This window comes from Vidua chalybeata, chromosome 2 (genome assembly GCF_026979565.1).
Source record: "Vidua chalybeata isolate OUT-0048 chromosome 2, bVidCha1 merged haplotype, whole genome shotgun sequence".
Lineage (NCBI taxonomy): Eukaryota > Metazoa > Chordata > Aves > Passeriformes > Viduidae > Vidua > Vidua chalybeata.
The window spans coordinates 110980490-111124668 of NC_071531.1; the positions used below are offsets into that span (position 1 = coordinate 110980490).

The 144179-nt window shown below is 40.3% G+C and overlaps 1 protein-coding gene and 1 long non-coding RNA gene across 2 annotated transcripts; one reads left to right on the forward strand and one right to left on the reverse strand.

Annotated features, from left to right (window-relative positions):
- Positions 1–35782: 35782 nt before the first annotated feature.
- On the reverse strand, positions 35783–72975 carry LOC128802315 (uncharacterized). Its single transcript, XR_008435368.1, has 3 exons — positions 72904–72975; positions 67498–67599; positions 35783–36123 (listed from the first exon to the last, which is right to left on the reverse strand). It is a non-coding gene; the product is annotated as an uncharacterized LOC128802315 (long non-coding RNA).
- A 57373-nt stretch (positions 72976–130348) lies between these two features.
- HTR1F (5-hydroxytryptamine receptor 1F) lies at positions 130349–134323 on the forward strand. The gene has a single exon (XM_053935058.1). It carries the CDS (start codon positions 130349–130351, stop codon positions 131450–131452), a length of 1104 nt encoding a protein of 367 aa, XP_053791033.1. The 3' UTR covers positions 131453–134323.
- The last annotated feature ends 9856 nt before the right edge of the window (positions 134324–144179 follow it).

The window sequence follows — 144179 nt, forward strand, 5'->3', positions numbered from 1 at the left end:
AGCATGCATCAGCTGGTAAAATACTGGACACTTGCTTCCCAGATGGATTTCTGCATCAGAGCTGCTTCTATCTGCCTACAGAGCACAGCTCTCCTCCTGCTTTACCTGACAGTGTATTAAGCTCTACAGCTACAGGGAAAGCACAAGAAACAGCACTCTGGGCACATCTCTTGAAGTAAATGAGTGAGCTGTTTACCTTGGAAAGTCCTGGCTTATTGAACTGTTAGCAGAGATTTCAATTTAATATCTTCTTGCTATAGCATGCAGAAACTAAGCCATAGTTCACCCACACAAGATAGTGATCAGTTCAATGCATTAACATCAGCATTTGTCTTTTATGCTTGATCAAATAAAATCACTTGGAAATCATTTATTAGCTTGCTTACCATCTCAGTTGTTCCAGAAATGGAGTCAAACTAGAAGAAAAACAAATTGAACCACATCATAATGTTCAACTCTGGCTTGTGTCACTCAAGAATTGCTAACAGCTAAGACTACTCTAAAATCTAAGAGTAGAACTAAGACTGCATCACAACAGCATTCTTGATATCCACCCTAAACCTCCCCTGACACAACTTCAGGTTATTCCCTTGGGTTCTGTCACTGGGCACACAGAGAAGAGATGCCTGCTCCTCCTCTTCCCCACATGAGGAAGTTGCAGACTGTGATGAGGTTTCTCTCTTTTCCAGGCTGAAGAAGAGAAGAATAGAATCAGTAGCAAGACTGTTTGAAAGATTAATTCATTTGAACTACTACCAGTTACAATAGCCATTATGAGAAAGTAATATCCACTTTCAGGTGCGTTGTTTGTTGACCTGCTCTGAACATCTGCAAAAAATAAACACCACTAGAACACTCTCCCTGATAGTACTTCGTGTTTCTAAAGTGAGTTGGGGTTTGTACCTAATAACTATTCTCACAATTAATACTTTTTTTATGCACAAACTCTCAAAGGCAAGATGTTGAATGATTTGCACTGATGCAGCAAAAGATAAATGCTGACAAGGCAACCACTACCTCTTATTGCTGAGTATCACAGCTGAGCTTGAAATTACTCCATCGTTTCAGGTTGCCATTGGTGAATTTATTGTCTCCTAAAGACTTCCCAAGATGCCTCTCAGCCAGCAAGAACTCAAGTCATGGCCATATTAAAGATAATTAGCTAACATTTACCTGAAAATAAATTATTTACATCATGGGAATCTGGTCTATTCATAAAGTCGAAACCTTAGGCCTTCTCCTGCTTTGTGTCTTTGTGTTTTCAATAGCATCAGCTCCAAGTAGAGCAGAGGATGTTCCTTGGGATCACTTCCATGTTTGCACACAAATCCAAACCTACGATAAACTCACCTTTCTCAGCCTTATCAAGCTACTTGATCCTATCATAGAAATTCCACTGTGGCAATGGTAAGAACAGTCATTTCCAAGTTCAGATCTCTTCCACTAGGAATAGGAAGGACCAAAGGCATGAGTGTGACACCTCATTTTTGACACAGCCTGGATTAGGCAAAGTGTTTTCTCCCCTTCCCTTTCAAAGAAAATGCCATAATAATTCCTACAAGCAGGGCCACTCCCTTACCAGATCTACTGCATGACCACTGACTGTGTGCAAACTGCACCCTTCCCAAGCTCTTTTTTTGAAGGCTGGACTAAATTAAACCAGAATTTACATCAGCTTCTACACATTTTAAAAAAAAGTACATCAGTGGTGAGTTGTATAGGTAAGTGACAGTTGTTGGGCTCATTTTGTAGTCATTCACTTTTGGGAAGTCCTTTCACCCATTTCAGGGACAGAGACACGGCAGGGTTGCAATCAGTGACTCCACACCCATTTGTAGGGCTCTCAGAAATCTGCATCTTGGGTGTCAGGAAGACACAGTAAGGTCACTAGAAGTAGTGAACAAGTCCTCTTGGTACTTCAAGCCAGCAAAATTATTATCCACTTCAACCTGTTCCACTCAGGATAAAAGCAAAGCCGTGTTTTGCAGCAGGAGTTTTGCAAGGACAGGCAGCAGTAACCTGTAAGTATTTTATCAATTACTGGGTGTTCTGGATGTTTATTCACTGAGCTGGAAATACTACAACACTGAAGAAATACAGTCCTTGTTTCTGGAAACAAATCCTATTATAGCCCAAATCATTAACTTCCCCAAAGACATGACGAGTCAAATATTTTCCTGCATGATAACAACATCCACTGTAGCAGAGTAAAAATAACAGCATGTGTGCTCTGGCAGCTGAAGAATCACCATTTCAGTGGTAACAGCTTTTCACCGTGAGGATCAACTAAAACTTTAATTGCTTCATGCTCACCTCTCTTTTCCTGCTCATCTTTTTTTATATTATACCTATCTTATCTTTATGCTGCTGTACCACTGTCTTGCTATTCTCTGTTCAAAATCAGAGCAAGCTAAAATGGTTATCTTTAATCACTGAAAAGATGTAGATATTTGCATATGACTCAGACTTACTACTTCAAAAAGTAGAACTTAATTTATTAACTTTTATCTTTCAAGATAAAAGTTTCTCTGACCAGTATCATTTCAACTACTGCTCTAGCATCTTTGTTGCACCACAAATAAATTATTTCTTCCATAGTACTCCTCGCATGACACAATGTAGCTCTTTCCCCTCTTGCTTTACTTCACATAGCGAAACTGCAAATAGAACATAATGTGAGCACAATCACACCTGTTTATAAGGTATTGTCCCATTCTCCTCATGCCTTTTTAAATTAAAACAAAAGCTTTTCAAACTTGAGGGTGGATATCTCACACCATCCATTTCAGCAGATTTTGTCTTTCTTAGTATAGTGTATTAGGTACTACAGCCAAGCTCTTTTATTATTATTTTCTTTACTCTTATATTATTATCACCATTATTATGGGGAGGGGGCAGCAGGGAGAAGGAAGGAGAGGACAGAGGAAGCTCTCTTACCCTTTCTATAGGAGAATACAAACTGACCAGCCTCCTGAGCAGAAGAATTTGTTGCTACAGGGACACTAAAAATGAACTTGACTCAATGATATCACAGTGAAATGAAGGTACAGAGACTGTTGCTAGAATTAAATATTATATAATAGCCCCTCTCTTTATAATGATCCAACATTTACCTAAATTTCACAAGCATACATCTTTAGATTTTGCAAAAAATAGTAATGTTTCAAGATACTGCTAGTGCTGCAAAAGCACAAATTAAACTGCCTGCAGTTCTCCAGTCCCTTATGCATCCATCAAATAGGAATAGAAAGATGACTGGATTTAAATTAACTGTCTGACAAAGCACTACAAAACACAGCTATCATGGAAAGATTGATATTTAGTCTCTTATGTTAATGAAAAAATAAATGAACACGTAAGCCTTACAGACAGATTCAGACTTTTAAAATAACTTAGCCCAACAGCATTGATGTGTCATTATTCTCAAGTTCAGTTATATTAATCCTTGCAATCTTTCCAAATGCACAGCTTAAAAGCATGTCTTCCAAGCAGTTTGCAGTCCCTCTGATGACTAGAGGTTCATTCCAGGAGAAATCTTTATGTAATAACCTCATCACCAGTTACACAGGTGAGAAAAGAAGTCAGAAAGACTTATTTGTAGCTGTGTCTTTCTCTAATGACTGTTATAGCACAAGATTATACTTAGGCCTAGCAATACATTGTTACACCTCAGAAAAGATCACATAAGTGACAATGCAGCATTTGTCCATGGCAACATATACGAGGGCAACAGTTACTAAAAGTGACAAGTGCTAAAAACAGCAGACAAACTCACAGAGAAGTTTTCCTTGTGTGGATAGGCTAAAATCTGGAAGACCTGTTCCATCTTCAAAGAGCAAGACTTTCTATTTTCTTAAAAAGTGCAGTAGCTGTGGTTCACAAAGCCATCATAAATCAAGATGGTTGTTTTTCCAGCAGTTACTCTACATTATGAAAGCTTTCTTACTTTACTATTTACTCAAGTACTCCATAACATCAAGAATTTGTGGATTTGAATGGGTGCAAAGTAAAATTAAAAAGTATACAGGGAGGGAAAAAAAAAGCATAGGCCACCAACAGGAAACGTAATTCAGAGAAGAAGAAGTCAAAACCAATCCCTCCCATACAGGTGGCTGACAGTGGTGCCCTCAGAGCTAGAACTGGAGTTGGTTATTTCATTCATTCTCCTCCCTGCACGGGCTCCTTGGATAAGCCATCTTCTAGCTTTGAGCTGAGCTCCCAAGTTGTGCTTTAGAGTAGGTTTAATTACAGCACCACCCAGTCTTTAAAGAACAGGAACACAGAGCACATACAGCTCCCCTGAGCTATCACAGCACTGGGGTTTGGTCCAACTCCTACATGCTGTCCTTGAGCAGAGGTGTTTGGCACATGTCTTTCCAGTTAAGAGCCGATTACATCAAAATACTCCGCAAGAAAAAAATATCCCCCAGTTGACAGGAGTGCCACACGAGTTCACTTCTGGTTGCAGGCAGGATTTAAACAGACACCCTGGGGATACAGACCCAGTGTGTGGGGGGAGAGTGAAACACCTCCAAGGGCCGCACAGATCAGCTGCTAAACCCCGCTCCTGCACACGCAGCTCCTCACGGTGCACAGCACACACTCCTGCTGGCAAGCTGAGCCTTTCTGCCTAAGGCAGCATGCTTCCCAGCCTGTGCTCTCCTGGCTCAAAAAAAAACTCTGTTTCTCTACTTGCTCTCTGAACATAAATTCTCCACAAGCTGTGCAGGCTTTGCCTCCCCTCAGTGAGTTGTTTTGCAGAGCACATCGGCTTTCTGCGAAGTAGTTCCTCCAGCAAAGGGCTGGTTTTGACTTTTGGGCAGGATACAAAGCTTAAACATATTAATCATAGATTTATTTACAGGATTAGCAAATCCCCAAGTTGTAGTTTTGGTGGGAAGGGAAGGATGGTGTTTTGATGTAAAAACTATGATAAGACAGCCTTAAGATTAAGGTGTTAAGATATGAAAACCAGCATCTCTCCCTTGATCAACTCAAACGCCTTTAACTCTCTTTTCTCCTAGAAATCTAACTATCACTAGGAACAAGATGTACTTTGCAATGTTTTCAAGCCTGCTACTTTGATAAACCTCCTCCCACATACTGGATCATTCACGCAGAGCAACCACTATGCCCAGTGTCAAAGAGGAGAAGAAGAGCCTGAGATGTACTGCATAAACCTCTGGCTTTAGAGTTGCAAACACAAACCAAACACCATTAAATCAACACTGAAGTCCCAGGCAAACCAACCACCAGGCAAGGTAAGGCAGGAGCCAGGCAGGGTCCCAAGACAATCCCTAAGCCAGTTCTGTGGGATTGGACCTGGCCAGAGGATCCCCCATGCTTCAGTGAGGGAAGACAGGTCTCATTCCCACAGGCATTTCCCATCTCACTTCTCTCAGGACAGCGTGAATGATTTTTTTATAGAAGATGACCAGCCATCAGCACAATAATAGCACCAAGAGATGTTTAGACTAGTGCTCTTCCAGCAGCTGGGGGTGATCAGAGTTTAAAACACCATCAAGCCACATTCTCCATACTGGCAGAATTGCCACTACTGCATTGTACTTTCCATGCTGGCAGACACAGCTGGCAGGAGCAGCGGGTCAGGATTTATTATGGCCAGAAACAGGCCACCACACACCAGTGGATCACACTGGGGCAGATCCTGCCCTAGGAAACCATGGTCTACTCTACAGGCATGGCTGAGCTGGCCACCAAAGACATGGCTTCAGTTACCAAAATCATCCTACAGGAAAGGTGCCCATGACACTGCATACAGAGTCTTAGTGGAGGATTTGAAAGTGACTAAAATATTACAAAAATTCACCCTTCTCTTCTGCAAAACAGTTCCTGTGGCTGCTGAAGCAAAAGGGAAGATGATACCATCTCCTCTATCAACATTTGCGTCAGAGCAACAGCTTGCAGCAGCTAACACCACATTTCTGTGATCACACAGAATTTCTGGCCAGTACCATCTTCAGATTTTGTTTTTCCCCTTTCCTGAAGGGATGACAAGTCCATGCAGAGAGCACATCATTAGAAATAGGAGCAAGGGGCATGTAAGTGTCTGTTCAGTTCCATATCCCTCCTGATAAATTGGTAGTTCACAAATGTGTGCCAGCTGTTCTCAAATGGATACTCGTTCACTTGAATTACAATAGACACTTGCTTTGTATTGTTGCTGTGGAAAAGCCACATCTACCTCTTCTCATCCTTTAAGTCTCACAGCAGCTTCAGATATTTGAAATACAGTGTAAGCTTTTCATGTTTAGCAACAGCTTCTTTTGTAATGTTCCCTGTGTTTGTGAGCTGTACAAAAGAAACTGAACAAGGAACAGCTACTTGTACTAGCAAACAGCTCTGTTGGGTATCTTGGGATACCCAATCTCTCCCATGCCATGACACCAGCAGTGGGACAAAACAAACTGACACTCTTCCCTGTTAACTGCCAAAAAACCACTGGGATTCTCCATGAGGATTTTGCTCGGTGACTGCAGTAGAACCCTAAAGATTCAGTAAAGTTTTACGGATTTCTTTAATAAAAAAGGGCACCTGCACAAACCCAGACCCCAGAATCAAGTGCATAACCAGTTAGACATGGTTAAAATGCTGCTGTGGCACAAAAATAGACTTTCAAAGCCTTTTTCAGTATCTTTCCTTTTGCTCATAGCCCTCTGATTTTCATATTCTTATGAGTTTTTTCATTCTCTCTTTCCAGTCTGACTGCAAGGTTTGCCAGGACATCTCAGAGGATCCACACAAAAGCAATGAACATTTTGCTGGAGGCTCTCACATACTCAGGGAAGAGAGGTAAGAGCATCTTGAGATGCAAGAGCAAACCTCTTCCCCATCAGGGAGAAGTCAGTCACTAACAGCAAGGATTAAAGCAGAATCTACTGTATTTTGATATAATTTTCTCAAATATAGTTTTCAGTAAGACACTGGACAACACATCCTCTACCCAAGGTTTCTATCTCATGTCTGTTAGCAAGATTATCCACTCACATCCAGGGTCTGGAGCTCTCAGCCTTGCCAGGAGTGTTTGAAAGCCAGGTGGGCTCAGAAACCTCACAGCCTTAGCCTTCCTCAGCATAGGAAACTGGTACTGGAGGCACTCCACCAGACCCTGATCTTACAAGTGAATCTAGAAAACAGTGCCAAAAAATGTCAAAGTGAAAAGGCTTTTTATTGCTCCCCAATTGAGACATCTACAAATTCAGCAAATGGTATTTTCAGACAGTTTTCCAGATTGCAGATGTTGGCATGAGCATATCAGCTCTTGGATTCTCTGCCCACCAGTTCAACCTTCAGATTTTTCCAAATCATTAGCATAAGACCTCCAAGTAAAATATTTTCCCTGATGTAAAATATGAAACTATTTCCACAGATATTGATTGCTGAACTACCACTCTTTTCAGAAAAATCCAGATATAGACAAGGATGTGCATTATTAGTCTGATGACATACAGTGTAATCAAGCTAATTAATTTGACAACTCGAGATTGAAAGGTACAAATTGAGGCATGTGCTGTAACAAAAGTAGGAAAACATGACAGTTTCAAGCAAAATATTGCATGCAGAATGCAATGTTTAAAAAGGAAGTTTAATTAGAAGTACCATATTTTTTATTGTTTTGAAAAGCAGTAACTAGAAAAATTTCCAAATTTTTAATTGGAGAGAAAGTGAAAAAATTCTTTCTTTCTTCACAGTGATGGAACTGAATTAATTTACATGCAAGTAAGCCAATGAACACTGTGTTAGAAGACTCCTACAAGTTAAAAAAAAAAAAAAAGTTCAAAATGATACAATAAACTGCGAGCAAGAAAAGCACTTTTTGTTTCAGGCATGTAGTAACTTATCTTGGAAAAATCACCATAACAGGCAACCGTGTTGAAGTAAAATTCACTGGAGGAAATATTTTGCTCATCATTTTATTGCTAACTACCTCAAATTGGCAGTCACTTCCAGTCCAAAGCTACATCTCTACTGTCCAAATCTTTTGACAGTATTGAGCAGCACACATAATGCTTACACAGCAGTATTCATTTTCTTAAGAGCTGAAGATGAAGAAATGCCAATTGCAATGTCTCCCTAAAATGCTTAAAAACATCATTCCATCTCAAAAAGAAAAATGTAACCCTAAAACACATTTGTGAAGAAAAGGCCACCAAGTTCAAGTTATTTTTGCAACCACTATCCAAACACGCCAATTTCATTTAAATGATACAGCTTCTCAATTAAGAGAAAAGGCTTTAAATCTTCTACTTCAAATGGAAATTTCTGGTTCTCCAACTCAATTCACTCATCAACTCCATCCTCTCTCCATGCTACACAATTCTTTCATACCTTCCAGTGATCAGAATGTAACATAGATGTAAAAATTCATCTTCCATCTTATAATTCATGTTGCTATTAAGTGTTCATAAATATATTTTGGGAAGTAAAAATAGATAGTCTTTCTATTCTAGGAATGGGTTTAATCACTGCCAACAAAAAACTGAAATTATACTAAATCAACACAGAAATGATACTAAATCAACTTTAACCCTCTTAGAAAAGTTTTTTTATGAACTTCTCTGATATTAAACTGAAAATATTGAACAAACATCTGTACATCTTACAAGAAAAAGTGGGTGTAGTTATGTGGAAAAGATCAGTGGATTCCTGTTATAGAAGATTTAGATCCCCCTCAGACCCACACTCAAGTATGACAAAATTGTGTTTACCATTATTCATGGTGAGGGTGAGCACACATTGGATGTTGAAGAGAGCTAGCATTAAAAAAAAAAAAATAAAAAAAAATTGAAGAGATAAATGGTTTTTATCCAAATCCCCTTAGGTTCATTTCCATACAAGCCATAGCAGATAGGAAAGGGACCACTAGGTTCAAACATCACTCTGACACATTTTACTACCTATCCATTCACATTAGCATCACCAAAATCAGAGTTTTAAATGTTTTAGAAGCCCAAAAACAGGTGGGGGCAGAAACAGTAGGGCTCTCACCTATTCTAGAGACACAAAAAGCCCACAAAAGAGGTTTGGGAACACACTGATGATCTCTGAGCCATACATTCATCTCATGGCAATGCTCCAAAGGTTTCTTCACTGCATCCAGAATTAATGGGGTGATTGCTCATAATTTATCGATGCCTCACAGGCAGCAGAGGTACCATACAGAGGCTTCCAGGTGTAAAGGTTAATGACTGAATACACCAAAAACAAAATACCATTTAATCTTGTTTCCCGTCTTATGAAAGCTTCTTCAAAACCATTTCGTTGTTCAGGAGCATTTTCCCCCCTGGTTCATATTTTTCTTTTTTTTTTCCATTTTAATCCTAAACACATTTCTAGGGGTAAGTGTGGCTGAGGTTAATGCCACACACAGCAGACAAGCACCATGAGCTCTTTCCTGTGCAGTCAACAAGATTATTTCTTGTCACACATAATTCATAAAGCAAATTAAACATGTCAGAGTTGGTGAATATTGTGAAAGTGACTCTCAGAGAAGTCAACAGATGAAAAACAGCAAGGTAATCATGGCCTCAGAAATTACTTACAGGCTGAGATTTTTTGACCATCTCAAGACTGTAGTCAATATAGCAAGGTGAGACTGAAAGCATTTGGCAAATACTGAAAGAGCAAAAGTTCTTGGCAAGATCTCTCATAAGAAAATACAAAATTGTTCCTCTCCATATGAGAGGAGCCAAATTCTCACAAAGTGCAGAATCTGAATAATTTATAACTGAAGTGTTTCACTAATAAACCAAAGTAGAATAATGTATTATGTTTTTTAGTGTGGCAGAAGTGTTTGATAGAGAAACCATTGCAGCCCTGCCTAGTGCATGCCAAACATGAAAAATTACAAAGCTATGAGTGCAGCAACTTTAAAACCCTTTATGAAGGTTTATATATATAAAGATGAAAAGTTTGGCATAATTTTCTCTTGTTCCAGAGCATTACTAAAATTTCTCAAAGAACTTGGCTTTTGCTAGTTCCAGAGCTGGATTAGATAGAAAACAAACCATTTTGTTGCAAATGCCAAGTCAAAATGGGGAAGAACTGCTGACTTACTGCAAGTTTGTATTTTGGTCCTTCTTGTGAAGAGGAGTAGACTTCATGCCAACAGCCTTGGTATCTTTCTGTAACAAATCACATCTCCTCGTAATTGTACTACCACTCATAATAAATTGTGTCATCTTCTCATTACTGTGATTGCAAATCTGCCTCTGTCTCACCAATCTTGTAAGAAAGGATTTAATTTTCTTTGGGGCAACAGAGTAAAAGGGAAGACTCAAAAGGGAAAACTAACAGATAAGGGATTTGGGGAACGAGAAGGAGAAAATAACTGGTATAAGAAAGCAAGCAAAACAAGAAAAATCAACATTTCCTCTCTTTGTGAAATTTACTTTGTATTCAAAGTCAGAAGCTATTGCCATTATTCCATTCACCCAAAGCAATATATACACATACAAGTTGCTGCTTATTGTAAAGCTAAACCAAAATAATTTTTAGCTCTTGTGCTTGGCTCATTTCTGCTCATGGAGAAACCTTTTCTAAGTAGAGAAAGCCTTTAAATCTGAACTAGCACAGCCAATTCAGAGTGTGAACCAGAGTTGAATTCTCCCTTTACTAACACAGCACAGGAAGCCCTCCAAAGCTCTCCCACTACTTTATCCTTCTGGGTACATGGATGGAGAACTCAGCAGTAAGTTTGCTGACAAATAATTCATTGCATCAAGAATTACAGGAAAAGGTTCTTAACACAGTCAATAACAGCAGCACTAGATATGACTTTAAAATAAATACCTCTGATATGAACTGAATGTCATCTGCAGTGGAAAAATACCAGTGGCAATGAGCCCTTTCCCATTATCTAAGTACACTTTAAATTCATATAAAATTATATTAGTATAAATAATAAAGACATAACGACTTATTTTAATTGTTGTTAGGCTTAAATTGTAGAATATGTTACTGTAAGTGGAAGAGGATTAAAATATTTCAGTTACATAAAATGAACTTCACCAGTGAACCTACATCGGTGAGTACCAGAAACAGGTGACAGACTTCTCTTAGAAGAAAAGATACAACATAAAGGAGGTTGTACGATCATATAAGTTGCACATCCATACAAGTCCTCAAAACCTAAATTCCTTTATAGCAAAGACAAAATAGGCATCCACATCTCCACAGTGACAATTTTTGCTGAGGGCCAACGCTTCACTTGTACATTGAGCTGGAAACATTTTTATTAATGCAAATTATGCAGCGGTCACCAAGCATCAAGAAATCAGCTCTACCAACATCAAAGAGGTTCTCACCAGAGAGGACCTCTCAGTGTGACCATGTCTTACACAAGTATGGGGCCAGTGGAGGAAAATGCTTTGACATTCAAAAAGACGCTATCAAATCAGAAGGCAGAAAATTTCTATTTATATTGTAATTGAAAGTCTAAATACTTTCAGTAAGTGATCTCCATGAACTGGAGCCATTGAATTTCCTATGTTTAGGATCTTGCAGTGTCAAGAAAAGAACAATGAAGTTGTAAAGGTCCAGCCTCATTTACTCATGACAGATATTTCAGCATGTGCTATATCCATGCAGCAGCATTAGTGTTCTGTGGGCATCTTTTTCAATTTGCACCAAGAATACCTCTGCCATTGTAATTCAACCTAAAATCCATTAAAGCTATTATATTGTGCATAAAAATTGATGAATAGCAAAATTTTGAGCAAACCTAATCACCCATATATTTGGAAACATCTGTTTGATCTTTACAGGAAGGCTCAGAAGGGTATAACATGTGGCATAAAGCAATGTAAGTCTCAGCTAACTACAAACCCTGTAACTAAATAAGAATTAGAACAAACATAACAAATCTGGGGTTACCCCATGGTTTCACAGCAGCCTCCTGCTCTAAATGACAGTTTCAAAATACTGATCTAATCTAACATTTACCACATTGCTGTTCAATCCTTCTCATAAGGAGTAACAGATAGCCTGATTTCATATCAGCACAAGAAATAAATATGAACCATACTGTTCAACAGCTTAAGTCACAACCTGAACTTAGAGGAAGCTGAGAGCTCAAGATTTCAGGTTAGAAAGAAATAATTCTTCAGTGAAGAAAAAAAAGAAAGGGGAAAAAAGGAAGCAAAGAGTTGTTGGTTGACCTTGAACTGCTTTGGCTTGTTTTATTTTTCAATCATCACCTTCAAGCACAATTAATTCCCATCTTCCTCCATGTTACACAGCTGTTTATTCACCTACCTGTACTTTCATGAGTTCACAAATTCATATTTCACTGGAAACGTGGAGCTCAAACTTAGAAAAGCATCTGTCGCCATTTGTCCTCCTAAAAACCTGCTTGTGTCCACAGGAAAAGTCAACATACCATAGCTGAAAAGGGTTTTATACAATGGCAAGACATGCCAGCACTCCTTGAATCACCCAGCACAAGCATCAGCACTTTATAACACAATATGAATGAACTTTTTCATGTCAGGATTTTACCCATCTTCAGAATGGGCACTTCCTACAAAGAATGAAATTTTGTCCTTAAACCAATAAAAAATACTGCCTGAAGTCAACTCTCAAGCAGCTGTGTGACCTTTGGATATTCTAAGGAGAAAAACAAAAGCTCTTGCAAATATCTGCATTTATTTGGTTACAGAATTAATGGTGCCAGCCCATCTCACAGATGACACATGAAGAAGCAGCAGCAGCTGCTCTTTCAGACTCTGACTGTAGCCAAGTGACCGTGCCTTGCCTTGAAAAATGGATTGCACTTCATCAAACTTCACTATGATGAGATTTTATGAAGGCAGTGTGATTTAATTCCTAGCATAGAAGCAGATACTTTCCTGAATGATGGATTTCACATCTAGACATCCAAGACACTGGACAGATCAGGTTTTTCATCACTAAAATACCAGCTTCTTATTAAATTGACAGCTGAGTGTGTGTTCATGCACATTCACACATTGCAAGGAGTTTAGGAAGCTCACAGGAAGCACATTTCTGTGTGTGGAGCCCACTCCAAGGGAAGCAAAGTGAAAGCCTCCTCTGGTCCATTCAGGTTTCCATGGACACTTCAGAACCAGGTTGGTACCCTGGAGGTGGTCAGGAACGTGCAGATGAAGAGCACACTGAAGAATCAGGTGGTTGCTACATCATCTCACGATGGGATTCAGCAGCAAAATGAACATGGTGAATCCAGACATTTGATGATGAGAAAGGTTTGTATGATCTATGTTCCATGGTTAAGTATTCTGTCTGCCAGCACATAGACTTGTTTAGAACTCCGTTTATAAATCCCTGTATAGAGTGCTCTTTCCTTAAGCATTGATTGCCTTGGCCATCACACTGTTCCCTCTCTCTCCTCATTCCCTGTTTCCTTACAGGGCACTGGGGAAGGTGGCTGTCACTCCTCCATCACCTTAGTCCCTTGCAAACAGAGATAAACACTCTCACAGCCCACCAGAGTGGGCAGTGTTCCCTCCTCTGCAGAGCAGAGGAAAAACCTGGTGTCTCCAGAAACAGCAGGCTGCAGGTGTTCAGTGACTGACCAGTAATTTATTATCCCAAAGGAGGAACTGAAGGTTTGAAGCACAAAGCTGATCAATACAGTCATTAGAAAGAAGGATGCTCTCCAATCTTCTGTGCCATTCTGGAAGTGCAGCTTTCAAAACCATAATGTAAAGTGTTCAGGCACTGTATGTGCATTAGTCTATTTACATTGTGTATCTAAGAGTTTCAATCAATTTGTTTAATAAGCATTTTTCATTTGGAACATGAATCTGAAAATATTCCAGTTTCCAAGACTTCCTCAGTTGTCTGACTATAGAAGACCCTCTGCCTTCTACTATTAGTAGAATGACAATAAATAAGCCCAGCTGATTTTGGGTCTTTTAAAGAGATGTACAAGTGCCACTTCAGCAAATCCCATATGATGAAACCCTCTGGAAAGCATTAAAACAAATAAATACCTGTCCATCCTGAGTAGTAGTCAGAGCTTTTCCACTGGTTACACAGAAACAAATCCTTGTTATATGATGCAGTCAGAATATTTGTGCTCAGTCCTAAACTTACCCCTAAAAAAGCCTTACCACAACTCCATTCCCAATTATGACCAGAAATTTTATCCAGGACCCAAGAGAGTTTAATTTCCTAATTAAGTCCTGTCTGAATTGGCACCTAAGAGAAACTTTTACTGCAAATTCATGATCACCACTAGTTTGAAACATCCTCACACAGCCAGCAGACCTCAGTGAGAGAAAGAGGTCACTGTGAAATTACGCTGCTTATGAAGTTTTTTTAGTGTGTGGAAAACTGGGCCATTATTTCCATAAGTCATATTTACCATACATTTAGTATTATGCAAGAAATCACCCTTATATCAAAAAAGTATTCTCCATGAAGCATTCCAGAGAATTACAAAATATCAATTAAAAAGATATTTCCCACTTTTTGTCATTGTCCCCAGTGGTCAGTTAAGCCAGGTTTCACAGCATTGTTTCTTTTAAGTCTGTTTTATAAGTTATTGAATGCTAGAGAGATGAGCAAAATGCTGCCTGCAGTATTTATGCTTATTTGTCACAGCTTGAAATTGAACTGGGATACTGAGAGCATTTCAGAGCCCGTGCAAATCCTTTCTCTGGATTAACTACAACCTGTTGATGCATATTCAGGAGCACACCATAAAATATCATTAAAATGATAAATCTTTCCTCAACTACTATGAGCCTCCCCATCTCCTCTTGTTCTTTCATACATATTCAATTGTTTTCCTTTCACTGCTAACCTAAATATGACATCTTTTCAATAATAAAACAGACAGAAAGTGCAAAATACTGAGATATCTCTGTGATACCCTCACCCATGGCACTGTGAAACTGAGGGCAGAGACTATTTTACTGAAAAACAATTATACTGAGTGAAGAACAGGAGTGACAACTATTTGCTGTAAATGGATGCTACAGATATCAGCTGAGCTAAGATGCATTTCATTGTCACTAATTAAATATGGATATACAAGTAGCAAAAAAAAAAAAAACAAACCCAAAACGATAAATGGTTCCCATCCATAGCAGAAAATCTTTTCTTGAAATCAGGCTCTGTGGTATTCACACAGCAACATTGCTGTTAACAATATATAGTGAAAACTCTTCTCTCTTAAATCTCCAAGTCACCGTCCTGCAAGCCTCTATTTTACTTTTTTCACCCTACAGTTTTGGTTCTTTTTATTCAATAGGCTTCTTTGATTAAAGTTGAGAGAGTTAAATTCTTAATTCTTGCCATCATTTCTGTTCCCATATTGCAGGCAGAGTTTTTTGTGCTAGAAATATCCATATTCTAAAATAGAAAAGAAAGTCAAGGTCCCCTGGAGTGCAATATTCCTTTACTTTATCACAAACATCCTGTATACTAAATGGCATCTGTCTCCCTGAAGAAGTTTTTCCTCCTTCCAAAGCAGTCAAATACGGAGCACACTGAAAGCTGTATTTTGTGGTTATTACACAAAAGAAGAAATATCCCAACATTTATTCCCTTTCCCCAGGTGACTGTCAGATTACAGCCAACCGTAACTCAGAGAGAGGCAGGGGAGAAACACAAGTGCTTAGTCAGCAAGCAGAATTGTTCACAGGCTAAAGGGAGTGTGTGCATTCACAAGAGAGGATTTTGATAGCAGGAGAGGTTGACTGTGTCTTAGTCATGTGCTGCTTCTGCCAACACCATCCCTGATGTTCCAGGGCTGCAGGGTTCCAGAAGAACCACACACACACACACACTTAAGGAGCAAAGATTAAACCAACATTTTATTGCTCAAACACTATGAGCTCTCACAGGCAAGCACATGGGGGATAAAAGGCAGAAAATCTCTTCAATGACAGTTACAAGACAGCCAAGAGTCCTTGGCTGATGATGATCACACTAAAGCCAGGGAATCTCTCACACTGAGAGTCTTCCTCAAGGCATCGCCCTTGCCCTGCCTTATCCAAAGCATCCTCTAATCCCTCTCCCCAGGGCTGTGCTACAGCAGCTGGCAACATGCTAAGCCACAGCTTGAGATTCACAGAGCCTTTTGTCCCAGGAAGCACAGCTCAATTACCATCCCAGGAAAAATGGCACACTACCTAACTGCCTTTTGCTTGACCCACAAGCTCTGAAGGCAGTCAGCCACTAAAATAAAAGTAATCTTATCTCTGGTTTAACTGCTCCTGCATCACAGTGCCAGCCAAACCCTGGCTTTACACCTCGTGCTGCACAACCAAACCATGCATACACACACCCCCATCATGAAAGGAACATTATTATTAAAGCCAAACTTCCCAATCTAATGTGAAGACAGGAAAAAAAAAGAACAACAAAACATAAAAGATAAAAACAAACCAAACAAAACAATCAGAGCAAAAACCACCAGATATAAAGAATTGCTCATGGTGTACATATTTATTTAATTGAACAGAAAAATGCAGCATCAGGTTGATAACCCATCTTCCCTGATCCCAGCCAGACTCCTGGGCAGGCCCAAGTACTGCAGAACAGCTTGTCCATTGACTGTGCAAAGCTTCTGATAACAATTCTACCCCTCAAATATCTCAAACCGCTTTTTACTCAGGAATTAGCCTGGCATTTCACCAAGGTGGTTTTTTTTTTTTTTTTCTGAAGAGAAATTCTCTTTAACCTGTCATCTAAAGATTTGTTTTGTTTGTCTCATTTACACCGCTGTAGGAAGTATATTTGTGATCTGAGGTGATGGTTCCTCCTATATCTGTGGTTAATAACTGCATTAAACAAGTTTTCTGCAAAACTAGGAGAACATGCCTTGCTTATTAATGTCTTACTCTTACTGGAAGAAAAGAAACCAATGATTTCCATTTAGACTACTGATTAGAAAATGGAAATATTACATGTAGCAGCTGTCAACATGGTTTAAAGGACTCTTTCTGCTGTTGCTTGAAAACTCTTCCAAGTCCAAAAATCAGAAGTCAAGAATTAATTCACAAAATATTATTTCAGATATTAAAAATGGAAATCTAACCTGCACCTTGCAGTTTTCACTATTTACTATCAATTTATGGCCACATAATTGTTGCATGTTTCTTAAAGACCATTTAGATAATTTTGAAGCATGTCCAGTATGGCACAGGTCAGTGAGATGAAAGGTAACAATAGGAGGCAACACAAGGGGTGAGCTGTATGTCCACTTATGTCTGTGGGCATAAGTTTTGTATAAAGTTGCTTCATTTTTGTTATACATATGTTTTTCAAGCCACACATCAGCTTTTAGCTATTAAGCATTTCAAATGCTTAAGATAGCAACCATACAGAAAAATTATGTTTCTGCTGTAATTAAAAAAAAAAAAAAAAAAAAAAAACAACAGTTTGCAGCATCAAGAGACTTCCATAATGCTTCAAAAAATATTGCTATTATCCAAAAGTTGCATTATGCCTAGTGCTTTGTTTAAATTGCATTAAAGCTGTCTGTAAGTAACTTCAGACTTGCAGGTAATTAACAAAATCACTGAACTCAAAGTAAAATTACACAAACCATAGAGGAAAGAAAAAACTAAATACATATTGTATTTAGTTACTGGTTATTACCCTGCACAAGGACACCAGGAGAACTTTAGGGTAAAGGTCTATAAGCCACAACTCCCTATCCAAACCATCAGCACCTCCACTTCTTTAGGCCTCTCTGAAGCAAAATTCCTTTCTTCTGCATATCAGGCAAGTTCAGCTGATCATTTCACATTTACTCAAGGTGATACCACAAAATTAATTCCTTCACCTGAACAAATACTTGGGGAATGTGTGGCTCTTCCTCAGGAAACAAGTTTTTGCCAACTTTTCTACAGGAAAAGAGAAATTAGGAGAGTTAATCTTCATGTTTAATAATCTGTGAGTGATCTCTGGCTATTGTAGCAGTCCTAGGAGAGAACAGCTCCTCTGAAGAGCTGGGCTGCTTTTCCACAGGGTAGGCAGACATTCATCTCACTGGGCTCCAAAGCCCAGTAAGATCCCCTCCAGCTGTGGAGCATTCAGAGGTCCTGACTGGGGCACATTTTTCAGAGAGGAGAAAAACCAAAAGTTGTCTGCTGAGAGAAATGATAAGTATTTCAGAGACTAATGTAAGAAACACATCAAAAGCTCACTAGGATGAGGCAAGAATCCTGAACACAGGTGGTGGAGGGAGGAGCTGTGCAGAGTCAGGCACTGCAGCCTCACAGAGAGGCTCCCTCAAAGAAGCCCAGGGCAGCTACAAAACAGCCTTTGCATTTTCCCTGCAGTTACACATCTGTCCCAAAATGCTCTCAGAGTTCCTAACTCTCCCCTTGGCCTGAGCTTGGAGGAACAACAGTGCTGGATTTGGAGCAAAACACAGGAATCATTGACCAATTTGTGCACAGGCAGATGTTGGTATGAAGGCACAGTGTAACAATATACTGAATATTGTACACAGAGACATGGATGTAGACATGCTACATCAAGACTTACAGATAGTAGGGAAAAAAAAAAAAAAATTTGTAAAACCCTAAGTCTCCCAAGTTTTTTATGTAGTTTTGCAGCCTTGAGCAAAATTCGAATAGCCTCATTTGGATTTTACATTCACAAAATTGAGTGTGCAAATTCTGCTGCATACAAATAAGACATTTGCATATATTTGACCAAGTTCTGTAAGTTTTGATAAAATTTATTAACTGCTATATCAGTATAGTAGAAAAATCCACCCTGATGTTGATATGAACTACTTTGAGGAAGAAAAATAATAATAATAAATCAGGCTTGGCAGAAATTGAAGTTCAGAAGGTAGGCTGATCATCAGACTCAAAAATGTTATTTAGTGCTACACAATAAAACAAATAACCTGCATTCTCCAATTCCCCAGTTAATGTTTATTGATTAAGTTTTGTTAGGAAAAAGCTATTAGCAGTGCATATCCTTGGACAGGTGCTTAAAGCAAGTGGTGTAACTTATATCTAACCATTTGTTCAGTGAAAAGCATTTACAAGGAATTGCTTTTCACTCTTGACAGGGAAAAAAGTGGGAGTACTTTGCAACAATGCAAGCAGGACAAATTGAAAACAATGCATTCTATTTTATTGGGTTATAAAAATAAATAATTTCCAAAGTTTCATAGAGGTACAGTTAGTATGTTCAGCCTTATGTTGTATTGAAAAAGTTGCTTTTCTATTTCCAGACTTCAGAGCAAGCTTTGGAAGAGAAACCCCAATATTCCCTAATGCATCAGAAATAGATTTTAAGTACATTAATTGCACGCAGCATTCCATTTACCTACATCCATTCTGAAATTAAGCCAGTCTTGAAGATTAGAATTTCCACCACCATTCTTGCATGTTTTAATCCTGCAGAGCAGTTTTCATTCTAAATTAGTCAAGGAGAAGGGGAAAAAAAAGCTGCAAACCATTATCAGGCAGTTATATTATTGCTGTAAAGGCATCAACCAGGTGACTCACTTAAACCTAGACAGAACACTGTGTTCTTCTTCAGTTCTCACCTTTCAAGAAAAGGAGTTTACTACAACAGCAGCATGATAGTAATAAATTTGTAAACAAGTATGAACATTCCCTGGACATTCTCTTATGACCTTTGCTTAAAGCAATCACAGGTTTCTGTTCCAAACAATCTTTGTTTTTAATTGTACTTTGGGGAATCATGGTTTAATGAGCTCAGCCCAGCCCCACACAGCCACTCACTCACTCCCCCACAGTGGGATGGGGGGAGAGAATCAGAAGGCTAAAAGTGAGAAAACTCATGGGTTCAGATAAAGACAGTTTAATAGGGAAAGAAAAAGCCATAGTTGAAAACAAAGGACACTTTTTTAGATAGAAAGTAGTCATCCAACAGTTTTCTACTGGGTGAGTTTTACACCAAGTAATTAATGCACAACATGTTTTGTGGTCTCTTCTGCAAAACTTGTAGTGTTTCAGCTTAGTATTCAGCAAAATAAATGTTCTTAAATACATGTTGGATCATCATCAATAAGCAGCACATTCTGAAGGTCAGTATATACAAGTTCTCCAAGAAAGCATAAAGGAAAGTCAGCTTTGAACAGCGGGAGAGCAGGAAGAGTCAGAAGGATACTAAAAATATTTTATTAGAGCACAGCATCCTCTCAGGAGCAATCTCTCAGTAATACCACAGGTGCTACTCTGCTGCATCTTTTGTTTCTTTCCAAGCTTATGTTAGAAAGAGTTATCACAAAGGGACAGTTTTTTCTTAGGAAAATAAGCGTGGGAAAAGGCTAGTGCTGCAGAGTTTGCATTTCCAGTGATTTTCAAAACCATTCTATAAACTGTCACTAATTACAAACAACTGCACAGAAAAGGAACCAAGTACTCTTGCCCAACCTCTATTGTTCCACACCAAAGCCCTTGACAGATTATTTCATTTTAAAACAAAATTCATAAAGTCCAATTAATTCCATCATCTCCATGGGCTCTGATTTAAGCTAATAGTACGTTACAACAAGAGAACAAAAATGCATACGCTAAGAGTTAAAATAGGGCTATGTCTTTTCAGAGCATCAAAGCATTCGACTGCCTTATTTCCAAATATTTATCTCAAGGTTAATGGCAAAACATGATTTTATGTTCTCAAAAGCATGCTCAGCTAAAGCTTAAGAATAATAGAACTTCTCACCCCTCAGTTATTGGCACAAACATTTCCATTCAAGGCCACAGCACCCACCAACAGCAAGGTCTTCCCAACAGAGCCAGATACTCCACACCAGATACTTCCTCACCTTTAAACATGAGGGTCACAACATGCATCAAAGCTTTGCTTCTTAAAACAACCTCAAATTCAAGCAAGAGTGATGTGGAGATGACCAACAAAGACAAGACTGCTCACCCAGAGGCCCCTGGAGCAGCACACGGTGAGGCTGGAGCCCATCCCTGCAGGTGATGCCCTCCAGATATGGGAGCCAGGTGCTATCTGCACCTAACCTGAGCAAAATGGAAATGTACCAGCCATAGACCTCCTTACCTTGACTTTGCTGGGATGGATCAGAGACGCTCTGTGGAGTCAGCAGCACTCGCCTGTTCCCCAGCATCCATCAGGCCTCATCCTCTGTCCACAGCCTGAATGCTGCCACTTCAGGTGCCAAGCCCAAACTCCCATCTTCTTCTTTTCCAGTAATTAAACTTCCAGTTGCAGAGCACCAAAACAAGCTGAGAGCTTACCCCGAGGAACAAGAGTTGCCACTAAGGTGTTACTTTTGAGGATTCCCTCTACTGCTGAAGCAGAGAGGCCACCCAGCCCAAGCAGCTGAAAGCAGTTAAAACTCCACCACCACCTCCTCCAAACAAGCAAAGCCAACTCCTCGCTTCTCCTGCTTTATGGAAATCAGCTGTTTCCCACCTGGATCTGATAACAAAGTCAGCTGGATCCCAGCCTCAAGCTCCACCTAGTCTGCAAAGCAGATTAACAGTTACACTTGTGAACTCAAAGTAATGTGTTTATAGTTTTGAATGTGTTTTATTATTAATTTCAAGTGCTTTTCCTTATAAACACCTTGCAAAAGACTGGTGAATGATGTCCCCGTGTTCACTATATACATACACACACACATATATATATATATATGTGTGTGTGTGTGTGTGCATGTGCATAAAAGTTCAGGAAAAACACACAGGAAGAATATCAGTTTTCATGTTAGACTTCTCTTTTCCTTGCAAATGCAGTTTCATAAAATTAATGCAAACCAAGAAGGATTAAAGTTCAAGGAAAGCAGTAGCTGAGGTCCACACAGATGATTTCAGGAACAAACTAAAGAGACACTGGTCACTCCCATATCAAATAAATCTCAAGACTATGGACATGACAGATGTCTTAATGATATTTTACTATTCCTCATAAAGATTCTAGGCTATTCTAAGACAAAACAGGAGTAAGAAGCAAGACCTACCCTAACGGTATGAAAATTATTTTGAAACATTGTCCCTACTAAATGTTAAGACCAAAGGTTTTGTTAGAGGTGGAAGGTCAGATTAAAAAAGCAAAAAGCATGCACAACACAGGCATCAGAGGAAAGAACATGCTCAGAAGGCGTCTTCCTCTGTGAGGGGACAGGTGAAGGTCTAAGGTGAAGGTCTAATAGCTTTGGAGGCATGCAAGGGTTTGCAAGGCAGAAGTGGCAGAAAACCACTAATGGAAGGATAGAAAACATATGTAGAAAGTGGATGCTCCCAGGAAATGTATGAAAGAAAACTGTTCAAAGCTCCATAGTGACAGAGAGAGCCCAGCATCTCTCAGATAAAAAAAAAGAGGGGAGGCACAGGGATGAGTAATGCCAGGCAGGAAACTTAACAGAGGTGGTTTTCTATTGGGAAACAATGGGACAATTAGCTAAAGCTTTTCATGGCAAAAGCACAACTGCCAGTAACTTCCTCAGTCTTCTTGTGTTTGGTGAAAGGCAACTATCCCTAGAAGTTTTCCCTCCATTTTAAATAACTGGAAGGCTGGATGTAGTGAATGACCATGAACTTTATCAGCCTCAGATCTTGGGGGTCTCATGCAACATGCAGCCAGTCAATATAAATCTGTGTTAGTGCTTCCCCATGACAATCTCGTCATCACAAACAAAGTTACATTTAAATATCTCTTGAAAAATAAAGGCATAATCTAGTGATTTATGTAAAAAAATAATATCACAAAGATTCACCTATATTCTTCCAGCAGGACTTTTTACAGATTGAAACTCATCTGAACTTCAAAATAGTATGTTTTTCAGAGATGGAGGAAAACATATAGATATAAGAATGGGGGAGGGTCCTAAAGTAGATTTACATTTTTACAAGTCAAGAAACTGAGGGGAAAAAACCCTGATCTTACAGATTTCAAGAGATATAGCTTGGTGGCAAAGCTGCTTTTTAGATAGTCTCTACTCAAAGCAAATGCACCAATATTTTGCACAAAGAAGGTGAACAATCAGCCAGCTATACACTATTCACTAATGATACAAGAAGCTATTTCAGAGAGTGGGATCTTTAAAAGCAAACACTGTCATGGAAAGATGCATTTATTTAGAAGTCATTAGAACATTTGTCTCATCTATTCTTCCATTTTCTCACCTGAGCTCAGTTCTCTTTAAGAGCAACACTTTCAAGCTGTTTAATAATGGAAAATTCAAAACCTTTGCAATAAATATGTCCCTAGGCTATTTATTTTCCAATGCAATTTTAAAAATATTAATCAAAGCAGCAGAAAACAAAAAGACTCAGAGATATCTGAGCAAATCTAATAATTTTAACTTACGTTAAACATTTACTCTCTTGTGTGAGCTATTTATTTTTTAGTCAATCAGAACCAACTATACACAAGGATTTCTTTAAGAGAAGCAGTAGAAGCTATTTAAGTGCCAAGCTGGGTTGGAATTTTTTTAATATCTTTCTGGATGTGGTGGGCTGACACCAGGTGCCCATGGAAGCTGGTCTATCATTCCCCTTCTCAGCTGGAAAACAGAGAGAAAACATATCAAAAGGCTGATAGGTCAATATAAGAAAAGGGAGAGGTCACTCACCAGCAAAACAGATTTGACTTGGGGAAATGGCTTTATTACCCACCAAAGTCCTTTTTCTCAGGTTCAACTTCACTCACAATTTTCTCTCCCTCCTCCCCACCAGCAGCACGGGGTAGAGGGAGTGGTGGCTGTGCTCAGCTCCCCACAGCCTTATTTCAGGCACCCACTTACAAAGTCACATTTAAATATCAGGCTCCACTGTGGGATCCTCCATGGGCTGCAGGGCAATCTCAGGGGCCTGGAGCACCTCCTGCTCCTCATTTATCCTGGGTGTCCACAGAACTATTTCTTCCCCTCTCACCTCTCTGTCCAGCCACAGGTTGTTGTGCAGGTTTTCCTCCTGCTCCTACTCAAATCCCAGAGTCTGTTCCACCATTCCTTAGGGGCTTGGCCTCGGCCAGTAGTGAGTCTGTCTTGGAGCCACCTGGCATTAGTTCTGTTGGACACAGAGGCAGTTTTACACAGAAGCCACCCCTGCAGACCCCCACCAGCAAAACCTGGTCATGCAAACCCAATATACTGAATCAGAAAGGGGAAGGGAAGAATTCTTTTTTTCTTTAATAAGAAGTCCCACAGTCTTTGTGGCAGTCAGCACTTGGTTGAAGCAAACAGTGGCAAATATTGATATAGCTGTGCAAAAAGTCATGTTGGTGTCATTCAGTCAAAATCATTACAAATGTCCATGAAAAGTGTAAAAAAAAGCTTAGAGCAAGGGATGCCAGACTTGACAGCACTGAAATAAATGCATGCACACCATTTAGCCACCATGGAAGACTTGCTTTATTACTCCTCTTCTGTTTGGCTGTCTTTTTCTGATTCTTCTCCAGCATATATCCTGGGTTCATTTTGAATAAGGTTATGTAGAAACCTCCTTTGTCATTCCTGATGACTGATATGGATGACTTTTTCTTTACTGAAGAAAACAGATCTAAGTACTCTTAACATTTGCATTGTTAGACCTGCTTTTTTTACATCAGGTGGAGGCAGTTATTCCCTTCAACAAGTTCTTATTCATTTTAAAACTATCTTGAATATGCCAAAGATTCTCATTCTCAGTGAAAGAGACTGAGCCCCACAGACTTCAGTAAATCTTCAACAAATCTGAGTCAGAACAAAATCAGCCCAGTAACTGGTCAGCACCCTTGGGCAGACACCAGAGTGGTTCTTATCAACATGATTCTGGTAGTTTATTGTAGGGAATGAAGTTCTGGGTTTTCTACACAGGAGTCCAAATAAAATACTTCTAAACTATCCAAAGGGAAGGAGTGTTGTAACATCAGAATGTGTTAGGGTTTTTTTACCTCTTCATCAAATCATAGAATTTTAATGGACTTAATGATGTGCTGTAAGGGCACTATTACTGTAGTTATCAGGATATTGTACACCATTTTACTCTGCAATTAGAAATTTTCCCTTTTGCTGGTCAAACTCTCCCTTTTCCAGTGGGATGTTGCCCTGATAGCAGGCTCTGTGTGTTTGTGTGTGTGTGCATGTGTGCAAACATGATCACAGCAGCTGACAGAACAGCAGCACCCAGCCAAGTGGAAAATACAATTTTCAAAAGATAAAAACCATGCATTCCCAGAGACAGCAATCTGTCTAAATAAGTCATCTGTTAAATATAGTTAGCCAGTAATGGAGCAGTGAAAATGATCAAGATTTCTAGTGGCTCTCATCTAAAGTTTCTCTATGCTCTTTGTTATAATTAAAAATACATTTCATAGAATCATAGAATCATTAAGGTTAGAAAAGACCTCCAAGGTCCTTGAGTCCAACCTTTGACCCAACACCACCATGCCAGGGCTGCCATATCCACCTACCTCTTAAGCAGTTATCACTTTGAATACAATTATTTAATTGTATTTCATAGAATCTGAACTTTAGAAATATACAAAATATGGAGGACATCCTCACTTTTGAAAGACTGAGGAAAATACAGACATTTTGGCAGCTTTTGTGGTTCTTTCCAGTACATGAATACACACTCTGGTATATGCTGGAATGAAGAAAGCCACCAAAGTCCCAGTGGACAACTGGAATGGAAGTCACTAAATCTAAGAAAGAAGCAATAAACTTCTTGCTGACATAATAAATTATGATATAAGCATCCTTGTCCTACCTCTCAGCTGTGTGTCATATCCAGTTTCCACATTCTGAAAACTCAAATTAATTTTTCTGGTGACAGTAAAAGCCATGCTTTTCTTCACAGTGATTTCTCACTGCATTCTGCTTTTCCTGTCCATTGTGAGGTAACATTCATGCTTTTTTAAATTCCAGTCTTTTTCTTCAGTCTCCAGGTGCTGGGCATCTCCTTTCCCATAATAGGTGTGGCATTTCCTTTTTTCCAAGAGGCAGCCTTAGATTCTTCAGTTTTCTTTCAAGAAGAGTAACACACCATGCCCTGTTCCATAGCCCCTGCTAAATTTGCTGGAGGGCACCCTTGAGCTTAATGCCTCAGCCTCTGTGATGAGAGCAGGTTTGAATACATGGAGTGTAAATATTATTTACAGGGAACAAACATCCTCACGTTTTTCCCTCTTTAGACAGATAGCAATGAGACACACACATTTCATTAAGCAAAAATGATCATCTGTTTTCCTAAGCAGCAATCTTCATTCTTGCTTAATAATCAGCCTTTAAGTGAACTAAGAGTGTTTTAATTAAAGGATGCAAGCGAATGGTCTGACTTTGAGAGATGCTGAGCACCTGGAATTGCAAACTGCAGATGGTCTGTCCCTGCTCCCCCGACCTGCTCCTCTGACCCTCGTTAAGGGCACACCACAGCACATGATGGCTGTGCAGAGTCAACTCTCACCTCTCTAGACATCATAATGTAAATAATAACATCATACATAACCCCTGTCATCTAACAGAAGCTAACCTGGCCTCTGCATGGCATAGTTATCCCAAATGTGTAGGTATTTATGGTAAAGTAGAAAAGGCAAGAACTGTGAGGGATCAGGCTCTAGGTCATCCTAGGACTCAGCAACAGCTACTAAAGATGGCTCTGATGAAAAACACAGTTCAGCCAGCTCCTTTTCATCTTTCTTATCCACAAAGCCATTGAGACTCCTCACACTGCTCTGAGGGGAGTTTTGTCCTAGGGCTGAGGCTGCCCCAAATCTCTGTGTCACACTGATTCAGTCTCCCTTCACCCCACATGAGCTAGTCAGGATATGCACAACAGACAGATATGCTCTGAAAGGAAAGCAAAAGTGTACAGGGATTTAAAAGCAGAGGGAAATGATCAGCTATCTTCTAGGAGCACAGCAGTAAATATCAAAAAAGGATGTGCATCCCCTGCAATGCTGAGTTATCACCCTAATAAATGCCACTGCCAAGGAGGAGCTCCTTGCACAAGACAGTGTGACCCCAGAGACTAAACAGCCACTTTTATACTTGCCTTTCATAAACCCAGTGGGAGGAAATTTTTCTGATAGCAGTATCTGCTACATTAATTTCTTACATCAGTTCAAGCTGTTTTATCTTCTGTTTGGTGTCTTTGGTTATATCCACACAAATGAGTTCAGGGCCTCTTCTCCGCTCCCCAGAAAGCAAATGCTTCCAGGGGGCATCTGATGGACGGCGTAGTGGTGTCACAACTGTAAAAACCTCACTAAAACTTTCCTTTGTCCCTCTGTCACAGCTGATGTCAGCAGAGGTAAGGAATTAATATGAGAGGTAAGGAGGAAGAACAAGAGGGAAAAAAGTCCGGCATCCCAATCTGATTAACCTCCAGACCTGCAGTTACAGTCCAAGAAGAGAGGAAAGGCATCTGCAAGCAAACTTCAGCAACCTGATCCACATAAGTGAATGGGAAAGGATGAAGAAGCAGGAACCTACTAAAGCTTCCTAACATTTCTGGAAAGAAACATCCCAGAAAGGAAAAGAGCCTGCAAAGGGATGCCATACAGGAAATACAAATTATCCACCTGATTTATTGCACAAGGGGAATGACACCAACATGACTTTAAATGTCATGGAAACCCCCAAAAGTTTCAGATGTATCAAGCCTACACTGTCAAGAAGGGAGGGGAGTTTACAAATGAGGGTGGCTTACAAAGAAGCTCTAGTCCTTCTTTCACTACATAACCATGTGAGGTTATGAAAGAGGAAAGCAACGTGGATTTCACAGCTGGAATTTCAAACAAGATGCTAAACTGAGGGTTTCCTGCCCTGCTCTTCTCCAAAACCAACTTTACACACCAGCTCAGAGACCAGCCACTATATAATTTTTTTTAATTTTCTTTTTATTTACCATTCAAACAATCCACTATTACCATTTTAGTGTCATTGTGTCTTAGAGTCTGAGTCCAGGATCAAGACTTTAATGCAGCAGGTGTCATGCAAACACAGGGCAAAAAGACTGTCTCAAAAAATTGAGATTTAAGGATGTGTGGGCATTTTTCCCAAATAAAACCTGAATGCAGCTGTTTCCAGTTCAATTACCCATTTCTGGATTTTTTCTTTTTAATTTCATGCAGGGATTAAATAACTTTATCTAAACTAACACAAATATCACTTAAGCTAAGCAAAACTTTCCCACCACTTCGTGACTTTCAGTTTGACACATTTTTTTGAAAGAAGTTAAAAATAATCAAGAAATAATTTTCCATAAGCCCCATGGCTACATGTGCAGTAGAGTGCCTTGCTGGAGTGACAGAGTGGATACCAAAAGCAGATAGGTGTTCAAAAACCACCTGTAGACACTCTTTAAAAAAAGATCCCTCATGGTGGTTAGATATAAAGGCACAGGCAGTGTTTCAAACCTGCATTGCCTAAGCTTCAGCCAGATGAGAGGGTGTTCCAGGACAAGGACCTCCCTCCATTTGCCCAGGTCTCGTACTCTTTTCCCAAGTACCCACTGCCAGCCCTCCTCAGGGAGAAAACAACGGACTCAGAAAGAATTTCTGCCTGCCCCAGCATGACCATTCCTGTGTGAAAGACAATGACAAAAAAAAATTGGCTCAGAAAAATAAGCTTTAAATTGCTACCTGATATGATCAAAACAGAAAAGCCCCTTGCTACCATCAAATCTATTCCTGTGAGGCACAGCAGCTGAACAAGATGTCACTACACTGAGCAGGGCACAATCTGATGATGAGCCACAGTTTGAAACCAAAACAGCACACAAAATAACAACGAGCAAACTTTTAGCAAACACCACAGGAAGCAAGAGGTCCTAAGGAGATATTTGAAGGAGATGGAGAGACTACTTGCTCTCACTGTGACATCCAATGCCCTTGCATACTGTTTTGGGAATTACTAAAGAGTTTCTGCCACTATCAATGTCACTCAGGCAGTTTTCCCTAGGAGAAATGTATTTTAAAGGTTTACAGACACAGCAAAAAAAATATACTAAATTGTCAGTTCTAGAGAGGCACTTTCACATTCCTGCTGGACTGAGTGTAATGGCATCAATCTGACACCAGATGCAGACTACAGTGCAGAGATTAATCATAAACAGTTGACTCTCACTGGTCAGGAGCAATGGACAGAGCAGGAATGTTTTGCTATTATTTCTGCCATTTCTAAGGTCACTTGTGGTATAATACATTAATTCAAACAGTAGCCAGTGATGCATGTAGCTGAGAGAGGAGAGTGTATTCACTAGTGCCAAAACCTGCAAAAGGAAAAACAGTGTTCAGCTCATATAAAACTGGAACTTAAAAAGCCTGCAGAAGACAGGTCCTAAGCAGCAAGTTCAGCACCTGGCAGGCACCAAATGAAATGGGGAAACTGCATCTAATTAGTCTGATGAAGTTACAATGTGCCTGTGTGATGCACGTAGTTTTTAGAACTTCTGTCTTCAAAGGCTTTGCTTCTCCTAACAAACAACATTAGAAATTACCTTCTAGTACTTTCAACTCTTTTAAGCCTTTGTGGAATAAATATTTGCAATGAGATGTAGGGGCTGGTTTCACTGAAACACATTTTAGGTTTGCTTTAGAAACAAAAACTCATATAAATAGAGGTCCAAGCAAACAATAAACATCATGAGCTAAAGGAAAGGGCACTGAGCGGTACTCTGAGTTACTTGGCACCAAGGTAAAATGTGCACCATGGAAAGGAGCTGCGAACAGCATGCAAAGAGGAGCTCAAAGCACTGCCTGCAAACAGGTTGTGTGTGTGGCACTCAGCCCTCCGATGATGGGCTGGAAACAACCACTGAGAGGTGTTGAGTCTGAGTCCCAGCGCTGAGTGCCGAGGAGAGGGGGAGAGAAGGCACGGAGTGGGTGTGCGAGCGTTGGTGGGTGCTGAAGAGCTGGGGCTCAGCCCAGGGACAGCAGGTCACAACTGCCAGGCGTGTCTGAGCTCCTCGGCAAGCTATCACCCACTTCAGGTTCTGCTGGTCCAAATATACAACTCCGACAGCTGCGCTGTTTCTCTGCAGAAGAGCTGAGCACATGCTTGCCCACCTCTGCACCGCTTTACGCGCACCCCGGCACCCCTTCCTCACAGCCCGGTCGTAACATCTCCGAGCAGATGAACAGCCTCACCCACGAGCACGCACTTGCGAAGATCCCAAATCCCACACAAGTCGGGTGCTTGGAACAGACCTCCCCCTTCATCCCTGCTCCCGGCAGCAACCTTTCCACCTAATTCAGCATACACCAGCCCTCCCCCGCCCCACTCCGGAGGACTCGTGTGGCCCCTCCCAGCCCCGGAGCCGCGGAGGCGGCACAAGCGCAGGGTCCGCGGTCAGCGTCGCACCGGGGCTGCAGGTGGGCGCATCCCGGGAGCCGCGGGCGGATCACGCCGGGCATCACTCCCGGCATCACTCCCAGCATCACTCCGAGCATCACTCCGGGCATCACTCCCGGCATCACTCCGGGCATCACTCCGGGCATCACTCCCGGCACCGCCCGCCCCGCGGCTCCCGCAAGTTGCGGGGAGCGCGGAGGGCGCGGGCAGCGCGGAGCCGCCGCGGCCGCAGCGCCGGGCAGGGAGCGCTCGGGGCGGCGCCGGAGCTTTCCCCGCCGGCTGCCGCTTCCCCGCCCCTCCCCGCCTTCTCTCGTTTCATTTTTGGCGGGGGCAGCGCCGGCTGCGGAGGGAAACGCTTCGCTCTCTGCGCTCCAGGACCGGCGCCTGCCGCGATGCGGATGCGTATGGACGAATCCTCGTGAAAACAGCTCCCGACGTTTTCCCCTCAAAAAAAAACCAAAAAAAAAACCCAAAAAAACCCCCAAACTCAAACAAACCACCCACTTGGATAATTAAAACGGTAAATCTAGCTAACTTTTCATTATCTTGCTTGCTGTGTGCTTATATATGTAGATATTTGTTATTTATCTGGCTTCATTTCGTCATCCTTTGGTTTGTCTTAGTTATCTGATCTTGTGCTGCCGGAGAACTTGAAATATTGGGGTTTGGAAGAGAGGAGGACTCCGTTTCTCCTTCTTCCTAAAGTTGGACTGAGGAATGAAAACGTTCCTAGCTCATACCAGCCTTGTGAATATGTTTACTTGCATTGCCAGCCTGAACATAGATGGGATTTCCTGTGGCAGCATCCTCTTGAGTTTGCTTTTCCTTTAATTTTTGCCAATAATACAGCAAAGATGTGTGTATGCTACACACATGCAGTCCTGTAGGCTGATGGATTTTGTATGCCGGTATTCACAGCTGAGATTCCAAGTAGGCTTTGAATGTCTTTCGTTTATGATGTTAACAAGTGACCTGTCTTCTGTTTTCATCCTAATTCAACTTGTGGATTCTGCCAAGAGATCATCTAAACCGAATCAAGTGGTGTTTCTTAGCCCTATAATTATTTCCTTGCCTTTTCAGAGATAGAAGCATGTTCTCGTTTGTACAGGTCACACAATTTGTACAGCTTTATAATCCAGAGGGCTTTTGTTTGAGAGGATATTCATTTTATGCAGTCCCTGTACTGGTTGGATGCTTTATGAGACTGGGCAACCCCAGGCTTTCTGCACATTATGAAAACCAACTTTGGGAAATTAAATGTCTTTGTTAGGTACTATAATTCCACAGATACTTATGCTTGCTACTATAAACTATTCTTCTTTTTGGACTATTAATCCAGCAGATATTTACCTGAGGAAAATAAGACTGAGAGGTTAGTTTAAAAAAAAAAAATCAATATATACATGGAGAAAAGACTGTCTTATTTCATCAAACAAGAAAAAATGAGAGCATCAGTTGCATAGCTGCTAAAAATTACTGACCTGAACTTTGCTGTAAAATATGGGCTAAACTTCCAAGTCTGACTTGAGAAAAACTTAGCTCAGGGTAGACTCTGTTGCTCTTCACTGAGTTGTTTTTTTGTTGTTGTTGTTGTTGTTGTTTTGGTGGTTTTTTTTTTTTGTTCCTTTCTGAGAAGTCAGTCATATATTGATCTACCTACCCATACACGCATGAGCATATTCACCTGCACAGGCACACACCTGATACTGTCCAACTGCAGGACTTGTGAGCTGAGGTTTTGAGCCGCAGAGGACTACAAGCAATGCAGGGGAGAGGATAAAGGAGGAGGGATTTACGATATTTGCTGCTGAGCACAAATTTTAGGGACCTTGCCTTGGAATTGAGTCTCAATAGTCAAAGAAGAGAGGCAGGACCTCACGTGCACTTGGCACAGCTTCTGCTCTGAACTGCTGCCTGCTGTGATTACATCTGTGTTTAAATTAACCTTCGAAAAACTTGTGTTCATCCATCATTTATCTTGTTAATGTTAAAAATGGGATAAAATGTGCATTTGCTGGTTAATTTGGTCTGCTAAATTCTAAGATCTGTTGACCCAAGAGACAAGTACTTTGCTTAGGGGCTGAAAAAATTATTTTTGTTTAGGATCATACAAACTGCTGTGTGCTGGCGCTGCACGCTTCACTTCTTGCAGTGTTGCATGAAACAGGAATATGGAATTAGGAGACATTTTTTTCTCCTATACATAGGACTTAAAGGGGTTAAGAGATTGGTCAGCAGCACTTCTCAGAGCATTAGTAACTCCAAAGATTATTACTTTCTGAACACTTGGAAAGGTACAGGTTGTTTTAAGGTACTGTAAGTAAACTTCTCTTGGTACCCCAGCCTCTTCAGTTACCATTCATACCTTGTCTCTTTGGTGGAATTTCTGCAAAGTTCAGATTTCCACCAAGCCTGTCATAAATAGCTGGAAGTCTCTTCTTTTTGATTGTGGAGACTGAAGCACCTGGAATGTTAAAGGAGAGAAAAAGGAAATCGGCTCCAAGCCATTGTGAAAAGTTAATACAATATCTAAAATAGGATTTCTGACTTTAAAGTCTGTTTTTTTAAGAGGAGATTAATCAAGCCTTTGTTGTTTTGGAGTTTTATTGTAATTATTACTGTTATTCCCAGAAGTTTTGGACTCTACAGCTCTCACTGCCCTCAGTGAAACCTGCAAATAAGCAAGTTTCCCTGCATGCTTCCTCCTCCTTCCTTCCCTGAGAGCTTCAATTTGCCTGTTTTTTCATCCAGGCAGCAAATGAAAGGGCTGACAGAATTCAGTCAGGCAGGAGGCACCCACTGCATGCAGAATCTGACTCCTCAGTACTGAGAGTCCTCTTGAGCTGGGGTTACAGGACATCTCTCAGGTGCTCATGCCATTTTGTGCTAATTCCACATCTGAGGGTCACATACCAAACTATCCTAGTGTTTGAGAGAGCACAAGTAATTAAAATTCAGATACTTTTAATGACTTACTGATGCACAGCTGTTAAAAGCAGCAACTGAATTTTTGTGATCTGAAAGAGTAACAACTTTTTGCCCCAATTTTCTCTAAGGTATTTACTGAGAAAAAAAGCCTTAATATGCTGCCAGATTCAGTGTTTGGCCCTACTATTAATGCCTCACCCAGAAATGGGGAAAAAAGGCACAGCTTCAAAATGCATGAAAAACTGACTTTAAGACAGCTTTAGCAGTTGAGATCAGTTTTTATACCTTTGTCTTTTAAATGACTAATCTCTATCTGTGGGTGTCCATTTAACCTGTGATATAACTTTAGAAACTGCTAGAGGCAATTTGTACTATAGGATCTGCAGTGATTAACATTGGGTACACATATACATAAAGCATTTCTGTATTTGATGGGTTGCATCTCTTGGCTTTGGATGCCTTTCTCTTTTTTTTAATGTCACATTCTCATCTGCAGGGTAATTTATGAGCACAAGCAAAGGTTGCAGACTCCCTAATTCAAGCTTCAACTGTTATGGCATTTTTACACAAATGCTCATTTTCTTTGTCATATCATTTAGCAAAAAGGATCAATGTGATCCATTATCCTGCAACTATTGTTTGAAAAAAGTGGTTCTATCAAAAATGTGTCCCCTGGTTGTATTTTTTTGGTAAACCAATTATATATGTCAGACATAATGTTGCCCTCTGCTATTACATTATGTTTCCAAATGTAATAAGTTGGGGAAGTTTCAATGTATGAAAAAACAAAATATTTTTTCCCATGGGCACTTGATGTCCATGGCTGGAGATTTACTCTTGGCAAAGGAACAAGTCCTTCTGCCTATACAATTCACATTTCAATTAAAAGCAGGGCACATTTTAGAAAATGTTGGGAATGTATATTATAGATATTAAATTTCAAATGTTATTTTCTTGATGTTTCATGTTACAAATTAATGCTGGAGTAAGAGAATGGAATTGGAGGTAATTTTCTCCACATTCTCTTTAGTTCCTCAGTTTTCCAGTTACTGGAGGAAGAAAAGCACATGGGAGTACAGTGAAATATACAGACCTAGACATCCTAAGAATTGACTAAATACTTTTGAGTTTGCCTTGCCTGCAGTAGGAGTGTGTCATATGGTAATTTGGGAAGCTTGCTCGGAAATGGAAGAGTTATGAAACTGGGTTTGCCTCCTACAGGTGCACATCCCTGTGTGTGCATTTGCAGGTTTGCCATAGGGGAGAGGTCGAAAGCCCAAAATTAAAAGCAGGATGGATAATTTTAAAAAGACTTGCTCTGCCATGAAGCATCAGCTGCTCAGCACTACAAAAAGTCCAACCTAAGGACTGCCACATCACTGGCTCCTCTGCAAAATGGGAGGATTGGAAAAGCTCTATCAGTATATGAGAAAAGTAGCCTTGTTGACTATGTTTAAGTATTGTTTCTTCTTATCAAAATGCAAGATAAGCTTTGAAAATTTTGAGTGGCAAGCACCCCCAAATTTAAGACAAGGCTTATCAAAATGAAAAAAATGGCTGCCTAAGTTTCTTTTTTTTCCTTATTTGTTCCTAAAATCTTGTGCCTAATTCATTGTATTTTGTAAGAAACCATTACTCCATTATGTTAAATGGCAGTGTTACCTTTTCAGGCTTTGAATGAACTGGATTTGTGTTGATTGTAAAAACAGAATGGTTTGATGGTAAAAACATCCAAAAAGAATCAGCCAGTCAGCTGGCTCATGCACAAACACAGCAGTTATGCCCTAAGTGCCTAACTGTTAAAAAGTCATTCTCTGCTACAGGGAATACTGGATTGCAGAGTGACAATCCCGCTATTGAGCTGTCTGTGAGGTGCAAAGAGGGGCCAAGGTGATATAGCTGTCTGCTTCGTAAATAAGTAGGTGTCTGTGCTTACATATGTACACAAACACACAGAACAGTTCCATGGAGGCCAATACAAAACCCATGTGAATGAACAAAAAGTTGTGGTGAAATGTGAAGCAACACTGGGACGATGACCTGCTGGAGAAACAGGAAAGGAAAGCACAAATGAAAACTAGGAATCACAGAAATGTCTGATCCAGTATGTAGATTTTTGACATGGGTGAGAAGGGTTAGAACTACCAACAATAGTGAGGGCTACCTCACTCAGAAATGCTTATGCAGTAATGAGAGGGGATTATAATTTGATGGAATTCTGCCAAAAGGTACTTTGTACCTACTGAAGTGTGGTTTCATTTGGCAGCTTCTCCTAACTTGAGGAGAACTTCCAAACTCTGCTGCCATATATCACAGTCAAAAATATGACGATGTTAGAACACTTTGACCTTCAAAATAGAATTTGAGAGTATTAAATTACTGTACCTGTAACATAGTCGTGTTTGCAATAACAATTACAGTCAAAATGACAAAAGTCAGCATCCCCTTCCCCCTTTTTCACAGCAGTGGAAATAAAAGTTCATTTTAGTCAAGTTATATTCCTTTTCCTTTCTTCCTAGAACTGTCTGTAGTTGGTTCCTGCAGCAGCTGAGTGAGCAGAGCAGGACAGTTGGCTTGGGTCTTTTCATGGACTGGAATGCCAAATGTTCCTCTTATTGTTCCCTCCCTCTGACAGGGGACACGCTGTTCAGTGAATCACTTATGGCCAGCAGCAGAACATGACTTCAGCATCACCTTGCATCTTCTGTCCTCCCAGTCCTGCTGTTTTTCTTGCCTCACAGCAATTAGGTTTCAGGCAGACCATCCGTCCTCATCCTCCGCTGTTTGAGTTTCCTGGGTTTTGACTTGCTGGATTCCACTCACGTGGAAGCACTGACCTGCCTGGAAAACTTCCTGCATGGGCAGCAGTAATCCTTTGGGCTGTTGTTTCTGCCTGAATCCAGAAGCCACTGTGCATGACACTTACTGGAGGGTGGCTGTAATACATCAAAACAAGCATTTTCCAGTTTTAAGTGCAGATGATTTATTTGTATTATAACCACATTAGCTAGTCTCTGGATGGCCATAATTTGGGCCATAATTGGATCTTTCGCTGTGTAAGAGGGATCCTTCCTCTAGGAGGAAAGAAACACCTTCTTTTTTTTTTTACCTAGCACTGTTGATTTGATAGCATTAAATCCATCCAGTTTATTTGTATTAAGCGTAAGATTCTCTCTAAATTTAATATGGGGGTGGGGTGAAGTAGCTATCAATACTCATTTTCTTATACTTAGCTTTGAGCTAGATTATAAAAGATCAGCCTGGCTTGGAGAAACCACTGCAGTAGGCAGTGGTGGAGCCCATGGAGTACAAGTTTGTCACCTCACTGTGATAACTGTGGCTCACTGAGTCACTGACGAGAAGGGGGTGCTCTAAAACCAGCAGAGACAACTGAAACAGGGAGGTCTGTGATCAAAATATCATCCTTGAGAGAGATTTTAGGCCATGGTTTATTGGTAACTCAACCACTAAAGGATGTAGGCTAACTTGGACCTCATCAGTATTACTTAGAGATGCAGCCCAGTCAGCTATCAGAGTATCTCCTCTAATTTGTGTTATAATAAATCCTGGTAAATACAGCACAAACTTTTAACAGTGCCACAGACACAAAGCAATAAATGTGTGTTGGGTGAAAATACTAGGAGTATGTACCATTGTCTGGAAAGCTTTAATCAAAAATAGCTCATTATGATAACTATTGTCAAGTTGTAAACCTTACACCACTTGTGATTGTTCAGGAGACTCTCCTGGGTACCCTGAAGTGTTTTAATTAATAGTTTAATAAAAATTAGTGCTTAATTATTCATTAACAGTTGAGCTGAGGGAATAACCTCTAAAGTTGGTAAGCATGCAGGTGATGAAAGGTTGGGGAGGAATGCAAATGGATGGAACAACTGAGAATTAAAGACTGTCTTAAAAAATGCAGCTGAATAGAACCAGTATCAGGGATGCTCTTGGGCAGGAACAATCAAGAATGCAAATTTAACAGGGGAAATGACAGGCTGGGCAGAGATGACACCCCAGCAATATCACAGAGCTGATTCAAGTCCTGATGATGTCACTGGTGAATCCCTTCAGAAGAACTGCTACATGGCCATCCACATCCCAAACCTGGGGAATAGAGGGAGCAGGGCTGCTCTGCAAGGGGCACATGGGCTGGGAGCCGAGGTGACCCCAGCACAGGCACTCCTCACAGAGGGGACACAGCCAAGCACAGGCAGAGCCAGGTGCCCATAATGGGACCAGTGACAACCCCAGATCAGTGAGGGGCCACCCAAGGGAGCAGCCAGGAACAAAAAATGGCATTATTTAGTGACACAGAAAAAAATTCAAATGTACCAGAGAAAACAAGCAAATAATATAATGATCTTCTCAAGAAAAGAGGAAAGACAAACTTTAGAAGTCTAATAGCATTTTGGTTTCTGTAAAAGATGCTTTTAAGGCTGTTGATTTCTTTCCTAGGGAAATGACTTCCATTCTGTCTTAACACTTGTATCTACATAAACAATCTTCTGTATTGGGCTTGCCCAGCATAATGGCATCATTACCACCTCTTCCACACAAAGAATTTTTACATTAGGGTCATAAATCAAGCTTCTTCTCACTCTGCCTTTTACTGAAGGCTTTTAATTTTTTTCTTCCATTCTATTCTCAAAGACTGTACTGCAGGTCTTATTATGAAATTACCTGAAGACTGACAGTTGCCAGTGGCAAAAAGGGCCCCTGCTGTTTTGTAAAAGGCAAAATGTGTTTCTTTTCATCTAGACCAAAGCCTTGTATCATTATGGGGTTTTGACTTTTTTTTTTTAATTAATATTTTAGGATGTTTACATCTAGAATAAACAACCATTTACTATTAATAATAAGGATCTGTGTCTACAATGTCACTTCTCTGATTTGTTGCTAAGTCCCTATCTCCTGATCATCAAAACTGTATCAGTTTGAGTTTGTTTGGACCCTGTTATGCAGAAAACCAATCAGCTCCTTTCAAGACAAAAGCCAGGTGTGGATTTAGAGGTGATTTGCTGAGGAGACCATTTCATTTCAAATAAGCACAAAAGCCAGGACCATACACAAATTGGGATCTTTCTGTGCTGCACAGTGTTTTCCAGCACACTTCCAGCAGATCTTCTGCTCTCAAGGGCTCGGAAACCTTCGTGCCATGTCCAAGGATGTGCAATTTATCCCCACTTTGATATTAGGCTATCAAACTACCAATTCCCTGATTGAGCCCTTATGTCAATTTAGGTCTTTTGAAACATAAAGTCTCTAAAAAACAGTGATGATGTCTTTCAGCCACATGGCCCCATGTTACAGGCCACACAGTGTGGGCACAGCTGTTTGTTCACACTTCTCTAGATGGAGGTAACAGGAATATTATGGGCACCAGCCCCACTTCAGCTAGGGAGCAGGGAACTTCCAGCAAGAGGGACATCTTTTTCTGTATGTTTTGGAGATTTCTGATTCAGGATTAAGTTTTTTGTTTGCATTTCAGATGTTGTCAGTGGCCTAGAGACACCCTAAGGTTTCTCCTTGGGAAAAGCAGATCAGGCTCTCCTCAGCCCAGAGCAAGGCAGTTGCCACTGGACAGATGACAAAATGAAACAGCAAGATGAGCAGACCAGGATGCATCCATTAGTTTTTGGCACAGAAGTCAGTGGTGCTTTGAACTCTCTGTAAAGACAAATCTGACCTACAAAATACCTGTATTTGGATCTGACTGCCAAAGAAAGACAGGTAAAGACAGCATTAAGTGTAGAGTCTGCTCATGACTGTCTGTAGTGGCAGCCAGCACTTGTAAGTGTTGGACCATCCAGATCCCCTTGTAACACAAAGAATAGGAGCCTTACAAATGCTGTCACTTTTCCAGGACGTGATTTGCTCTTTGGTAAGGCAGTTACAGAGCCCCTCCTGAACAACAGCCCGGGCTGTGTGTGTATGGTATTGGGACACAATGCGCTGTTCACACTGGAATTCCAAATCCACTGTAGTCACCCAAAAGCCAGGAGTGTCATCTGCACTTAGATATGTGATCTTTAATCAGCAGCAACAGCACCGGGTGTACATCTTGTTTTTAAGATGACCTATGAAGCTGTCAGCTGTAGCTGCTTGACCTATAACAGATAATGCCATCAGGAGGAACAAGCACTAAAATGAAAAATAGCTTTCCTTGCTTTGCCTAACATTCATCTGACACTCCCAAAGGCTGGAGCTGGGCAGCACAACTGCACATAGAGTACAAGTTCACTATGAAGGTGTGCCTTAATCACCTCTTTCTAGTGGGCTTATGTTTCTTCTCTCAATTCTCAGGTAACAAGTCAAGTCTGCTGCTCGTTAGTCCTATCCTTGATCTTGTGCTGAAATTATTTATTGGCTCCCCTGGTAGTTTGTAGACACTCATTTCTTGTTATATACAGCTACATGTAAGAAATAAGCAAACCACATTTTGTCATTTCAGTCATTTCAATCTACAAAATCTCCCAAATAGAACAAAGAAAAGGGGTGCTTAGATGCAGTGAAACTTCATCTGGTTTTTAGTGTTAACAAGCTAAATTCAAAAAAGGTACCAGAAAAGTGTGAAAAACATTATTTAGGAAAATTAGGCATTAAATTTACACTGAGATTCTTTGGGGTTTTTAGATATTGTCCTTCAGAAGCAGCTGCTATCTCAATGGCACACATCACTGGTTACATGAAAGATTTCTGTCGAAAGCATGACATCTAATTTCAGAAAAGCAGTCATTATTTTCTAGCTTCAAAAGTCTGTAAAGTGTGTCAATCACTAATGACAATTAACAAAAAATCTCAATGTAGCGATAATTTAATCTTTAAAAAAGAAGAGAGGATAAAAACATGTCTTGGACATTTGCAGATTTATATGGTTAAACTAGAGAGTTTTTGTCAACACATTCTGTCTTCAGCTTCAAAATGTTTCTTGTCTTGTGCTCTGAAGAACTTCAAAATGTTTATTGTCTTGTGTTCTGAAGAGCTAAAGATCCACTGTAACTGACAGAGGAAATAAGAATTTTAGTGGACCATATAGCCACCAAAATAATGCCATTTAAAGAAGTAAATTTTTTTGTTGATGCACTCTTTTTTTTTTTTTTTTTTTTTTTTTTTTTTGCCAGAACAAACCTTAAGCAAACATCGTTGAGCACAGCATTGGGTTTTTTTTTTTTAACAATCCTGATACAGCAGCAAAGGAAGGTAGTTGCCAGAATGGCAGTATTTCTGTTTCCCTAATAGTTCAGTAATTGGAAAGCACAGTCCAGGCATAACTTCTTGCTCTTTGGGGGTTTTTCGTCTTGCAACAGTTTTAGCCTCACCAAGGACCACTGTCACAGTCTCCTGCTCCTTCTGCTCATTACAAGCTGTTCTCAAACAGGCTTGGAGTAGCAGCAAGAAGGGCTCTCTAACCAGCTTTTATGGCAGTCCTGAAGGCAGAGATGCTCTGGTTCAAAGCCCTTTTATCTCCATTTAAGAGGAGGGCCTGAAATGGGCTGAAGTTAGTGCTGTGAGGGGCAGTGGGAAGAAAGCAGAGCTTTGTGTTGCAAGGTGTGCAGGCACCCACACTTTGAACTGCTTTGTCCATCCCCAGCACAGGCAGAGCTGACCTCTGCTGGAATCAAAGAGTATAGAAAGTAAATCAAGGGATTTGATTTACGTCCACATGAAGAGAGGAACACATTTTTGGCAAACTCCTTATTCCTTTTAAATATGCTTTTGCAGAAAATCCCATTAAATTCCTCTTTGTTGAGACCTATTTGTGAAGGCTGGGGGATGCAACTCATGAATAATGGGAAAACAACACACCAGAAGCACAGGGTCTGTGTTGCAGTCACTTGCAAGAATGGGCTGGGTCTGCTTGATTTGGACATATCCCGAGGCAAGGATGGAGAAGAAGGGGGATGGGTCCTGATTCTTTTTGGAAAATGCTTTCCACTGCAGACCTTCAGAGATCCTTCTCTTCCTTTAAAGCCTTGTGTGGTCTCCACTACTGCAGTATCACCTGGGTTTTACTGAATGTCCATCCCACTGCAGTCTGTGAGGTTGGAAATGTGACAGTTCCTTTCATTTTATTGATTCAGAGGGAGAGGCAGACCCCTGCCTATGGATGGTATGGGGGGGTCAGGGGTTTTGCCTCTCATCTCCCCTGATAACACAGCAACGATGCTGACTGACTTCTCGTGTGTGTGGCGAGGATAAACTGGTGACCCTCTGCAGCTACCAGGGCCATTGCAACACACCCAATCAGCTCATAACAGTCAAAGCCTTTTTTAGAAATTGCTCATCTCTGCTCCATCAGGAAAGTTACATGACAAAGCTCTTTATGAAATACTGGAAAAAAACAGGTTTGGCCAGAATATATATGGGAAAATATAGAATTAAAATGGACTTAAATGCAGAAAGATGACAAAGCAACTGCTTTTCTGACCTGAAGGCATCAGTCTGCTGAAATCTGACTTCCATGTATCAAAGAGCTATGTAACCAAGAAAGAAGGGAACAGTACATATATCTTCACTTCTCTCATAAATCTGGGAGGTACCTTGGTGGAAGTGGAACAGAAATCTGGATTGAAATTCAATGCAATAGCATAGAACCTAAGTTAAAGTCTCAGACAGAGATGTGCTGAAAATACATATGGGATGAAGCACCATTTACACAGGAAGGAGCACTGGAAACTGCAGGAGCTGCTTGAATTCATCAGAACTTACTTCACATAGAAGTGTAATTCTGACTTTTTTATTGCCAATTCTTTTCATAAAAGCTGCACTTTCTTTAGTTGTGACCAACTAGTTTCTTCCCTTAACTGTTACTGAGGGAACTACTTATGCAATGACATAATTTAGTGATGCCTCTTCTGCATCTTAATGTGTAGTACACCTGTGACTAAATGATTTTTATTTCTCATTTTTTATTGAGACAATATTGTGCAGACTTCTTTGGCAGGAACCTGACATAAAGCTTTGTCTGTGCAGCCCAAACACATTTAGTTTCTGGAAACTCATCCATTTAATCTAGAGAAGCATAGATCATTTGAAGAATGATAAAATTACATGGTCAGCCTGAAAATTAAGCCATTTATATGAAGAGGTTTGCTCTTATGCAGCTGTAGATATGAGTCACTGACCTAAAAAGCTAAGGCATTGCAGAGATATTAAGAAAATAAAAATAAAGAATTTAATAAGTTGGTGAAGTAATAAAAGAAGACAGGAAATAAAAGATTTGTTTGTCCTGACTGAAACAAAAATCTTCTTTTTTGTGGGTATGAGAACAGATCATATCTCTCATGTTTCCTGTTACAAATCTTCTGGCCCAACACCTGACAAATGCAATTGCTGGATGTTCTGCCCTTTAAAGAGCTGTAGCAATCAATGATCAAGGATCAAGAAGTATTGCTCTTGATTTCAGTAAAGAAGTCTTTGTCACTCCTTACTTCAGACTCTTCCTGCCTGCAATTGCTGCCAGCTCAGAAAGAGCTGAATTGCAACGAGGAAATATACAGGAGGGGTAGAGAGGTACTTGTGGGCAGAACTGTTCTCCTTCTCAGACACAGCTACCTCCCAGCCAGGGAAGAGAAGGTAGTTTTGGTTGAGGGTAGGGAGGGAAAAAGAAAGGGTAAACAACACCTTTCTTTCTTTCTTTGCAGCCTCATCTACCTCTAAAACCTATCCTGAAAGTGAGAATCACTTTTTCTTCTGTGTCTGTGGTGGAGGGAACTACAGGAATCTGTTCTCACCTCTCATTTGGTGCCTTTGAGGAAAAACTGTGTCACTCCAAGCTCTCAGGCAAGAGCCTCATCTCCAGCATCTACAGGGGAGCAGCTCATATATTGCAATAAACTGGCTTGGAGTCAATTCAATTTAGATTAAAGTGATGATAATGACTTTAAGGGAACTAAAGAGGTGATTCAAAAGATGTTTCTGCCTTCTGGAAGTTTATCCAGCTAGCTAGTCTTATCCCTTAGGTTTATTTGCAAATTTAGGTTCCAAGTTACTTCTAAGTACCCCTTGCTCAAGTCACAATGTTTTTTGTGTGCAAGTGCTTGTCTGTTTTTTACCCCATTTTAGCTGAGTGATTGCAGAGGCCAGTGGGATGTAGAAGGGTCCCTATCAGAGCAAAGGTAACACATTAACAAATAAATTGTGAAGACAGAAATATTCCTAGTGCAGTCTCTGCTTTTCAGATTTAGATTCTCTGTGTTAGGGAGGAGGCTGTACCACAGACTGTGCCATGGGGCTCTGTGTCAGATTGCAGAAGTAAATCCTTATTTAAACAGGTTTTCCTGCTGATAACTTGCTGCCTCTCAGACACAGGCACACACCACCACCATCCCTTTATGCTCCTTATCAGGGACTTGGGAATGTGCTCCATGCCAGCATCTGCAGGTGGCTGCAGGGTGCATCTTCCTTAGCAAGAGGCAGGAGCTGGGCTGGACTCGGGGTCTGTGCCTGCTTGTGTGGAATAGGGATACAGGAAAGTCATTTCTGAGGCAGAGGAATCATTCATGGATTGCAAAAGTCTAGCAAGTCTGAGCTAGGAATTCCAGTCTCGGGGTCTGTGGTGTTGACCCCAAGATTGTAAAAGTCCTTGTTCTCCCAGCCCATGCAGCCAAAGAAGGAGTCTGAATATGTAGGATCAGCTTCTCGAGGTTGTTTGTTTTTCCTTATCTATAACATTCTTTCTCTGACCTGCTGAGCTCTGTCTATCAGGTCAGCCATGGCATTCTGTCTGCCCTCTAGGGCGGCGTTTACATTTTATATTCAAAACTACGTGTACTATGTTTACAGTAATGTGCCAATATCTATCATCTATGTTAGACAGTGTGTCTCTACCTTAAACCAATAGAAAAGTGTCACCATCACACCAAGACATGGAGGACAAGAAGAAGGAGAAGAAGGCCAGGACATGCCCAAATCCCTCCATCTTGTCCCCTTGAACCCCATTCTAAAAAGCCACAAAATTCTACTTTTTCACCCTGTGTTAACTCAACTATCAGATTACTCAAACCCTTGTGGCTTGTAATTCCTCATACAAAGTTGGCAGCTTTTTCCACAGGCTAAAATCGAAGCCACAGGTGTTTTTGACTTCATGCCAGGTCTTGAGACAACCAGGGCAGCCAGAGGGATGTCTTGGATTCCCATATTCCAGTAAAAGTTGTAATCAGATTGCAAATATACATATTAATATACATATTTAAACATGATCCTAAAGAAGTTGCTAAATCAAAATGCAATAGGATAAACACAGATGATGAGAAAAAGATGGAATAATTACAAGCCAGAGACTAAAACTTAAGTTCTGTTATATCATCTATCTGTTTTTCCCTTATACCACCCTAGCATTCTTGCTAGACCTTTCCGAATCACACTTGTGATATACTGTCAGTTCAGCAGCAGAACTGGGGATAAGGCACCACCATTAAATCCTCACAGAGACTGTAACTGAATAAATCAAATTATGTAAGTAGTTAATTTTCATAATTTGAAATTACATGTCTTTTATGCAGTCAGAATCAATCTAGGCTATTAGCAACTACTTTGGAGTATTTTTGGACATAGTTGATGAATGCTCTAAGGGAAGGCAGCAAGCCATTTTTGTAAGCAGGTTTGTAATATCAAGTCTTGCACTGGGTTATACTCAAAAGTCATTTCAAAAGTGATGGCATAATGGTCAGTTCTGGGAAACCTGATAGGCCAAAGCACAGTCAGAAAAGTGCAAGCAGGAATCAGAGAGCTGGTTTGAGAAGGAAGAAGGGCAGAAAGCACATGGAAGAGCTTCCCACCCTGTGGAGAGCCCGAGGCTGCCCCTTCCCATGGCTCTCAGATCACTGCCAGCCCATAGCTCAGAGGGTTTGGGTTTAACTTCATCTTCTGCCAAAATGTGTGACCTTGGTGTCACCATTTAGGTCTCCCTGCATCTCACTGTCCTGACTCATAAAGCAAGGTGAAGAGCATTCCCCTGATTAACAAAGAACTGGCAATAAAATCCACACTGAACAGTAAAAGGCATTTGAGCTCTGTGAGGATGTACCATTGCTTACACTGACAGATGTTTCTGTGAGGAGCTTCCCTGCAGCTTCGAGGCAGGGTTACTCAGTCTTTCTCTTGGTATGGGAACAGGCAGAATACCTGCAAATAAGTTTTAAGCAGGACATGCAGTTCTGGAGGCCTCCACATAAGAGATGTGCCTCTGATTTTCTTTATAGCCAGCCCTAAGTTTAAAGGACAGGAATTTGCAAATGGTGGTTTGGTCTTACAGCTCTCCCCTCCCACCGAGCTGACAGAAGGCTTTCACAGCTGGTTCTGCAGACCTTCACAAGACCTTTCTGTCTTCTCTGCAAGCAGCAATGGCAACTGAACATTGATTTTCAATGGGGCTTTTCATCACTGAAACGCTGACACTTTAATTATCAGGAGGCCCTGCACAGGTTGGAATTAGAAAACAATTACAAGTACTTATAACATGGAGCTTAGTACAGCAACTCCCAAAAAGTTATCTGAGCAGTAACACTTAAAGCTTGTTTGCTGTAGTTTTTGTTCTTAAAAAAGTTTTCAGTCCTTCTGTTCCCTCACACAGATTCTCTAATGTCTAATAATATGTTGAGCACATGCTGTGGCCTTTCCATTAACAGGGGCATGCCTTGTATCTGCTTGTTTTCATCAAAGGCAAAGGGATTCTTGATCTCTCTGCAAGTTTAGTTGAAACTGGGCAATGAGTTCAAAAGGAGCTCATGGGGACTGACAATGGCACAATCTTGTAACTGTTATTTCCCAAGGAAACTGGATTAAAAGGAAGCATCTGACTATGTGGTAGGCTAAGTCAAACCTTCCTTTCATCAGTTAAAAAAAAAAAGTGAGGAAACATATTTTTACGCAACACTTACTAGCTGAGTTTCAGTCAGAGGGAAACTGACTCCTCATATTATTTTTTTTTTTTTCTCATTAGTGGGTCTAGAAGAAGGACAGGTTTATGTCTTTGGACATAGCTAGAAGAAATTACTCTTTTAAAGTTCCCTCTTTTATTAATTACAGGCAATTACCTCTTTTATTAATTGTCAGGGGTTTCCACTGCATGATGTCTCCTTTGAAATAATTGCAAAATAATTCTCTCCTTAAGGTTGTTTTGAGCAACATGATGGAAGTCTCCCATAGCCTGGTTTCCTACTGGAATTTTTTTCCTTCTTGGTTATAGGCTGTGTTCCCATGACAATTCCTGTGCTCATGCATCCCAGAATTAGCTCCTAACACGTTCCAGCCTGATGGTACATTAAGCCCACTCAGTGCTCTGCAAACTACATGTACACTCTAGGCTCTGAATTTGTGGGGAGAGGAAGGTCTCTAATTTGGGTACTAAGGTTATGGGATTTAAAGATGGGAGAAGGGATGGACAGAAGGTAGTGGAGGAAGATGCCCAGGTTTATTCCTCTTCTAATTTTTTTTTTAATAGAAATGCCTCATGTCTGCAGGCTAAGAAGGGTATGTAAGAGTAATAAGTATAAACTTTTGGTGAAATGGAACACTTGCTTGAAAATGACATCACTTTAACTTCAAAGTCAGCTGACATGGAAAGCAGGTCTGTGTTTTGAGTTAACTTTCCTGCAGCTTTCCTTCACTGACCCCTCAGTTTAGCTGCAAGCTCCCTGTTTCCATGGGGTGCCCGTGTGACATTCTCACTTTAAACACAGCAGTGTTCCAGCTGCAGAACTACACACCTTCCTAGAGATCTCCTCTTAGTCCAAACCTGAGGAATCCTAGAAAAGACTTTCTCAAAAGGAACAGCTCTGTGCCCAGTCCTAGCTGCCAGAGCAGTGTCAGAGCTGATGGTAACATCCAGAAGTGCCAGGAGCCAAGAAGGGAGCACTTGGATACTGTAAGAGAAGTCAGGGTCTGTTGACAAAAAAGGCTCCCAGTAGGTGCTGGTTTGGCTCCAAATGGCACTGATGGATTATTAGGAAGATCACCACTGCATCCCCATGTTTAGTGGACAGCATTAATGTTTCTCAGCCAAGGCACAAGGAATTCCAGCCAGGACTCCTGATGGATCTTCATGGACATCCAGCACTGCTACCAGACCATGTTCAACCACTACAGCTACTGAGTGTGCTGCTCACTGACTCTTTTCCACCAGCAGTTACAGTTCACACATTAAAGCTGTTCTGAGGCTTTCTGGATGTTTTTGCCCCCAGCCTGTTCTCAAGAAGCTGTCCAGACTGGAGAAGCAAAACTCTTCAATATGTTTCCATCTGAGAACAGCCTACCATCTCACCATCTGTCACAACAGCACTTTCTAACATTTTCTTCTCCCTCTTGGTGCTTCTTATGCCTCTTCAAAGTTTGCCCTCTAGCATTTTCCAAATGGCACAGCAGTGTTCAGCAGTGTTGGGACAATTGCATTTGTGGAGTATCAAAAAGTCTCCTCCCTCCCAGATTTTTCTTGCTCAGTATGGTGGTACCATGAGGGTTAAAAAAAAAACCCAAAGCTTATTATAATGCAAGCATGGTAACCATGATATCAGGTATAGGAGAAAATGCAATTGCGATTGTAGTTTGCTTTACAGTTTGAATGATGCTCTGAGCCTTCAGCTACCTTTAACTTCTACAAGATACATTACCCAAACTAAGATATGTAAAGATGCCTGCAGATTTTTAAATGCTCAGTGTGCATTAATCACAGTCTCACACTATTAATGGTCTGAATTCAGAAAAAAAATAGTGCAAAATGTCTAATTTTTTGCTACGCAATTTGTTCTGACCTTCAGATGACCTAACCCCAAATTTCAAGGATAATAGAGTCAAGGGCAAGAGTGTCTCTCTGAGGGGTCCCCTTTAACAGTGACACTGCCCTCTCATCCTCACCAAACCTCCATGAGAATCTCCCCACAGAATAATTGCTGTCTACTGCACCGGCTGCCATCGCCATCTCAACAAGACCCTTTCTGTTCCTTGATGACAAACTTCCTGGTCAGATCTGTCCCACACCTCAGGGGCAGTCCATAGATTTGCACCAGGAGGTTACTACTGATTTCTTCAAATCTCATCCATTTTCCAACAATTCAAAGCCATACAGACACCTTCCCAGTCCCTGTGCCATTGCTGGTCTCTAGGCTGAGCCCAGGAGGAAACCATAGGAAGGGAATTCCAGGACTGAGGGAAAAACATTGCATTAGTGTTGCTATGGAGATGAAAATTAGCACAATAACTATTGTGTTCTGTTTCAAAGCTTCCCAGTCTTCAGTTTTAACTCCTTCCCCTACTCTATCACTGTTTCAGTTCTGTCCCAGCAACATTCCAGCACACCTGACAGATTTCTCGGCCAGGAACTGGAAAGGGAATGGCAGAACACATAAGAACCTGAAGTCTGGGCAGACCAGAAAAAAAGGAGAAAAAAGTGAGGCCTTGTAGAAGGAGAGGATAAAATAAAATCAGCAAAAAGAGAAAATAAATTAGAAAAAAAAAAAAAAAAGAGAGAATTGTAAGAGGCAGGGATATGGAAAAATTGCTTTTGAAGATAGTGCAGAAACAGAATTGGAAAATACTTTGGTACCATATGGTCACCCTCTACCATTCCATAATGAAGCCCTGCCCTTCACAGAGAGCAGTGCACAGGCTGTGCACACTCAGCACTGAATACTGAGATCTCTTCCTTCCAGGATGCATCAGCCTCTCACTTTCCTTCAGCACAGAGAGGAAAAGCAAAGCTTCTAGGAAGAAAATACAACATCATGCTGTCTTCTCACAGGAAGAGCAAAAACTAGAATTAATTTGATAATTTGGATGTTTTTCACATCCACATGGTTGCACTGAATTAAGTGGTTGTGCCATTTCTGATAGGGTTTATGTTTCAGTTCCCTAAAGCTTGCACTTCTTATGGATGAGTTGTTGTTGACCTGAGTTCAATCCTTTCCATAAAATCACTTGGGCTGTAAAAGTAATGCCCTGCCCTTCTTCACAAACACTGGAAAAGCATTCAGCAGGGTAATAAAGATTCAGCGGAGCTTGTAGATGAAAATTAGGAAGATGAGGCACTTATGATCAACTAGGCTTCACAACTACCCACAGGGGCACCAGAGGCAGCATCACTAGCCGTGTAAAGTGTCTCTGAACACACCTTTCACCCATGGAAAATGTTGTCTTCTTGCTGCCACAGCCCTTGTGCAAAACCCAGTGAACAAGCCTTGCTCTGTTACCTCTGGTTCTGCAGCAAGCACTGCCTTTGTCCTTCCACCCTTGCAAAATCTCATTCCTTTGCAGCCACTGTGGGTACAGCTGAAATTATATTTTGCCCAGCCAGCAAGAGACACCACAAAGCAGTCCATGAGCAGAGGATAGAATGTGTCTCTCAGGAGAACAGCAGGATGCCAGGTCCTTCCCAGCCAGGGAGCAGGGCTCCAGTCACAGGGAAAGGGGGTTGCAAAAAGGGTCCAAAACATGGCTGGTGGGTATTCACACTCATACCATTGTTAAATACCCTCATCTCACATCACATTCATTCCTAAAAATGAATACTGATTTCCTAAGCCCAGAAACTGGGTGATTGGAAGTCCATTTGGTGGAGGCAGAGCTTACAAAAACTATTCCTTAGACTTTATCCTCCTTTGTCCAGACTGACAAAGCCACTGACTGTTGTGGCCACCCATCTGAGCCATGGCACACCCAGAGACAGCAACATCCCCACAGGGATCTCACTGCACCACCTTCCTTCCCTGCTGGCATACAACAACCAGAAAATGGGCATGGTTTACAAAAGACATGTGAATGATACAGAAGATTTTTGAGTTTATGTTGGTCTCCAGTCCCAGCATTCCCAGATCTTCTTATATGGTTTCTCACCACCCTTTGAGGGGGGAAAAAAATGCCCACAATAAATTTCCCCCTGCCCTTCAATATGAGAGAGACTAACCTCGTAACTTGCATTGTAGGCAAGCCTTCAAAAGCAGGGAGATGAATGTTTTCCCTCCCAGAGTTTAAAGAGGAGGAAAAGCCTTCAGTAATTTATTGATTTATAAGGTATATTTTGTGGAAGCTCGAGCAAGTCCAAAACCAGAATAGGGATCAGTGAGACTCTCAGTCCAACTATAATTCTACTGTTACCATCTCATTTCTATCTCCTTTCCCTCCTCCAAGCCTTGCAAAGGAAAATAGCTTCAGACTAAAAGTCCTATATCTTCTGAAGGCTCACCCCCTTGCTTTCTTGTGAAGAACTGTAGAAAAGCCTTTCTGAGAAAACTTCAAACCAGACACCAAACAGAGACAGAAAAACTGCTCTTTCAAGCTCAGAAAGTTAAGGAAAAGGCTGTTGCAAATCAAGACTTTCAATTAAATTTTCTCCAGTCAACAAAACATCAGTCTATCTTCTTCTTGAAAGATTATCTTATCTAACAAATGATCAGTTTAAACTTGAAACTCACATGCAGTATAGAATGGCTGAAGTCTGAAAGTACCAGAGGAATCATGGAGTTGGGTGAGTATGCTATTAATTACCCCTCTCCCTGAAAGTAATTTCATTTTCTTTTTATGAAATATAATACATAAAACTGTGACAAATAACTAAGTTCTTTCTAATTGAGGAAGTATCAGGAGAAGCAGCAGGGTATGGATTTTGTTCACATGCCAAAAGCATAGTATATGAAATGTCATTGTGAAGTTCCAAAAACACTGAAGAGCCTTGCTTGGCAACTGGTTAGTTGGGGGAGATATTTATCTGCTTAACTCTCTAGGAGTGCTGAAAGTTTTAAGTGAAATTCAAAATCATCTTTCTACCACGATTCCCTCTCACACTTTTGCAAGACAGGGTGATGAAATCCTTATTTTGTGAACTTTAAAGAAAGACAAGAGATTACCAAGAGTTTTTTTTTTAGCTACTGTACCCTAATCGTTCTGGTTTTCTGAGTTGTTTTGTCTTTAGGATTATTTACTTTATCCCTGGAATTTTATCTACCACACAGAGAATGCAATTTTTAACAACAGAGTACATGCTCATGTTTCTATTCAGGGGTCACTTCATAGATAAAACACTTGTATGAATGCCTAAATTAATTATTAGTCACACTGAAATAACCCAAACACCCAAGCAACAAAGACAGTTTTGGAAAATGCTATATTAGGCTGGGGCCATACTGTTTTAATCTAGATATTCCCATCCTGATGATGTCACTGAGACAGGATTGGTTTTGCAAGGATAATTAATCTCATTTTCTCTGTAACATCATGAATGCTACTAACCAGTCCATCTAAGTTTGTGCAGTGTTGTTGTTAGCATCATCTCACAAATAAAACTTAGCCTGACATGTCAGTAACTTGGGCATCATCCGTATTAACAAATTCTTCTTACACAAAATTTATTCTACAATTTCTATTTTTTAAGCTTTAAAACAGCAGGGTCAGTGTTAAGGTATGGGGAACTTTCCCACCTTTAGTGAAGGGCTGGACTGGATGAGTTGGAATGTCATGAAATAACTCAGATGGGTCACAGTGATGGTCTGGTACATGCAAAGCCACGTCTGGATCTTTGAACAATGCCTGGGTGAAAGGCAGTAGAGCTTCTCAGGGTGCTCCATCCCACCTGTACCAATGCATCCCACAGGAAACACGCTGCCTCCCTGGGCTCTGGTTCTAATGCCACCTGATGGTGAGTGGAAATGTCTCAGGTGATGTGAACAGAACAGAAATCCAGGCTGAGCTCTATCAGTTTGACCCCTGAACGGGCAGAGTGGTGCCACACGGTCCAGCAGAGAGCTGCTGGATGGTGATGCTGCTTTCTCTCCTCCAAGGAGTGCTGTGCACTTGGGAAGCAGAGTTAAGCCTTTGCACATAATGGCACGTGTCGCTGTCATGTAAAAATCATGAATGTTGCACCAGCTGTGCTTTGATTGCGGGGTTTTTCAAGCCCATTTTCCCTTTCCCTTACGCTCAGCCTTTCCAGCTTTGATCACAATGCAGCACAGCTAAAGGCACCTGAGAAACATTGCTAGGCAACAGATGCTGCAAAGGACAGCTTCCCCTCCCCTCACACCGAGGTGGCAAGAGACCTTACAGTGCTCCAAGTTGCCTATCACAAAATATTCAAGGTAAAAGCTGCTTAGTTTTATGAAGGCGGTCAGTTGAAGCAAGAAATTACTTTGAAAGTAGGAGCTGAAAACAACCTGCAGTAGGAAAAAAAAAGTAAATTCAAGAGAACCATGATGGGAGACAACAAAAGGCAACCTTAATAAGGAGTTATTAGATGTGTGGGAGCAGGTGGAGAATATGTGGAATGAAATTAGCAAAACACAAAACACACAGAGTTGAAAACTTCTGCGTCAGCATAAATATATCTATGCTTAATGTACTGTCCTTGTTATAAAAGTTGATTTATTGCTGAAATTCTGGTTAGTGTTCATTTTACACCACCGTATCAAAAATTATGTCTTCCTTGAGGAAACCAATACTATTACTGTGTTTTTCTTCTGAATTACCAGAGTACTTCACATTCATTCTTGCTCAGTCCATAAATGTCATCCATGGAGTAAATAGAAAAGTTTCATTTCATCACCATTTAGGAGTGAATATAGAAGCTACATAAAGCCACATAAATCTTTATAGAACACAAATGGGTATTTCACCCAGAATATAGCTTGAAAGCCACATATAAACAGAAAATGGTACATACTAAGCAATGCTAAGTAAGCAAAGGGAATGTTGCATCTGTCTAATGAGAGTTTTCTTTAGGACAACAGAAAACAAGCTGCTAGAATAACCTGACCTGGAAGCTGTGAAGCACAGTGCAGTACCACATTTAGGAAATGTGTTTTTCCATCGTTTGAATCTTTGATTGCTCTTTTAAATGTGTAAATAGGCTTGCCCAGTAGGATGAACAGTGGCAACGAAAACAGATGTTAGGTATGAAGAACCAACACAAAAGTACTGAGCATCAAATTAAGCTGTGTGTTAGAAATTAACAAATGCAGACTTACAGTGAAAATTAGACTTGGCAGAGGATATTAAAGTAAACTGGGGAGAATGGAGTTACTGTGCAGGAAGGACAGAGATTAAAGATAATCTAGGTACAGCCCAAAAACTGGGTAAATACTCTGTGCCTCGTTTCAATCAGAGGAGATGATGCTGAACATGGAACAAGAGGCAGAATGGCTAAGGGGAATCAGGTTAGGAAAACTGCTAAGGAGCTTATTTGGTCTTTTGAGACCAAATAATCATCACAGCAGAATTCTGAAAGAGCAGGATGCAAAATAGCAGGTAGAGCAAATACTTTCAATAATTCTGCTGTGTCAATCCATTCTTAAATGACCATACAACTGCAAAGAGGTTGCTGAATGACTGAGTTTGCCAAAGTAACAGCTTTGGCAGATAAGCATTCTGTCAACAAACATACAGTTGAAGTAAAAACCAGAAAAGGGAAAATAATATTTTAGCTGAAGGGTAATGTTGCCATGAAAGCAAACACAACATGAAGTTAGAAGAACATATCCCACCTTCAGTGCAATGAGGTTGGGTTTGGGGAACAGTTTTCTAAGGGTAATTGGCACAGAAGTATTTCAAAATGGAGACTGATGAGTTTGGGTAATTAATTTAGAGATTAATTTGCCTGAGGTGGGTAGAAGAGAGACCATTCCTAGACCAAAACCAAGCAGGTCTGTTCTTTCTGTTCTCTCAGAAGGCAAAGGTTTCTGTTCAATGTGCTGGCATGACACAGACTGAGTTCTGCCAGTTGTTCTTGGAGAGGAGGGAGAAAATGCAAAAGTCAAGCCCTGCCTTCTGTAACAGGGGTTGAAATCCCTACTCATGACTCTACGCACGCTGCCCAGATGAGAGACACACTTAGGGAAAAGCAACCAACTATTTTCCCTCAATCAATTACTTCTTAACTTTAACAGAGTTTATGCAATTTGTGAAACCTAACCCAAACTACTGACTGTATTGAAATACGAGAATAGAATGGAAGGCACAAGTATCTTTGGATAACTACTGTTATGCTTTTCAAGTTTCAATTAAATGGGATATTCCCTCCAAGGGCTTAACCAAACTTGGGTATGTTTTGTTTGTGAACTCTTCAGCCAGCTCTCTCTGCCACTGACATCACTTTGATAAGTCCCTTTTTATTTGCTTCCACACACCAAGTTAATATATCTGACTCATTTCATAAATGCACTTTAAGGTTTCTTATTAAGGAGCTTTGCAATACTCCAAGAGAAAAAGGGTTCTGCAAATAAAGAATAAAGTTGACTATTCTATTTTTGGAAAATAAGAGCAGTGCTAATTAGCCTGCAGCAGTCTGATGGTGAAATTCCCCATGCCCTACCAGGCAAGGTCACTGAAGTTGTGCCTGCATGTTGACACAACCTTTTAATGCATATACGCATTTAAAATAATTATTTTGCATGTCAAGCTGTATCTTCCTCTTCTAAGTTCATTTCCACTGTGTAATGGATGGCTTGAAATCCAATTTAATTCATTTTCTTGATGCAATTTTCTTCCATGTCTACTATTTTCAGTGCATATTACATTTTTACTACTTCTGAATGCATTTTATTAAGTAATAATTGCAAATATATATAAATATACACCACAAATTTCCATTCTGTAATTTCTTCTTTCAGGCAACTCTAATGTTTATCATTTCTGAAAGCTTAAAAAAAATCTGTTGAATAAATATGCACTTCAATTGTTCTTCAAGCCCACTGAACAAAGACCTTTTGTAGCTAACTTGTATTTATTTATCCCTAAAACCAATTCCATTTTCTATTGAATCTTCTTAATGTGCAGTTGTTGTTTTTGTTGGTTTTTTTTTTTTTTTGCTTTTATAACAATTGATATGCAGTTATGGAATTCAATTGGATCACAGATTTTTTTTTCAAAGCTGGAAATGAAATTTGCTAGCATCTCTTTTCACATCCTCAGAGAATCAGTTTGATGTATTTGAAACATTGCTACAAATCATAGCAAAAAAACATAGTGGAAAAAGAGAACAGGGGGCTGTGGGAAGGGCAGAGAATCTGCTCTCCTTCTAACCCTGAAGCATGAAGGGGTCTGGAGGGATGCTGGGACATTGTTACCCTATTGTTATCCCACATGGAGGAGGGTTCAGGATTTTGGCCAAAGAGTTTTTTTTTAGTTTTGCAATCCTCATATGAGGTTCCTCCTGTTTATGCAAGACCAGTTCTTTCAAAAGATTCAACTTTAGGAAGAAAATTCTGCTTTTAAATAAAGCAAACAACAACAACAACAACAAAAATGCAGTCTATCTTAAATCTGGCTATCTCACAGACACTAAATTTCACAGACCCTTTCATTAAAGCTGCTTTTTTCTCCAATTCTGCTTCACAGAAGGGACAGGCTGTTTATCAACATGTTTTTCATGATGCATTTAAAGGTGCTCTGTACTCAACTATTCTATTCTAAACAGATTTAACTTGATCACAATGAAAACTTCAGGAGAGGGTGGTGGTGCTTTCTACTTCATTTAAATGATGGTTATGTCTGCAAAGTGGCCATACAAGCAGCAGGCAGGAACTTTACTAGTTGTTGTCTGTCAGTTATTTCCATGCAAAGTATACATTATCTGCAACTTAAATTTGGTTTGGTTTCCCCAATCTGTCAGTGCTACCAACTCAAGCTGACAAACAAGCAAAGTCCTTCTCATGCATGATTACCTTTAATGAGGAATCCTCTGGCCCAGTTGTTTCACTGACACTTGAGCATTTTTTCTTGCCAGTATTTTTTTGCACAGACAGTACAGACCAGACCTCAACAAACAATGCCAGTAACATACAAGAAAATGTTGAGCCTCTGTCAGCACATCTCCTGTGCTGGGTTTGCACACCTAAGAAAATAGTTAAAACATCAGTTTGAAAGGCAAGCAAGTAGCTGTGCCTTCGAATACACATAAATAACGTGCTGAGTGGGTGGTAATTTTACATCGAAGTGGGAGATGTTAGATAAAGTCTCTTCTCAGAGCAGCTTTTGACATACCTGGGACTGAGTGCTGCTTTCACATTCATCTTACTCTGCCCTTTGCTAAACACTTGTAGCACTTCCTCTTTACCCAACCCTATGGAAAAAAAATCTAGGACAAATAAGTTTCCAGGGCTTGGAAAAAGACAATTAGTTTAGCTTTCTTCTTTAAGAAACAATGTAAATTTTAGTGCTTAAACGTCTCACTTTTGTTTTCATCCTTTTGGCCTTAGAAAGTTGGAAAGTTTTATGTGCATTGTGCAGGGGTAACAGCATGGCCTGAGCACAGGTAGAGTGCTCTTTATCTGATACAATAAGCATTTATTTTAAACTGGAAGCAACAAACTGACGATTGCTACTTAAAGAATGAAAAATGTGTTTCATAAAACACACTTTACCACATAATATTTGTCTTATATCCAACCCAGTGGGCCAGATGTTGATTTTCATTTGGATCAAAGGTCAGGAATCCCTGCCAGTGTGAGTCAGTATTAAAGCCCTCATGAGCAGGAGTGAGGTGATCTCTCAATTTTTTCCTTTTTTCATACAGGGTAACATACACTGGCTCCTGCTAAAAGTATTTACTTTTATTGTACTGCTATCTGCTTTTCATAGTAATTTATGGAATCACATTAAACACCACTCATCTAGTAGCTAGGAAAGACCCATAAATTTTGCTCTGATGAAAGACCACACACAATTGTGCCACACACAATATCTGTGAGACATTTATGTTGTACCCACTCACATCCAGAAGTCAGCCAGTCCCTCATGCCTAAGTGATTGCTTTCAGTGGCAGATGAAACTGTGTTCCCTACTTCTCCAGATGCATGAATTTTTCAGCTTATTGCTTTTTTTGGAGGAAAGGGGATCAAAGTAAAGATTATGATAAATCTCTTTAACTCCATCCATATCAACATCTTCAGACATAAAGATGAAGAGCTTTAAGTATGTTTGCACAAAGATTCTTTCAGCATTATACTGATCTGCAAGAAATGATATATGTACTAGTGTCAGTACTGCAGAACTTTATAAATACACTCAAAGATAAAATTGTCAGTTAATAGCAAATAATCCTAACATTTGCTGACACAGTCAACAGAGGACTGTTTAAAACAGACAGGTTGTTATTTACAGCTGTGCCAGATGGGACAGTTTGAAATATATTGAACTGTTCTTTAGTTAACATTTAAAATATATTCTTCAACATCCTCAAATAATTTTAAGTTGCTGAGATTTTTATTTGAGTAAAATTTACCTGCAAATAATTTTGCATTCCTGCTGTCAACTACAATTATATGTGCCTGTAAATACCAGAGAAACTGTCTACAGAAAACTCTTTCTAGAGCTCACAGAATAGAAGCATTAAACATTAATAAATTAATACATCAATTTCATACAAACTGAGTGAACTTTGTGGGAAATTTAACGTGTTAATTTACAGCAATACATTATTTTAACATGACACCCTGCACTATGCATTGGTGGGGAATTAGTGCCATCTTTGTGTCTAGCTCTCAGACAAATGATAATAACTAAACCATTAAGGAAGGGCCATTGAGATGGTGCTGTTTTGATTCAGTGTTATTTTCATATTTTTTTAGACCCTATATCTTTCTGCTATTTTCTTCCACCCTTTTTCAATATCCTCTGAGAACTGTAAAATTGACAAAAGATTTTAGCAGAGTGGCTGGAGTGATGGGGCAGAAACCACGGCCTACAGAGCTGTACACAGCTTTATAGCTTAAAACTAAAGGAAGAGTTAGTTTTTCTATAAAGCCAGAAGTAATCAGTAAAATACAGTTGTAGCATTGTCATCAGACCTCCAGTGAGGCATTACACAGCCAGTTCATATCTGAGCAGCAAGCTATACTGTTTTACAAGGTTTTAGAAATTTTGTTAACAGTGTTTGTGTACAGAATATGTACCTGGTGGATATACCAGGGAATGTATCTGTGTGAGATGCTTTTTTTTTCCCTCCAAAACAGGTATGTAGACTAAAGCACCTGAGCTCCATAATAACTTCCCATTGCCCCTTGGATATGATTCAGCTCAGATCTCCAATAAGATCTCTGGGGACATCACAACTTCTGACTTTGGCTTGTCTGCTAAGACTTCTGGCAGCACTATCAATTATTTCAAGAGGTACAGCCCAGGATCCACTGAAACCTGGGTAAAGTTAATTTTACAAACACTGAAACAGCCATTGTTAGCTTGGGCTGGATTTGAAGCATCAGCTTGAAGATGCAGCTTTAACCACAGTTCCCAATTCCCTAACAGCCCAGGGACAAGAATAAAAAAATAAAGGCACAGATAAAGGAGATAATACAGGAAATCAGCTTGCCCTTCCCTCTGGTATTCCAAGGCATCATTTTTTTGTGGTTCAGAATGCCAAAACCATGTCAGCAGGGGGTTTGGAACAAGGCCATGCTGAGGGTTGGAACAAGGACAAAGGGGTTTCTGGGGTAGTGCCTGGACTGCCCCAAGCGCAGGGGCCAGGCCCAGATCCAACCCAATCCTTTCTAACCCCACAAAACCACAAGACAACTCTCTTCCCTGTGGCAGGGCTTTTTTGCTCCTCCTGGCCTCAAACTTTCAAAGAGGAGAGAAAATGGGTTTTGTTTTTAGATGCACATAACGCATCAGTACCATGTATCAATGTGCATAAATAGAAGCCTAAAGTTTCCATTTTGATGCATGCCAGTAGCTTATGTTTCTCTCATGGCATTGCCTCAAGCATGAATTTTAGCACAGGTGCAGAACAGAATCTTTGAATTTGCATTGATATTTTAAGCACTATGTGTTCCTTTCAGAATTCTTATTGCAATTTGGATGTATGTCAAAGAAAATCTAGTGTGAAGTTGATCTAACCTATTATTTGTATAAGTGGTTTGGACAGTCACTATTTTATTAGCAGTTAAATCATTTACCCTGTGCATTGTTTCTGCTGTTATGTGCTGGAAATACAAATTACAAGATTCTTGTAAGGGTAAACCAATATTTATTCACTTTTGGTTTACCACAGGGGTGAATGGGGGTGGCACAGTTAGCCACTGCTTTCACACACAGAAGTGGTTCTGGTGAGTTTGCCTTTGGGGTGGGGTTTTTTGTTTGTTTGTCTCAATACTGTGCAAATTAAAGTAGTCTCTATCACTCTATCTAAAGTAGTCTCTATCATCTAGGAAGAATGTGGAGTCAGAAAACCCAGTAGACCACCTGGAGAAATTTAAGAAGAATATTTCTTTTGCTTTATTTTCCAGCTACAGTAGCTCTAATGGCAGAAGAATTAACACATTGGATCAATAGCCAAATGAAATCTACTATTCTGGTCCTTTTTTCACTCTTCAGTAGATGAGCAGGAGAAAGGAGGAATAGGGAACAAAAAGTTTAAAAAAGAACCCCTCAGAGACCTGAAAGATGAGTTTAAGTTCTCTTGTTCTCATTTTAAAATTAAATTTGCAAGATGATTAATGCAGAGCTGTTTAGTCATGGTAATCTCAGATTTGGCACAGTCCTTTGTGTACTGTGCACAGATCAGGAAAGGTTTATATCCAATTTCCAAAATTCTCACCTGAGATATGAACTAAATAACATACACTGTCTACTGTAGTTTAGCACACACCTTCAAAAGAGATCTACTATTAGGGAACAGATCTTTTCCAGGACTGTGAGAATTGCAGCCAGTTGCAGCAACTGCAGAGATCTGGGACAGTTACAGGCCCCCTAAAAAACTTCATTTATGGTGGCTCTTGACTGTGGTGAGGAGCTGCTGCTGAGCACAGGGCTGTAGGCTCTGCTCAGAGCTCTGACCCAAAAGTAGAACCTCAGGTGTTTGACTGCTGCAGGAGGTTTCAGAGGAGGGACCTGCAAAAAGGATGAGCTACCTAGCACCTCCTCAGCCAGGTGGACTCTGGACTATTTGTTTAAGTAGAAAATAACTCCCTTACCCCCATTTCCTCAGTAGAAAAAAGAAAATCCTAGCTTAGTAGGAGAGATTTGCCAAGTGGTATTGCTGATCCACTTTAAAGCACGCTGGATTTATCACAGCCAATCTTCAGTCCAGCCAGATATTCATACAAAAGATAGTAATTCAGCAACCATATATTTTCTATAAATCTATTTTTTTAATGAAGTTATGTCAATTGGTGCCATTGAGACAAGATTTTAGTATGTAATTTAGAAACCTATTCAGGCAGGTCATCTCACGCTCTCTTTGTAGCCAATAAAGTGAAAAAGACAAAATCCTCTCATCTGTTTCAGACATTTTACTTTCAAATGTAAAGCACTGCACCCTAGAAAGACTGTTGAACACAAAGGAAAAAAAAAAAAAAAACTCATAGTTTATACATCTTTGCATTACATGCATTCAAAGAGGAACAACAGAGGTGGGGAAGGGTTTTGAGGAGCAACTGAGGGAGCTGGGGTTGTTTATCCTGAAGAAAAGGAGGCTCAGGGGGAACCTTATCACCCTCTGCAACTCCCTGAAAGGAGGCTGCAGCCAGGTGGGGATTGGTCTTTCCTCCCAAGTAACAAGTGACAGGACAAGAGGAAGCAGCCTCAAGTTGTGCCAGGGTAGGCTCAGATTGGATATCAGGAAAAAATTTCTTATTGGAAAAAGCTGTCAAGCCTTGGAACAGGCTGCCCACAGAAGTGCTGGAGTCACCATCCCTGGAGGTGTTTAAAAGATGTGCAGATGTGGTGCTTAGGACATGGTCTGGTGGAGGACTGGGCAATGTTGGCTTAATGCTTAAGAGTCTTTTCAAGCCTAAACACTTCTATGTGTCTACATCTAAGGAAATTTCTCTCTTCCCTGAAAGTTTCAAGTCAGCTGGAGAATTAAATTTCCATTAAAAGTAGAAACCACATCACTTCTTTTAAATGGATGGATTAAGGTTATATAAAAAAACCACATCACTTCTTTTAAATGGATGGATTACGGTTATATAAAATCACGCTCCTCTTAGAATTGTGTCACTGGAATGCTGTGTTAACTTCCTCAAGTAAAGGGACTCTTACAGTAAAAATATTCTCAGTCACAGGCTGATCTGGCTCAGGATACTTAAAGTGGAATGGGGATTTTATGAACATTTACTCCTCCTAAATAAGATTATTATAAAAATAATCAAGCCAAAAAGTTCATTGCAATGTAGCATAATATGAGAGAAGAACACTACACTAAGCATAAAGGATGTCTGGCTGATCTGAAAAACTTTTAATTTCACCACATATTCTCATCCAGATGTAAAGATACCTCACCCATGCTACTGTCTGGGATTGTTTTAGCTTCTAGCATTACAAGATTAATTAGTTGTTCATTGACTGAGATGGATATATGACACCCTTCAAGACGATATTGCCACTATTGTGGCTTTTAAATAAATTTTTGACATTTGATAATCGTTGGATCTCATCTCTTGATTGCTTAGCTTCCTTGTTATTGCCCAAATTGTCTTTACTTACATTACTCCTTCAATAACTCCTACAAGAAATTCTTGACACACCAAACCATCCTTGCACAGCATTTCTGTTCACTATAAGCATTTTATTTCAGCACTTGAGTTATTAATTTTCTATGCAGCAATTAATTTTCTAGGTTTTCATGCATTTGAATTTGTAAAGCTCTGGTAAAACTCTTAAATTTTCAGATAAACTTTTTTTCACAAGGCTCTGTTTGTTTAGTACAGAGAGCTGCCCACCTCCTTCTATTATCAATGCATCTGAGTGCACATGCTCCAGTGGCAAAAATGTTGTTTAGTTGGTGCTATTTTCAGCCATCAAAATACTTTTGTCTTTGGACACTGCAAGGATAAGATTTTGGAGTATCATTAGTGCCTTTAACTACAAGAAATACCAAGGAGAATAGATGGCACAACCCTTCTGAAGGAGTACAAGGTTGTGATTTGAACACTCGTCTCTCTATCTTCAGGCTGTTTGAATCTCTTCTTTCCTTGACAAGCTGTGCTTTGGTGACGCACATCAGACATAGTAACAATCCTTTTCTAATGCATTTTGAAAATATGTAGGTATTGAAAACACGTTGGTGTAGAATGGGGCTGTTCAGCTTTTATGTGTCTCGTCAGGGAGAGAAGAACATCATCTGCTCTTCCCTCCATCTTCCTATGCCTCCTCCATCCCACATTCTTTTCAGCATCCTCACAGCTCAATATTCTCCAAGGAGTGACTTGTGTTTAGTCCCTGCAAGCATATCAGATGTAGACTTGTGGGAGTCGTAGAATGTAATTTTCTGTAATCTGTCACTATTAGGGAATAGAACAGTGGCTTTTTTGGCTTTTAGTCCACATTGTGAATGGCTTCAAATTTTTGCAATTAAATGTGTTTTGATTGTGCCATTTGTATGTTTACCCGCTTCTTCCCCATAACTAAACATTACCTGATAGTCTGGTTATAGACAGGAAATCAGAGCAAGGTCTGCAACATTTCACTACAAAGCTCTAGGAAAAACTTCCAGATCATCCTCTAGTATGGCAGCTTGGAGTGGTGTTTTTATCACTGACTTTGTTTTTGAAAACACCTACTCTAAAGAAAAATGAGGGATGATGTTGTTAATACAATCAGAGTCTCTTCACTTTACAGTATTTCTATTATATTCAAATTCTTGGGTTTCTTTGGCTCGTGTGCATATTAAATGCCTAAAAGCTTCATAAGTCTGAGTATTGTGTCCAACTTAATTATGCTAGTTCTGCCTCTTTTTTTATGACTTTAATCCAAAAGAGTGGATTGTGGATTTGGCAACCAAACCTTTGTCAGGGTTTGTCTTGCTGTTGTAATCATGATCACCAAGCTGCATGGGCCACATTTTAGGTTTTATATGAGTCTCAGGAAATACTGGAGGTTTTAATTGATCAATGAATGAGATTTATGCTTTTATCCTTAAATATGACCTTATGCTGCCCAACATGACTGGAGCTCTTGGGTTTCTACGCCAAGAGGCAATAATACATTCTCACAGAAAAAAAAAAAAAAAGGGGGGGGGGAGATATTTTACAGTTTAGGAGATGGAATTGTTTGATCCCTAATCACTGTTTGATTGGGGATTGGTAACAAGAATTCATACCATTTCCATAGTGATCATGTCAAAGAAATGGCTAAAAGGAGGAAAGTCAGGTTGCACTGGTCAATCAGCATCTGGCTTTGAGTTATTGGTGTGATGCAGGTGTAGAAGAAGATAATGACATCAGAAAATGCTTTAGGCAAGATAATTTTGGAAGAGAAAAAGACTGTTTTTAAAGATTTCACTGAAATACTATTTGGACTACTTTTCTGGTAATTCACATTCTGAAAAAAGTAATGTGAGTTAGAATGGGTACAGAGGAAGAACAGAAAAATTATTAAAGGAATAGAAAAGTTACAAGAGCTTGGACAGTTTTGTCATGTCAAAGTTGAGAGGGAGCAGACAGGAAAATAAGATCTATTTCAAAGGCATCAGTAAAAATTCAAGTAAATAGAAACTCGTAATGCATCAGATAGAACTGGAAGCTGGGCAAGGAAAAAAAAAAAAAAAAACCTGCTTTCATGCTTATCAGTGTGAAACTCTGGATCAATCTTCCAGACAAAGCGGCTGGGATGAGGAACTCTCACTCTTTGAAACATGGTTCAATCACATTATGCAGGGATTTATAAACCTAAGAATTGCTGCAGACTGAAAACAAGTCTGTACTTCAGGTTCTTGAGTTGTTGTTGCAGCAGTACAGCCAAAACAATTACTATTAAAAAAAAAAAAATACACCTATACTGTATTAAGCCTCAGCATCAGAATTTCTTTTGTTTACCTGCCAAGAGCAAGAAAGTTCTTTCCACCTTTGACACATCATTTGTTTTCCAAGTTTTTTTCCTCCTGCCCCAAATCCTGTGAGATTAAGTCTAGAGTGTCTTTCAGCATTCAGCTTTACTGCCCCAAGTTTGGCCCCATTGACTAGATGCAGCTCAAAACAGGCTGTGAGTAGCAGGTGCCAGCTTCCCTGCCAAAATTCAATTCCCAGGTCTAGGGGCAGCAATTCCCCTGCACTTCCCTCAGGCTAAGCCAAACCATTTCAGCACCAGCTGAGAAAAGCAAAAATAAATGAAATAAAATAAAGCAGTTCACTACCTTTAACAGGAGAGAAAATCTTTTGGAGCTCTGGACAATTCTTGCACCATATCACCTACTGTTGCAAGTACTTAGGCTTTTACAATATTTTGTTGGTCCATGGCTTCTGCCATTTTGCCACATATGGCCTGTCTTGGTAACAGCATTATCAAGCAATTTGCTCCTGGACTGCTTGCAAACATGCAAAGTAGATGTTTTGCAGACCTTCTAAATCAGACACCTGTGGTCAAACAGCCTGTGCATGCAGGAGGCTGGCACAGGCTTCCAAACCATTAATAGCATCTAAGAGAAATTTAATCCTGTAAAACAAATAATTGTAGATGTGGAATGTATGTTTATGTAAGTGCTCTGAAACAGCAGTTGAGCTTTTCTGAAGTTGATAGTATTTACCTCAGGCCAGGAGCACTGTTCAAGCTCTGTTTGAAAATAATTGGCAGCATGCCCTATATAACTTACTCTGAGAATTAGGTTGCTAAAACACAGTAATAGACATCAATTTCCTAATACCCTTCCAGCTCAGCATTTTTAACACCTCCTCCTTGACCAGCAGCTCTGGCTGACAATAAACTCCTGAGACCTTTTCTACTTATGAAAATGCATTGAAGTTACTCACTGCACAGAGAGCTCAGCAAGCTTCTTCCCCTCCCTTGATGGCTCTGACTGACCTTGGCCTCTCCCCAGCTTCACTTTGAAACTTCTCCTTCCCCAGGTGGCCTCCAAAACCCACCTGGCCCCAGCCAGTCCCCTGACCTCCCCTCCCAGCCCACTCCATGACCTTTCTCCGCCCTTGCCCATGGGGCCCAGTTGGATTCAGCTGGGGCTGATCTGCCCCCACCACATTCCTTACCTGAGTCAACCATGTAGAGCAGCAGGGGATGCACTCAGCAGACAATTTTATCGTGCTGTTAATAATTGGAATTGTTTTAGCTGAACAAAACATGCTGCAAAATGAGTAGGCAGTAATGGTAACTATTATCACTTGCACTATTCATGTGCAGTGACAAGGCAGTATGACCTAACTGCAGCTTTCCTGTAGTTCAGCTATTATAGACATCACAGCTGTGATTTCCAAGAATGGTCTTGGCAGTTTGGACACGCTGCTGCCAAAAATAATAAGTGAATTGCAAGTTCAGTGTCACAGCCAGCTTTAAATATTAATTCATCCTCTGATTTTGTTTACTAAGATCTAAGATCTCTTCTTTTACTTTTCTGTAATCACAGTCTTTGCTGAAAGAGGATCTTGGGGATGTATGCAGAAGGATTCCTTCTCAAAATAGGAATAGTTCAAAAATTAAATCACCCTACCATATAAATGGAGGAGCAAATTCTACATAAAAGCAGAATTAGTATGCTGACTGAAAGCAAACAGAGAAGGAAAAAAAAAAAGAAAACAACTATATGCCTTATTTAATAATGGGTGTTCATTACAGTTTTCAAAAGTGTGATCTCCTCTAGCCACACATTATGGTTTAAAAAACGTGATGCAACTCCCCAGGTGTGGGAGTTACAATATAAACTATCAAGGAAAACAATATATAAACAGATACAAATCAAAACAGAGAAAGACGATCTATTTAATCATTTACATAAGGCTGTAGTACTTTATGAGTTCTCCCAAATATAATTCACTGTAATATCAGAGATTAGTTTTCTCCATAGAATAGTACTTTTAGAGGCAATCATCTACCAATTAGTATTAATTAAGATCATAAAAGTTGAAGTATTGTATAGGAAGCAACTCTCTAGGGTGAGAAACATTAAAGCATCTGTCTGCTTAATGGGTTGAATCCTGTCTAAGCACTCAAGCCCCCCTTCTATCAGCATCCACACTGGCAGTCTCTTGCATCCTGCACTCAACATGGTTCTTTTCCTGCTTCCCAGGAGTTTAGAAATGGAGCCTGAAACACTGATTTCAGACATGACACTGCAAGAATTTGGACCATGTTGCACAATGTGTTGCTGATTACTTTTAAATTCAAGACTGAAAAATATGTTCAAGCTAGGGAATCTGTGGGAAGTTGTGAGCTAGGTACATCTATTGATAGGTTCTTCAGGTCAGAAATGTTCTTTCCCCTTCTAGCAGTCCCATCCTGGAGTTCAGGGTGGTCCCTCCATGCTGCAAGTGTGTCCTTGGTGCACTTGTTATCAGGGGAAAACAAAAAAAAAGGAGGGAAACTGGAAAAAGAAACCAGAAAGCCTACAGATCATAACTGATGATAACAATAGGGAAGGAGATTAAACAGGATCTTTGGTAGGGGGATTTGAGCCACCATCAACCTTGGACATAACATCCAGTAAGCAACAAAGAGCTGACAACAAATGTCACAGCCCTGAGCCAGGGCAGCCAAGCCCCTCGAAGCAAGAGGTGACACAGGGTGCTGATGCCCTCAGTGTCCTGACAGGGGGTCCAGCCCTTCTGTGGAGAGAGAGGTCAGGGACAGGAGAGCAAGTTCAGGAGACAGACAGTTCTCATATATACATATACTGGAGGAATGGGGTGAAAAGATAGATCAGTTTATTTGTAGAAGATTCTAAACCCTCTAATCTGGAAAGGAGAACATCAGCCAGCAGGTTGGACTGCATGCTGGGTGGAAAGTAGTGAGGAAGATGAAAGGGGAAAACAGCAAAAAGAAGCAGCAGCTAATGGAATCAATTTCTGAAAACGAGCCCAAAGAGTTAGAGATGCATGTCCCTGTCATGTAGAGGTCTAAATGTGTAGGAGGAGAGTGGGAGTGGGAGTTCATGCAGGCAGAATCTGATATCCAATACTGTCTCTGTCTATTGTCTAAAGTTGTTGAAACCCCGTCCTAAAGAAAGCATGCTTTTACAGAGATACTCTTCTAACAAGTTCCTCACTTCAAACATGGAACAAAAGAAATTCAGGAAGAAACTTCTTCAAATCATGATGGAAGTAAACACACAATTAAAAGGTGACTGTTAAAACAGGTATCACCTGAGCTTATTTTCTTTTTCTAAATCCAAGAAACAGTGTGAAATCAATATAAAAGAGAGAAAGAGTTCATTGCTAGAAGGTCATTTAAGCAAGGAGCTTCTTAAGAGATGTAAAGCAACTTGAGTATTATGTAATCCCAGTCACTCAGCAGGGTGTCAGAGACCTACTCTCTTCACTGATATCCTCCAGACTATACCAATACCTGAAACACTGCAAAACATTTATTTATGCTTTTGTAGTTTATAGTGATCACAAAGAAAAGCCTTCCCTGGTTTCTAGGTGTTAGGAAACAAATCCTACCCAGTTTTGTGAGGCGATCTCTCCTGTAGATGCTGTTGTGAACCCACAGAGCAGAATCACAAGTTCTGGGCCTTATTTGCAGCCATGTAATCCCACTGCTCCCTGAAGAGAAAACAACACATGCAATGGAGATCAAAAACACATAATGGCAGAGACCCAGATCCCTAGAGACAAACTAACAGCAGAATAAATGCTCTGAGTCATGAAATAGCCAAAAGGGCAACTACTGACAGGAAGTAAAGCCAAAGTCTGACAGAGTTTGGGCTTTTTGGCATTAGCAAAGAGCTTAAACAGTCAAAAGAAATCTTGTTAAACACTTGTTCCTTGTATTTCCTGCTGTTGCATCCAAATGTTATTTAAACTCTGTTCTTTCCTTAATTAGTTTTCAGGTTACAATATAATGTCACCCTCACAGTCAGAATCCTACTTCTCCTTTTATTCAACCCTTTTATTGAGATCTGGAGACTCTTGGTGTCTCATTCCTTCACTCCTATGCAAATATATACATAGATATAGATACATCTAATACCCTGTTATGCATTTTCTTTATGATCTACAGTAGCTGATGTTTTTTAACATGCTATTCCTGTGCTTGTGAATAATGAGGACCAATATCCAGAAATTTTAAGACACACAATATAAAAATATTTACCCCAAATGCTCAGAACAAAAGTACCCTTTAAAAAAACCAGCTACGTCCTGCTTTCTGCTAACAAGCAGGAGAAAAAGAGGTAAAAAAGCTGCACTGATCTCTGGATGCTGAAATTGGCCAGGTCACTTAATCAAGCATCAAATCATTTAGTGTGAACATAAAGGAGAGCTGCAGCTTTCAATTCTTCCTTCAGTTTTTGAGAGGGCATGAGTTAAGTCAGAGTGTACCCAAAAGATAAGGAGGACAGGGATGAAGAGAGAAGCCTTTGGAAATTGCCTTTGGCTTTTGCCTCTTTCCTCACGTTTTCTCCCTCCCCTTTCATTCTTCCACTCATGTTTGTTCTCACTCTGAGCAGCCTCCCTTGAAACTCCACTCCTATACTGTCACCACCCAGCATTCACCCTGCTTGTACCTACTCTCCTCTCCATCTTCCTGGCACATGTGGAGCCACCTGCTCTATTTTATCATCAATCCTTCCCTTAACCTGCCAAGCAAATATGTTAGGAGGGAAAAATAAACATAATTATTGAATTCTCATTGCCAAGCTCCTTAAATGTAATCTTTGCCTGAAATGCAGCCTTCACCAGAGTTTAGCAACACCTTCCTCTTTCAAAAGCATTCATATGCTAGTGGGTTTTGCCAGCACAAGTCTTCAAGGTCCTGCACAAATTAGCAGTAAATCTTAGTCTTCAGATCAGCATCAGCTATAGGCATTTATTATGTAAGCATTACAAATCATATGCACAAGTCTGCCAGTGCTGGAGCCCCACGTATTCCATTTGCTGCCTCAGAAGTGCAGAGTCTCAGTGTGTGCAGGGAGCCACTCTCCTCCCTCCTATTTCCCCTAAAACAGCCAGAGCAGAAAATGTGACCTTCCTCTCTGTTCTACCACTTCCCTCTGACTCCCCTTCCCAAATCTTGGCCAGACCAGACCCTCATCCTTGGGTTCAAAGATTTCAACTGTGGCTCCACCACTGGCACACCTTGAGCATGTTCTGTCTCAGCTGTTACCATCCTCATTACTAAACCAGATACTAGTCACTGCAGACACCTTTCCCACAGCAGAAATCCTATCTGCTCAATGAGCCACGTGGGTCCTGTGGTATTTAAGAGTAAATCTAATTGCTTAGGCTCTTTGAGCACAAATCATAAACCATTATCCAGCATTATCACATCCATGCAGACCATGGCTAGTCATGAGCCATTTGCCTTATCTCCAGCATTGCTCATCCAAACTTTTCTTTTGTGGAATCCTCCAGTCCCTGAAGGTTATGGTTAAGCTGAGGGTTAGCAAAATCCCCCTTTCTTGCCCAGCACTGTTCCATTGCTGTGCCCTCTTTCCTGTGTCTCTTGCCCTGCAAAGTAGCTTGAGAATGAGTTGAGTAAGGCAGAAGAAAATCTTGGCTCAGGTGACTCCTTTCCAGGCAAAGAAGAGCAGCCATGGGTGCATTTTTCCAAGCCTACTTCGTGTTCCAGTCCCCACAAGCAGATCAGATGCTGCCAGAGATGGAGATGGCAGCAGTTGCTAGGAGCAGTTTTGAGGCAGTCACAATCTTCACAGGAGCCACCCTGGGGCAAGTGCCAGACCTCCTTTGCATCACATGAGGTGAGATACAACAAGACTATCAGCTTGCACATCTCTGTAAACACACAGCCAGGTGTTCCAGTCTTGACAAGTGCCACATTGGCTAAGAGAGGCTTCAAACAACAGGGTCTGTCTAAAAACCCTGTGATCTTTCCTGTTTCAATCTCCTTGCTTGGAGGATTTGATATTTTAAGACTATTTTCCTCCCGGCTAGCTGAGCTTGCAGCTCTGCCTTAACTCTCCAGTCAGGATAATGAGACATTTGGTTAGACCTCACCATTTCTGGCTGAGGTTGTACCTTGCTCCAACATTGCAAACTATTTTAAGAGGTGGGAGAAGGGTTTTTAGGAAAGGGAAGCATTACTCATGATTGAAAAGTAAGCAGTTCTGTCTTCAGAAGCCATGGGGGGAGGATATGAGCCTGAGGTTTAGGACAGGAAAATAATGAGATGAAACACTTATCTGCCTTTTCACTATACATCCAGCTTTCTTAAAGATGTTTCTTTCTCTGAGGGAGTCTGAATATGAAACTCTGAGTTCTGCACATTTTTCCTTTACCTCACGGCTCTTATTTTTGCAGCATCAAATCTTGGTTTCAAATTCTTGAACTGCCCATAAACAATAGTGGAAAATTTATGGTGGAGTAAGCACGATATAAAGAATTCATTTCATAAGAATATAAAAGCAAATATTCTATTACTCCCCAAAAAAATGCTCTGTGTGCACTTCAATATTTTCAATATAAAACTGATTATCTAATCTTCTGCATGAACAGTTGTACTTAAAATCAATAGCATTTTTCCATTTTAAAACGTTCATGTTTTGAACTACCTGTACGTTCCTATCATTTGCAATGTAAAGGGATGCTGAGGACAATGAAAAATTTGTTTTCTGTTTGCTGGAACTGAGTGAAAGATCCAATTTCAAGTATGGTTAGTTGCAGTAGCTTTGCCTACCTTCATCCCCTCCACTGCACCCCTCATTCCAGCCTCTTGTCCTTTCTCTGACCTCTCCTTGCTTACTGCCTGTTCTTGTTCCTGGCAGGGGGGTTGGAACTCGATGATTTTTGAGGAACCCAAGGCATTCTAGGATTCTACTGAATGTCCTATTCATTAGTAGGACAGGCAGGAAATGTCCTGCCATTGGTATTTGTCTGCTTTGAAGAACATCTATAACTTCTTGACAGATTGTGTGGATTTTTCCATTAAGAAAGGAACAGATTTACTCACTTCTTTAAAAAAGCACTTTCATCCATTGTTGCTACCTACAGCTTCTTCAAGGCAGGTACTTAAATACTAAGAAGTTTTAGGTCCTAAAAGTTTCTAACAAGCTGAAAGCACTTCTGCAGGTCTTGTTCTCAGATCCGTATCTCCTCCTCTCTCTTCCCTTTCCCTATTGTTAGATGCTCGGTTTCTCAGAAGTGCTATACATGGTGAATTGATGAGCTGTATCTTGAAAATTCCCAACTTTTCTGTAATATACATCTTCTCCAGAGAACTGGCAAGCCTAAAAAGTTTAGCTGCAAATACGTCAGCCTGAACCAAAGAGGCGCAGATTGAAGGCAGTGACTCACCAGCTCACGATGGAGTGGCTTTGTGCAGTCAGGTTTTTCCCACATTAAACAGTTCTAGGAGAAAAAGTTGTGGGGCTGGAGACTATTTTGGGGTTTTTGTTTATGTGAAGACTTCTGCTCCATATTAACCTCTGGTTTTGTACAAAACCAAGTAAACCTAGTGAACCTTTTTCACAAAGAAATATAGTTAATAAATTCCTTACTCTATCGTCCATTTTTTCTTGGAATTTGCCAATATAGGCTCAAGTGTGCACAGATACCACCACCAAGTCCACAAAGGAAAAAATAAAATTTCTGTAAGAGAGAGTGATCTGACAAATGTGCACATTTATTTAAGCCTGGAGAAACTGGATGAGGTGCAAGTGACCATCCTTAACATTGAAAACTTATCTGGTTTCTGATCCATAGTGAAAGAGAGCACTGGCAAATTTCAAATCTTTCCACAGAGAATGGACAACAGATAGTGCAGCTATCTCAGCAACTGGAGGAAATGAAAAATAAAGTGGTTTCACTCACAGTAAAAGTCGAGCCATTAAGAATTTGCAGCCTGTAGTTGGAGAGGGGTGAATGAATGCTTTGTCTCAGAATAAATAATAGCAGCAATGGTCTGTGACTTACATTGGAATACAGTAGTCACCATGCTGGATCACAGTGGTACCTCACCTTTAATCAAAAACAGGCAGAACGCTAAACTGGCCACCTTGGGCTGGAAAAGGACAAGGAAGAGAAGGGCATTTTCTACATTTGGTACTAGAAACTGAACTGTGTGATTTTTGAGGCCAGCACATAATTTTTAAACTAAATCCTACTGTGAAATGTGGACAATTTTAATGGATAGAAAGATACAGTTTAGTACACAATTCAGCAAAAGATTTTGGAGAGCTTTTTTCTGAAAATATTTTAGAGAAATCTAAACATCTTTACCTAAATCTGTGGTCTCTCTAGTTGATAAAGTTTTTATCCCAAATGTAAAACAAAGCTGGCTATTTCTCCCTCCACTGTCTTTTAAATAGAAATGCAATTACTTTTGAGCAACTTTCAGGTACAAAGCCAAAATAAAGAGTGCACAGCATTTTCAAAATTCCCTTATTTCTATGGCATTAAAAATTGATTTCTTCATAAAAGAAGTCCTATTTTTCCTCATTTAATTACAAACCTCTCTACAATGTTCTCAAATACATCAATAGAAAACACTGTACGTGCAGAAAGTTAGAAGTGATTTATAACTACATATAAAAATGATGTGCTTGAGATGTAATCTCAGCCAGGCTGCCAGTGAATTTTCCTAAACAGATCCAGCTTTTCGATATGGCTTAAAGATTGGAGTGCTGAAACAAAATGTAATTTAGCAGAATGGAGAGCAATTCTTTGACTGTACATCACCATTAAACACATCTGTTTCAAAAGGTACCTCTGGCAGCAGCTTCCTTTGGAGCTGCATTCATCGGGGCCTCACAAACACCAGCCAGTTTTGAAAATATTGTGTAGAAGTTGAGATTCTTAAATTGAATTTAACTGAAAGCAGCAGTGAAGGATAATGTAAACATTTATGTTAGGTCTACGGGCCTTCTCTGGAAGAAAAATATAATCAAGTACCTTTAGTGGTCCCCTGCTGTATCCATCACCATTTCTGTGTTTCACAACTGGAACTCTTCCCCAAAAACTCTTCCAGCAGCAGCACCTGCATCAGGAAGAAAGGAGTTAAATAGCCTTAACACATTTCTGCAAGCCAGCATGGTGTCCTGAACCCCAAACTCTGAGAGTAAAGATGAACCAACACCAAAGTTGTCTGTCTCCAAAGGGTTGCCAAGCCACTGATAAAGCTTATGGCAAGATTCTCTTTCATTTTCAAAGAATTTTGTCTCTTTTAAGTCTTGCATCACCAGTAGCTATATTTTAAAAGAGAATGACTACTTCAGGAAAGTTTGAACAACTTTGCTAGAAGAATGTTACACAGGACTGAAGGGCTGCCTGCTCTAGAGACATGACCTTTTGATATGTAAGACATTTGTCTGTGAAAGACACAGTCTGTTACACCAGTCCAGAAACAACGTACACATTTTTTTAATCCCATACTTAGTCCTCTGTCTGTTAATTCCTGTTTTTCTTCACTGGAAATGCTCTGATTGAGTGATTAAATGGCAAGAAAAAGAACTCATCTTAGCAACAGAGCTTTTGCAGAAAGATACTGGTGTACATCATCAACTTAGATGACCAAGAACCAGCAGGTTACATCAACAAGTCTATTAATACAGCAAAAAATGTTATTTGCTTTTAATTCTGAGTCTGAGGCATTTCATTATTTCCTTAAATAAGGCACAGATTGTTCTCCAAATGACTTTGAAAAAAGACATTTTTATCACCAAAATGAGAGCCCAAAATTTGTCATGGGTGAGACAGACAGAGATGTGGAATTGTGGTTATAACTTTGTTGGCAGAGAAGGAGGTAGTTTTACTGCATATTTCTTTATTAATTAAAATAAACATACTTTCTCCTTGAAAGTGGAGTTCAGGCTTTATTTCCAGTCTTAATCCAGAAATCATCCTTTTCAGTTTCCTGATCTGTCAAGGTTTGACAGACAAGTCCTGAAAATTGTGACAAAACCCTGTGGCTTCCATTAGAAGTCTGAAGATAACTCATATCACTCTAATTCAGCTTTACCACTTTTTTGAACTCTTGAGTCACTTCTGACCTTATTGCAAGGCCTGAAGAATGTAGAATTGTTCTTTAAAGTGGATGAAGGGGCATTTTCATTAAATTTCCTTTACTTATGTGACTCACTGAGGAATAATCCATACAGAAGAGCATAAAGCAAATCTTACTATTTGGCCTTCCTTATTGTGCCCTATCTCCTCAGACTTCAACCTTTCAAAGAATGCTAGGGCTAGAGTAAAATGTCCTTCCAAGTAGTTCACAGCCCTAGATGGGAACTTACAGGTTCTTTATGATACAGCATTCATTTCCACAAGAAAAAGTTCTCTTGGTCATGGTTAATCAATGCCTGGGAGCCTAAGTGGTTATAAATATTGTATCCATTACTTGGATTTATGTTTCATAATTGATTCATCCTGAAGCAAAAGAGAGGGGAACACTCACTGACATAATTCTGTTGTAATTCCACTGAAGTTATGTAATTCCTTAACCTTATTAGCCAAACTGGTAGCAGTTTGACATTAAGAAGTGGGAATGCTCACAGATGGTGAGGGCTTGCTTAGCCACTGCTACTTCCACACTTGTGTGGTGTATGTGAGGATACAGTGACTCAGTTTACAGTTTAATACAAACAACAAAAAATCTGTTGAGAAGAAAAAAAAACAATCCCACAAGTGTAATCTGGCTTCTTTTTTTTTTTTTTTTTTTTTTTTTTGAGTTCAAAGTGATTCCTCGTGTGCTATGAGCCAACTAACTTTATATAGTCCTCATGGCAGAAATGGGTCTTTAGGAACAGTAAAGCAATCAGTCTTTCATCCTATTCAACAACCAACAATTTCCCCTTGCCATAAGGTGAGGACAGATGTGGGGGGCAGGCTAACTTCCTGGAGCAGCAGAGGCAGGCACAAAGCATCCACAACCTAATCAAGACAGGCCAGGCAATCTCATCTTTGTGTTTCTCCTGCCCAGTCCTTCTTTAAATCCTCATCTGCAATTAGTGATGACATGTCTCTAATCCTCTTCATACAAGCCATCAGAGGATTGTAACTTCATATGGGAAATGTCAGGGGAAAAAAAATACAGAACAAAAATCCTTCCTTCTTACAAAAGCATTCAATAGCGAAGAAGGAGGAACTAAAAATAAAAAACAGACAGACTGCAAGGGTAGTTTGTTTAGAACTAAATAACTCCAGAAAAACAAGTGGGTTTTTGTTCCTTTGTGGGATTGAGATCTTGTTTGAGGGTGCAGTTTATGCCTGCAAAATTTCATACTGAAGTAGTTGCACTTGTGAGAAGGTATTATCCTCACTAGGTAATAAAAAAAAAATTATAACAATCAGATTTGATTCTAGAATGGAACAGAAGCTTCAAAACTGTCAACAAGGATTACTCACAAAACCAACCATCCTAAATATTTAACTCTTTGTTTTGCTGCCACTTTCTAGATTGCAAAGGTTTCTTTTCATTTTATGGCAATGAACACTGGAAAGGGATAGTTCATTTATACACAGATGATGTCATATAATGCTTCACTCTCAGCAAAATTTACCATACTCAGATAAATGTTATTATTATTATCATCATCACCATCAGTCCTATACAGAGGAAATACATTTTGAACACATTTCTCTTTCTTTCCACTTGTGGCAGGGAGTTTTTGACAGTTGAGCACCGACTCTTTCTTCTTATTTTATGCATTTGCCCTCTGGCCATTGTCAGCCCCTGCAGTCTGAATAATGAATTCCTCTTTATTGCGCTGACAGTGTGCTGTCATTATTGCAGACTTCTTCTCCTCTGGAAGGCTGGTTTGTAAGTTATTTCTGAAAAGATATACTACATATGTGTTTGGGATTTATAGGACTGTACTGATCCATCATTTTCTGGAACATCAGATGCAGCCACTGTAAATTTAAAGAAAAAGAGAATTCTCACCCAGCTATGGATGTCAAGCCATTCTAGGGAGTATTATCCGCTTCTAGCTCCTTGCTGCTTTTGTACAGGAAACACAAACTCAACTCATGGTCACAGAGAGATTTCTGTTTGCCTTTGCAGTAAGATTGTAGTTTTCTTTATGCCACCTTGACTTCCTGCTGCCTTTTGAGAAGACAAAATCTTGTGTGTGATCTTGAACTTAGATCTTCTGCATAATAGGAAATTATGCTGCCAGCTGAGCCTTTAAAAAAACTGTTAGATTCATGGAAAGCTGTTTTTCTTCCATAATTATCCTAGAAAAAGGTACAATTTTAAAAAGTCTTATTTAGCATCCTCCACACTGTAAGAAAGTCACTTTTATTCTTCTCATGGAATTATTGCAGATGCTATTTTTAACCACAAAAAAAGCTTTCCTTCTACACATTTCACAAGATTTTTCCTGTTGTGTTTCACAAGACCAGAGCCTTCATAATATCAAGGTCTCTGCTAAGAAAGGAGGGCAGGAGTTGATAGTTCTGGGTTTTGGTTACTGGCAGACTTCAACCTGCATAACAAATATTCAGACTTGAAGTAGGAGTACCCTGAGGCTTGAGAAGCAATGGAAACAATAAATGTGTTTCAGAGATGGAAGCAGGTCCAGAATTTCTTCTGCTGAACTACTTTCCTAGAGGAAGTTGCTGCCACATAAAAACTGAGACTGCTGGGATTTTGAGCAGATGTGAAAAGATTTTATATTGGGCAAAAAGAGGTTTGGGTTTTGTTCAGAAATATTAAGTCTTCATATGTACAAAACAACTGTAAATCTTTTAAAAGCTTGGCTTCTCTTTATTAAACAAAACAGAGAGTTCATAGGACTTGGGGTAATTCCCCTTTTTTTTTTTTTTTTTTTGTTTATGTGGGGATGTTCTACCATAACAAAAATTACTCTAATTGTAAATTACCTATCAATAGTCCCAAAAATCCTTATTTCTGCAGTTTTGTAATGTCTTCTTCTCTGTCTTCGGCTAATTTAGCACTACTCTAAACCCAGCCTCACTTAACTCATTGAATAGTACCTGGGTTTTTTCTGATGCGTAAAAGAAAGCATAAATCCATATGAACATTGCTTTCCAGCTATGCAAGATTCATCTTGGAGATGTCTGTTCAGTTCCTGTGCTGATCCTCTAGGTCCAGGGTACTTACATTTTAATTAAGCCAAAAATGATAAGGTAATGGTAATGAAATTATAATGATAATGATAAATGAAGAGGTAAAACAGCTCCATCCATGCAGCTGTATCATCAACAAGGACTCCCACATCCTTCCCATTCAGACAAGGTCTTCACAAGAGCTTTAGGCAGCTTGCAAATCTCCCTGCACAGGAGTGGCTGGCAGTACTCCAAACAAGATAACAGGGAGCAAATAGTGATCTAAGCAGCCAGGGCCTCCAGATCCCCTTCAGAGGTCACTTTCCACTTTCAGACAAGAATTAAGTCATTGGATGGCAGTGCCAACAATTAAATTCTTGACTGTGTAACCACATGCATGTCAGAAATATTCCTTTTTGCATTAGAGGACCAGGAGAGAAATAGGGAATGCAATTGGAGATGGCCTGAATGCAAAGAGCTGTGCTGAGATGAAGATGAAAATGTGAAGATGCAGAAGCTGAAAAAGAAGAGAATGGGAAAAGGATAGGCTGAAGGGGTAAAGCATGCATGAAAAAAGACCTTGAGCTTTTGAAGAAACAGAGATTTCTTATTTGCAAAAAAAGCCAAATAAAATCTCTGAGGTGTTTAGGTGCTGCCTAGATGTTCTGATACTTAAAATTTCTTACCTGGGAATGAAGATGCAAGATCTCAAACAAGAACTAAAGCCAGCTTCCTCTTCATCCACCCCTTAAGATAGAAATCCTTCTGAGCATTTTAAGGTGACCCTAAAATTATCCCAGCTCTTGTGCACTCCTGCAGTCTCATTCAGAACAGAGTTTTCCTACATCTGAAGGAGTGTGGTGAGAGAAAAGGATGGAGGCAATGGTTGCAACAACATCTTCCAAACAAAACCAGAAAAAAGGGCCTCTCTGCCTCTACCTCAGTCAGTTACTAATGGTCATCTGGTGGATGTTCAATGAGACACAGCAAAGTAGGTTATTATGTCCTGAGCGCTGCATTTTCCCACAGTAGGTCACGCTGGCCCCTCTCCCTTCTGTCCTTGCCTAGAGAGACAGAAATCTGAATTACAAAGGAGAGCAGGAAAAACAGAGCACAGGCACTCATTTTACTTTTTATACTCTATTATTACTGCCAATAAGTTACATTTTGAAGGTTAATGTTCTGTACTAAGCAGGAGAGTTAATTTTTGAAAAATGTCTTACGTCTACCAGTGGCATGGGTACAAAAGTATAAAAGCTTTTACTTTTCCAAGTTTTTACAAAACATGCAGCACTGATGCTGTAATTCATGATTTGCTGGTTGCTCTCACCCTTCCATTACCAATAATGAAACCAGAACTTCCCAAAGTTGCCCTGACAGCCTCAAGAAGCCACATGACCTACTATCCTAGCCTAGCCCACAGAACCATAGAATCAGTAAGGCTGGAAAAGAACTCAAAGATCATCAAATCCAACCCTTGACCAAACACCACCTTTTCAACTAAACCACAGCACTAAGTGCCACATCCAGTCATTTCTTGAACACCTCCAAGGAAATTAGCCATAATTCCAACAAACATGTCTGTAACCACCCTCAAAACCTGCCCCAAGAACACTCTGAGCTGAAAGAACTCATCTGATACCAAGTAACAGCCAAAAGTTAGCATAATTATATTCTGGATAAATTACCATGTTATTTGATAATGTGTGAAAAATTATTAGGTTTTATCCTTTTTTTCCCAGGAAATCAATGACATTTCCTTATTTCTTTTGTCACTTTGTCTTCTTTTTATTCATTTTTCTCACTGACTGCTATTCTCCTTTGAAACAAGAACTGCTTTTGTTATCTGATTTTCTACATTTTAAGCACATTAGCTATTTAAAGATTTTATATTTAAAATTAAATCAGCCTACTCTTGGTAGAATGATATATTTCTGCACTTCACAGTGCAGACTTTTCACAGTGCATATTCTTTTGCATTATGTTTCCTCTTTAGGCAGTTGCTTGCTGTGAGACACTGCTAACTGGGGAAAAAAAAATATATTAAAGTTGGGAGAATGCAAGAAACAATGCCTTGCAGTTCAAACATCACATACTCTGGCATGTTTATCTCTTTAGCTTAATCATAGCAGGTTAATACTGTGCAATGCTGAGTGCCCCAGGCTCCTGCTGCAGCCAGTGGGAGTTGACAATTAGCACCTGACAGATGCACTCGGGTGCTAAAAGCTTGAGACACACTAAAACTGCTGGTTTGGCCAAACAGCACAGGCTTCCTTCCCCCTTTCCTTTAACTGGTCATTTATCTTCAGGAAAGTACAAGTCAGGCCTTTCGATTTCTTGAGTTCCTCAAGTGGAGTCGATTTCTGGTGTGTCCAATCCTGCAAGGCCCTTTCTGGTCATTAGCTTGTTCCAAAGTATTTCTGTCATCACCAGCTATGCTCTTACGTGACCTCTGAGCGGGGGGGAGCTCCTGGCACTGGTCTCTAAGCTTTTAAACAATCATTCCAGTTATTTGAAGAGATCCTGAAAACTACAGTTTAGGCCTTTCTGAAAAATCTTTTTCTTCCTCTGAAGCAGACATCATTCATTGTCATTTGCAGAGCCTATATTATGGTTTTTTGCTTTTTTTGTAGGTTTTTGGAAGTATCCAGTGTTGCTAAGGCTGATTGAATTCCTACTACCAGTCCTATTCCCAAAGGCAGCTTTTCTAAGGTGATTCCTGACACAGGAGATGGTGAGTTGCTTTTTACCCTCACACACAGAGACTTCATACATGTGTTTGTGATGTACCTGCTTTAGAGATCAAATTCATTTGGTTGGGTCTTCCATAGGGATTCTGCAAAGCAGGATGAATACAGAGATTTGCTGACCTCTGCCACATTGACCTTCCCTTAAAGTAATACAGGAGGAGAGAAAAGTCTGCACTGCAAAAAGCCTCAAGTGGGAGCAGGGAAATGCAGCCAAGTGAGGGTTGAGCTCTGGGGTTATTGAAGGCTTAATGGGGCAATCTGAGCACACTCAGTGCAGTGGAAAGCTGCAGAGCAGCCAGGAAAAGATGTCAAAGAGGACAATCAGTTGAGAAAAGGAGAGCAGTGGCTGACAGAAGGATGAGTGAATAAATGAAGAATGTCCAGCCCAGTCTGAGAAATTCAGGCACCACAGAAGAAGCTTAATCTGCAGTCCTAGATCTGAGCGACCTTCTCCACAGCCTTGGACATTTAAACACTCAACATCTACTTTAACTGAGGGGAAAGAAACAATGGTGCCAATATAATGCTTCATTGCACAGATATATTTTAAAGACTTAACCTTTGCAAGACATTTTGAAGATGGAAAGCCCAGTAGCACAATGATATTTTGTGAGAAGACTTCTCTCCATTTTTACATTAGCCACTGTACGCCTGATTTTGTTTCTGGTTTTGCCTTGTGCAGTTTTATGAAGTGACTTTTTCCATAGCCTAATTGTACAACAAAGATGAAATCCCAAAATCCTTGTTTCCTGTAGTCATTCAAATACAACAGCCTAACATTGATAATGTTTCAGAAAGGACAATTGGTTTGAATACAAAAATGTTTAAAAACAGAAGGATAAAACTTCCTGCGACAGTATCAGGAGAAAAAATTGTCATTTAACACAGAGACATGTGAATAATAAAGCAAAAAGAAACAAAGTAAATCTTCAGCAATCATTTAATTGCCTGAGCAAATGAACATGAAATATAACATGAAATTTCATGCTCATAAATGAACATGAAAATTCCACATGTTGAGACAGAGTCGTGTGCCACTGTTTGACATTCAGAGACTTTCTAGCTCTTTTTTTTTTTTTTTTTTTTTTTTGCTAGAGAAAGAAAAAGACCCTTAAGGCTGATACGTTCCCGTGTTCAGCTCTCCTTACCCACAACTATATCTACACAAGTTCTGACCCCTATCATCTCAGGATTGTGTCCACACTCTGAAAGATACAGCAAATTGCACTTTAAAAGTCTTGCAGTAAGAGGCAAAGACAAGGTTGCTGCATTTGTAATAATAGAAAAAATAAAAAATGTCACTGGGTAGCTGTAAAATAGATTAAAGTCACCCAGTTGGTTCATGGCACTGTTAATGAAACATACAGATTTTAGTCAAAAATAGGTCAGAATAGGGCCAGTTTCAGCCCTTACAAGCCTTTGCTGCTTCCATGAAGAATATATACAGAAAGACAAAGTTCCCAGACCTGTATTATTTCCTACTTCTAAACTGGATTTTACCTGAGTGAGGAATTCCTCCAGCTGCCATCTGTACACTTCATAGAGAATAGGAAGACTTTTATACTGTATCTGGGAAGTTCAGCAGATTCAGGTGTGGGGAATGCTTGGTTTGAAAGCTTCTCTTTCCTTTATTCTTGTCATTTTTAAAACCTATTTTCTCTCTTCTAGTTACTGGCTTTTCTGTAATGAAAGAGAAATTTTGGCTGTTCTTTAATTCTACTACAATACCTGTGGTGACATTAGAGAGAGAAATTACCTGGTAGGAGAAAATGAAAGTGAAGTATAAACAGGGCTTCTGTTTCTGATGGAAATGGTTTTCCTGGCTGCATGCTTGTTTCCAAAAGACAACGACAGGCTGGCAGCTTGGAGAAAACAGGTCTTGACAGCACATGTTAGTGAGCCAAGCATTTTCTAACACCTTGTGCCACACAAAGCACTTTCATACCATCTGTGCTCCAGCAGTGAAGGGTTGTTCTGTCCCCGGCAGAGCCTTTTGTCTTTGCACAGTCACGGCAAGCAGAGAGCAGGTTTACAACACCTGTCTGAGGCTGGATGTGTGTCAGCTCCTCCTGCAAACCCTCCGTGTGTCCCTGAGTGCCCACAGCCTGCCAGGAGCACCAGCACAGCTCAGCAGACAGGCAGAGAGGAGTCAGATGGGAACTGGTTTGCTTGTTTAACGCTGCCTTGGCTGGCTGAAGATAAGAAATAAAGATGGGAGGGAGAGGAGGAGGGAATGCAATTGAAAGGCAAGCACGTGCCTCATTAGTGCTCACTATGCAAGTTCCTTTTACTCTCTATAATATTTTTCAGCACCTTTTCAAATATTTCTTTTCAAAAAAGGATTTTATAAGGACAACACATTTCTAAGATAAATAAAAGTAGCATAATCTGCAACTTAAATAGAGACTGGGAGGGTAATTAGGAAGCATATCTTGATTACAATAAATTGTCTTCTTTGAGCAGCTCTGACGTTTGTCATTATTAAGTTGTAGGTTTCTCAGTGTTGGAAGAAGGGAAATCATTAAAACTAACACTTACATAAGTAGCATAAAGGATTATCTCTGATATCACTATCACAGGTTTTGCGCTAATAAACACCCATATGCCTATGGCAGTTTAAAAGTAACTGAGTTGCCAAAATTTTATGTGATATGTCAGATTAAAAAAAAAAAAAAAAAACCAAAAGGCAAGATATCTGGAAAGAGAAAACAGCCGCTCCCATGCAGTAAGTAAGCCCTAAATGCAGTCTCTCCTTTCAGTATTGTCATCTTTGAGGCTCAATATTTTTCTCATTATCATGCCTTTTTCATAGATTTTTTTTCTTACTTTAATGAATTTCTCAGGCACATAGCTATTTTCTTGGCTATCTTGCTTCATTATGCTGATGGAAGCAGCCTTTTAATTTAAGACATTATTATTAAAAGTAATGCATGAAAGGCTTATCTGAAAGATATATTGGGTTGGCAAGAGATGCAAATCAAAATGCAACTGTCTAGGTACTCAATTATATATTTTAATGGAAGAATTTGAGAAAAGCTCAGGCAGGAAGGAAAAAAGTACTTATCAGCATCTATCAATTAAATTACCAGCATATTGGTAGACTATTCCTATATCTCATACCCCTCAATAAGGCTGAGACTGAAGCTGGGTCAGTGGACAGCAGTTGGCTTGTGAAATCTCCATCTTTGGAATACACAGACAGCAATTTTTCAGAAGCACAAGATATCCCTGCATTTTTTTCTCCCATGGATTAAGTCCTTGCATCTTCCAACATCTGGTAGGCAACTTCATCTTTTGTAATCCATGTAAACTTTTACCATCTACTTGCCTTTGAATGGACTCCATAGTTTTTTTCTTTGGTGTCTCAGGAGATACTCTCTGTGACTTAGGCTGAATGTGTGCTCCACAGGAATGCACATCCCCAGTGGAGTGATGCATCCACTGGGGCACTCATCAGACATTCAGCTGTCCCAGCTATATTTGGGACAGCGGAATGTCTCATGGGGGTTATTTTTAGGTTTCAAATTTGCAGGGCTTTCCTTCTCAGTTCAGTACAACACAAGTGACTGAAGTTTACTGAAGAGGGCAAGAGCTCCTGCACATGAGCAGAGAGGATGCCAGTGAGTTTAACCCCTGCAGTGCCCCATGGAACTCAGCCTTAGCTCTTTGGAGCTGATATGTTCCTTACTGCTCAGCCTCCTGGCAGCCACATCAATCCAAGACCTTTGCAATGCAGCAGAGGTTGCAGGGATCTCTGTAATGCTGGGATCTGGGATCAAGCATCCTGAACAAGTACAAGATCAGAAAATAGGCACACAGACTCTTCTAAAACATGAATGAAGAGTCTCTGTAACTTAATCCTTCCTAAAGGGGAATGTAATGCAGATTTTAAGAGCCAGCCCTTAAGCTCACACATTGCTGTGCATGTAAGGAAAGCAAATGTGCTCTGAAAGAAACCTCAAGGTCATGGAGTACTCTGCTTCCCTGTAGAAGCACCTCCAGCAGGACAGAGAATGAGCTTGTCATCTCACTCTATAACTGATTCATACCTAATACACAGCTTAATTTTATTCTTTTTTAGTTGCTGTCCATCTTTTTATTTTACAGCACTCTGTCAGCTGAAAACTGGCTTGATGGTCAAACAAAACATCACCACATAAATATTAACTTTTCTCTATTTGTAGTGGCTCAGCTTAAACAATTTCTGAAGTCTGTAGGCAGCAACAATGCTGGGAGTAGTAAGTTTTGTCTCAGCACTGAGCTAGAGCTCATCACAACTTTTGGATCATCTACTTCTATTTCTGATCTCTGTACCTGCACTCTTTTAACATATGCACCAATCTAGACTTTTAGCAGCAGCTTAACGAGAAGTCATCATGGCAGATAAAAGTTTAAAAAGGAAAGCTGAAATGAAAGGAAAGTTCAGATTTAAAATGGAAAACTGAAAAGAAGATAGGCCCTGCTTGCACAAGGGTTTCATTTTGGCATAGTTCCCATTAATATAGAATAATTGCTTCAGCGGGGATTTTTTGTTCAAATATTTAGAAATTTGCCTGACATTCACTCAAATCTTAACAGCCTTAGCTGCATTCAGAAGGACTGATAATTTAAAGATTGTTTTACTTTCATACAATAGAGTTAATTCAAAGAGTTTTATCAAAATTTTCACCTGTTAAATTTGACTTTGAGGTTATTTTAATTATACTGGAACCTTCTAACTTGTTTTAAAAAGTCACTGAGATGCCAAACTTCAATCAGAAATTCAGGACAATTGGTACAGACACTGAGGCAGAAGAAGAGGACCTATCAGAAGACTGTCCTTAATGAGATTTCCACAAGACATCTGAAAAGATGACCTTTGCCAAGTGCTTCTTTTATCATGTATTGCCAGAAATATGTTACTTCTTTAGGTTATGTATCTGCAGTAGAGTCTATCAGCTAAAATCATGCAAGTTGTAATTCTGCTGATGGCAGTGCACTCTGGGGAGGACAATTTTAGCTACAAATGAATAGGGTCATTTACAGTTAAGGGAAAGCAAGTTACTGCTACTTCAGTAAAATGCATACACTTATAATAATAGGGGGAAGAAATGCTCAGACTTTGAAAATGTGTTTTTTAAACTGATGGTAACTGCAATATATTTAATAAGTTTGTGTCCTGTTTTGAACACAGTGTTGTCATCACCTAAACATGTTTAGTTGAATTAAACCAAGCTCGGTTATTGCAGATAGGGTGGGTGCAGCAAAGCTCAGCAGATTCACTTTCTAAAAGCTCAGCAAATGAATGCTCAAATTTGGCATTTTAGTCAGGACCTAAGATACAGTAGTAAAGGTTTTTTTCTTTTGCACTTCCATCTACTTCAGGGAAGAGACAGTTTTCCCTTTCAAAAATGTGAGATTCTCAGGACACTAAACACCAGGACTGTGCTGTAGTAGGATCTATTAAAACCTACTGGAATCTATTCCTGCTGACTATTACAACAACAGCTTTCCCACCAGAAAATTGCCAAATATCCCTTATTTTCAGTCAAAGTTTAAACACTTAGTACCTGCAAATAAAGGTTAGAATTCAACTAACCAAAGGTAGACATCTTGAACCAATCATTCCAACTTTCTTTTTGCAGTAATAGAGAGAAGCAGACACTGGTAAGGTACGTGGCATCTGGTGTAGATAGGTCAGCACAATCTCACCCCAGTATTTGCTTCACTCCTTTCCCAAAAAAGGTGCCTAAAGTGCCAAAGAGTACCTGTCTAGCACAGATTGCTTTTAGCTTATGTAGACACATAAAAGGAGGCGAGAGGAATTCTGCTAAAAGAAGCTGAAAAACTTAGAAAATTACAGTTTCACTTCCCTTCATAAAAACAGGTGCATGAAATTTTCTCACTCAGTAGGAGTTGGTGACTTCAGGAAGAGGAGCTTATCAGAAACATAGGAAAGAAAAAGTGTGGGGGGGGAAAGCTTTAATTCACAGGGTAGATTAACATAAGAAAATACCTTTTGCAATGTCCCCAGTGCAGGGGAACGGGTAGCATGGTCTGGAAACGCTGGCAAATCTTTAGTGAGCAGCAAATTCCATGGGTTCCTGTGTGTGATAGCTGTTGTCTACTTTTAGTGTCCTTGCTGCAGAATTTTTGACAAGGTCTGTGTTGTTTTGAGCCTTGTCTCCCATGACAGCTAAGGGCTATAATCCATAAAAATCAAAGCTTGCATGTAAATGTTGTCCTGAAAGAGTGTGTTTTATTTTATCTGAGCCTGTAGTTAGAAACTTTTGCCCTGGGGTCTTTCAGGTCCTTTCTTGGAAAGAAAGATCAATATTTCTGTAGAGAAAAATACAAGGCAGCCACTTGAAAATATTACTTATTCTAAATACAGGATTTCTTGATGTGCCTCTGACCTAGAGCAGTTTCCAAAGATTAATCTGCTAACAAAGAGCTGTTTGACAAAACAGGATCCTTTGGAATCAGCTGCTGACATGCTGGAGATGATGGAGCACCTACGAGACTTAGCTTGGAGATGGAATGGAAATACAATGCATTGAGTTTTTCCTATGAGGAAACAAAACTCAGCACTGGCATTCTTTGCAGAATTCATTTCTCAAAAATCTATGAAGTCTGTACTAAGCCTGTACACCTTGTGAGATTTTATTTTTCTGTTACTCAGATTTAATGGAGCTTCCACAAAGATGTCAAGGCCACCAGCAAGGTCATCCTGTGTCAGATGTCAGGGTCATAAAAGACAGCTAAAATTTCTCAGCCAAGAAAAATATTCACAGACATTTTACATTGACAAGAACAACTTAACTTTTCTCTGTCTGCCTCTGAAAAACATGACTGCTGGAATATTCTAACATATATTCCCTGGAAATGTTTCTTTCTTCTTTTCCTATGCTGAAAAGAAAATAACCAAAGGCTGACAGAAATTTCAACCAGCTGGTTAAGGTTAGCTTAGAAAGTACAGAACAATAGAGAAATAGGGTTTTGGAATGGAAATTTTGAGACAGTGATCATCAGATCTTCACCTATCCCTGCACCAAGCTGGAAATTTAGATATCATTCTGTACTCCTTCAATGAGTTGGTATTTACTTGGCCAGGCAAACAAAGGTCCAGTTCTCTGAGGTCTGTTATGAGAATAGTATTTCCTTTACTTTGGAACAGGATTTGGTTTTAAATTATAAATATGTATGCTGCTAAGCTGGACAAACACACACATGCCTTCAGCTGTATCTGAAGGAGCAGATAGGATAGCAAAAAAAAAAAAAAACTCAGAAGATTGCCTGCTTAAATATGATTAATAGTAAGGCAAATTGCATCAGTAAGCAGTTTACATTTTGTTATTGCAGCTTACAAAAAGGCGACCCTAAAACACAAAAATGCTCTGTTTGACCAGGAGGAGACATTAAACCTGTATTTGAACTTCATGTCTTCAGATATCTTGGTCATCACCTCCACAAAATGATTGCTAAAGTTTAGTAATTAGCAGTTATTGCACTGATTAATTACGTAAAATAAGGAAGCAGCTGAGAAACCTGCTGTAGATTCAGGCTGGTATTTAAATAATAGAAATGGACTGTTTGGCAACAAGTCTGATTGCCAGATGCTGAGCTGCTGCTCAGAGAGATGGATTTTGAACTGACCCATAAGAAGAAAGGGCAAAAATTGACAGTTTTGCTGTTCTTGCTCACTAGCACAAAGATATTGCTGGGTTTGGTCTTTTTTCTTTCCCATCTCTTTCACTGCTTTAAGACCCACAAACATAAGCCCCAACCTTCAACGCTTGCAATTTATGTTTCAAAATGATAAAACAGTTCCATTACTTGGAAGCTACAAACATATGTCATAAATAGGCTCAGATTAGCTTAATTAATTGATGCACTGAGTAAGCTGTGAATGTATCTGAGGTACAAAAATGTGAATATGAAGGTCTGTATGGAATTACCCTGGAGTGGTTATTTGCTCCTAATTGTGTTACTGCAGTAGTGCCTCAAAACCCAGGCACTCGTTATTAACAAAAACACAATAATAAGCAGTCCATTTCCTAGAGAGCTTTCACTATGAATAGACAAAGTGAAGGCTTGGGGAAAAGTGGTTTTAAAAACATTTGTGGTCTTTCTTAGCCAGATGAATTGTAACAATTTAACTAAAGCCCTTCAGAAGCTGAAGTTATGCCAGGCAATTGAAGGCCACATAGGCTGGGATTTAATAGTTTACATCTGCTGTCCATCAAATAAACCTTCAGTTGTAAACTTGCAGCCCTAAGAATGTTTCCACAGGCAGCTGTTTTATTCTATACCTAACACATGGATGTTCCCCTACCCAGCTGTCCTCAGGTTTCAGCATCCTGTGGTGATCAGTGCTGCAGTTTTAATAATTTCATAGCCCGGGTCTCATGAATTCAGTAGTAGGGCGTGTGTGTTATTATCAAAACCATGCTTGCAGGTACCTTCTCTGCTTCCACTGAAATTTCTCTGTAACTTGTTTTGCACAGCTAAAAGACAAATTTGCAGCTTTGAGCCTCAGAAACTGCATATGCATTACAGAGAGTTGAAAAAATACAGGAGAGGCTTTTGCTTGCACATTTCATCTCTCAACAGTTCTAAATCACTTACCTACAAATGACTTACCTTCAAATGATCACTTTGCTAGTGGAAATTAAAATTCAGAAACTTTCTTCAAGTTTAGGATTCTCCTCCCCAGTGGTGAGCATCTGGGAACAGCCAATATAGTTACAACCCTGAAAATGTATATATGTATTATAAATGCATATATGAAACTTTAAAGAAGTCTGATACAACTTTATAAACTGTAAAACAACGGTATAAATTTTACTTAAGGTAATATGAACTTTGAAAACTCTTGCTGGAACTGCCCTCACAATGGCATTTTAATGCTGAAAAAAAACCCAAATGTATTTGGTTATACTTTAAAAGTAGGAAAAAAGAGCTTTCTTAGGAAAGCTTTTAGAAATTTTAGGACCAGAACAGAAGACTAGCACTTACATGAATTCATTATCTGCTTCAAAACAATTTATTCAGAGGCAATGGAATAGAAACAAATTAAAATGTCCCTTTAGATTTCACTCAGGAAATATATTCTTTTATAGGTCTTTGACTCCAACCTTCTGACAGCTAAAATTAACTTTGCATTACTGAAACAGATAATGTGCTGTTCCTTATTCTATTCAGAGATAATACAGTAAATACTGATTAGGTTTAACACATGAGGTTTAGAGCAGAAACATTTCTTAATTTATATTAGTTTATCTTTGTGAATGATGTCTAGCTGCCCACTAGGCTTCACTATTTCAAAACTTTATTTAAAATCAACATGTCAGCTTTAATATTTTTTTGTTATGGGTTTTTTTGGTTTGTTTTTTTTTTTAGTGCTTCTATGTGTATGCATTTATACAAATATTACATTAAGTCACTAAAACTTAATAATAAACATTCTCTTTATTTCCGGCTGCCTGCCAGACAGCTTGCTTGTACAGGAAAAAAAAAATACATCCTATTTCGGATTAAATCTGTTATGTGTTTTCAGGGAATGTAATAATCTTCATACAGTAGCAGAAAAATGATGACTTTATAGTGCCATAAAATGTGTCCTTTTCCCAGGATTTTCAAGACTGCAATATGTAGGTTAATACAATAAAATCCCAACTACATAATGCGGCTCACAGTGATGAGAATGATGTTAAGGCACCATGTGCATTATAGCTAAGGGGAATGGTTTGGTGGCTTTTTTAAGCAATCCTGTCCCTTTTCACTTTTGGGAAGGCAGCTTGGTCAGTGCACAAATTTTTATGTCACACAGTGCACTTGTCCAACACCCCCAATCACTTATTCCAAAGGCTCTGATATATTTCTTAATTAAATCTTGACAGTGAAATTGTAGTTTATGAAAACAATCCATGGTGGTTTGCAAGCCAGTGTCTGTGCATATTAAACAAGCACTTGACCAGATTGGGTTTTTTACAGTTCAGTCAGGTATGCCTTGAAAGCATTATCAGGGATAAGTGGTGGGTATTTGAATAATAAGCACTCTATGTGTGCCTCTGGGATGAAATACAAAGCTCCTCAGGCAGTCTGCAGGGCTGTAAAGCTCAGTCAGAACGTTTGGTATTTTGTTCTGCTGCAAGCAGCCACAGTTTACTTAGACACCAAGCTATTTTCCTGATCCTTTTTTTCCCCTGGCAGCAGTGGTGCCTCATCAGCCCATGTAGCCAGAGGTGTTATTATTCCCATTCTCTCTAGCTCCCCTCTCTGACCTATATTCACTCATCTGTTTGTTAGTCTTTCACTTATAAATAGATTTTAAATGTTACTGTGTGATTTCAAATTTATGTTAATAGATAACACCACCCACTCCTACTAAATAGAAATACTATTTTTCACCATCTTATATGCTTAGAGCCATAATTAAGATAAATTTCAAGCACACTTAAAACATCTCAGTCCAAATGCATGCACATTTCAGAAGTGCTCTTATTAGTAACTTGGTGATAATTATTTTCTTCTTTCAGTTAGAGATGAATTTTATTCCTGAAAAACAGAGTTGCTTCTCAAAGGACAAAGTTAATCTCCCCATTTATTTGAAATCCTGCTTTTCATTTGAAACAGTGACAGTTTTGACTTTGGTTGCTCTGTGGTGACTCCTGTACATATCCAAATGCACCATACAAGACAATGTTCAGCAGCATTTTTTTCAAGGTTTTTCAAGAAGCCAAAGGGGTTGGAAGTGTAGTACCTCAGTTAAAAATTGTAACCAAAGGCCTATGTGTAAATTCACATGGAAGACTTAAGGGAAACCAGGAATTCCCATTCCAGTTTAAGATATTCCTACTGAGGTAGATGTCATTTTCTACACAGGAGAAGTAGATATCTAGAATTTAGTCTTCATTTAGAAAATGAAAACACTGAAATTGTAGAATAGGCACCTGAAGCCACATGGAAATTGTCTCCGTACAGCACTCCAGCAAAAAGAAACACAGCCACCAAACCAGCTGGTGTAGATGGTCTCAGGCTGCCCAGACCTGGCATCCTTTGGAACAAACATAATTTGACAATAACTAATTTTTTGGAAAGAAATTCATGGAAAATTTCTTCATGGCCAGGATGTTCCTGAAATGTCAGGAGAAAATGAGATGGACCAGAAAAGTTCCTGGGGGAAGTGCTGCCTGCACTACATTTGTACACTTATCCATAGGTATTGGGACAATTTTCTGCCCTTTAATTCTTATCACCCCCTTATTTACAAAAGCCAAGAACAGAGATAAAGACTGTCAGGTGCGAGTGTGCTTAGAGGACAGCAGCTGGAATGAGATGATTCTCTAGGAAGGCACAATTCATCACAGCAACTAATTTTACTCAGTTTCATGGTCAGCACAGGAAGCTGACCCCAAGTTTGAGCCCCAGAGCAATCTCCAGTGTGCTTCCAGAGCCAGACTTAGCACCTGCTGGGCCAGTCCATTTGCCAGTTTTTTATGGTGGGAAATGCTGCAGCCATGACTCAGGGCCAAAGCAATGTTTGATTTGAGCCTATAATCATCTCTCAGATATTCTCCCTCAGGCTGGTAGCTCTTGTGGCACCAAAACATAGTTATTACATATAATTCTTATCACAAGGTTGGGGGTTTTTTCAGGTAAAAGCTAAGAAGATGAAAACCCACATCCTAACCTGGTAGAGTAACATTTTCACACACAGCAACAATTGAATTACATGGCTGTGCTATGGAATGAGGGAGTCAGAATTTGGATACAAAGGATGTTCTTGGAGGGGGACAGATGTGTGTGACACAGCTGCCCTGTGTCATTGCTACTGCTCTGCAGCAGGCTCAGGCACAAAACCTGCAGGCTTTGGTGTTCAGATTTGTCCTGTTAGAAACTGGCTTATTCTCTAAGAGAGCCAATTTTAGTGCATGAACAGCATGGATAATAAAACAGGAGGCAAAAAGGCAACACAGCCAGAGTGCAAGGGCAGCACCTCCTCAGGAAAATAAGGGAAAGAGGGAAGAGAAACCATGACAGGAAAGGATTTATGAGGCATAACAGTCCACAATATCCCACAGCCTTTTCCAGCCCTCCTAGAGGAGAGATGGAGGTTGCTTTTACACATCGGGATCAAAATTTAGGAAAAGAACAAGTCCTCTCCCCTGCATCTCATAACTAGTGGTGATAAAGTCAAGCAGCCATCCATCAGGTCTGTGGGTAAGACAGAATTAAACAGAAAAATTGTGCATCTCAGATTAATTTCTATAATTTTAAAACAGTACCCTGCTAGTTAAATAAAAATAACAGAGATTCTTTCTGAATCAAATTCGTTTTTTCAGATTTTCCAGGATTCTAAGATAACAGTAAAGGTCATAAAAAGATATATTAATATCTATCTGTGTAAATGATAGGAAGACTTTTAAGAAACACATTTTATATACAGTGCAGTCAAAATTTAAACCTTAAGTTTCCTTAAATAAGTGTATCTGTAAGAGATGGTATGCAAGGAGTTTAAACAAATTATCAGACTGATATTTCTAGATGCAAAATCATTAAAAATATCTTCAGAATGATCTCCAGATTAAAAGTGACACACTGAAGGATGGCTTAATTTATTCTCTGACATTGAGTAAAGTAGGTTTCTCTTATCCAGAAATGTAAAATAAATAACTGCAAACACTCATGGTGAAAATTCTAAAGGGAAAATCAATCACACTGTAAAAACACAAAAGTTACATAAGCAACATTTCTAGACATATTTAGGAAGGTAATACTTTTACCCCACAGTGAGTTAGAAATGCTCATGGTGTTTTTCCAGTGGTGCTCATCACTACAGATTTTCCCAAAATCCAGTTAAGGCCTCTGCCCCAACCCCCATGGGCAGTGGCCTTAGGTTTTAGTAATGCACAGCCCTTTGGTTTTACTCTCCACCTCCTGGATATCAGGTTTTCACATCATCTTATCACTCCTGCAAATCAGAAATGGGCTCTCAAGTCAAGCATTAGAGATTATACAGAGGGACAAGAGCCTTACTTAAGTGACTTCAGCATTGGTAACTGATATTAGAACAGAAAGAGGACTAAAGCTGATTTTAAGCTCCAGAGGCAAGTGTCGAAACCTGAAGTCTTTAGTTTCTTTTCCCTTTCATTACCAATTCATCCTAAGGCACAAAATCAACATGACAACTCTTTTTTATTTGGTTTGGGTTTTTTTGTTTTGTTTTGGGTTTTTTTTTGTTGTTGTTGTTGTTTTTTGCAAAGCTGCAGGAAGTCAAAAACCACATTTATAGTGGAAAATATGTAGATAGATTTAGGCATCGGCACCTGAATGAATTTCATGATGATTACATTCCTCTCTAAGGTATGAAACAGCAATTCTACTTCCCTTTTCACTCTTCTCTAGCAAACCTGGAGATCCAATAATGTCATACAACATATTGCAATGTGACAGCAGAGTGCTGATATGTCCTATACAGGCATTTGTCATTTTAGGTGTGGGATGGTTTTTCAATATATTCAACAACACTTTAAAATATTTGCCTAAATTAGATTTTTTTACCTTCTGTTGTGCAAATCTAGATTCTTTTCATCCATACAGGGACATTCAAGCTAAAAGGAGCTGTTGTCAACACTAACAGAAACATTTTGTAGGGAAATAGAAATCCCTATGAAAACCAACAGGATGCAGAAGGAAGATACTATATTCTGGAGCATGTACAGTAATAGGGATGCCAGTTTGACCAGATGTTTATAATTAACTAAGAAACAGCCAGACTACTACAAATATTGCAGTGTTCCCTGTTCTGTTCAGGAATGTGCACATTCAGAACTAAAATACTCTGTTCATCCATTCCTTTAGAACACAACAATTAACTAGTGGCACAGGCAACAGAACTGAAGGGATACCCCCAGACAAAAGAAAGGTTTGTAGACTCATGTTGAAGTTATCTTATATTTGGAAGGCAGTAGTCTGCAACCCAGATAATGCTGTTATTTTTATGTCATGCTCCCAGTGCTTCTAACAATGATCAGGACATATTTTGAAGAAATACTAATCTAGAATATTATGCATGCATCACTTTTCCCTGCTCAAAGCAGCTGGAATAACTGTGGTGCTTCTAACATATTTCCAGGTTAGTTGTTACAAGTGACTTCATAGTTCAGGCATGACAACAGCTGGCAGAGAGCAGGAATTATTCCAAAAGTAATTTTGGAAATGAAGGAATTGAAGATTCTATTGTATATTTGTTAACTATGCTCATTAGCTAAGTCAGAATCTAGTAAAATTAATTAGATTTTAATTTAGTAGAATCATCTACCAAACAAAGTTAAGTGCTTCCTTAACCTTTTTCATAGTTTACTTTTTGGTTTTTTCCTCCATGTGTTGCCATTAATCCTTGGTGTGGAATTAGCTTAACTATTTATACTTAATTTATTTGAAAGTTGCCATGACTTGTAGAACTGAGAAAAGATACTACTTAAAGACACTAGGCAATGAACATGACTTTTAAAACTATATACTCATTTTCCCCCTAGAAAACTCATCTATTTTTTTTTTCTTTTTAATTTTTAACCTTCCCTGAAGTCCTATGGTATTACTATCTCCTGAGCTGCAAGTCCTCTTCTAGAACAACAGTTCAAGCACAGATAATTGCCTTTTTCTGGTAAAATGTGTCCTTGATTGTGGCACAACTCTGATAACTCAGCCCTAAATCAAGAACATCTGTGGGCAAACTGGAGGAACAGCCCATTAAAAAAGACTCAGCCATTCATTGTTCATAGTGAATTTCAAAGCATTGAGTTAGGAATAATCACCTACAAAGCAGGGCTGTGAGGGACTCTGCAGAGAAGGATGTAAGGGATCACAAACAATGCCATGCTATTGGAGGGGGGGGGAAAAACCCACAAAATATTACAGTGTAATACATAAAACATCACCCCAGACCGGTCTGTTAATTTTTAACCACTTTAGGAGGGTCAGGGTCATATTGAAAAGCACACGGGAAGGAGCAAAGAAAAAATTCAAATAAGTAGAAAATGTGAACTAAGAAGAAATAGCAAAGAAATCAAGTTCTTCAGTCTAAACAAGGGAAGCACATTTGGAAGCCTAAAGGCTGTTACAGTGAGGGAGGGACAAAAACAGGCTTCATTCCCACCCAGAGCCCAGCATGCCTGGCAACAAGGGAGGTTTAGCTCCAAATTCTGACTGTGTAGGGAAATGGTGCTAGGAATTGTTTATTTCTATTACTGGAGTGCCTTAAAGAGAAACGTAAATATTTGTCAGATGTGACAGTAACACTGGCATGGTGAAACACTTAAGATTACTGCTCAAAACCAGTTTTCCAGCAGATTATATTTCTGCCTTGTATGTACTATTTTCACAAAGTGAGTTTTGCCTTCATAGAAGACTAAAATTGGGATTGGCATAACTGGGTGTTTGGCTAGTGTAAATAAAAGTCTTTAAGGGGTAATAACTCCTTGAATTTTATTTTTGTCAACAGCAAAGAAACTCTGGCAAAACATCAAAACCCAAACTTGCAGTCCTTGGAAGTCTTTTGTTGCTCATTTCTGGCAAACTCAACTACTAAGACTTTCATATAAGCTTTTATTCTGGCTTTTATTTCAAAAATACTTACCAAGCATACTTACACCCTTGTTTGTGTTTTACCTACTTCAAGTCTTCCTTTTGATCCCCTCTCTACACTCCACATTCAACACATTGTCTGGGGACAAAACATCCTCTGCAGTTTAGCAAAGCTGAGGTACCTACGTGTCAGAAGGACGCTCATGCAGGAAGCAGGGGATGTTTTACACTCAGGGCTGGTTATTTGGTTTCACAGAACATAATTGCACACTTGGAAGGCAATAAGTTCTTAATTACAGTCCTCTGGGGAGTGGGAGGAATCAAAGCAGTGTCATGTCTGAAAGGGACTTGACACAAGTAGCCAAAGTGGCCTAATCCCATCAGAGGAGAAAGCACTTGATCTGTGCTCCAGCAAGTGCCCAGCCTTCTTCAGGCACTCTATAATTAAGTATTTAAAATTGCTCCCCTCAGTGCACTTCTCTGCTTCTGCTCTTCTATCAGCTTCATCCCTGAAATCACTAGCCTGGTTAACCAGCCCTGATTTCTGCTTCCTGCCCCATGCCCTCTCCAATTTCAGTGCCTGGGGGTGGGATCAGGGCTAAGGCACTGGGCTGGGGGTCAGCTCTCAGTTCCTGCATGGCCCATATCACACACATTCTGGGTTTTGGGTGTCTATCATGAGGCCCATCAGCTGAATGCCCACGGGAATTCTGAATGCATGAAATTATCATAGAAATTATCACTTTTTTAAAAGTTAGGGCCTGGACGTTGGAAAGAACTCATGCTTGAGAACAGTGTTGGAGCACGTGCTAGTTTTATTTATTTCAAAATATCATCCGAGTTTAAAAAGAACTAAAACACATTGCTGGATCAGGACATGTGACTGACTAAAAAAAGGGAATATCCACACCACTTAAAAAGTGTGTCATTTAAAAAGGAATGCAATTATTCATTCTTCAACCAGCAGCCAACCTGCAGCTCATGGCAGTTAGGAACAAGCACTTTCTCCAGGCATGATTTTTCTGTGCATCCTTTCCAGGCACTTCCCTGCTTATTGTCTAGCCCTAGTGCCAAACAAAATCAGGATCATGGAATTGAAAGAGAAGACACTGATAAAATCAAGGCTGGCTTCCCTTACAAAGCAGTGTGAAATAGGCACTTGTTTTAGCTGAGGAGCTAAAATGGCCCAGCTAAAATGGCCCAGCTAAAATGGCTGGGCTGCTGCCTCAACCACCACCAGTCCAGAGACCACTTTGTGAACTGTTTCAGGTCATTATTCCTACAAACCCCACATTTCACAGTGGGAAATAATATGAGAAACTTTTAGGGTTATTATCTCAGTTCTCTTTCTGGGAATGCAGCAAGCCATCAAGTCCATGAAAACTAGGTACCATTAACACCACCAGAGATGTCCTCTGACGTGGGTAAATGCATCCACAGCTAAAGCAGGGTGGAAGACAATGAAACTGCAAGCAGTAAACATCTCTTTATGTAAAATGGCTAATTTTTTAACGCTACAATCAACAAAGGAAAAAACGAAGGAAAGAATCTTTTTGTAAAAAATTATAACCTGCAGAAACCTGAACATTTTCAGACATTTTTACCAATCTTGAACTTTGGCCCCAGAACGACATACTCCACAGGGCTGGTGCCTCATTAATACAGCCACAGCACTGCAATCCATGAAGGAAGAAATGGGGGAGGAGGACTGTGCTAATTTAGCTCTGAGTTCCACAGAAGAGAATGTCACACTCACTCCCCCTCAGCAGTGGGCTTTTCATATGGCTGCATCCAGGATGGCTGGTGGCTGAAAAGAGAAATTGCTACTGCTGAGAGAGAGCAAGTCAGTCACTCATCAGCCCAGTGCCTTTTTCTGCTGTCCTTAACAGCAGCACACCTCTTGCCCTGTTAAAATACTGTCCCTCTCACCTAGTGCAGGTCCAATGAGACAGAACAGAATGAGGCATGCTGATTTCATGCTGTAAGTTTTTGTTGAAGACATCTATCAAAGTGAAAGATCTTTGTGGTTTCTAACAACCAGGTTTTGCTTATTAGTCCTTTATCCTTTAGTGAACAAAGGGAGTCAAATGTGTGTTTTGCTGTGAATCCTCTAGGCAATATCAGCCATATATATATTACATGTAGTTATCCCATGTGGCTTTCTCTGTAAGCTTTCACTGTAAGCTACAGCCTAAGATTATTCCCTTTCTATTTTCCCATCAGATAAAACAAAATGGTAGTTTTCATCTTTATATGTATATATTTTCATCTTTATACATAAACCTTTATATGAACAGCTTCTAAGAGATCCACTCAGAACAATAAGGCAAAAAACAAACCCACCACACTAGTAGTGTGTGACATCAGTTATCACATGGGGATCTGCATTTCTACTGAAAGAGTTTTAGTAATCTACACATCGGCTGGTGAAAAAAAAGAACTTTAAAACTACTACAGAAGCTAAATACACCTAAATAATATCTGCATGGTCAATAGCAGAAGGCAGATAACCCTTGAGACCAACTACAAAAATTAAAAGAAAAGAATATGCACAGAAACGTATTCATTGGGGACTTATTGTCTAAAATAAAGTGTCTAAAATAAAATAAAAGGGAGATCTGATGAAAATACAAGATAAATTGGGATGTATCAGATGTTAAATGGAAGAGTAATGAGGAAACCCCACCATGGGTTAACTGGCCACAAGCTGCCCTATTTACAAATAATGGAACCTTAAGAGAAGGTAATAGGCAGGAAGGCAAGCCAACATTTTATACAAAACAATTATTAATGCACTGACAGTCTGAACATTAAGTTAAGGTTCTATAATGAGGCTAACAGTCCGTGGAGATGGCTCAGTCATAAGACTGTTCTCGGCTTAATGGGTGCCATAACCATTAAAGATGAAACACAAATTTGGAAGGCAGAATAGAAACAAAGCAGAAGAATATCACAGCAACCAAAAAAAAAAAAAAAGTCTTGTTCCATTCCATTCAGACTTGGCCCTGCACAGCAGGATGAAAAGAAAACACAATACTAGTTTCTCTGTATCTCCCACTGTTCTCGCTTCTGGAAACTAAAGCTGAAGACACTCAAAAGGCAACCATAGCCTAGGCAATAAGTCTTCCATGGTTCCCTCTATAGTTAATGGATAGCGAAATCTCCCCCAGAAGAATAAATTGCAGCAGAAACTTGCCTGTGATTTTTTGTATCCTCTAGGATAATAGATTAGAAGTTTCTGACATGACAAAAGACAGACACAAAGGGAGCTGGCCATAAATTTGAGGACTGAGCAAACAAACATCATGAAGTTCAACACAGCCAAGTGCAAAGCTATGCACTCAGGGAAGAAAAACCCCAGGCACCTGCAAGGGCAGGAAACCAAGTGGGCTGATATCAGCCCTGCCAAAAAGGTCCTGAGGTTACCATGGGTGCCAGATTAATATAAACTAACATTGCACTCGTGTCAGAAACACAGCAAATGACCTCATTAAAATAAGCAGGTCCATCAAGTCAAGAGGTTATTATCCCAATCCAGTCAGCACTGATCAGGCTAGACTTGCAGTACTTCAGCCACTTCTGCAAAGAAGGGTAAGATCAAGATGGATCTTGAGAAAGATGAGAAGAAAGTGGAGAAAATGGAGAAAGTCCAGCCTATGAGATGATCAGGGCTCAGGGCACATGGCTTGTGAGAGAGGGTGAAGAACAGGGGTTGTTCCCTCCTCAAAGAAGGGGTGATCTAGCAGACTAAAAAAAGGATGATCTAGTGCAGAAGTGAACTATTTAGGGCGGTTAAAGACCATGAAGCTAAACTGGTTTTGAGAGTGGCAGGCAAGATAATGAAGAATGACGACATTCACAAACATTGTCTTGATAGGTTCAGGTTGGACACTAGGAAAAACTTCCTCACTGGCAGGACAGGGCAGTTGTCCACAGAGCTTGTAATGTCTCAATTATTGAGGATTTTCAAAACTCCTAAATACAAAGCCACTGGTCTCTAATGTCAAGCAAGTCCCCAGCTTCAAAGAGGAGGCTGGATGAGGCAACTTGCACCTGCCCCATCCAACCAAGACCTCTGTGATTCTGTGACTCTCCACAGGAGCCTCACTATTAATGGGTGTAGGAAGACAAGTGCCCCCACACAGAATCAAGCAGTGTGAATGAACCTCTCTGAACCTGCAGGAGCAAACGAAGCTCCAGATCTCTTCAGCCTTTCTATGGATTGTGTAAGTTAGAAAGACAAGCTCACTGCTGTCTTTCCTGTTTCACCAAATTAATACTGTAAACAGTGCTCAAAGTGAGAATCTGTAGGATCAGCCTTGTACCTTGCAACAGGAGAAAGAAAGCCTTTGCAAACAATGTGGCACAAAATACAGGTATTCATCAGCTACATTAGGAGTCTCTAGATAATAAGCAAGTTAATGGTGGCAGTAAATTTCAAGCTGGTTATTGCAGGCTGGAGAACAAACTAAGCATGGGGGATGGTTAGCAAAATAGACCTAGACATCATGTGACTGGTAACTGTAGGTCTCAAGTCTTTGTCAGTATTCTTTTTAATTGTTTTCGATTGTGGAGTACCAAATTTAAATGAGATTGGATTTTAACCAGTGCTGCATGTCCACTATGGGAGGTGGAAACTGCATATTTAGTAGAAAGCAATCTGAATATGTGCCCAGAATTAAAAAAAAAAAAATAGAAAAAAAAAAAAAAAGGTGGGGGGGGAGGGAATTGTTTGAGGTTTTTTTGAACACAGTCTGAGGTTTATATAGTAGAGTCCTCACAGTCCTCTCCCATATTTGTGGTGGGGTTTTTTGTATTTCTGCATTGCTTGGATAACACCAGATCCAGGAATGTTGCAAAATAGTAAGAGAAGGTATTTCAGGCTATTAGACTTAGCTTAAAGCATGAACTACAAGATTTGACATCCCGAAGAGAGCTTGTTCCTCAGAAAGTTTTGGAAGTTCAAGTGACTTACCCAGTATTCATTGTGTAAGCATCTGAAATTGCCAAGGCACACCTTGGCACAAAGTTTTGTGACTAACACAACACTGACCACCCATGTCATATTAGAGATTGAATGAAGCATGGTGCAAACCACAGATTAAATAATACATATCTGTCTCCTTGCTTCTACATCTCTCTTGGGACTAGTGTGGTATGAAGATTTTATCAGCAATACTGCAATAGCTTCAGAGGCAAAGAAAGGAATGAGCTATAAAGGCTATTCCATACAAACACTGCTAAAGCTTGCTGTTAGCATCTCCAAAATGATCAGCCCTCACTTCTGAGATTGAGACCCCTTGTCCCCCAAAATTCACCCAGTTCTCCTAGGGTGGATCTCAGTAGTAGTTCTCCTGTTTTTAAGCACTGCAGGGTAGAATAGCATTTCTGAATAACCTCTCAGGAGATCACAGCAGGGTAACTCCTGCCCTCTGCTTCTGATCTGTACAGCTGCAGAAGGTAAATGAAGGGGCAATTGGTTGCTTGCTTGGATGTGCCAGTATGGGCAGTAATATGGGGATAAAATTGTTCTGTACTGACCAAATTAGAAATAAGTAGCTGAAAGTACTTGAATTTATGCCAGTAGTCTCAGTTAGGTATGGCAGAAACTGAGCAGTGACTTATGAGATCTGCCATCATCACCCAAGAGCTTGTTTTATAAATAATAGTTGATTGGCAGCAACTCAAAGAGTAAAAGACAGAAAGATTAATCCCCAGTTAAAGGACTTAGCAGCGTTGCTCCTTGTGGAAGAAAGGATGAATTACAAGTGACGAGGTGCCTCTGCAAGACGCTGTTGTGTTGTGCACGCTTTGGAGAGGAAAGGGCTCCGGGGTGAGAAAGGCAGCTCACACATTTTTACTGGGACAGGCTGGGAGAGGGAAGTGAGGGGGCTGTTCAGCCAGAGGCACGGGAAGCAGCAACATGCAAACCCAGAAGGATTTGCTGCTGAGCCAACGTCAGTTTGTCACACCATCAGTGCAGACAAGCACTACAAACAGTGAACAAATGCCCACAAAATACACACACTGGAGTTCTGGCTTACACACAATAACATATAGGACAACATGCACCTTTCTAAATAATAGCATGAGGCTCAACCAGAGCAGTAGCAAAATCCTGATCTTTTATGAGGAGAAAGAACCAAAAGGCCTGCGAAGAGAAGTTTCTAGGGACTATGAAGTAAGCTCTTCAAAATAAAAAAAATCAGATTTCTCCATCTGTTTTTACCTAGCACACAGGAAACATGTTCTTGGGTAATGCACTGAAAGATCAGGAAAAATACCTTGACTATCCTTCCAAGCCCTACGGCTGTCAGAGACAAAAATACTAATTTTGCCTTCACTAAATAAATCAGCACGTTGAATAATTCAATCAATTAACAAGACAAGCCTGTAGCTAAAGATATCACCATGAACAATGGGTAGTAAAAATTAGGAAAATACTGTTTTCTTCCCTCTGAAGGTCTCTACTGTAAATGTCAGGTGGGAGGCATTATTGTATTTTATGCAAATAGCTTTTCTCACTTAGAAAACTTGTCGATACAGATAATCAACTTCTAGCTACGACCAAGCCACTTCAACACAGAGGGAAAGTTTCCCACAACAGGATCCCTCCATATAAATTTTTATACCCCATGATGAACAGCAATGCTTTATATCCAGAGATCCCACACTTGATCTATCAGCATAACTACTGGTGTTATTTCTGAAAGGCCTAACTGGCCTTTATGAAATTACACGGCTGCATTTCTGCTCAGCAGTGATGAACTAGCAAGGGCATTGCAAAGACCTAAGTCTTAATAAAGTTCTACAGTCTACCTACTGATTTACTGAGCACACAGGATCCCCAAGCAGCAGACAGGTGTTGTTTGATGATAATTTTGCAGAAATCTGGCCCCTGCACAAGAGCAGAAGCTCAGCAATAGTTTAGAAGAGCACACACAGCATGAAATCAATGCAGGATAGATAAACCACTGAGCTACCAGGCCATCTACTGCCCAAGAACCCAAACTAACAATCTTAAAATCACAAAAAGGTCCGTTTTCTTTTTTGTCATACCCTAAGGCAGAATTCAGCATTCACCTCGCCCTGCTCACAGCAAAACTCAGGTCAGCTCTGTCTTCCCTTCTTGTGCCTTTTCTACCTGTAAAATTAGGATAAACCTAATAGACAATCTGGGCTCCAGATCTTACAGCAGATAGATGAAGCCCTACCTGGTGCTAAAAACACTTCCTGTGGTGGAAGACTTGTATCTGCCAGTTTCTCATTATCTATTTTCTACCAAAACTACAAGAAAGAGTTGTTATGACAGAAAAAGGAGAAAGAAGACAATTTTCTCAGTTACATGCCTGCTTATCATTTCAGTTTTGTTGCCTTTCAGATTTTGTCACAACTTTGCCATTACTCTCTACAATTTTCTAGAATTGCCATAAAAAAATCAAAAGTTGCTGCTTTAAAAGAATATTTCAAGGTTGAAGCAATATTCTAGAGCAAGACACTGCACTCTATAGTTCTTCTTTAGATGCCTGCAATCACCACTGACTCAGTTTGAGGAGATGGTAAAGTGGGGCTGAGAGCCATCAGCTGCAGTGGTCAGCCTGAGACTGGTCAGTGAGATGGCCTTTTACTCAGGGAACTGCACTTGAAACAAAAAAGGTACAGAAGTGCTGCACATCTACCTGTCTTTTTTCTTTTCTTCCAATTCATTGAAATGTAGCCCCTTTGGGGCTTGCCCTTTACAAGGCAGATTGTAAATCCATGCAGCAAGTAGCTACACTGTGCCTTTAATGGTAAAGGACAAATAATCACTCATTATCACAAGTATAATGAATTTCATGAATAACATTAAACACTTTATCTGTGGACTAACAGATTAACAGAGATTTCAAGCAACCTCCTGTTCTGTTACTTCCTGATATTTAAAAGTAAAGAATCTCTAACTCAATTCTGTTAGAATCTCCCATTCAGTATTCCCTTAAGTCAGGGTCAATCCTCATAGAGACTTTTAGCCAGGACAAAAGCATTCTTTGAAGAGAATAGATAATCCAGAAAGAGATGGAGATTTCCTCCATGGAAACACAAAGGGAAGAAACGGTGAAGTTATTTTGTGAAAGCAGTTTGTTTCATTTGTATTGAACATGAAATTAAATGCTCCAAGCAGCACTGAAAACAGTCATTATCTTCATGTAATATCAGTGACATTTTTCACCACAGCATGCATGGTGTTGGGTCTTGAGCTACAGCAAAATACAAAGCAGACAGGGGACTGGCTGAGAGGGAAAGAGATGTTTGATTTGGTTGGGTTTGTTGGGGTTTGTTTTTTTAATAAATAAAAATTTCAAACCTCATCACCTATCAGGTATTCTTGGACAGGAATTAATCTTTCTTGATGCATTCTGGTATGACTCAAGCAATTTAATTCAGAATGCTGATGCTCTTGCTGTAACCAGGCTGGTAGCAGAGCCTTCCAAACTCACCAAGACATTAGAGTGATACTGAATCTGCTTCCCACCTGAGGTTTTTGAGACACCACCCACTCCAACTGGAATATCAGCCTCTGTAAATTCAGACCTAGACACATCCACTTCAGGGACTGTGCCCTGCACTCTGCACAGTCTGTGGCATTCCCAAAGGAGGAATTTCTTACTGGAGGCATAGGTTGTCAGAGAACAAAACAACATTTAATGAGTTGGGAATAAGAAATCTTGCAACATTATGCAAGTATTTTTTAGGATATTTTTCATTCCAGTGACTTAGGCAGAGATCTAAAGGTAACTGATTTACTTTAAAAGGTCTAAAAAATCTACCAGACTTTCCAGAACACAGAAACTGGGCAACTTTTACTGCTCTTTATCCTTCATTTCCAAAGGTTTTACAAGCCAAAAGACCTTCTCCTCTCTAAAAGAAGACAGCTGTGTACTTTACAAGACTCAATAGATTACCCTGCCATGTTTTCCAGGAGATCACAGTGGTTTCAGTGTATCAGGCTGTCCTAGGCTGACAGCAAGCCATAAATCTGCTGTCAATTTACTGCCTCTCCCTCCAGGGAGGGGAGAAATCACCATAAGAAAAGGTTCAAGCACATAAAGGGGGAAATTTGTCCAAGCAGGTTCAAGTTTCAATATTCAGTACAGTATGGGAAGGGAGGTATCCCTCTGGAGCTCCATCTCATAGCACAGGCTGTGAATTGCAGAAAGGACATGCTTGCAGCACCTCTTCAGCAAAATCCTTGTTATTTCTAGTGGTTTGGTTCCCAAGGACAATGACATAAATGAGACAATCTCATGCTGTGGTGCACTTTCAAGAGAGGTTGCATTTATTTTGTCCACGGGTGGATAGTATTACTGCCAGATCCACACACCCAGTGGCAGAAGTTTCCTCCATTTCAATAGAATGAAACAAAATATATGTTTTTAACGAGAAAAAAAGTCACACACAATGTGGGTAAAATCTGTCCTGTCTCTGGTTGTGAAAGGAGAGAAGTAGAAAAAAGGTGCAGGATTGTTGACAATAGACTGCCATTCATCAAAGCACAAATGTTTACAAACTGAAATAAGTACTTTCCAAATGCTAGCAGCATCATGTAAATTAAGCTGCAGCTCTAAGAGCCCTCAAATTTGAAGCCTCACAGTAGGCCATTTCAGGATAGACAGTATGGTTATTTCAAGCAATTGAACCCTGCCAAGAGTAACAATATTCAACAAATCAGAGATGGAAAAGCAAGAAGAGGATCAGTACTGATGTTGAGAAAATAGGTTTGCAAATTCTTTTACAATGATGAATAAAAGAACTGCTCCAAGAACAAAGCTGTCTGTAAGTCTAATGCTGAACAAGTACATGATGCTTTTAGCAGACAGCACACATTTGTTTGCAGTAGCTGCAGGAAACAGAGTACTAAACCAACCCCAGTGTGACTTCGGGCTTCTGGCAGTCAGTAGTGCCAAATTAAGTTTGTCCTATAATGAACAAGAACTTGGCAAGTTCCCAAGACACAAAGTGCTGAGCAATCGTGTCCCCTCAGAAGGGACGACCACAGCTCTCAATCAGAGATCTGCACCTTGAATCCCCTTGGATCCCAGTCATTTTGGGACCCCCTTGTTCACCAGGTTCCCAGTACAGTATGTGTAGCTCACGGAGTGATGCTCAGTCACTTCTAGCATAGGGGATCATTAACTACTCTCCCTGCCCTCTTAGGATTTGAGCAGGCTCTCCTTGCACCTTTGCTGTACAGCAAGAATTAATAACAAGCAGAGCAGAGCCAGAAACCCTGCCAGCAGGACGTGGGGGAGGCACTGAGTCTGAGATGAAGGTTGTGATGCTCACCTGCTGGATCCACAGAGGCCTTGGAGCAAGACAAGTGCCAGATCACTGTGCCCTGAGGGGGGATTGGGTGCTGTCTTGCTGCTAAGCTCTTTCTTCCCCATCAGAGTTGCTGTGAATATTTTGGCAATTTATAGTGTTGGACAGATTCCATGGAAAGGAAAGGGGAACACTAAATCTCTGACCTAGACTCTCATATAGACTTAGTCTTCCTATTAATTAATAAATTAGCCTGCAGCTATCCTACTCTCAATTTTTAAGACATGATGGGCCAGAGAGGTCCCTTTAGACTGGAAGGGCAGTGCTGGAGAAGCAAAGAAACAATCCTCCAACTGCAGCTTTTAGTAAGCACTCTGTCTGTAGGTTACATAACACATTCACCTGGACAGATAAATTTTACAGGTGATTACTACAGGCATGTCTTTTTGCATACCCAAATTTAACTATCAGAAAAGGAAAGCAGCAACTCTCTTTAAATAAGTTAAGTCAGTCTCAGTTTTTAAATTACTATAAGGCTGTTTAAGGATGCTGTTCCAGTCCAGAAAGCTCTGGGGAAAAGAAAATTAACAGGCCCTATCTTCATTTGTAACAGAGTCTAGTCTTCCATAAAGGGATTTGCTTACATAAAATAATTTAATTTTTGTATCTTTCTCATCTCATAATAAAAGAAACAAGTTCTTACAAGCATAATGCCTGACCACCAAAATTTTGTAAATAGCATGAGCTACTAAATCTATCCGTGAATTGCCTCTTTCATCTGCAAAACACTTTTAGAGCCTTCATTTTCTTGCGCATTGTTTCCATTGGCTGTTTGGTACAGCTCATTCTTCCTCCCCTGAGGCAGCTCAGCTTTGACTGCTCTGATGAGTAACTTCTGCCCAAAGGAGTTTGCTTTCAACTGAGGCCTGCAGAACAAAATGATAACCCATAAAAGTAGACCAGGAGCTCATACTACATGCTCAGTGCTCTCCCCCAGCTGCTGTTACCTCCTGCAGTATCTGAGCACACCACTGGGATAAGGAATGTTGGCCACAAAAGCAACTAAGAGGCCTCTTCCTTGCTAAATGTCCTTTCATAATATACTTACTAGTTGTATTCATAATGGTTTGGATATCCTAAACTATTTACAGCTGAAAACTGTTTCTTACTGAGCACTTTATTCTCCTGGAGTATATTGTTTCAAACAGCCAAAATTATCTTCTGAAACAAATTTTTTTGCGTAGCTTTGTAGTCTGGTAGTGTAAATCAAGATAGTTGCAAGTACTGGTCTATCAAGACAATCTTAAAAGACGCAAGTTAATTTCTTTCTGGGAAACATATGCTTTTCTTTGTTTACAGAAAAACCAAACTGCAGTTACATTCACTTTGCAGACCATGTGTAACAGCTGATGCTCTGCTCAGTCATATTCCCCTAAGTAAAAGCAAAACTTACAGCATCTGATCTATAAGGAAACACAAGGACTTATTTCCCTTTACGTTACTCTGAGATATTTAAATTTATGGAAAGCTGTTTGTGACAGCTGTCAATGGTTTCCTGGAACTGGCACCCATTGTATCGAGCAGAGAACAGCATTTCTATGGCAACTGCCTCATCACATTTCAAAAAACGGACAAATGAGAAGCATTCATCATCTTCTACATTTCTTATTTTCTCAGTAGCACCTTGTCTATCCATTCTCCCAACTCTTTAGGGCCAAGACAGGAAGAGAACACTCTTCAGTCAACCTCTATAGAAGTTTCTGGCTGCTTGGCCACCTGGTCATTAAAGCTCTGAGCTGATGGTTCCAAGAGATATGTGTTGTTATTCCTGCCTCTCCTACTGACCCACAGCAAGGCACCGCCAGCCAGCTAGGACTTTAAGTATCCCCATTGTCCCAGGACATGAGGCTGCCAAGGATGTCCAGTTTATCTCTGCCAGAGGTAAACACAGCTAGTGCACCCTGGGCTGGCTGCTACCACCAGCTGCATGGAGGGAGGAAGGCTGTGGTTCATCAGCTTTATTCCCCCAGAGGCCTCCAGAAAGTCATCACTCCTGTTTGTTCTGCTCTTCTAAACGCTCCTCTGAAATGCAGCTCATGTGAAGAAATTGCGGTGTGAGAAGGGCAGTCTGACAAGCAGGAGGGGCTGGAGAGGAAATACAGGACAGCAGCATCCCCAGGGAGACTGGCCTTTGTGCTGCATATTTGCACCTGTGCTTGCTGAGACTGCAGTGATCTGAATGCAAGGCAAAGCTGCTCAGATTTCAGAGTTTCTGAGGAAGAAATGTAATGGTTATTTTTAACAAGTGCTTCTCTGAAGTAGGAAGAGACCTAGAATTCTATCTTTTTAATTTTTCTTCTGTTTCTTCCCAAAATGGACACTTTACTATCCCCAGAGAGAGAAAGAAATATTTAAAGCATTATGTGCATATACTCCATTCCCTTTTAGAAAGGACTATAAACAGCTACATCTCGTTCTGCAGCTCAAGCTGACTATCATGGAAAAGACAGGCAAACAGCATGATTCAACCATTCCTACTTTCAAAGTCTTTTCTGAAAGATGTTCAAACTTCTACCATTTTCAAGACTGAAACCTGTCAGTCACAACCCCCACATTTCTTTGTGCTCTGTTCAAAGCACAAGATATGTGATTTCTTCTATTAAGAAGAAATCTTCTTAACAGAAATCTTAAGAAGATTTCTTCTGTAAGGAACTTCTGCAAATTTTTTCAAAGAATAAGCAAGTTCTGTCTTATTTCACTCTTTTCTTTCTAGTTCTGAATAGTATCAATGTGCTCAGATTTAGAAACACTGCACTGACCTGCTCTAAACATAGACATGCATGGGATGGAGTTTGGGTTTCCAAACATGCTGGGTACCACATGAACTCTATTAACATACTCTATTTGCATACTGTATTTGTACTTGACTTACTTGGCTTACTACTGAAAATGTCATTTTAAAATAGTTTAAATATTTCCATTAGATACCTAATGGATCGCCTAAACCATTAGTCCAGCAAATTAAAAAAAATCATCAAGCCAGTAAAACATGCTTCCTTAGCAAATTTCTCTCCTTCTTTGTCCTTAAGGATCACTTACTTTGTATACATGCACACAAAATCTTTCAAATAATCTCGCTTTCCCCAATCATTTGGTATTATCTGTATGCAAGATTATATTCATTATATCAATGAAATTGTTCATCCTTTAATAATTCCCACAAAAATTAAAGCAATAAGTCTTGCAATTGTTGCTTTAAAAATAGCTAGGTATTTATCACCAAAAAAAGGCATTACTAAGAAAATGCATAACACATTTATTGTTGTGCTGTTACAGCTTCATGCTGCAGCGTTGTGCTAATCAGCTTTCTTGTACAAATTAGGTTTATGGGATTTGAAATACAGAGAATAAGATAATTAGAGAATTGATATTCTATTAATGAACCAATACCATTACTGCAGAACTAACATGATTATTGCAGAAACTGTTGCTCATCTGCACTGCATTGTAGTATCCTAGATGGATTTCTAGAGGACTGGACTGTTCTCTAAGGAAAATTATGTTTGGAGAGGGCCTTCATCATCCTGTAATTCTCAAAATCAGCAGGGAATTCACAGAAAGTTCATATGACAAGATTTTATACAGCTATATATTCCTATATTTATATAAATATATCTATAAAGTAAGGAAAATTAACATCAGTATTCCAGTGTTGGTTGAGAGCACCCACTTAATTGTTCGCTCCGGAGGGCAGGCAATTCTGGGAGCATTTTGGAGGAACTAACCAGTTTGAGGAAGGCCAAGCAGAGGCCTTGCTCAGGTACAGCAAGATGGGCAGGGATACTGTGAAACGTGAAACTCCCTCTGTTTCTGGGTGCACAGGTCTTAGAAATCCCTGCCAGCCATCCATTCTAAACACAAAATAACTGCAAAGTAACTCCCAAAGTTCTCCTTCCCCATAATACAAAGTTGTCACTGCAATGCAGCAACTTGAGGATGTATGGAGCAATTTGAGGACTCTTATCAGATAGAAACATTCACTGCATTACTTGATAATGAAGAAAAGTATTCTACTTACCAATATTATCTAAAGTGCTATGATGCAGGAAATATTTCTGTCTCTCCTACTAAACCAATGCTTCCTACTAGCCTAGTACTTATAACCTTTAAATCCCAAACTCTAGGTCAAAGAGATGACCAGAAAATTGGGTCAAATTGTCAGGCAACACAACTGAATGAACATGAAAACAAACTAATCTGATGATGAGGGAATAAATATTTGATAAGCCTTTCAGAACAGATGTTTCTTCAACAATCCCCTGTTATGCTGGTAAAACAGTTAATGTAATTTTGAACCTGGCAAGAAATTTTAACAGCTCAATCGGACATTTCCTGCAGAGGAGTTTTATAAAATTCTTCTGTCTGAACTGAGGAATAAACTCATACAGGACATTGCTTGACTTAACAAATTTGACATTGATTTAAGAAAATTAGTATTAAGTGATCTGAAACTACCAGGAAGACAGTCTAGCAGCCTACATTACCAAAAGTAACTTTCTGTAATTGTTCATTTACAAAAAATACTAGGAACAAACATGACTTCAAACACAGATTAAGCATCAAAGTCCCTTGAAGCCCATTGCAAGCACCAGAATATTGGATGAGCTGGATCATAAAGAAAGTGCAAGACATTGTGTACCAGCTTCCCACAGCAGCATCACTCACAGCTGCCAGATTAAAATAATGGCCCAAAGGAGCTTTTCCAAGTTATTCATGGATCACTTAGGAGGAAGGATGTGAGAGTTATTGGAAATTACTCCCAGTGGTATTGGTGTGGGAAGGGTGAGGTAACCAAAACCCACATGGGGAGGATGGCTTGGAGCCTGCCCCATTAGGCTTCCCCAAAATGTTGTGGGTACAGCAGGTGGGGGCAGCAGGGCAGAGGGAACAGCACCTCCTTACTGCACCTCACCTGGACCAGGGCAGGCTGGAATCCAGGAGCTGAGAACACCAAGCTGTGGTGTCCAAGAGGACCACAGAACAGCTACTGGAAGGAGATTCCCCACTCCCCTCCATCCCTGAGAGCTTTTGCTTTGTCAAGGACTCATGGCATGCACTAAATTCTCAGAAGTCCCACCAGCAATAAAGGATGCAGGAAAGGATGTTTTTTTGTAGGATTCCTAGCCCTGGGAATCAGGGGTCCCATCTTTGGCTCCAGTTATCCCTTTCAGGCTGTGCTGTTTCCTCACAAACCCCTACAACAACTTCTGCTAGCACCTCCCCTCCCACCCACCAGCGCTACTCAGAAAGATGCCTATTCCTGGTTTTGGAGGGGGTTGTTTTGGGATTTTTTTAGTGTGTATAAAAACCCCTATATATCTATGTGTTTATAGACATTTTTCAATGTTATGCACACACAGTGTTTGCACACAGACACATTCTTCATAACTACCAAGCAAACGCTTCACAGTTCAAGTTCTCTGCCTTCAAATGCCAAGGTCTCCCCAATGATCCCAAATACACATCTGCTGCAATTTCCTTTGAGAGACATTTCTTTCATCCAAGAGGAAATTTATTAAAACACTGACTTTTCATTTAGGACATTTTCTAATTAAGTACCAATCTTTAAAGCTTCTGCCTTCTAAGACTTATTATTCTTTGCACAAGATCAGAAGGCAGTCACAATTCATTGTCTTTATAGAGACACATATTGGTTCAAAAAATATATATATTTAGCAGCTTGCAGTTCCATGTCCTTGAAATTAGAAGTGCTTTTATAGTTTAATATAGGGAAATAGACAGCTTTTGCTGTTCTAGATACAGACCCTCAACACATCCCTAGGTCCATGGTACATTTTAAAAATATGTAAATTTAGACTGTAATACATAGTTGAAGACTCACTGAAAGTTCTTTAGTTCCATAAATTGGGCCATTGCCTCACATCTCATATTCCCATAGTCTCGTTTATGAGAAACTGATTATTGCCAATAAGATAAAATCCAAGTGGCACCATATACAATTTTCCAGCTAGAAGAGAAAGGAGAAAGGAGAATTTTAATAACAGAAGTATTACAGGAAAGCACCTATCTTCTAAGAGTAATACAAACAGGCTGAAATGAGATGAAGCCTAAGTTCTCTTGCTTTTCCTCTGAGTTGCCTTCTACAAGAGTGTAAAGACAACTGGTGACCCACAATGGGATAAATTCCAGCAGAGTAAATCTCAATGTTGACATTACTACAAACATCATAAATAATGCTCCTTGCATGCCCTGCTCTGTTGGTTATCTTCACTGATGAACCACTGCAGCTCTGAAATTTTCATGCCATGTGTTCTCTGGCCACTGTGTAACACCACAGTGGACATGACAAATGTTCTGCTTGGAAATCTTATCTTTAGATTTTCTACTATTGATCTCCTGCGCAGGGTTCATCTCCCTTAGCTCTGGAGGGGCACACTGCACACTTCTATATCTGAGTCAGTCTTCCCAGGCTCCCTTTACAATCAGTGGGGAGAAATAAGCACCTCCAGGCATAATTCACCTGACTCAACTGAGACAGCTACTTCAGGCTGAGAATAACTCTGCCCTGGAGATGACTGCTTCCCTGTGTAGGGTGACAATTAAGGATTAGATGGTTCCATTTAGTCATTTAAATCCCACCATTTCTGGTTTAAAATGTTATTTCCCCCCAATGTTCCCAATGTGGAGCATGACATACGGGTAGTGAAATCTCACACAGTCATAAGTGAGCCTGTACACAATAACCTGCTGGAGAGTTTTCTCTCTAAAGAGCTGATTTTCTTTTGAGAGTACAGACTCAACATTTCCCAGCAGAAGAAAATTATCCGTTTGTTCTAATTAATGTGGCTGAACATGTGTACTAAAATGGACTTCCTCCATTTTTCACCCTCATGTTCAATGATTTGACAGAATACTTCATGCTCTTAGGAGCCTATCTCAATCCAAAACACTCTCTGAATAGCACTTGTAGCTAATTGATTTGTCATAATTTACTTCCAGCTTGCTCTCTAATGCTCCAGCAGGGTATTTTTTTAAATTTTAAACACAGCAGAAAGGCCCTCCTGGGAGAAAAGCTTCTCTGAGCTTCCTCATGGGGTTTTCAAGCTGCAGTTCACAGATGAAGGAGCAATGGAAGACAAACACAACCTCCAGCCATGCTAGAGGTGCATGAGGCAGCTGTCACTCCCACACACCTCCTGAGTGACTGCATTTCATCCTTTTGACCAGCACTGACAAGGAGACAGGGTGATCCCTGAAGCTTGTCCCTTTGGGATTTATAATAGGGGTGGCTGCTAGGATCATTCCTCTCCAGCTTATAAATGGCAGTTTCCCAAAGGGAACAGAGAGGTCACTTTGGGAGCTATCTGACTTTCCCAGTCCCCAGGTCCAGTGCAAAGACAGACACAGACAGGTTTTATTTTGTCCATACACTCAAGCAAGGTACCAGTGTCAGAATAAACATCAGCTGTGGATCTTTCTCCACTACCAGGAGCTTAGGCCTAGGCATACCTTTCTCCAACAGAAAAAAATATGCTTTTACTTTTAATCCTTCATGTGGCTTCTGCTGAGAAACACATGATCACTCAGTGTAAAGCATGGAGGAAAAGCTCGGCCTAAGAGAAGAAGGTGATAATGTAAAATGTGCTTGAAGACAGCCTACCAAGATACAACTTTCCTTCCTGAACTTTGCTGCTTGCTTTGCTTCTTGAGGTGCCAAGTACGCTAAGGATAATGCCTGACCCCTTTGTGGCAAGGATAATCTACCTTAGGAACAACACTGGTGATGCCTCATGTAGAGCTGGGTCATCTGCCATCACTGGCAGAAAAGTGTCTTTTCTGGTCCCACTGCTTCCAAACAATAGCTCTTGCCAACAGCCGTGGAATCAAATATGTGCCACAGTTTAACTTCAGACATGTGAAATGCAAAAGGGATCAACTTTCAAGTTAAGTACCAAGTTAATTTGAAAATGAGACTGCTTCCCTTTGAAGCACAGTTGTTATTATTGTGCCAGAGTTATTTTCAGTTACACTCATTTTCTTGGAAAAAAAATATTTTCTTACTAGAGAACATAAGACTTGGAAAGAAATTCTACAAAAAATTTCTTTCATTAATACATCCTTGAGCTATACCTTTTTATGTAAGAGATCTCCCACCTTGGCTAGAAAAAAACCTAAGAGCCTCCTTCTGTCTTGTTACACTGAAGCACACCAAGAAGTATGTAGTCAAAGAATTTTGGCTTTACTTGGAGACATTTTTACAGCTGCTGACCAGCTAAATTGTCTTTAAGGTATTTATACTCAGCTCTCTCTCACTAGCAACTAAGAAAATTACTGCAGCCTTATGCAAGTCATGGTGAACATGTTGGTTTGCCATTCTGTTGATTTGCCACATGCTTTAGATGTTTAAAGGCACTTGGATGGCTTCTTCTGGAAGGAGGCACCTTTTGGCAGGGGTATTGTGATGGATCAATTAACAGGCTCAATCAGCATTCGATTTGTGCATCCATCAAGGCTCCCAAGGACTGGTGCAAAGTGCTTGCACACTGAATTCCAGATTGCACCTTCAAAAATCATCCTACACTACCAGACCTAGTGAAACCATAATTGCTTCAAGGTAAAAAACCTTATAAATGCAAATGCTGCTGAAACCAGTATGTCATTCTTAATGGTAGGCTCCTGGTCTCAGACAGCTTTTCAGCATCCTAGACACCCATTACATTTCCTAATGGCTCTCCAGGCTTAATAAATCACCCCATGAAGTTCAAGCAAGAGCTCACTAAGTCTTCTGTAACCTTTCAGTGTGCTTAGGCTGGATTTCTACCTGGCGGATCAGAAGCAGCAGATCCGAGAAGCAAATCTTCTCCCCAGGAGATGCATCAGGAAGGATTTGCTGCTGGGTTCTCTGCTGCAGAACTAATGGACAGTGCTCATGGCTCAGACTACCTGCAGACTGTGCAGAGATTGGCAGGGAAAATGCGACCAACTTGCTGCTGCCAAAGGGCATGGAATGGGAAAGGCAGCCAAATGGGAGCATTTGGTCAAATTGCATGGAAAGATATTCTAAAAGCTCCATGAAACAGGGGACTGAGCTCAGCTTTACTTCAAGACATTTTTGCCACTAGAGCAAAAGGAAAGTACTTATTTGACCCCTCCTGGGGCATTAAGTAATCCATTTTTTACATTTCTTTGCAGCTAAAGCAAAAAGGTAAAAATCTTGTCTTTAACTTTGCTAGTGTCTGTGTTTCTAGTAGATGAGGAAGGAAATGGGCGGGGGCAGGAAATATTCAACTTCTCTCCCTACTCACAGACACTCTACTGCTAATATTATCAAACATCTAAATGATTAATAAAATAAAGAAACCCAAAAACCAATTTTAGTGCCATGTGTTGTTGGCAATCCAGATGTCCAAAGACAAAAAATGGGTAATTAAATTTATATGTATGTGAATTTTCTATTGCCAGGCATTATTAGTGTCATAATTCTATGTGCTGAAGGAAGGGTTACATCTCCTTGATAGAGAAGGTTTATTTCATTAACTCCTTATGTACAAGTAGGAAAATTGCAGTAGAGACTAGAGGAAAAGGTGCACCATTAAGCCTAAGTATTAAAAATACAATTAAACAAATGCAGGCCCTTACATACTGTTTGCAATATAGCAGAATAGGAAAATACTATTTAACCATATTTAATTCATTTAAATCACTTCAATTTTAGATATTTAGCTATAGTATATCCTAAGGTTGAGACTCATTTGCTTTAAATATCAATGCAAGATGAAATGTTCTTTAAAGGTACACAGGAAGTTACCTAGATGTTAAAAGAGTTTCTCAAGAAATTGATGCATGAGGTTTCTTATCCAGTTTCATGGAGAACAGGAGATCTTTATGAGCTTTTCTCTGGTCATAAACAGAGCTTCAGGAAAAGCAAGCAGCTGAATCTATGACTTTTGGCTAAAGTCAATAAATATAGGTAGCATGGTTGTTGTCTTTTCAAAATCTCTCATATATGACTACAGCATTGGCACTAAAAGCTTCTTTATAGCCAATATAATATAATTTCTAAGCACAAAAAAACATGTCCAGAAGAAGGCATGTGGACTCCTCACTCCCTACCAAATGAATTGTTAGTTCTCTAGAATCTGTAGCATGCATATAGGAATAAAAAAATCTCCTGATTGAACAGGACACAGAATTTGAGCAAGACTTTAATGTTCTGATCAAATGGCAGTAGAATTTTAAATGAAAGCAAAGGCTTGAAATGGCAAGAACTGCTCAGACTGACATTTTTACTGTAGTCAGAAGAAAGTTCCTGTGCTCATCAGTCTCTTGTTTTGATAGATAAATGGTCCAAAGAGTGCTTTCTCAGCACTAAGTCCCAAGCAGCATTTGTGACATTCTTAAAGGCAGTTACTTTTCAGACTACCTGCTCTGAGACCACACAGATAAATACTTAATAACACAGCTTATGAAAACTTTTCAAAGTCAATTGCCTTTCCTCTGACACACCTTTTGCTGATGTTACATAACTGCTTTTAAAAGTGCAAATGCAGTAAGCATCATCCATGGTGAACTGAGAATATAAAAAGACCTATTCTCACATATAAGCCACAGCAATCTATAACACCACTTTTATTAGCAACCTGCAATGCAGCCAACACATGAAGATGAAGAAGCCTGAAGAAGTAACTGCTGTTGTTGTTATTATTGTTCCCATGAATCTCTCATACAGCAGCAGTCAAAAATCCAAATACTTCCTTCAGTTCCAGACTGGAAAATAACTTTGTCATGCCACAGAGTCAAGCAAATGAAGAGCCCCCTGCCACCAATTTCCTAAATGGATGTCTCAGCAACTATTCTGCAGACTTCTGTTAGCACAACGCTGTCACTGACGCAGCCCAGCTTCCTTCTCAGGCATGCTTCCCACCCACACAAAAAGTCAAGAAAGCACATTCCCAGCAGTTGAAAAAAAGGTCAAAAACACCTCTTCCCTACTCTTACATGTGAGCAAAAGAGTCACAATGACACTAACTCCTTGTAATTCGAAGACACCTCAATATCCTCCTTCTGGGTGTTCTGTAACAACTATCACGGCAGTTAAAGATTTTTAATCATATTTGGCTGAAAAAATACATTATTAAGTAACAATCAAACAGTTCTTATCTTAAAACCTATTAAGGCTTACAGACCCTAAGCCTTGATCTGGCAATTGCTCAGCCAGACATAGAAAAAGGTGTATGAGACCGTCAGCAGAACAGGGCAAGGAAACCTGGCTGGAATGCATCTATTTTTTCCAGCTGTAAAGGAATTACAGGGGGAAAATGACTGATAAATAATTGCCTTGTGTTCAAAGCATCTGATGAGCAAACCCCCTTTTCACTGCATTTCACTATGCAAACAGAAGGGGATGAGAGAAGAAGGAGGACCTGCTGTGCCCCTGAACACAGAGTCACTGATAGCAGCTCCCTGGGGCTTCAGCCATTCACTCTTTCAGAGACTTAAACTTCTCATCATCACTTCTTTGAAAAGGTTACCTCGAGCAATGTGCAACCATTTGACCATGCTGAAAGGTGTAGATACTAAGCATTGTTATTTTCCAGTGGTTCTGCAGCATAACTTTCTGGAGGTCACTATGGCACTCCACACCACGGCATCTGAGCAACCTTGGATGAGATTAAATAGATGTGATTAAAATATCCTGCACTCAGACTGAAGGAAGAACAACAGACTATGGATATTTTCTAGCCTAAATGCATTTTACACCTTAATTCAATTCAATCTTTCCATCACAGGTCTATCTGCAGAGCTGACAGTTTTCAATATATTCACAAAGCACAGGTGCTGGATTATCCATTTTACACGCTGAAGTCATTCACTCACCAAGCTCTCCTAGTACATCATGAAGCATGGTTTCCTAGCAGTCACAAAGCAACAGCAGGGATCCCACTAGCTGCTGGACACTGCAGGGCACATGGGACCTGGGCATGCAGGGTGGATGCTAAGGTGGCAAAGGGGTGCCCTGGTAAAGAAGAGAGAAATCAGTTCAGGGAGGCGGGAAGGGGCAAGCACAGTTGCTTGGTTTGTATTGTCCTGCTCTGACATCCGACAGAGACCTTTCCAAAACAGTTTTGGCACTGATATCAACTTTTCCCAACTGAATAACAATCTCTAGCATTTAAACAGATTTACCTGTTTCAGGCCTGAAGAGGCACATTTTGACACAGTTCTCTAAATCGGGCAGAGGCAAACCACAAAGGGCAGCCAAGTTCCCTGAGTTGGGCAAATGCAGCTGCTTTTATCCAGGATTACCCACATGGACACTGGCTACACCGTTCAGCTGCAACATCCACACAAAGAACATAATTCCTTCTTGCCACCCAAATTCAGCACTGCTCACTACAGGAAAAGTAATTATCTGTTAATCATCACAGAAGTCAGAAGCCAACATAAAAGCAGCAGTTACATAAAAAAGAAAACCCACAACAACAGACCATGTCAGGTACCCACTTATCTAAATTAAAATCTTTGTCCAATTCAATGTAATAAGGAGCATAAACCTACTGATCCCATTAAATACAGCTGAAAAACATCTTACAGCAATGCTTTTCATCATAACAAAAGGTTAATCTAATGATCCTGTGCCATATTTGATGGTTACAAGACATAGTCAAATTTTATTTTGGGGGGTTGGTTTGTTGTGGTTGCTTTTGTTATTTTCTATTTGGTTGGTTTTTTCTTAGACTTGGGGGGGGTTTGCTTCTTTCTTCAGTGCTCTTCTGCACCTACTTTCCACAAAATATCTTATCTTCACCTGAGATAAGAGAAACCTTCATGGTTTTTTAAATTTAAATGATTTTTTTCATGGTTTCATGGTTTTTTATGGTTAAAAAACCATTTCATGGTTTTTTAAATTTAAAGGTCTGCAGCATTTTTTCCACTACTAGCTGAAAATAATAGGGAAGCAAGGACTTCAGTGCATTGCATTTTTACTTCCAACAACAGTACCTCAAATCACAAATTTTCTGAAAGTTCCTATGCTGTTTGTTATAGTTTGTTTTTTTTTTTCCAAATTAAAATTTTAACTTGGACTTAGAATAGTTGATAAATGAATGGTTATATTTTTGCAGTTCTCTTCCATGCAGTGCTGCCTGTTATCTAGTGAATAGAGAGTATTGACAGTCCATATTATGGTCAAAGCAGGTCATACTGCAGTAATCAAAAGAACATGTGTAAGTGTGTAATACAATGTTTTTTCCCCCACAACCGATTCTAAGATTTTAGGATAAAGTTTGCTGAATGGCCTAAATTAGCATTCAATGATTTTTTTTTTTTTTCATTAAGAGGTATTATCAGAAACAGAGAGAACAAAGAAACTCAAACTCTTTGCAGGTAGAAAATACTGTGACTGCTTGCCTGGATCTAAAACAATCCATTTGAATTATCAGAAAGGATAATAATCTTGCAGTAGAGGTCAAGTAACAGCAGAGCCAGGAACTGCAGCTAATGGTGTTGGAACTTTTCAACCTCAAATCCCAGAGATAAGCAAGTACAAACAGATGGAGCTTCCATGTAAAAATACATGTAATTTCTTCAGATGCTGGCAACCACATCCATTTTTCCTGTTCCAACAGCTGGTGATCTGGCTATTTCTTCTCCAGTCTTATTTGAAACCTTAGATACTCAGGTCAACTGATTAGAGAGAGCATCCTCCTGATTTATGCATATATAACCACCTGTGTCTTTTTAAGAAAGCCTCTAACCCTTGGGACTAGGAGGAGGAATAATTAGTATATATGAACTAGTCACATCCAAAAGATTGTCAATAAAGAAGCAAAGAGAAAAAAAGAATCACAGAATGTAATGTCAGCATTTAGTGGCTGAAAATGGGAAAACTTGAAATGAGGAAAAAAACCCCAAGGTATTATACAGAATGAGCACTTGCTTGAATTTGTTCATTGCTCCTTTCCAGAAGAGTTAACATTATAACATTTTTCAGCCTCAAAGAGCAAAGAAGCATTTTAAACACTAAGGAAATGTAGTTTTCAATGATGACTTCTTAAAATAGAAAACACAGAAATTATGGGGAAAAATATGATGCAATATACACATGTATCTACACAAGGGCAAACAATGTGAGAACCTGTACTACAGTTCTCATTGTTTGTCAACAGTACATTGATGTTAAAATGTTAAAAGCCTTTTTCCATAAATTTCAGTAGCTTCAGAGGTTAATTTGAAAAGGCATTTTTGAGCAGACAGCTTTGAAGTTATAATTTGGTCTTTTCCAATCTCCTGGTAGAAAAACAGTTTTTCATGCTCTAGTCCATAGAGAAATCCTCCAGCTTCCCAATATGACAGTTGGGCTGTAAGCAACCTAGGGAAAGGAATTCAGCACTTCCAGCAGTGCTAAGCACGACGTTGTTGTTCCCATACATAACAAACTAGCCAGATCATGCAGAAGCAAGGGCTCACCTTTGATTTTTCCAGGCCTCTTCCAGTCTCTGAAGATCAGCACTTTAACCATTTGGCTCTGTCCTTTACTCTTGCTTTTTACCATGTTATTATGTGAAAGCACATCTTACAATCTTGATCTCTTTTGGAAACGACAGGGGCCACAGAAAGCCTGCAATTGCTGAGAATCCACTGGAGATTTTCTGAATTCTCCTGCAGCAGTTCAGAGTATTGATGTGCCTTCTGTGGAATTGGGCAATTAGACACAGTCTGTTTAATGCTTCTTTTCACAACCAAACTAATATTTCATGTTATCATGTACAAGTACAGTCAAACAGGTTTCTTTAACAGTCATTGTGAAATATATTGAAATACATTGCAAGTGTGCACCAGGTTTTCAAAGAAAGGTTCTTATCATATAAAACAAAAATTTTATTTTCTCAGCATACAACTTAAGAAGAAATCAACTGCTAGAATTATTTCCTCTTTATGTTATGATTACAATCTAAATCTAAAAGTTAGATTTGCACAACCCTGTTTTGAATCTGCATAGGTTTTTCTTACTCAAGAAACAAAGAGCTTAAGTGCTGCCCGCAAGAATCCCTAGGACAAAGTTGTACCTAAACTTCTATAGAGTGCTGAAGGCTTTCATTGTCACAAAGTTATGCTTTAAAAGATCTTAGAAAGCCAACATCGACAGAATCTCAAAGGAAAAAAATATCAACAACAGGAAAACCAAAAACTTTACAATACTTCCTTAGTCTGTCATTCAAGATGCTTTAGCTTCTTTATCAATGAGAAATTTTGGGGGGGGTCAGCTGGAGTTGGGTCATCTTCTTAGACAACGATCATCTATACTGAATTCCTGAAGGTTGGTTTTCATAATTAATTCTGAATCATCTGTTTAAATTTTAAGGAGCCATTCACAGTCATCTGTGCTGTGTGTCAAGTGTCACAACTACATCTGATTTATGCAGAAGAAAAAAGTTGTGTGTGACAGTCTGTTATTTTCCTATCAGAAATGAAAATGAGTTCACAAAGCATTAAAGAGCTTAAGAGCTGATTTAGTAATCACAGCACCTACAAAAAGAGACCAGGCACATCCAGGAAACTTCCTAAGGAAGATAAATCCTTGTTTCTGTGTTTGGACACTTTTGACACTGTCCTGATGCTACAAGCTTTCTGGAAAGTGTTGTATCCCTAAAAATGCACCCAAGGCTGAACGTTTCCAGGAATTCTTCAGCAAGCTTTGATGGCAGATGACCACAGAGACAGTCATTCTCTGCCAAAATAGGATCTTGGGAAATTTTGCTGGACTCCCAGTCCTGACCATGCACAAGTCATTTCCAGACCAGCTGCCGGTCTGGGCTGGTGGCAGCTGCTCCAGTTTGCTTTCCTCTCATCCTCGCTGCTGCAGACACACACTGAGCCAGGGAAACCTGCCAGAAGTCTCAGAAACCCCACACCCTGACCTCCACTGCACCACGTGGAAGTGCTGCTTGATGCATCTTAGCTCTTCAAGGAAGTTGCTGTATTTGTATCATTTCAATGCAATTCAGCACCAGTGTGGGATACAGACACATGCAAACACTAAGCAGGGGTTACTCCAGCAGCCCTCCTTCCCAGCCATTCCACTTCCTCAAGTGCTCCTCACAACTCTTGCACGTGATGTACTCTCCCCTATCTCTACAACTCCCCTCGCTACACACTTGATTTCATGCAGGCTGGGACTTATTTTGACAAAATGCTGCTGCTTTTAAAGAGAATCACACTGAAGTGCAATAAGAAACTGAAGTAAAGAGAAAGGCATGCTCAAGAGCTGCAGAGTAGTTGGAAATGTGAAAAGGAGGAAAGCTAAAGCCCAATCTACACTAGAAAATTTTGCCAGCATCCCAGATCTCAAGACACAGATGGTTTAAACAGCCCTGGAACTAATGGGGTTTCTGCCATTAGCACTTATGCCAATTCACTGTGTGAACATAATTCTTCTGGCTAAAATATTCAGTTCTGTCAATGCTAGGATTTAAATCCCTAAAAAAACAATTAGAACCAATCAAACAAACAGAAAAAAAAAACATCAACAAAAACTCCACACAACAGGGAAAGCACATGAAAGTAGCAAATGAGGACTTCCTGGTTATCCTGTGGTACTCATGGAAAGTCTGATCAGTTACCTGCCCACATTAATGCTCTGCCTCCATGCAGAAGAAAGCAGGGACAAGAATAATTCTCTGTATTGTATCACCAGCACTGTGGCACCCCATGCAGAGTACAGCAAAAATCACGTCCTGGTTAGTATAGATCTAAGTTTGAAGGCACAGAATCTGAATTTTAGAAAGACAGCCCCCAACCTAAGAGTACAAGTCATCAAGGCAAGTGGAAGTCATCAAGGCAAGGCAGCCTGGTATCCTCTGGCAGAAAAGCATTGTCTGAAAGAAAAAAACCAAACATTCCTCCACAACAAAATCCTGTGCCCTGGATGCTTCACTCTGAGAAAGCTTTCCATAGATTCTTCCTGCTTTTCTGGCAGCTTTCCTCTCTCTCTTTCCCATGGAGACTGGGGAAAAAAAAAAAAAATCTTGAGTTCTGCTTCCTCTAAAAAAAAGGTTGATGCTCTTAATATCCCTCCCTATTCCAAAATCTTCAGCTTTAAGGACTGTTCTGTTTGTTTTGCTTGAAGTGCTTCTTGGCCAGGGCTACATGCACATCATTCAGAGGAAACAGCCTGAATTGTCTCAGTTAGTCCCAATAAAGGAAATGTTAGAGAAGTGCTGTTTAGGGCAAACCCAATGCAGAGTTTGCATCTGATAGGATTATCCCATGCCATGTGGATAATAAGATCAAGGGGAAACGACCTTCAGTCTCCAAGATGATCAGATGAGGACTAGAACAAAGACAAATGACACGGCAAGAAGTACAGAGAAAGACATTGGGAAATATGCAGTAAGACAAATACTATCTAAAATAGCATCAGTCTCCAAAAACTAGTCAGAGATGAAATTAAAGACTAAGTGAATTTTGCCATCTCTCCTAAATATAAGTGATCAGCCACAGACTTGTGCTGTTCTTGTGTCACACAGAATCCTGCTGCAGATGAGGAGCACAGGGACGTGTCGCCTTCACTCCTCTTCCAGCAAACTCTTCTGAGACCAATTTTCCCTCAAAGCTGTCCTGGTGATCACACAGCAGAAAAATAATTCCCCAACTGTTGGACCAGGGTATAGTCTGAAAATTATGTTTTCTTACATTATAGATTGAAATAGAGATCTTTTCCAGGCACACATTTGAAAATATTGTTTTGCTACTGAACCTCCTTCTTGTAAAAGAGTTTCAGAGGGAGGTCTGTCAGTGAAAGAGGTTTGGGACTTGCAGCTGCACACACAAGTGTTTTCAGAGGGCTGTCAAAGAACACATGGCCTCAAAGCATAAGGATGAGTGGGAAGTGGAAGAAACAAGGCTGCATTTTATGACTGTTCAAGCAAACTAAAACTGCCTCTCAACCTCCTTGCTCCAGCACTGCCTTGTGATTCCGACAGGTTTCAAGCCCTTACCTGAAAAGGCAGTTTTTTTGGAACACAAGCAAAGCCATTCTGCATTTTCATCCCCCTGTATCAATTTAGTTGATAGCAATGAAAACAAGCCACTCCTGCCTAGTAAGAAACTAGTTGTACAAATCAGATAAAAAATAGATGATTAGTCACTTCTTTGATTCACTACCAATAAAAAAAAAAATTAAAAAAAAGTAAAAACAAACAGGAACCTTGCTTTTTCTTCACCAGGACTAAAGTAAAAATTTTAAACTTTTTCTTAATACAGAAAGTTTTTGGTTGAATGGAACATTTCAGGCATGTTAGATCCAAACTAAACAAAGGATGAATGCCAAAGAGTAGGGGTGAGAAGTGAGTGGCCCACTTATGTTATCAAGGGTTCAAGTTCAGATCCCAGCCCCAAGTCCCAGGGATATGTGTTTCTAATGAAAGGGTGATGGCCACGTGGTTACATGGGATTTTGTCTTTACAGAACACTTGCCATCATGAACATGCCATTCTGCTCAGTGTGGAGCTCACACTGGGGGATGGGGTGCTCAAACACTATTTCTCACATATATTTATTTATTTAAACAGCTATGAGCATCAGCAGCAGAAAAGATGGCAGGAAGCAGCTCCTATGTGCTCTATTGTCTAGGACCTGACCCTCTGGGACTCTTTCACAACACATACAGCACAACAGACAACTAGCCAGGCCATTATCCTGAGAGATCTGGACTAAGGGCTCAGACCAGCCTCAAATAAGAGAGGAAACCAAATCCCCTCATCTAACAAAGAAACAAATCACTGTCATCTCTTCTGGAGAACTATGAATAGGGGAATGAAATTTTCTCTTTCTCCAGCCAAAAATGATCAAATCATAACAGGTTCACTCTGTGACCACCCAAGTAACTGAAGCTTGATTGGGGAGTCATGTATTATATAAGCAAGTCCATCATCCTGTGTTCTTGCTGCTCCTCCTTCCCTCCCCCCACACCCTTCAGCTAAATTAAAACAGATGGCAGAGGGACATGAAATAAAGAGCAAACACAGGCAAGTGACTAATTTTCCAAAAGGAGACAGAAAGCCAAACCCTTAACTTCAACGTTAGAAGCAGCAAGGAATGCATAATTACCCTCTGAACATCACATTCCTCCACATAAGCAGATGCAGTGGTTGCTACAGATAAGATGACAACAAGCAGGGGAGGGCTCCTCCAGGCAGGCTTGACAGGCAGTCTGGGACTACACTGCAATCCTAGACACACAAGCAGAGAACCTGGCAGAGGAATCACAGTAGGAAACATGAAGGTGAGTTAATTACACCAAGGAGATGAGGACAGAGCTGTTCCAGTGCTTCCCTTTTACCGAGAGCACTGTCTTCATTCCTGTCCTGCTGGAGTTGGTGCTTGCATCTCTCCTGTCAGCACCCAGTGGCAGAGGGCAAATTCCCCTTCCCTGGTAGCTCGAGAAGGCTTCAGACTTTGCATTTCAGCTGTTTCAGTGGAAACACTACCTATCTCTGTTGGTTTTGCTCCAGGAGCAAAAACATAACAGAGTAGACATTTGGGGTGGTAATTTTCAGGGCTAAGTCTATCAGACTTTGTCATTTTAGCCATTTGGGATTATTTCTGCTGGCTGAACGAATTTAAAGAGACAGCCAGAAAATTTATATCCAGCATGATCCTTGTTGTGCCTGGCACAAAGCATACTGCAGCACATCATTTTGCCAACAGAAGGACTTTTAAGACTGTTACACAGCTGAGAAAAGCACCAAATCCAGGTTCAAGCACAGAAAGGGACTTTCCTTTGCCATTGTGTAAGAAATCAGAGCGCCTGTGCTCAGACATGGAGATACCTATTCTCCAGGACTCAGATGTTTCCTTCCTGTGTTATATTGGTATTCAGAGCATGCTGCAAAGCCTATTTATTTCCCGTGCTTCTCCTGAGGCGTGCTTGGGAGACAGAATTCCATATTATCTTTAGTTGATATTAGTTCAATTGATTTGCCTGTAATTTTGCAGTTATTTGTTGTCTGTATTTCTAAGTCTGTTGTGACCTTTTACAAGTGGAAATTATAAATAACTCCAGTTTGTGGAGACTCCTACAGCAAAAACTAAACAGCTTTTAAGATATTCCTCCAGTTGCCGATACATTTCAGGTCCAAACTGTGCTCAGTCCCATGGACTGGATTACATCAACCTAACAGGGAATCTTAAGCATTACTTTAGCATGCATATACAAATATTTGCTGACAGATTAAGACTTGGAAATAACTCTACCTCAGAGTTAAATTGCAGATATGGGGGGAAAAAAAAGAAAAAATAAGGTTTTAAGCATTAAGAAATACACACTGGGTAAGGAGAGTTGGCAACCTTGTAATTTCTGCTTCACACTTCAATCTGCTGACAGACATCTACTTTGCATCCCAGGAAAGGCTGGCTTGCTGCAGCAGCCTTCAGCTGGCAAAGAACTTCCCTTACAAACCTTCCCTGCCTTCTCCCAGGGATGCACTGTGGCTTTAGGAGCCTTAGGAAGAGTTATTGGCAGGAAAGAATTTAAAGACACCAAGAATCAGGTGAAAGTGTCCCTCTACCCTTCCTCCTCTGTTGGGACATTGGAGTTCAAGCTCAAAGTACACATCCCCTATCAGATCAAAGTACAAGCTCATCTTTCTTAAATGGATTTTTTTTAATCCAAAGCAGCAATATTTCCCTCTACTCACACTTAATATGATGGATGAAGCTAATTGTCATTAGTACATCACCTGGTCAATATCTAAAGATACACATTAGGAAGTCACATTAGGAGGTATTTGTACAATTTTATAAAACCTCATAAAAAAAATAGATCCAATTGGCTTGCAGGTCAGAGTGGCCAACAGAGCATGGGACACCTGCTGGCAAATGAAATGTTTCATTTCAAAGATAGCTGAAGTTAGTGGAAGGTAGAAAAGTAGGAGCTTTCTCTACCCTGGCATAACTTTGTGTTCACTTAAAGCACAAAGGTTGCTATTGCTGCCTGTAGCAGTTTAAATGCCCTCAATTCAATCCCTGGCTTATTTTGCTGTCTAATTACTGTTACTGTTTTTTAATTAAGACACATTTTGCTATTGAACCCACATGGAAAAAAAAGCAAACACCTTCTCCCACCCCTCCCAGTACTCTCAGAAAACCTGTATTTGAAAGCACTACTTCAGCCCTAATCAGCTAGTTTTCTCCCCACCAATGCTTAAAGCAATATTTAAAGAAAAAGAAAAAACAGGCTCAAGAATCAAGAGCTGTACATTTCTAGCAGTTCAATCTACATTCAGAACCCCAGACAGCAGACTGATGATGCCTTTCCCAAAGGTATTCCCGGTCATGTTTATCCAGCATTAGGGATTTTTAATTATTTTTCATGTTTTCAAGGGCAGAGTAGTACTGTTTTCCAAACCTGGAAGGGCAGACTAAGGCTGTTGAACAAGAGCAATTACATTGTTATTTTGTAAATCTTAGTTACAAATGGTGGGTTATGGGCTTAATAATACATGCACATGCTCAGGAAAAGCTGAAACACCAGCAACACCCATTTTTCTTGAGTGGCCACTAGACAAACTCAATGTTTACTTTTGTGATAAAACTGCACAAACATTTTCACCCATGCCTTTTAGACATGATCAGTAAGATGATATATGTGTGTGTTTACAGATAAGGAAGTATTTAAATTCAGGTCACCTTAATATGCCAGATCTGGAAGGGAAGGAAAAAAGATATGTAGAAGTGTCTAATTCCTCTAAAATAATAATATTCTTGTGTCCAAGATAAGAGGCATGCTATCTTAGGTGAACAGCAGCTTCCTTTGTTTACAGAGTTCTTGTTCACAATCATAAATAATAATAAATAAATAATGAATAAAGTACAAGACACCATTTTCACCAGTCTTAAATTCAGGACAATGTAATACAATCAAAATTTCAAGTCTTTCCAGAGTTTTCCAACAACAGCTGAGTATTGAAAAGGTAATAATAAAAAACAACACTTCCATCTGCAGCAAGAGCAGGTGCTATGGAATTTATCAGTGATAAGCTGATAGATTCTACAAGAGGGGCACTGGGCTGCCAACTCCACAAAAGTAGCCTTACAAACATCTGGACTGTAGTAATTCTTCTGAAAATAGCTGCATGCTTAAAACAGTCCCTGCTAAACCCATTCCACAAGAGATAAATCATGTTACTAAGAAAAAGCAATAAAAATAAACTAAGGTTCCAGAGAATTCCTCTTGTTTTACAGTGAATTAGTGGAAGCATTATTATGAATTTGCTCAAAAATTGACAAGGAAAGGCTAAAGCAGAGGGGCAGAGGCCAGCTCTCCTGCATTCTGATCCAATGCACTGTCTACAGGATCATCCTTCATACTCCTAAAAGTGGGTTGATTGCTTGCTGAGGACAGAAGCCAGCCATAGCAACTGATTGAACTGAGTTCCACTTAAGAAAAAATCCAGAATTAGGTCACTCTGGCCATTATCAAAATGGAAAGAAGCAGCAGTCCTTAAATACTGCCAATGCTTCAACTCCACAGATTTATAAAAAAATCTTTTTAGTTAATGATCACCCAGTAAAGCTGCACCAGTTAGAAAAGGATGCCCACCTCACTCGAACAGGAAAGCCACCAAATTTTGTGACTGGCAGTCCTAAGCAGCACAGCCCTCTGCATGGCTCTGCCTCCACAGAGAGGCGAAATTACTGCACAGAAATGTGCACATTTCTGCCACTGTGCTTCTCATAAAGTGCCTCCAAATCACAGCAGCACTAAAGAAACTACTTATTCCTACACGCCACTTTTACAAATCTACCTATACTATCTTCCCTACTCCACAGTTACAAACTGAAGAATCTTTCAAAAATGATTAATCAGCTTTCATTAGCTCTAAATTGCTTTTTCCTTGCTTGCAATTAAGGACTAATATCCAAAGAGTTAGGCATTTATAAGGTGATTAACCATAATGAGCAACTGTTTTAAAGTATGATCAACTGCTGAATATCAACAGATATCTTCATTTTTTCCCAATAAACTTTTTCCCCTATGTATTTGCACAAGCTTGAAAAGGAAGATTTATTTACCAGAGGTTGAACATTCACCAAATAGTAGCATATGTGTCTGTTCTTTCCCTAGAAGGCAGCTAGCTATAGACAAAAATCTGCAAAACAGAAATTAGTATGGATTCAGAAGGTTTTAAGGTGACACTGACATGATGAAAGATCTGTTTTTACATGTGTGAAGTATATTTCAAGTTCAGAGAAAGGAACACAGCACACACATGTTGCAATCAGCTCATGTAGAGGACAAGTATCTGCTCAGCATAGCACCATATAAAATTTATTTCCTTTCCTTGTGTTTCTATTCAATTAAATGTTGGTCAACCAGCACTAAAAACATTTTTGAACAGTCAGTAGCATATTAAGCTCTGACTGGGTTAAAATATCAAACCAAGTGAGTGAGTTGGGTCCAAGGTTATAAACTGCAAACAAGATTCTTTTTCAGCCACTCCAGCATAATATCAAAAAGCTTCAGTTACGTTAATGAAACCAAATTTCTGAAAGAAAAATTATTCACTAATTTCACGTATTTCCCTACATGTGGCATCCAAGGTAACACAAGTGCAACTCACCACACTCAAAAATCTGAGAGAGATAACCCCACTTAGGTGTTCATCAAGTAGATCTTACACAAGAAATTGCAGGTCAACACTCACTAGAGGATGAAACCTGATCCTCTTTAGAGCAGAGCTTGTCACTCACAATAAAAGCTGGAAACTCCAATTCAGCTGCACTCTGCAGGGTACTCAGAAACTCTTCTTGATAAGAATGTATCCCCAGAACACAACCAAGAACTTATTTCATCAGTATTTCTCTGCATTTTCCATCCCACAGAGCCATAGGAAGAGTTAGGCTATTTCCATAGAGGGAGTCATTAGCAGAGAGTCAAGTAGCATCGAAGTTTTCTGCAGTTTTCTTTGGCAGAAACCACAGAACAGCAAAACTTGAGGAAAAGTAAAGATGTTCTCAGGACTCTAATGTACATATAATACTTCTATTAGACAACAAGTGAAGCATTTGAAGCTTTAAAACATATTAAGCTGTTTCATTTTAGAGATGTGTAAGAGGAAGACGTAAAACGACACTTTTATCACATCATTTTTTTCTTCTCCTGTTTGTATGGCGTCACCCTAGGGCATACGGCAACGTTTCACATTTCTATTTTCTCTTCAAAACTATGTCCCACTTAAGAAATCCCATGTTTGGCTGATATATGAGGAATGAGTCACTTATTGATGAGGAAAATTAGTTTATATGAGGAAAATAAGCATTATGCCTGCTGGATTAATGTTTTCATCAGTCATTACATTGCTTAGTGGAGCAGACAGCACGAGCCTAAAAGTGGTAATAGTGCTTACTTTAGGATGAGGTTGTTCACATTAAACCAGTTTCAGGACTCCTCTACAAAGCATTTAGAGTAAGTGCTTCTAGCTGGAAGGAAAATAAGTATTTTTAGCCACTCAAGGAACAATGCTGGAATTTGGAGCCAGCATAATTTCTAATGATAAGTCTGAACTTCTTGTAAGCTTAGGGCCCACAGTCTTTTAAGATGACAAAAATCAAGGGTGCAACATCTGAATGTTTTTACTTTTCCAACAGGTAACTGCTACGGGTAAAGATCATCTTTAAAAGGGAACATGGATTTAATAAACTCAACTGAACAAAACAGTACATCAGAAGAACCTTTCAAATGGGCAACATCCAAGATTCTCATTTCCATTACTCTGTCTGTGCTTGCTCTAATGACAACGGCCATCAATTCTCTTGTGATGACTGCAATAATTGTGACAAGAAAGCTCCACCACCCTGCCAACTATCTAATCTGCTCTCTTGCAGTGACTGACTTCCTTGTGGCAGTGCTGGTGATGCCCTTCAGCATTGTCTACATCGTAAAGGAGACCTGGATCATGGGGCAGGTGGTGTGTGACATTTGGCTGAGCGTGGACATCACGTGCTGCACTTGTTCCATCTTGCACCTCTCCGCCATTGCCTTGGACCGGTACAGAGCGATCACGGATGCTGTGGAATATGCCCGGAAAAGGACACCTAAGCACGCTGGCATCATGATAGCAGTTGTATGGATCATATCCATTTTTATCTCCATGCCGCCTTTGTTTTGGAGGCACCAGACAACCAGTAGGGAGGACGAATGCATCATCAAACACGACCACATCGTTTTCACCATTTACTCCACATTTGGCGCCTTCTACATCCCGCTGGCCTTGATCCTGATCCTTTACTACAAGATCTACAAAGCAGCAAAGACATTTCACAGGAGAAGCGTCAGCCGGATCGTGAGGGAGGAGGGGGTGAATGGACAAGTCCTTTTGGATGCAGGTGAAAGAAGCACCAAATCAGCTTCAATGCCCAGCACAACAGAGAAGACCTCAGATCCCCTGGTGAGCTCTGATAAAATCAACATCACCCTACGAAGTCCCAGGTCTGAATCCAAGCATGAGAAATCCTGGAAAAAACAGAGAATCTCCAGCACGAGAGAGAGAAAGGCAGCAACAACGCTCGGTTTGATCTTGGGGGCATTTGTGATCTGCTGGCTCCCGTTTTTTGTAAAAGAAGTAGTTGTTAACACCTGTGAAACATGTCACATCTCAGAAGACATGTCTAATTTCCTAGCATGGCTGGGATATATAAACTCCCTTATTAACCCTTTAATCTACACAATCTTTAATGAAGATTTCAAGAAAGCCTTCCAAAAGCTTGTACGGTGCGGGCAATATCTTTAAGAGCTTTTGTTCATATAAGGAGAACACAGTCATTATTTTTTAACCTGTATAAATTTATATAACTGAGATGGCATTTGTTGTATTTAAGGCAAAGCACCAGGACTCTGCATTTACATTATAATGACTTTTTTTTGTATAGGTAATATTGGGAGCATTAATTGCCCAAGTTTTAAAGAGATGGATCATCTGGGATTGGTTTTGCTCTAGAAAAAGGGGTAGCTCTGATCCAGCTGGGATTTGCACAGCTGCCTAGCTTGAAGCATAACGTATTACCTTAAATATGGAGGAAATACGCACTTGAAATAGAGGAGGAAACAAAACTTTCTTAAAAGTAACCCTCGGTCATCAATGAAATGTTAAGTAAAACAACACACACGTTTTAAACCCTACTGATATAAGATATAAAATATATCATAGAATGACAACATGATTTTAACAGTCTGGCACAGGCCTGCAGCATAGAGCCAAGCCATTCACAGCCAAGGGTAGTAGCTTTAAATATATCTACCATCATCCTAAGCCAGTGAGCTGCAGAGTGAGCTGCAGCCCTGCCTTGTCCCATAGGTGGACTTCCCTGTGTTACACAGCACCCCAGCAGCAGGCATGGGGCTCTCATGGGTTACCAGTTTCATAGCAAGCCAGTGTTGGGAGCCCTCTGCCACTGCACACCCGCAGCAGTGAACATAAGCCCAAGGGAAACAGCCAAACATCTGGGGCACCTCCAGTGCGCTGGGTACACGGAGTGCCTGGTGCTCTGAGACACCGCTTCCATGGGAAAGGGAAGGCTCATAAAGAGCAGCTGGCTCTCCCTGTGGAGATATTAGAAGGCAGAGAAGCAGGAGACAAGGAGACACTCCTTTCTCCACGTCTCACAGCTGGCCAGGCACAGAGCCTGTCACCTGCAGCACCAAACCAGCCACAGCTCATGCCAGGGCTGAGCATTGCTGACAGAGGGTGGCTTGGTGAGGTTTGAAGAACTGGGGCTGACAGCCCCAGCTCAGCAAGTTCAGCCTTCCACCCTCAGAAGCCTGATGGCCCCGAGCCTCTTCTCAGCTGCCCCATACACCAGGGCTGTGCTCCATTTCCAAGCAAGTGAGAAAGCACAGCAGTGTCAGCAGCGTGGGTCTCTGGAGAAGGCATGTTCTGCAGCAGGGGGAGAGGGAGTGACCTCAGTACGCACTGCACACCTGGGCAGGGGATCCTGTGGGACACTCACTGAGAAGCTCACCTCTAAACCCCTCCTTTCCCCAAAGCACCCATCCATATCCCCATTCACAGCAGAGTTAAAAAGGCATTACAGGAACTCCAGCCCACCCTAACTTAGTCAAAGATGACCTCTATGAACAAATCCCTCCCAAGGCTGAAAGATGGCAGCTTGGCCAATCCTGACTGACACGCTTTAGATGCCGAGCCATGAAGTTGTTAAGAGCCACACCAAAGCCCAGGTTTTGCACTTTTCAGGACGAACAGATTCAGGCTGTGTCACTAAGAGCCCAGATTCAAATCCTTTGTCAGACATTCAGTGCTGCTTCACAGCAACAGGTACTTGAGGCTCCTTACAGAGATTACAAACCCCACTGTCAGCAGCAGCAACCTCCTGCAAAGGTTCTCCAGTTTGGCACCTGGGCCACCAGCCTAGGGACACCACAAAGGAACTGAGAAATGACAGCAGCATGGTCACCTTTAGTTGGGGAAAGGTGTCACTGGCCCTTGCAATTGTTCTTCCAAGAGACTTTCAGTGGTTTGTACTAGACAAAAAAAAAAAGAAAAACACTGGAAAGCAGTCAACACTGTCATTTGTCTCTCCCCCTCTCCCTCCTCTGTATTACAAACTCTGAAGTTTGTAATAACTTTTGTATTTTCCCCACTGGCTACCAGCTGACACAACAGCTGTCAAAAGGGTTTCCCCGCAAGATGACGAGGTTTGAAACTTGAGATACTGGACTAATTTGTTTCTTTTACTTGCAACTTACTGTATTCTGCTTTCACATCAAGGTCCAAATGAAATGCTATTCAGAATTAGCAGAAACAGCGCATTTGCTTGGTTGTTGATTTTAACATAGCCAGGAATCTAATGGAAAGCTCACTTGTCATACCATGGAGCTCAGCACAGCAGTGGCACAGCTAAATTTTGAAGATACTGGGATGCGACAGAGTGGAATTGGCTCATGCCCAGTGCAAGCCAGCACACTTTATTACCATTGCAGTCAGAGCACAGCCTCTGCAGCCCCCACGACCTCAGCACTGGCTGCATTCTGCTGAGAGAAAAAATTGCTCTCAGCATCAGCTGTGCTCTGCTGTCTCCAGAAAGAGCCATGAATTTTAGCTTTCCAAAAGGATTAGCAGATTAGCAGGAGGCAGCACAGAAAACCCCACAAAATCATTCACTCTGGAAGACCTCTGTTTCCCACATTTCCTGAGTCATAACCCTGGGTGTCTTGGGGGAATCCATTCCTCTCCTCCTGCCTCTCCCTTTATGGCTGCTGGAGTACAGACTATATTGTTTATCCTCTTACTTGTAAGATGTTTGACAATATCTTGTGAAATCAAATTGAAAGGAAAAATAGGGGCTGTTTTTCAGGAGAAAAGATACTTAAAATACTCATTTAAATAATAATGGGTGAAGATCAAAGAAGGAACCATATGTAGATAAACAGAAAATAGCTGTCATTTATGCACTGTTAACAGTATTATACTCTGAAACTAATTAAGCTGCTAAACATTTCTCAAGATGCAGGGTGGTTTCTTTTGTATAGTTTTCACCGAGCTGTATCTGCTCACCCTTCTGCACAGCGGTGGGAGAGGCAACTACAAGAAATCTGATCAAACAAGTGGGAAGTTATTCCATTAAAAGCATTTGAGGCTTGAGGACCATCATTTCTTGGTGTCTGACTGCGACTCATCACTCGTTCCCTTACAGAACCCACTGTGCCAAACACCTCCCCACACAGCACCACACAGTATCATTTCATCTCTAGCATTTACCCATGCATGTGATGCATCCAGAAAAAAAAACAAGAATTCCCCTTTCAAAATGGATAGATGTTAAGATGTCTGCAGGATTCTGCTTTCCCTCCCCATGAAGCACACAGGCTTGCACTGGACCTTAGCACCACGTTCAAGCAGTACAATTTTATGCACTGGAGCTAAGATTTTTTGCAAGTAGCTCTGCACCCTGTGAGAGTTCAGCCTCTGCAAAGAGGAAAAAAAGTGTCTGGTTTCCCACCTCCGTCAGAAGACTCTGAGTGTATTTCAGGGAAAGGGTTTACATGTCCTCCAGAATTTGCACAAAGCTTCCTGGGTCCCTATCCCTGCTGCAACTGCCCTCCCCATTGCTGTTTGCTGCCCACCCATCAGTTTAAATTTCTTCCAAAACCCAGAGAACTGGATTTGGAACAGCTGACCCACTCCCACTTCAGCTTTCACAGAGACTTGTTCCTGAAGCACCTGTGAACACAATATCCAGCTCAGGTGGATGGTTTTTACAAGCAACAAGCAATTAGATACACCTCATTGTGCTGTACTCATTTCTTTGCCTTTCCTCCCTGCCCTGATGCTTTATTGGTGTCCTTTCCTCCTGAGGATGGCATACCCCTACAAAGAGCTTGGGGACTCAAAAATACATTTGTTTTAGTGATGCAGTCACACTTGTTAACACATGACTGTACCACCCAGAAACACCCACCTCATCCAAATGCACTTTTGGCAGTCGCCGTCTTCAGCTGGCGCCTGATTGTTCTCCGTGCTGGGGAGGTGCACGGAAATAGCTCAGCGCCAAATTATTTTCTCCAGTAGTTACAAACTCAGCACTTTATTTCTAGGCAAGTACACATTACTACTCGACCTTTGTATGTCAGATTCTCCTCGCAGAAGAGAAACAGAAAATCACTGCTGTACTGCTGTAGCTGAAAAAAAAAAAAAAAAAAAGAAAAAAAAAAAACAAAACCCTTGTAACAGCCCTGTAAAGATTAAGAAGAATCTTAACACTTGTGTCAGTCCTACTACACAGACAGTACTACCAATAGCAGAACTGCTAAAAATTACTAGCAAGATGTTGATATCTCCTCCCCTGTGAAATCCTGAAATTAATTAAACCAATTTTTTTTTTCCCCCGGATCTTTCATTGTCTTCTGGAGAACCAGGATCAAATTTCTTACTTTACTTCTCAACCAGGAAAGCTAAACCTCTAAAAGTAACATAAATGGCTTTGTGATTTAGTGTTTCTAGCCATCATAAAGTAACTCCAAAAAATTAAATCTTTGATTATACTGATCTTGGCTAAGAGGAAAGATTACAGAGAACAGAACAAACAGAAGTCAGCTGCAAGGGCTGTGAACCACCAAGGTTACCAGCCAAATTCAAAACAGACTTTCTGGTGCAAATCCCCCACACATAATGAACACCAGTGACTGAAAGCAACTTTATATCCTCACTTTCTCTCCTAATTTACCACAGTATGAGTTTCATAAATTTCAGTTGTTTACTTCACATTAAGTGAGTTACTTCTTAAGAACTCTGCAACTCAGGAAAATTTCAGAAGGGAATATTTTCAGGCAAGGAAAAAACATACTGTCTATCATTAGTCAAAGTACACTAGTAAAATTATGAATTTAAAATCCTGGTTGGGGCTGGGTAAAGTCAGAGATCTGCTTATCGAATGCTATTGCTTTTAATCCACTAATAGCTCAAACCAATTTTATCTACTCTTGTTTATTATATAATACTATATTATATATAGAATATAGGCCTAAAATTATTTAAAATATAGTTTTGAAGGTATTCATTGCTATGCACCAGATGGGCAGCACACTAACAAAAATTAGCCTCTCTTTCCACTTTAAAGCAAGATACCTCCTATACATGGATGATATTTTCCCCTCACTAAATTAAGACTTTTCCTTTCTTCCAGTACACTCATTTATCCGAAACGCAGAGCTGTATTTCATGGTTTGGGTTTAAAGATGAAAAACATGTTTAACACCACAAAAAGCGCTAACTGCTAAGGTAATGCTAGAAGAGGGATTAGTCTTCTCACTTTCGGTTTAGATCATGACTGGTGGTAGACATTTAATGCAATAGCTGGTTCTGTGCTCTGGCAGCACTCCAAGATGCAAAAGCTGTGGTTAATTTGTATGACAGCAAGCGTCTGCTAAGCAACTCGCTCTTGGCTAAGCCTGGTTTCCTATCTTTCACAGTACAAGCTGCATGAAACAGTCCACAGCCATGAAATAAGGAATCAGCCAGTTTACACTCCAGATGTTTCTAGTCTGGCAGTAACTGGAAGATAGTTGCCCCACAAACACACAGCACTAACCAATAGCAGCAAAGCTGTGCCTGCATCCACAGGAAAAAAAATTCTTTCACATTCATCTACTAATTTGGAGGCAGGCTGAACTGACTCATAGCCAGGTGGGCTCAACATAGAGCAGCACTGCTCCCCAGCCAGACACAAAAAGAGATCCCTTCAAAGAGAATGCCAGTGATTAGCAAAACAGTGTTGAATTACCTCAACAGCTCTGGTCAATACAGGGCTTGCATTCTCTGCCATCAAAAAGTTCGCCTCTTGAAGCTTGAGGTGATCCATCAGCCTAGATATATACAAAAATGCTGGAATTTAAGGTAAGAAAAATTCAAGCTACGTGTTTTCAGGTTGGGGATTCCTTCCAAATCTACTTTAACAGCCAGTAAATTGCAGTCATTTTGCACCCAAAACAGTTTTCCAAGTGAGATATGTCCACAACAGCTAAGCAGGACTTCATTTTTCACACACATAAATATATGTTACTAGTGGACTGTTTCAAACATCTTTCATTGATGGTCTCCTCCATTTTGACAAGTATTTCTTTCATCTGGTTTACAAAGTGTGGAAGAAATACTGATTAATTAATTAGCTAGGTAGGTTTTATCTCATTTTTATAGTCAGAAAACCAAAAGCTAAGGGGAGAAGGCAGCCAGCACCTCATCCTGAGGTCCTGGAGTGGAGGGGAAAGCAGGGGAAGGGAGAACAGGAATCTCTTTTTAACTGCACAAGGAATCACATGCTAATGTCTGAGGGATGAAAATGAGAGCTGTGGAGCAAAGCAAATCAGAAAGGGGAAGGAGGAGGAAAACAGGGAGAAAGACTGAGCAGCTTTCTCCTTATAGGGCCTGGCAGCCTTGAAATAAACTCGCTTGAACTCATCACAGCTCAGATCCAGCTAACAGAAGTGCCAGTTCACTTCGGAGCTGCCTGGCACCTCCTGGAGCTGAGAGAGGGAGAGGAGGTGGTTTTGCCACCTCCATCCCACACAGGGTCAGTGCAGCACTGCACAGCTCAGCACACGTGATCCTTCTCCAAAACTGCTGGGACAACTCTGGTCAGCACCAGCCGTGCTCAGCCAGTGAAGCTGGGGAACTGCAAGTACTGAGATCTTGAGAGGTACAAACAGCAGAGGAAAAAAAAAATTAGTAGTAAGAAAGGATATCTTAAAATCTTATCTACATTCCAACGCCTTCCCGCCTTCTCAAAAGCCACCTCAAGTACCTGGAGAGCTGAATGGAGACTTTGTCCCTTGCTTTAGACAGGGATAAATGCTCAGCTTGCTTTATATTTCAGAAGTACAACCCATACAGTCACTTCCATGTTTCCTGCTCTTCTTAGTTAAATACCCCAGTGTATGCCAATCCTCCCCAGCCCCTGCCAGCCTGGCCCTCGCCTGTGTCTCCAGCTCACTGAACATGGTGTTAAAGCACTCCATAACAATTTACTCTAGCACTCCTCTCTTTCACTTGACTGGAGAAGAATAACAAAAAGCAACTGAAACCCCCTCCAAGCTCTAAACCTGCAAATAGGGCATAAAATAGAAATAGAAGGAAGCAGCCTAGATTTAAGAGAAAATAAATCAAGTGACAGTCCTCAGAACTACCCTTCCTATTCACCCCACTCCACAACACACACACACACTGTGAGGGAAGGGAAAAAGTTATTTCAGTAGCAGGTTTGACTTATTTTGTATAGTTGGGTAAAGAGCTCTCGTTTAAAGATCCTTCAGGGGAACGAGGAAGGCTGTGAAATGATAACCTGGTTTGCCTTCTGTCATCCTCAGCTGTACAAAGAAAACCAAAGAGGAGCGAGGGATTATTGACTCGGGTGCAGACAGGGAAACACAGCACAAAGGAAAGGGGAGGAGGAGGAAGGAGAGGCTCTCGCTGAGGGCTGGGTTCTCACGGGACAAAGCAGCTTTGCCTGAGCCCCCGGACACTTCGTGAGGGGATAACCCCAGCCCTCCTCCGCGGGCAAGGAACCAGGAGTACACAGCCAGCGGGGTGGGAACGGGAGGCGATCTGGGGCTGTTCTCGCCGTGCCAGGCCCCGGAGCCGCTGGAGGCTCGCTGCAGGGCCGGGGATGTGCCGGGCCGCGGAGCTTTTCCCGGGCGGGCGGGTCCCTCTAGCGGCACCTGAGCCCGGCAGCGGCCCCGGCCGAGCTCCCGGTCCCTGCCCGTGGGTCACAGCCCCGGCTGCCGTCCCCACACACCCTCCCGGCCGGGGTGGGCTCGGCTAGCAGCCGAGCCCCGCGCCCCGAGAGCCCAGCATGGCACCCCGGTGACAGGCACCTTGGCGGAGGAACAAACGTGCCGACAAGTGGGGAAACCATCAGCATGGGATCCCCCTCCTTTGCCAGCAAGATTCGCAGAACCCCCGTGTCTACCTTCACCCCTGTTCAGTAGGGTTTATCAGAGAATCACACAATACCCTGATTTGTAAATCAACCATAAGGATTATCGAGTCCAACCCCTGGCCCTTGCACACGCCAACAATCACATCACGTGCTCAAGAGCTTTGGCCAAGCTCTTCTTGAACTCTGGCGTGCTTGGATCTGAGACCAGTTCCCTGTGGAGCCTGTTCCAGTGCACAGCCACCCTCTGGGTGAAGAGCCTTTCCTGATACCCAGGCCACTTTCTCCTCCTCAACACAACTCCACGCCGTTCCCTCGGGGCTGGGTGCCAGAGAGAAAAAAGCTCTGTCAGCCGCTCTGCTTCCCCTCATGGGGGTGTTGAAGACCACAGTGAGGTCTCCCCTCAATCTCCTCTTCTCCAGGCTGAACAAACCAAGAGATCTCAGCCATTATAAGGCTTCCTCTCCAGTTCCTCTGCCATCCTCATGGTTCTCCTTTGGACGCTCTCCAAAGTCTTTTTTATATCATGGCACACAAAAATGCCCTCTGGACCGGAGGTAAGGCCAACCAGCACAGAGCAGAGCAATCACCTCCTGACTGTTGAGTAGGACGGGAACAAAGAACTCTAGATTAGTAGGCTAAGAAAATGAACTCTGATTTATTTCAAATATACCGCTCTATATATATAGAGAACATCAAGAAGACTAATTTTATTGGTCTTAGAGTAAAAACATCCCACACCATTGGTGGGCAGTGAATGACGCACAGTGGCAGGACATATCTATAAACAATGTGAAAAACAAGACAGATTAGAGAATTATTTACATTCTTTCTAACTGCTTTCCAGGCTCTCGCCTGGTTAGAAAACCTTTTTCTTTTCTCTCTGACTGAGCTGAGAATATCTACATTTTCCCTCGTCTGGCCAGTGCTGCTGCGCCTGATGCACCTCAGTGTCTGTCTGCTCACTTAGAGACTTGCCACACACACAAAAGGAAGAATTTCAGTGAAAAGTTGATTTGCATACGGAATCATCACTGGGACAATAACCTGGGAGGAGCCACTGAGCACAGAGCAAGTTGAAGGCTGGGTTGGTGAACAAGGGAGCTGCAATATAGCTTTCCTGTGGGTTAATACTCCCGTAGCACGAGGCTCCTGGGACAACCAGGTGCCAGAGGCAACGGAGTTTTCCCAGAAAAGGAGCATGACATTTGCTCCCTCTCATGGCTGCTTCAGGACTGAGGTAGTAAGTAATATTTTGTGAGCTGAATGGGACTTCAGGGCATTCCAATTAAAGTTGGCAAGTCTGGGGAGTTCAGCAGTGTGTACAACCTCCCGAAGCAAAGGTCAGAAAAGACTGTCATTTGAATGGTGTGCAGAAGCACCTATGCAGTTGAAAAATGTACATAAGGGAGAAAAATTAGAAATCATCAGAGATCAGGGGAGCTGATAACACAATAATAAAGGCCTCAGTAACAAGTAGACACTTCTAAGGTGGTTTCTATAGAAGCTGTTTCTTTCTGATGTGTTATTTGGTTTATTTCAGGATTTAATTCTAAGTACTCATGAACAATAGCAAGCACTACAGAAATAGCCACTTAGCTCTCTAATTAATGACGTAATTTATAATAACTATTTTTGATTTAGATTTGTTTGTGGTTACTGGGCTAGAGGTTTTGTTCACAGTTGCTCTTTGCCACTTTTTGATACTGCACAGTAGTTTGCAAAGTGGCCAAAACTTCCTCATCTCCAAAATCTGTAGCCCCTCTCATACTGCACAAGGACAAAGCAAAGCACAGGGCAGTGGGGAGTTATGCTCTGGAATTATAAAGTGGTCAATAACTGGAATTTCATTCTAGGAAAGAAAAATCATGCTGAAGTGTGAATAACTGAAGTCTTACTGCCTTCATACATTCTCTGTAAAATTCTACCAACAGCATGTCTGAATCTGGTGGAATACTGGGCAGCAGTAGATCAATGCATAGTCTGGGTACTGAGGAGAGGAGTTTTAAAGTCTCAGCTGACACCAGAACATGTACACAAAGAAACATATATAAGCCACACAAATATTTGTACATGAACATAGAGATAAAGTGCCACAAACAATCCTTTACAGAGTTAGAAATTACCAGATATAAGGAATTCATGATGGCAGATTTTTTCTGAGCAAGAGAAGAACTGTTCTAGAAAGGGCTCTTTCCAATTCCCCTGCCATTTTTCATGTTAAGAAATTCTCTCTTGTGCATTGCCTAACCATTGATTTATACCCAAGTGCTTCAGCTGATTCCTGTCAGCTGTCCAATTCTATTCCTGTTTCTGGAAAAGTAAATCTAGAATTGTTTATGCAATTCACTCACAGTTTGAATTTGCTTCTTTTTTTAAATATAGACAGCACAAAAGCCACAGAAATACTTGAGCTGCTTTGCAAAGCTAAGAAAGAAAAATTATGACAGATTTTTTGACTCCTGTGCTTCTGTCAACATTTTTTTTTCTGTCCTATATGCTTTCTTCACTGTCATACAGACAAAAAACAAAGAAACAAATAAACAAAAAAAAAAAAAAAAAAAAAAAAAACCAAAAAAAAAAAAAAACACACAACCAATTTCACCAGACCTGGAAATTTCTTTCCAAGTTTTGTTGGATTCCAAGGGGGAGGGGAAAAAAAAAATCAAACCAAGGATCAAAAAAATTAATCCAAATCTTTCATCACAACTGTGAAGCCAGTTACAGTTACACATGCTGCATTTCCAAGGGAGTACACAGGGGCAGTATGATCCCATCTCATTCCCTTCTGCTGTGGAATATACTGCTAATATTGGTGGTAATTACAGATATTCAGACACCCTCAAGCCAAGCTAGTTTTAAATAACAGAGAATTCACATTTTCAGGTTGTTTGGAGAGATGTACAAACAGCAACCCTGCATTCATCATGGTCATAAGGTGGTGCAAACCACATCCTCCTATTCAATTGCCCAGAAATGTGTGGGTAGGATTTCTTGCCAGATAGTGCTCTTTAAAATATTCAATGGTTTTTTGATGCAAAAAATATCACAGAATATCACAGGGACTCTTTCTACCTGCAGTAGTTCACCATATAATAAGCAAGTGTGGAGTAAACTCCTTCCCTTATTCCCCTACCTCAATTTATTTCTTTCTGTCCCTACATAACATCCAGACAAATGTTCTGGCATGGGAGGTCTCCTTGCTCAAATGCATCTCCTGGAGTTTCATTCCTGTAGCAGGGAAGTTCAGACATTGTCACCAACACCTAAGGAGATCACAGATGAGTGAGTGATCATCTCTGCATCACACAAGGTACCTGTCAAAGGCCCCAAGGTAAAATGAAGTAAGTTGATCTGAAACAAATAAGGATAGGAGCTTCCCCAGGCCCTGCTAAGGAAAAGGAAGATTGATGGTGAGCCAGTCAGCTGAGTGTGGCTTGGAGCACAACCAGAATGAGTGAAATCTACAATCCAGCACCCAGGGAGAGCACCCTCCCAAGAGGTCTCTCAGTGTTCAGCTGAGCTGGTGTCCCAGCAGCAGCTGCAGAGGGACAGTGTGGGGACATGCTGGCTCACAGGTCCACAGGGCTGAGGTCACTGCAGTCAGGGAAAGGCCAGCCCAAACACACAGTCAAGGAAGATGACAGGACTGTGTTCCTTTAGTCCTTCCACTGAAATACAAACACTGCATGCTAGACAGTCTGCGGTCATTAAGGTATGGTCACTTCTGAGCCTTTTGAGGGCCTTTTTCATACAAGGAAGTCCCCTGCTGACCAATTAGTCCAGATTGCCCTTTGTTTCCCATCACACTGTGAAAGCAATGCAGACCATGACTCTGACCTTTGTTGCCAGAATAGAATACCACTGTCCTCAGCAATGGATTTTCTGATCTGGCTATCTATACATATAAAGTACGGCTTAGTAACCTAAAAGTATAAATACAAAATAATCCTTTATTAATGCAGCAAAACACTGACACATGCTACTGTTTCCTCCCTGGTCTTTAGAGGTGTATTTCTATTTCCTTCTTTCACACCTCCCCCACACGTTGGTCATTTCCTTGCTCTAACCCCATCACCATGATCTCCTCCTGCTTCAGTACAACCCACTTCTTCACAGGTGGCCCACTGCTCAGAGAGGCTTCTCAGACCACAGGGCAGCCAGAGTCTGATACTTCTGTAGCTTCTACATGCAGAATTACTGCTCACAAAATCATGGATTTTTCCATTTGCACATTTCCAAGTGTGTCAAAAGAGCAAAGTCAAGCACCTGGACTTTTTTTCCAAGTACAGAAATACAGATATTACCTTGTCCCAAAAAGGCTAAAGAATGCTCCCCAAGCAAATGGAGATTAAAAAAAGAAAAAGGCAATAAACCAGACATTCATCTGAATGACAGCACTGTCAGCCAGCAGTTTGTCCTGTCAGGTGGCTGCTTTGTCTGCATGTTGCAGGGAAATTCCTTCCCTCCAGGTTGCTTCTGCCTGAAGTTCATCAAATCCAAAGGTATCAGCCAGCAGCATTTGTGGACAGTCTTGGTAGTTATGGGAGCTCAATGTCATGTGCTATTTCCTTGCTAATCTATTCATCTCCTTTTCAAAGTTGTTAATAAGCCCAAGCTGTAGCAATCTAGGCACAAAACTCAAATACAACAAGAGGAATTCTTTAAGTACCTTATTTTCTATTTCAATAACAACATCAACAAAAAAAAAAAAAAAAAAAAAAAAAAAAAAAAAAAAAAAACCCGTAAACCAGAAAAAGAAAAAGCCATTTCATTCTACACTTCCATTTCACAGGTGGTTGTGTTTTCTACAGTCTTTTTCAACATCAAATATTAACAGTTGCAAAGATATTTTTAAAAGTGAGACCAAGGTTTGAGTTGGCAGCAGAAGTCGGATCTCTAACCCAGTAAAGTGCAGATGCTATTGGTGTCCTGACTTCCCGTGTTCACAACAAATTGATAGAGATATTTAAACAATCCAGCCTTAAGTCATGAACCTCAGAGTAGCTTTGTTTGGGCTTTTTTTTCTTCTCTTGTACTTAACACAATCCCCTTGCTTTACTGTCTGAGCTC

Bases quoted from the DNA above. Each gene is read 5' to 3' on its own strand.
- HTR1F (XM_053935058.1), top strand. From the start codon at position 130,349: ATGGATTTAATAAACTCAACTGAACAAAACAGTACATCAGAAGAACCT.